Source organism: Eleutherodactylus coqui, chromosome 1 (genome assembly GCF_035609145.1).
Source record: "Eleutherodactylus coqui strain aEleCoq1 chromosome 1, aEleCoq1.hap1, whole genome shotgun sequence".
NCBI lineage: Eukaryota > Metazoa > Chordata > Amphibia > Anura > Eleutherodactylidae > Eleutherodactylus > Eleutherodactylus coqui.
The window spans coordinates 531,646,530-531,790,708 of NC_089837.1; the positions used below are offsets into that span (position 1 = coordinate 531,646,530).

At 51.3% G+C, this 144,179-nt stretch overlaps 4 protein-coding genes across 7 annotated transcripts in view; 2 read left to right on the forward strand and 2 right to left on the reverse strand.

The window, feature by feature from the left end:
- The window catches only part of LOC136591244 (T-cell ecto-ADP-ribosyltransferase 1-like), a 75,168-nt gene extending 74,383 nt beyond the window's left edge, over positions 1-785 (reverse strand). Inside the window, exon 1 of the mRNA XM_066588486.1 lies at positions 764-785. The gene's annotated coding sequence lies outside the window, so the exon portion shown is untranslated. The remainder of the gene's footprint in view (positions 1-763) is intronic.
- A 21,879-nt stretch (positions 786-22,664) lies between these two features.
- RSPH1 (radial spoke head component 1) lies at positions 22,665-35,457 on the forward strand. Of its 2 annotated transcripts, none has more exons than XM_066588512.1 (9): positions 22,665-22,793; positions 26,166-26,279; positions 26,350-26,455; positions 27,371-27,461; positions 29,409-29,544; positions 30,875-30,946; positions 34,115-34,235; positions 34,438-34,612; positions 35,301-35,457. In XM_066588512.1, exons 1-9 carry the CDS (start codon positions 22,743-22,745, stop codon positions 35,314-35,316), a joined length of 882 nt encoding a protein of 293 aa, XP_066444609.1. In that variant the 5' UTR covers positions 22,665-22,742; the 3' UTR covers positions 35,317-35,457. The 2 variants fall into 2 exon arrangements, with proteins under 2 accessions (XP_066444609.1, XP_066444608.1); XM_066588511.1 differs by having other exon boundaries at positions 34,438-34,605.
- Positions 35,458-39,026: 3,569 nt separating this feature from the next.
- Positions 39,027-56,717, forward strand: ART1 (ADP-ribosyltransferase 1). 3 transcript variants are annotated; one of them, XM_066588515.1, is made up of 5 exons: positions 39,027-39,107; positions 43,024-43,104; positions 49,663-50,407; positions 50,513-50,551; positions 56,395-56,717. In XM_066588515.1, exons 2-5 carry the CDS (start codon positions 43,033-43,035, stop codon positions 56,469-56,471), a joined length of 933 nt encoding a protein of 310 aa, XP_066444612.1. In that variant the 5' UTR covers positions 39,027-39,107; positions 43,024-43,032; the 3' UTR covers positions 56,472-56,717. The 3 variants fall into 3 exon arrangements, with proteins under 3 accessions (XP_066444612.1, XP_066444611.1, XP_066444610.1); XM_066588514.1 differs by lacking the exon at positions 39,027-39,107 and adding an exon at positions 39,610-39,641; XM_066588513.1 differs by lacking the exon at positions 39,027-39,107 and adding an exon at positions 39,716-39,792.
- Positions 56,718-57,930: 1,213 nt separating this feature from the next.
- On the reverse strand, positions 57,931-107,262 carry LOC136591381 (protein sel-1 homolog 3-like). Its single transcript, XM_066588516.1, has 24 exons — positions 107,235-107,262; positions 102,840-103,138; positions 100,876-101,404; positions 97,875-98,001; positions 95,497-95,618; positions 92,667-92,782; positions 91,927-91,976; positions 86,402-86,534; positions 86,166-86,286; positions 85,367-85,510; positions 84,869-85,074; positions 84,594-84,773; positions 84,338-84,457; positions 76,154-76,294; positions 71,076-71,138; positions 69,113-69,286; positions 68,370-68,497; positions 66,819-66,902; positions 62,679-62,769; positions 62,068-62,155; positions 61,118-61,227; positions 60,605-60,732; positions 59,996-60,098; positions 57,931-58,226 (listed from the first exon to the last, which is right to left on the reverse strand). The coding sequence occupies exons 2-24, from the start codon at positions 102,885-102,887 to the stop codon at positions 58,125-58,127; spliced, it is 3,108 nt and encodes a 1,035-aa protein (XP_066444613.1). The 5' UTR covers positions 102,888-103,138; positions 107,235-107,262; the 3' UTR covers positions 57,931-58,124.
- Between the last annotated feature and the right edge of the window lie 36,917 nt (positions 107,263-144,179).

Consider the following 144,179-nt stretch of genomic DNA (forward strand, 5'->3'; position numbering starts at 1 on the left):
CTTGCCACAATCAGCGCTCCCCCTCACCTCCTCCGTAGGCTTCCCACAATCAGCGCTCCCGCACACCTCCTCCGTAGGCTTATCAATATCAGCGCTCACTCACACCTGCTCTGTAGGGTTCCCACAATCAGCGCTCCCCCTCACCTCCTCCGTAGGCTTCCCACAATCAGCGCTTCCCCTCGCCGCCTCCGTAGGGTTCCCACAATGGGCGCTCCCCCTCATCTCCTCAGGAGGCTTCCCCATCAGAGCTCCCCCTCACCTCCTCCGTAAGCTTCCCACAATCAGCGCTCCCCCTCACCTCCTCCGTAGGCTTCCCACAATCAGCGCTCCCACTCACCTCCGTAGGCTTCCCACAATAAGCGCTCCCCCTCACCTCCTCTGTAGGCTTCCCACAATCAGCGCTCCCCCACACCTCCTCCGTAGGCTTCTCACAATCAGCGCTCCCTCACACCTCCTCCGTAGGCTTCTCAATATCAGCGCTCCCTCACACCTGCTCCGTAGGGTTCCCACAATCAGCGCTTCCCCTCACCTCCTCCGTAGGCTTCCCACAATCAGCGCTTCCCCTCGCCGCCTCCGTAGGGTTCCCACAATCAGCGCTCCCCCACACCTCCTCCGTAGGCTTCTCATAATCAGCGCTCCCCCTCACCTCCTCCGTAGGCTTCCCACAATCAGCGCTTCCCCTCACCGCCTCTGTAGGGTTCTTACAATCAGCGCTCCCCCACACCTCCTTCGTAGGGTTTCCACAATCAGCGCTCCCCCTCACCTTCTCCGTAGGGTTCCCACAATCAGCGCTCCCCCACACCTCCTCCGTAGGAGTCCCACAATCAGCACTCCCCCTCACCTCCTCCGTAGGGTTCGCACAATCAGCTCTGCACCACACCTCCTCCGTAGGGTTCCCACAATCAGCGCTCCCCCTCACCTCCTCTCGAGGCTTCCCACAATCAGCGCTCCCCCTCACCTCTTCAGGAGGCTTCCCCATCAGCGCTCCCCCTCACCTTCTTCGTAGGCTTACCACAATCAGCGCTCCCCCTCACCTCCTCCGTAGGCTTCCCACAATCAGCGCTTCCCTTCACCTCCTCCGTAGGGTTCCCACAATCAGCGCTCCCCCTCACCTCCTCCGTAGGGTTCCCACAATCAGCGCTCCCCCACACCTCCTCCGTAGTGTTCCCACAATCAGCGCTCCCCCTCACCTCCTCCGTAGGGTTCCCACAATCAGCGCTCCCCCACACCTCCTCCGTAGGCTTCCCACAATCAGCGCTCTCCCACACCTCCTCCGTAGGCTTCCCACAATCAGCGCTCCCCCTCACCTCCTCCATAGGGTTCCCACAATCAGCGCTCACCCTCACCTCCTCCCGAGGCCTCCCACAATCAGCGCTCCCCCACACCTCCTCCATAGGGTTCCCACAATCAGCGCTCCCCCTCACCTCCTCAGGAGGCTTCCCCATCAGCGCTCCCCCACACCTCCTCCGTAGGCTTCCCACAATCAGCGCTCCCCCTCACCTCCTCCGTAGGGTTCCCACAATCAGCGCTCCCCCTCACCTCCTCCCGAGGCTTGCCACAATCAGCGCTCCCCCTCACCTCCTCCGTAGGCTTCCCACAATCAGCGCTCCCCCTCACCTCCTCCGTAGGCTTCCCACAATCAGCACTCCCCCTCACCTCCTCTGTAGGCTTCCCACAATCAGCGCTCCCCCACACCTCCTCCGTAGGCTTCTCAATATCAGCGCTCACTCACACCTGCTCCGTAGGGTTCCCACAATCAGCGCTCCCCCTCACCTCCTCCGTAGGCTTCCCACAATCAGCGCTTCCCCTCGCCGCCTCCGTAGGGTTCCCACAATGGGCGCTCCCTCACACCTCCTCCGTAGGCTTCTCAATATCAGCGCTCCCTCACACCTGCTCCGTAGGGTTCCCACAATCAGCGCTTCCCCTCGCCGCCTCCGTAGGGTTCCCACAATCAGCGCTCCCCCTCATCTCCTCAGGCGGCTTCCCCATCAGAGCTCCCCCTCACCTCCTCCGTAAGCTTCCCACAATCAGCGCTCCCCCTCACCTCCTCCGTAGGCTTCCCACAATCAGCGCTCCCTCTCACCTCCTCCGTAGGCTTCCCACAATCAGCGCTCCCCCTCACCTCCTCTGTAGGCTTCCCACAATCAGCGCTCCCCCACACCTCCTCCGTAGGCTTCTCACAATCAGCGCTCACTCACACCTCCTCCGTAGGCTTCTCAATATCAGCGCTCCCTCACACCTGCTCCGTAGGGTTCCCACAATCAGCGCTCCCCCTCACCTCCTCTGTAGGCTACCCACAATCAGCGCTTCCCCTCGCCGCCTCCGTAGGGTTCCCACAATCAGCGCTCCCCCACACCTCCTCCGTAGGGTTCCCACAATCAGCGCTCCCCCTCACCTCCTCCGTAGGGTTCCCACAATCAGCGCTCCCCCACACCTCCTCCGTAGGCTTCCCACAATCAGCGCTCCCCCACACCTCCTCCGGAGGCTTCCCACAATCAGCGCTCCCCCACACCTCCTCCGTAGGCTTCCCACAATCAGCGCTCCCCCACACCTCCTCCGTAGGCTTCCCACAATCAGCGCTCCCCCTCACCTCCTCCGTAGGCTTCCCACAATCAGCACTCCCCCTCATCTCCTCTGTAGGCTTCCCACAATCAGCGCTCCCCCACACCTCCTCCGTAGGCTTCTCACAATCAGCGCTCCCCCACACCTCCTCCGTAGGCTTCTCAATATCAGCCCTCCCCCACACCTCCTCCGTAGGCTTCCCAAAATCAGCGCTTCCCCTCACCGCCTCCGTAGGGTTCTTACAATCAGCGCTCCCCCACACCTCCTCCGTTGGGTTTCCAAAATCAGCGCTCCCCCTCACCTTCTCCGTAGGGTTCCCACAATCAGCGCTCCCCCACACCTCCTCCGTAGGGTTCCCACAATCAGCACTCCCCCTCACCTCCTCTCGAGGCTTCTCAATATCAGCGCTCCCTGACACCTACTCCGTAGGGTTCCCACAATCAGCGCTCCCCCTCACCTCCTCCGTAGGCTTCCCACAATCAGCGCTCCCCCACACCTCCTCCGTAGGCTTCCCAAAATCAGCGCTTCCCCTCACCGCCTCCGTAGGGTTCTTACAATCAGCGCTCCCCCATACCTCCTCCGTTGGGTTTCCAAAATCAGCGCTCGCCCTCACCTTCTCCGTAGGGTTCCCACAATCAGCGCTCCCCCACACCTCCTCCGTAGGGTTCCCACAATCAGCACTCCCCCTCACCTCCTCTCGAGGCTTCTCAATATCAGCGCTCCCTGACACCTGCTCCGTAGGGTTCCCACAATCAGCGCTCCCCCTCACCTCCTCCGTAGGCTTCCCACAATCAGCGCTTCCCCTCGCCGCCTCCGTAGGGTTCCCACAATCAGCGCTCCCCCACACCTCCTCCGTAGGGTTCCCACAATCAGCGCTCCCCCTCACCTCCTCCGTAGGGTTCCCACAATCAGCGCTCCCCCACACCTCCTCCGTAGGTCTCTCACAATCAGCGCTCCCCCTCACCTCCTCCATAGGGTTCCCACAATCAGCACTCCCCCTCACCTCCTCCGTAGGCTTCCCAGAATCAGCGCTTCCCCTCACCGCCACGGTAGGATTCTTACAATCAGCGCTCCCCCACACCTCCTCCGTAGGCTTCTCACAATCAACGCTCCCCCTCACCTCCTCCGGAGGCTTCTCACAATCAGCGCTCCCCCTCACCTCCTCCGTAGGCTTCCCACAATCAGCGCTTCCCCTCACCGCCTCTGTAGGGTTCTTACAATCAGCGCTCCCCCACACCTCCTTCGTAGGGTTCTCACAATCAGCGCTCCCCCTCACCTTCTCCGTAGGGTTCCCACAATCAGCGCTCCCCCTCACCTCCTCCGTAGGCTTCCCACAATCAGCGCTTCCCCTCACCTCCTCCATAGGCTTCTCACAATCAGCGCTCCCCCTCACCTCCTCCATAGGCTTCTCACAATCAGCGCTCCCCCTCACCTCCTCCATAGGCTTCTCACAATCAGCGCTCCCCCACACCTCCTCCGTAGGGTTCCCACAATCAGCACTCCCCCTCACCTCCTCCGTAGGGTTCGCACAATCAGCTCTCCCCCACACCTCCTCCGTAGGGTTCCCACAATCAGTGCTCCCCCTCACCCCCTCCGTAGGCTTCTCACAATCAACGCTCCCCCTCACCTCCTCCGGAGGCTTCTCACAATCAGCGCTCCCCCTCACCTCCTCCGTAGGCTTCCCACAATCAGCGCTCCCCCACACCTCCTTCGTAGGGTTCTCACAATCAGCGCTCCCCCTCACCTTCTCCGTAGGGTTCCCACAATCAGCGCTCCCCCACACCTCCTCCGTAGGGTTCCCACAATCAGCACTCCCCCTCACCTCCTCCGTAGGGTTCGCACAATCAGCTCTGCCCCACACCTCCTCCGTAGGGTTCCCACAATCAGTGCTCCCCCTCACCTCCTCTCGAGGCTTCCCACAATCAGCGCTCCCCCTCACCTCTTCAGGAGGCTTCCCCATCAGCGCTCCCCCTCACCTTCTCCGTAGGCTTCCCACAATCAGCGCTCCCCCTCACCTCCTCCGTAGGGTTCCCACAATCAGCGCTCCCCTACACCTCCTCCGTAGGCTTCTCACAATCAGCGCTCCCCCTCACCTCCTCCATAGGGTTCCCACAATCAGCACTCCGCCTCACCTTCTCCGTAGGGTTCCCACAATCAGCGCTCCCCCACACCTCCTCCGTAGGGTTCCCACAATCAGCACTCCCCCTCACCTCTTCTCGAGGCTTCTCAATATCAGCGCTCCCTGACACCTGCTCCGTAGGGTTCCCACAATCAGCGCTCCCCCTCACCTCCTCCGTAGGCTTCCCACAATCAGCGCTTCCCCTCACCTCCTCCATAGGCTTCTCACAATCAGCGCTCCCCCTCACCTCCTCCATAGGCTTCTCACAATCAGCGCTCCCCCTGACCTCCTCCGTAGGCTTCTCACAATCAGCGCTCCCCGTCACCTCCTCCATAGGGTTCCCACAATCAGCACTCTCCCTCACCTCCTCCGTAGGCTTCCCAGAATCAGCGCTTCCCCTCACCGCCTCCGTAGGGTTCCCACAATCAGCGCTCCCCCTCACCTCCTCCGTAGGCTTCTCACAATCAGCGCTCCCCCTCACCTCCTCCGGAGGCTTCTCACAATCAGCGCTCCCCCTCACCTCCTCCGGAGGCTTCTCACAATCAGCGCTCCCCCTCACCTCCTCCATAGGCTTCTCACAATCAGCGCTCCCCCTCACCTCCTCCGTAGGCTTCTCACAATCAGCGCTCCCCCTCACCTCCTCCGTAGGCTTCCCACAATCAGCGCTTCCCCTCACCGCCTCCGTAGGGTTCCCACAATCAGCGCTCCCCCACACCTCCTTCGTAGGGTTCCCACAATCAGCGCTCCCCCTCACCTTCTCCGTAGGGTTCCCACAATCAGCGCTCCCCCACACCTCCTTCGTAGGGTTCCCACAATCAGCACTCCCCCTCACCTCCTCCGTAGGGTTCGCACAATCAGCTCTGCCCCACACCTCCTCCGTAGGGTTCCCACAATCAGCGCTCCCCCTCACCTCCTCTCGAGGCTTCCCACAATCAGCGCTCCCCCTCACCTCTTCAGGAGGCTTCCCCATCAGCGCTCCCCCTCACCTTCTCCGTAGGCTTCCCACAATCAGCGCTCCCCCTCACCTCCTCCGTAGGGTTCCCACAATCAGCGCTCCCCCTCACCTCCTCCGTAGGCTTCCCACAATCAGCGCTCCCCCACACCTCCTCCGTAGGGTTAACATAATCAGCGCTACCCCTCACCTCCTCCGTAGGCTTCCCACAATCAGCGCTTCCCCTCGCCGCCTCCGTAGGGTTCCCACAATCAGCGCTCCCCCACACCTCCTCCGTAGGGTTCCCACAATCAGCGCTCCCCCTCACCTCCTCCGTAGGGTTCCCACAATCAGCGCTCCCCCACACCTCCTCCGTAGGCTTTCCACAATCAACGCTCTCCCACACCTCCTCCGTAGGCTTCCCACAATCAGCGCTCCCCCTGACCTCCTCCATAGGGTTCCCACAATCAGCGCTCCCCCTCACCTCCTCCGTAGGCTTCCCACAATCAGCGCTTCCCCTCACCGCCTCCGTAGGGTTCTTACAATCAGCGCTCCCCCACACCTCCTCCATATGGTTCCCACAATCAGCACTCCCCCTCACCTTCTCCGTAGGGTTCCCACAATCAGCGCTCCCCCACACCTCCTCCGTAGGCTTCTCACAATCAGCGCTCCCTCACACCTCCTCTGTAGGCTTCTCAATATCAGCGCTCCCTCACACCTGCTCCGTAGGGTTCCCACAATCAGCGCTCCCCCTCACCTCCTCCGTAGGGTTCCCACAATCAGCGCTCCCCCACACCTCCTCTGTAGGCTTCCCACAATCAGCGCTCCCCCACACCTCCTCCGTATCCTTCCCACAATCAGCGCTTCCCCTCACCGCCTCCGTAGGGTTCTTACAATCAGCGCTCCCCCACACCTCCTCCGTTGGGTTTCCAAAATCAGCGCTCCCCCTCACCTTCTCCGTTGGGTTCCCACAATCAGCGCTCCCCCACACCTCCTCCGTAGGGTTCCCACAATCAGCACTCCCCCTCACCTCCTCTCGAGGCCTCTCAATATCAGCGCTCCCTGACACCTGCTCCGTAGGGTTCCCACAATCAGCGCTTCCCCTCACCTCCTCCGTAGGCTTCCCACAATCAGCGCTTCCCCTCGCCGCCTCCGTAGGGTTCCCACAATCAGCGCTCCCCCACACCTCCTCCGTAGGGTTCCCACAATCAGCGCTCCCCCTCACCTCCTCCGTAGGGTTCCCACAAACAGCGCTCCCCCACACCTCCTCCGTAGGCTTCCCACAATCAGCGCTCCCCCACACCTCCTCCGTAGGCTTCTCACAATCAGCGGTCCCCCTCACCTCCTCCATAGGGTTCCCACAATCAGCACTCCCCCTCACCTCCTCCGTAGGCTTCCCAGAATCAGCGCTTCCCCTCACCGCCACGATAGGGTTCTTACAATCAGCGCTCCCCCACACCTCCTCCGTAGGGTTCCCACAATCAGCGCTCCCCCTCACCTCCTCCGTAGGCTTCTCACAATCAGCGCTCCCCCTCACCTCCTCCGTAGGCTTCTCAAAATCAGCGCTCCCCCTCACCTCCTCCGTAGGCTTCTCACAATCAGCGCTCCCCCTCACCTCCTCCGTAGGCTTCCCACAATCAGCGCTTCCCCTCACCGCCTCCGTAGGGTTATTACAATCAGCGCTCCCCCACACCTCCTTCGTAGGGTTCCCACAATCAGCGCTCCCCCTCACCTTCTCCGTAGGGTTCCCACAATCAGCGCTCCCCCACACCTCCTCCGTAGGGTTCCCACAATCAGCACTGCCCCTCACCTCCTCCGTAGGGTTCGCACAATCAGCTATGCCCCACACCTCCTCCGTAGGGTTCCCACAATCAGCGCTCCCCCTCACCTCCTCTCGAGGCTTCCCACAATCAGCGCTCCCCCTCACCTCTTCAGGAGGCTTCCCCATCAGCGCTCCCCCTCACCTTCTCCGTAGGCTTCCCACAATCAGCGCTCCCCCTCACCTCCTCCGTAGGCTTCCCACAATCAGCGCTTCCCCTCACCTCCTCCGTAGGCTTCCCACAATCAGCGCTCCCCCACACCTCCTCCGTAGGGTTCCCACAATCAGCGCTCCCCCACACCTCCTCCGTAGGGTTCCCACAATCAGCGCTCCCCCTCACCTCCTCCGTAGGGTTCCCACAATCAGCGCTCCCCCACACCTCCTCCGTAGGCTTCCCACAATCAGCGCTCTCCCACACCTCCTCCGTAGGCTTCGCACAATCAGCGCTCCCCCTCACCTCCTCCATAGGGTTCCCACAATCAGTGCTCCCCCTCACCTCCTCCGTAGGCTTCCCACAATCAGCGCTTCCCCTCACCGCCTCCGTAGGGTTCTTACAATCAGCGCTCCCCCACACCTTCTCCGTAGGCTTCCCACAATCAGCGCTCCCCCTCACCTCCTCCGTAGGCTTCCCACAATCAGCGCTCCCCCTCACCTCCTCCGTAGGCTTCCCACAATCAGCGCTCCCCCTCACCTCCTCCGTAGGCTTCCCACAATCAGCGCTCCCCCTCACCTCCTCCGTAGGCTTCCCACAATCAGCGCTTCCCCTCAACTCCTTCGTAGGGTTCTCACAATCAGCGCTTCCCCTCACCTCCTCCGTAGGCTTCCCACAATCAGCGCTCCCCCACACCTCCTCCGTAGGGTTAACACAATCAGTGCTCCCCCTCACCTCCTCGTAGGCTTCCCACAATCAGCGCTTCCCCTCGCCGCCTCCGTAGGGTTCCCACAATCAGCGCTCCCCCACACCTCCTCCGTAGGGTTCCCACAATCAGCGCTCCCCCACACCTCCTCCGTAGGGTTCCCACAATCAGCGCTCCCCCACACCTCCTCCGTAGGGTTCCCACAATCAGCGCTCCCCCACACCTCCTCCGTAGGGTTCCCACAATCAGCGCTCCCCCACACCTCCTCCGTAGGGTTCCCACAATCAGCGCTCCCCCTCACCTCCTCCGTAGGGTTCCCACAATCAGCGCTCCCCCACACCTCCTCCGTAGGCTTCCCACAATCAGCGCTCTCCCACACCTCCTCCGTAGGCTTCCCACAATCAGCGCTCCCCCTCACCTCCTCCATAGGGTTCCCACAATCAGCACTCCCCCTCACCTTCTCCGTAGGGTTCCCACAATCAGCGCTCCCCCTCACCTCCTCTCGAGGCTTCCCACAATCAGCGCTCCCCCACATCTTCTCCGTAGGCTTCTCACAATCAGCGCTCCCCCTCACCTCCTCCATAGGGTTCCCACAATCAGCACTCCCCCTCACCTCCTCCGTAAGCTTCCCAGAATCAGCGTTTCCCCTCACCGCCACGGTAGGGTTCTTACAATCAGCGCTCCCCCACACCTCCTCCGTAGGGTTCCCACAATCAGCGCTCCCCCTCACCTCCTCCGTAGGCTTCTCACAATCAGCGCTCCCCCTCACCTCCTCCGTAGGCTTCTCACAATCAGCGCTCCTCCTCACCTCCTCCGTAGGCTTCCCACAATCAGCGCTTCCCCTCACCGCCTCCGTAGGGTTCTTACAATCAGCGCTCCCCCACACCTCCTTCGTAGGGTTCCCACAATCAGCGCTCCCCCTCACCTTCTCCGTAGGGTTCCCACAATCAGCGCTCCCCCACACCTCCTCCGTAGGGTTCCCACAATCAGTACTCCCCCTCACCTCCTCCGTAGGGTTCGCACAATCAGCTCTGCCCCACACCTCCTCCGTAGGGTTCCCACAATCAGCGCTCCCCCTCACCTCCTCTCGAGGCTTCGCACAATCAGCGCTCCCCCTCACCTCTTCAGGAGGCTTCCCCATCAGCGCTCCCCCTCACCTTCTCCGTAGGCGTCCCACAATCAGCGCTCCCCCTCACCTCCTCCGTAGGCTTCCCACAATCAGCGCTTCCCCTCACCTCCTCCGTAGGGTTCCCACAATCAGCGCTCCCCCTCACCTCCTCCATAGGCTTCCCACAATCAGCGCTCCCCCACACCTCCTCCGTAGGGTTAACACAATCAGCGCTCCCCCTCACCTCCTCCGTAGGCTTCCCACAATCAGCGCTCCCCCTCACCTCCTCCGTAGGCTTCCCACAATCAGCGCTCCCCCTCACCTCCTCCGTAGGCTTCCCACAATCAGCGCTCCCCCTCACCTCCTCCGGAGGCTTCCCACAATCAGCGCTCCCCCTCACCTCCTCCGGAGGCTTCCCACAATCAGCGCTCCCCCTCACCTCCTCCGGAGGCTTCCCACAATCAGCGCTCCCCCTCACCTCCTCCGGAGGCTTCCCACAATCAGCGCTCCCCCTCACCTCCTCCGGAGGCTTCCCACAATCAGCGCTCCCCCTCACCTCCTCCGTAGGCTTCCCACAATCAGCGCTCCCCCTCACCTCCTCCGTAGGTTTCCCACAATCAACGATTTCCCTCACCTCCTCCATAGGGTTCCCACAATCAGCGCTCCCCCTCACCTCCTCAGGAGGCTTCCCCATCAGCGCTTCCCGGTTTCCGTTTCACAGCGGCCTGGTCTGGTGCGGGCACGGCTGGCCAGGTGAGGCCACTACAGTCCGCTGGGAACCAGAAGCCTGGGAGCGCTGACAGTAGGAAGCCTACAGAGGAGGTAAGGGGAGCGCTGTACAGTGTGAAATCAGCTTCGAATACCAATGGGATACATTTTGACTGTTTCGCTTCCCACAATCAGCGCTCCCCCTCACCTCCTCCGGAGGCTTCCCACAATCAGTGCTCCCCCTCACCTCCTCCGGAGGCTTCCCACAATCAGCTCTCCCCCACACCTCCTCCGTAGGGTTCCCACAATCAGCGCTCCCCCTCACCTCCTCTCGAGGCTTCCCACAATCAGCGCTCCCCCTCACCTCTTCAGGAGGCTTCCCCATCAGCACTCCCCCTCACCTCCTCCATAGGCTTCTCACAATCAGCGCTCCCCCTCACCTCCTCCGGAGGCTTCCCACAATCAGCGCTCCCCCACACCTCCTCCGTAGGGTTCCCACAATCAGCGCTCCCCCACACCTCCTCCGTAGGCTTCCCACAATCAGCGCTCCCCCTCACCTCCTCCGTAGGCTTCCCACAATCAGCGCTCCCCCTCACCTCCTCCGTAGGCTTCCCACAATCAGCGCTCCCCCTCACCTCCTCCGTAGGCTTCCCACAATCAGCGCTCCCCCTCACCTCCTCCGTAGGCTTCCCACAATCAGCGCTCCCCCTCACCTCCTCCGTAGGCTTCCCACAATCAGCGCTCCCCCTCACCTCCTCCGTAGGCTTCCCACAATCAGCGCTCCCCCTCACCTCCTCCGTAGGCTTCCCACAATCAGCGCTCCCCCTCACCTCCTCCGTAGGCTTCCCACAATCAGCGCTCCCCCTCACCTCCTCCGTAGGCTTCCCACAATCAGCGCTCCCCCTCACCTCCTCCGTAGGCTTCCCACAATCAGCGCTCCCCCTCACCTCCTCCGTAGGCTTCCCACAATCAGCGCTCCCCCTCACCTCCTCCGTAGGCTTCCCACAATCAGCGCTCCCCCTCACCTCCTCCGTAGGCTTCCCACAATCAGCGCTCCCCCTCACCTCCTCCGTAGGCTTCCCACAATCAGCGCTCCCCCTCACCTCCTCCGTAGGCTTCCCACAATCAGCGCTCCCCCTCACCTCCTCCGTAGGCTTCCCACAATCAGCGCTCCCCCTCACCTCCTCCGGAGGCTTCCCACAATCAGCGCTCCCCCTCACCTCCTCTGGAGGCTTCCCACAATCAGCGCTCCCCCACACCTCCTCTGGAGGCTTCCCACAATCAGCACTCCCCCTCACCTCCTCCGTAGGCTTCCCACAATCAGCGCTCCCCCTCACCTCCTCCATAGGCTTCTCACAATCAGCGCTCCCCCTCACCTCCTCAGGAGGCTTCCCCATCAGCGCTCCCCGGTTTTCGTTTCACAGCGGCCTGGTCTGGTGTGGGCACGGCTGGCCAGGTGAGGCCACTACAGTCCGCTGGGAACCAGAAGCCTGGGAGCGCTGACAGTGGGAAGCCTACAGAGGAGGTAAGGGGAGCGCCGTACAGTGTGAAATCAGCTGCGAATACCAATGGGATACATTTTGACTGTTCTTTGGATGCAGAAATGCTGCAGAATTTGCAACGGAAATTTCCACTGCGGACATTCCACAGCATTTTTGCCGCATGCAAGCAAACCGTAAATCAGCTAGAAGTACGCTGCCATGTGCAGAGTGACCTCAGTAGTAATAGTGACCCCTATTTCCGCCACAGTAGTAATAGTGACCCAACACAGTGCTCTCAGTAGTAATAGTGACCTCCACAGTGGCCCCAATAGTAATAGTATCCCCTACAGTGCTCTCAGTAGTAATAGTGACCCCCTATATCAGACCCAGTAGTAAAAGTGACCCCCACAATAGCCTCAGTAGTAATAGTGACCCCCAAAATGGCCCCAATAGTAATAGTGACCCCCTATATCAGCCCCAATAGTAAAAGTGGCCACCACAGTAGCCTCAGTAGTAATAGTGACCCCCACAGTGTCCTCAGCAATAATAGTGACTCCCACAGTAGCCTCAGTAGTAATAGTGACGCTCACAGTGCTCTCAGTAGCTATAGTGACCCCCACAGTGCCCTCAGTAGTAATAGTGACCCCCACAGTGTCCTCAGCAATAATAGTGACTCCCTCAGTAGCCTCAGTAGTAATAGTGACCCCCACAGTGTCCTCAGCAATAATAGTGACTCCCTCAGTAGCCTCAGTAGTAATAGTGCCCCCCACAATAGCCTCAGTAGTAATAGTGACATTATTCACAGAAAAAGCCAAAAATACAATACCTGAAGGTCTGCTAAGCAGACGCGGTCACCATAGGCACGATCGCCGTAAGACAGGCACAATCGTCGTAGGGCAGGCGCAATGGCCGTAAGCCCTGGAGATATGCAGTCAGCCAGACAATAATGTGGAGGAGCAGCTTGTTCCTGGCAGGCTAATATGCAGTCACCCACTCAACCCAGCCCAGAATGGGGAGGAGTGACTGCATATACTAATAGCCTGCACATGTGAACGATACCAAAGATGTCAGCCATAGATGGATGGTGACCCACCATACAGGATATCAACCCTGGCTGATACAACAGCGGGTTGCCCTGTATCTCTAAAGTAGTAATAGTGACGCCCATAGTGGCCACACCGCTGCTGTGGACGGAAGCAGCAGCATCTCCTCCCCATAGCCTTGTGTGGTGCAGAGTGTTAAGCTCTTGCTCATAACCTGATGGTTGTGAGTTCAGTCACTGCATGGTTCAGGTAGCTCAAGGTTGACTCAGCCTTCTATCCTTCTGAGGTTGGTAAAATGAGTAACCAGGTTGGGGGGGGGGGGGGGGGTAATAAATAAAATTGCCTGAAAGCGCTGCAGAATAAAGATTTCTTTCTATTTGATCTCTTCTGCCGTCAGTGTGTGCATCCAGGCACGGCGCCACAGTGATTACTGGGCCCCGGCTGTCCCACTGGGCCCCGGCATTAAGTGGGACTGTGCTGCCTAAATCGGGGCATCTGGTCACCTTATCATATATGTATGCCCTCCGGGTACATACGACACATTCTTGCAACAGCCAGAACCAGCACTCATGCCGATTGCAGTTGTAAACTCCTACATCGCCCGTCCACAGCGGCATTACATTTTGGGGGTCCTGGACAGTCCCTCACGATGGGATCAAAAGGTTCCATATGGCAGCCAGAAGACTTCTGAAGGCTCCCAGGGATGCCATGTATGTCTGTCTATTAGGATGGGCATGTGCCCGCCCAATAGAATGCCAGCAGAAGTACCATAATCAGCAATACTGCGGTATATGTATAAGCGAAAAAATATAAATAAAAGTAAATAATAAAACTTTGGGCTGTTTTCATAATGAAACAAAAACTGAAACTAAAACATATTTGGAACTGCCGTCCCTGAAAAAGTCCGATCGATCAAACTTCCATATACTTTGTCCACTAGGTAAGGTAAAGTCCCCTGGTGCAAGCATTGAGTCGTGGCCGACTCCTAGGGTGACATCACACTGTGACATTTTCTTGGCAGACTGTTTTTGTGGGGGGTTTGCCATTGCCTTCCCCAGTCATCTTTACTCCCCTGCAAACTGGGGGCTCATTTTACTGACCCCAGAAGGATGGGTCAACCTTGAGCCGGCTACCTGAACCATGCAGAGATTCAAACCACAACCTTCCGGTCATGAGCGAGAGCTTATGACTGCGGACTGCTGCCCTAACACTCTGCATGAGTCCCCCTGCCTGCAGGAAAAAATATTTAATAAAAAGTGATCAACAAGGATTAATAGTAACTAGAGGACGTCCTGCGAAAAAACGAGCCTTCACTCAACTATGACGACGGAAAGATAAAACTGTTGTGGCGGTCAGAAGATGGCGGCTGACAACACAATCTGTCAAGAACACTCCATCCCACAAGAAGTTGTCGTTTTGCTGCAAAACCTGGCATGTAGTTCATCGCATGCAAATGAGAATTGTCGTGCGATTAGATGAACGGATACTGGAAGCCCTAAGAGTGGTTCCATCCTTTATCTATAAAAAGTCCCACATCTTGTATCCAAGCTAGAGGCGGTACAACAGGGTACTAGAGCCTCCATACCCACCCATATCACATCTTGTAACCAAGCTAGAGGCGGTACAACAGGGTACTAGAGCCTTCATAGCCGCCCGTATCACATCTTGTATCCAAGCTAGAGGCGGTACAACAGGGTATTAGAGCCTCCATGCCCACCCGCATGACATCTTGTATCCAAGCTAGAGGTGGTACAACAGGGTCCTAGAGCCTCCATGCCCCCCGTATCACATCTTGTATCCAAGCTAGAGGCGGTACAACAGGGTACTAGAGCCTCCATGCCCCCCGTATCACATCTTGTATCCAAGCTAGAGGCGGTACAACAGGGTACTAGAGCCTCCATGCCCACCCGCATCACATCTTGTATCCAAGCTAGAGGTGGTACAACAGGGTACTAGAGCCTCCATGCCCCCAGTATCACATCTTGTATCCAAGCTAGAAGCGGTACAACAGGGAACTAGAGCCTTCATAGCCGCCCGTATCACATCTTGTATCCAAGCTAGAGGTGGTACAACAGGGTACTAGAGCCTCCATGCCCACCCGTATCACATCTTGTATCCAAGCTAGAGGCAGTACAACAGGGTACTAGAGCCTTCATAGCCGCCCGTATCACATCTTGCATTCAAGCTAGAGGCGGTACAACAGGGTACTAGAGCCTCCATGCCCACCCGCATCACATCTTGTATCCAAGCTAGAGGCGGTACAACAGGGTACTAGAGCCTTAATGCCACCCGTATCACATCTTATATCCAAACTAGAGGTGGAACAACAGGGTACTAGAGCCTCTATGCCTGCCCGTATCACATCTTGTATCCAAGCTAGAGGTGGTACAGGGTATTAGAGCCTCCATGCTGCCCGTATCACATCTTGTATCCAAGCTAGAGGCGATACAACAGGGTACTAGTGTGCTAGATCATATTTTCTCCAGCAGGCTTCGGGGTATTTCTGTAGCTTCCAAATTGTATAGTTTGCACACATCATCGACCAGATCAGACACAAATGCTCGTCTAAACCGGGAGAGTCTCTACAATGTGTAGAGCCTGAGGCTTTTTATTATAGCACATAACACCTGCCCTTTAATAGGCGTGCAACAGATTACATCAGTAACATATAAGGTTCTCATTTGTCGGATCATATAGAATCTCCCCCCCTCTCTGCCCACCCTTCCTCAAGTCCAATGTAGCTTGGACCTTGTCCTAGCTGAAGGAATTTCTGCGTACGTGACAATTCATTGTTTAAATAACTTCAGTGTGGGGGATGGAAGAGGGCTAGGAAAACACTCAGTATTGAATACAGGTATACGTATAACACTATGACCTTTAACTCTTAGAGGCTGCTTGTGCAACTTTATGTACTCAGCTAACATTACACCACACATCTTTCACCATGCCATTGTCCAACAAATACCATGATGAGATTGTGTGGCCATTAACCTCCACAAAGTTAAAAGTCATTACAATAGCATAATACATTTGGTTTATACAAATCAATAGACATTTTATACTAACTAATTATCATGTCTATCACACTAGAGCCTCCGTGCCTGCCTGTATCACATCTTGTATCCAAGCTAGAGGCGGTAGAACAGGGTACTAGAGCCTCCAAGCCGACCCCTATCACATCTTGTATCCAAGCTACAGGGTACAGGGTACTAGAGCCTCCATGCTGCCCGTATCACATCTTGTATCCAAGCTAGAGGCAGTACAACAGGGTACTAGAGCCTCCGTGCCTGCCTGCATCACATCTTGTATCCAAGCTAGAGGCAGTACAACAGGGTACTAGGGCTCCATGCCCCCCCCTATCACATCTTGTATCCAAGCTACAGGGTACAGGGTACTAGAGCCTCCATGCTGCCCGTATCACATCTTGTATCCAAGCTAGAGGCGGTACAACAGGGTACTAGAGCCTCCGTGCCTGCCTGCCTGCATCACATCTTGTATCCAAGCTAGAGGCAGTACAACAGGGTACTAGGGCTCCATGCCCCCCCCCCCCCGTATCACATCTTGTATCCAAGCTAGAGGCGGTACAACAGGGTACTAGAGCCTCTATGCCCCCCCTATTACATCTTGTATCCAAGCTAGAGGTGGTACAACAGGGTACTAGAGCCTCCATGCCCACCCGTATCACATCTTGTATCCAAGCTAGAGGCAGTACAACAGGGTACTAGAGCCTTCATAGCCGCCCGTATCACATCTTGCATTCAAGCTAGAGGCGGTACAACAGGGTACTAGAGCCTCCATGCCCACCCGCATCACATCTTGTATCCAAGCTAGAGGCGGTACAACAGGGTACTAGAGCCTTAATGCCACCCGTATCACATCTTATATCCAAACTAGAGGTGGAACAACAGGGTACTAGAGCCTCTATGCCTGCCCGTATCACATCTTGTATCCAAGCTAGAGGTGGTACAGGGTATTAGAGCCTCCATGCTGCCCGTATCACATCTTGTATCCAAGCTAGAGGCGATACAACAGGGTACTAGTGTGCTAGATCATATTTTCTCCAGCAGGCTTCGGGGTATTTCTGTAGCTTCCAAATTGTATAGTTTGCACACATCATCGACCAGATCAGACACAAATGCTCGTCTAAACCGGGAGAGTCTCTTCAATGTGTAGAGCCTGAGGCTTTTTATTATAGCACATAACACCTGCCCTTTAATAGGCGTGCAACAGATTACATCAGTAACATATAAGATTCTCATTTGTCGGATCATATAGAATCCCCCCCCCCCCCCTCTCTGCCCACCCTTCCTCAAGTCCAATGTAGCTTGGACCTTGTCCTAGCTGAAGGAATTTCTGCGTACGTGACAATTCATTGTTTAAATAACTTCAGTGTGGGGGATGGAAGAGGGCTAGGAAAACACTCAGTATTGAATACAGGTATACGTATAATACTATGACCTTTAACTCTTAGAGGCTGCTTGTGCAACTTTATGTACTCAGCTAACATTACACCACACATCTTTCACCATGCCATTGTCCAACAAATACCATGATGAGATTGTGTGGCCATTAACCTCCACAAAGTTAAAAGTCATTACAATAGCATAATACATTTGGTTTATACAAATCGATAGACATTTTATACTAACTAATTATCATGTCTATCACACTAGAGCCTCCGTGCCTGCCTGTATCACATCTTGTATCCAAGCTAGAGGTGATAGAACAGGGTACTAGAGCCTCCAAGCCGACCCCTATCACATCTTGTATCCAAGCTACAGGGTACAGGGTACTAGAGCCTCTGTGCCTGCCTGTATCACATCTTGTATCCAAGCTAGAGGCGGTACAACAGGGTACTAGGGCTCCATGCCCCCCCGTATCACATCTTGTATCCAAGCTTGAGGCGGTACAACAGGGTACTAGAGCCTCTATGCCCCCCCCTATTACATCTTGTATCCAAGCTAGAGGCGGTACAACAGGGTGCTAGGGCTCCATGCCCCCATGTATGACATCTTGTATCCAAGCTAGAGGCAGTACAACAGGGTACTAGAGCCTCCGTGCCCGCCTTATCACATCCTGCATCCAAGCTAGAGGGTATTTCTTAGACTCCTACTTGATCCATGGCCTGTCCACGGTGTCAGCTGCGGATGGGATGTGAATCAGACGGCTTCCATTGACTTCAATGAAAGTCATCCGGTTTCCGCAGTGAAATTGTTTTCTGGATCAAACGGAGCGCAAAACAAATCCGCATGCTTTAATTCCAGTGCGAACGCACATGGACGTCTTGAATTGTGGATCTTCCACAATTCAAATCCGCCTGTGGACATTGGGCCTAAGGAAGAGTAATAATAATAATAATCTTTATTTGCATAGCGCCAACATATTCCGCAGCGCTTAGACAGGGGGGATACAGAAAGACAAAAGTACAAACATTACAGAACCACGGGGGATAATGACCTCACGTGATCTAGGCTCTACGCTTCTCTTAATACATCCCAGAATTGTGTTTGCCTTTTTGGCTGCTGCATCACATTGTTGACTCATGTTCAGTCTATGATCTATTAGTATACCCAAGTCTTTTTCACATGTGCTGCTGCTTAGCCCAATTCCTCCCATTCTGTATGTGTTTTCCTCATTTTTCTTGCCCAGATGTAGGACTTTGTATTTCTCCTTGTTAAATACCATTCTGTTAGTCGCCGACCACTGTTCAAGCTTTTCTAGATCTTTTTGAATACTCTCCCTCTCTTCCCTAGTGTTAGCTATCCCTCCTAGCTTTATGTCATCGGCACATTTGATCACTTTCCCCTCACTTCCCTCCCCCAGATCATTTATAACAATGTTGACCAACATTGGGCCTGGGACAGAGCCTTGTGATCCCCACTTGATACATTCTTCCACTTGGATGTGCAGCCATTTATGACCCGTCTTTGAGTACGATCACTCAGCCACTTGTGAATCCACCTTAGGGTGCCCACCCACTGGCAATTTTTTTTCCTGCGATGTTTTGCGTTTTTTCTCAAGAGCAATTAGTATAGAATGTGTTCTTGTCCATCTGGGGTTTTTTCACATAGGAACTGTCAGTTGCATATGTGTCCTTATTTTTCTCTTAATGCACCCATGATTGTCAATGGAGGGCTGCAAAAAACGCCGCGAAAAACGCCACGAAAAAGGAGCAAAAACCGCGCAAAAACGCCGCGTTTTTCACGCGCGAAAATCGGCAACGCAAGTGGGTAGGCGCCCTAACAGTTCTCCTGTCAATCCCATATTTGGTCATTTTTCCAATAAGTACGGTATGAGATACTTTGTCTAATGCTTTACTAAAGTCCAGATATACTATATCCACCGCATTTCCCTGATCAGCCTGGTCGGTGATTCTGTCATATGTTCACGTAGTTTGTTCTCCTCCCGAGGGGCCGGTCATGTATGTAAATTCGTTTTGCAGCTGCATGCAGAGCGGTTTAGGTATGAGTACAGGTGGGGGAGGGGGGGACGCAAGCTGAACTTCTGCACCCGAGCCCCCCGGGAGGGCTGTTACTGACAATGAGTGTATATATATATATACATACACTCATTATATAATGACTCATATACAGTATATATATATATATACTCCTACTATGGGGAAGGATGATACTGACAAAACGTGTGTGTACGTATATAAATTGTCCAGCTTTTGGGACGCCCGGTCACCATGAAGTCAATCCAGGATAAGGGGACAGTAATGACAGTGACACACGGGGATGAGGGGCAGTAATGATAGTGACACACAGGGATGAGGGGGCAGTAATGATAGTGACACACGGGAGGAAGAGGGGACAGTAATGACAGTGACACACGGGGATGAAGGGACAGTAATGATAGTGACACACGAGGATGAGGGGCAGTAATGACAGTGACACACGAGGATGAGGGGCAGTAATGACAGTGACACACAGGGGATGAGGGGGCAGTAATGACAGTGACACACGGGGATATGAGGGGGCAGTAATGACAGTTACACACGGGGATGAGGAGGCAGTAATGACAGTGACACACGGGGATAAGAGGGCAGTAATGACAGTGACACACGGGGATGAGGGGCAGTAATGACAGTGACACACGGGGGATGAGGGGGCAGTAATGATAGTGACACACGGGGGATGAGGGGGCAGTAATGACAGTGACACACAGGGATGAGGGGGCAGTAATGATAGTGACACACGGGGGATGAGGGGGCAGTAATGATAGTGACACACAGGGATGAGGGGGCAGTAATGATAGTGACACACAGGGATGAGGGGGCAGTAATGACAGTGACACAGAGGGGATGAAGGGGCAGTAATGACAGTGACATAGGGATGAGGGGGCAGTAATGACAGTGACACACGGGGGATGAGGGGGCAGTAATGATAGTGACACACAGATGAGGGGACAGTAATGACAGTGACACACAGGGATGAGGGGGCAGTAATGACAGTGACACACGGGGATAAGGGGGCAGTAATGACAGTAACACAGGGGGGAGGAGGGGACAGTAATGACAGTGACACAGGGGGGAGGAGGGGACAGTAATGACAGTGACACAGGGGGATGAGGGGGCAGTAATGACAGTGACACACAGGGGATGAGAGGGCAGTAATGACAGTGACACACGGGGATGAGGGGGTAGTAATGACAGTGACACACGGGGATGAGGGGGCAGTAATGACAGGGACACACGGGGGATGAGGGGGCAGTAATGACAGTGACACAGAGGGGATGAGGGGACAGTAATGACAGTGACACACGGGGGATCAGGGGGCAGTAATGATAAGGACACAAGGGGGATGAGGGGGCAGTTATGACAGTGACACACGGGGATGAGGGGACAGTAATGACAGTGACACGGGGGATGAGGGGACAGTAATGACAGTGACAAACGGGGATGAGGGGGCAGTAATGACAGTGACACACGGGGGATGAAGGGGCAGTAATGATAGTGACACACGGGGGATGGGGGGGCAGTAATGACAGTGACACACGGGGATGAGGGGGCAGTAATGATAGTGACACACAGATGAGGGGACAGTAATGACAGTGACACACAGGGATGAGGGGGCAGTAATGACAGTGACACACGGGGATAAGGGGGCAGTAATGACAGTGACACACGGGGATGAGGGGGCAGTAATGACAGTGACACACGGGGGATGAGGGGGCAGTAATGACAGTAACACAGGGGGAGGAGGGGACAGTAATGACAGTGACACACGGGGGATGAGGGGGCAGTAATGACAGTGACACACGGGGGATGAGGGGGCAGTAATGACAGTGACACACGGGGATGAGGGGACAGTAATGACAGTGACACACGGGAGGAAGAGGGGACAGTAATGATAGTGACACACGGGGATGAGGGTACAGTAATGACAGTGACACACGGGGGATGAGGGGGCAGTAATGACAGTGACACACGGGGGATGAGGGGGCAGTAATGACAGTGACACACGGGGATGAGGGGACAGTAACACACAGGGATGAGGGGGCAGTAATGACAGTGACACACGGGAGGAAGAGGGGACAGTAATGATAGTGACACACGGGGAGGAGGGGACAGTAATGACAGTGACACAGGGGGATGAGGGGGCAGTAATGACAGTGACACAGGGATGAGGGGGCAGTAATGACAGTAACACAGGGGGGAGGAGGGGACAGTAATGACAGTGACACAGGGGGATGAGGGGGCAGTAATGATAGTGACACACAGATGAGGGGGCAGTAATGACAGTGACACACAGGGATGAGGGGGCAGTAATGATAGTGACACACGGGGGATGAAGGGGCAGTAATGATTGTGACACACGGGGGGAAGAGGGGACAGTAATGACAGTGACACACAGGGATGAGGGGACAGTAATAATAGTGACACACGGGGATTAGGGGGCAGTAATGACAGTGACACACGGGGATGAGGGGACAGTAATGACAGTGACACACGGGGATGAGGGGACAGTAATGATAGGGACACACGGGGATGAGGGGACAGTAATGACAGGGACACACGGGGATGAGGGGACAGTAATGACAGGGACACACGGGGATGAGGGGACAGTAATAATAGTGACACACAGGGATGAGGGGGCAGTAATGACAGTGACACAGAGGGGATGAGGGGACAGTAATAATAGTGACACACGGGGATGAGGGGGCAGTAATGATTGTGACACACGGGGGGAAGAGGGGACAGTAATGACAGTGACACACAGGGATGAGGGGACAGTAATAATAGTGACACACGGGGATGAGGGGGCAGTAATGACAGTGACACACGGGGATGAGGGGACAGTAATGACAGTGACACACGGGGATGAGGGGACAGTAATGATAGGGACACACGGGGATGAGGGGACAGTAATGACAGGGACACACGGGGATGAGGGGACAGTAATGACAGGGACACACGGGGATGAGGGGACAGTAATAATAGTGACACACGGGGATGAGGGGGCAGTAATGACAGTGACACAGAGGGGATGAGGGGACAGTAATAATAGTGACACACGGGGGGAAGAGGGGACAGTAATAATAGTGACACACAGGGATGAGGGGACAGTAATGATAGGGACACACGGGGGGAAGAGGGGACAGTAATGACAGTGACACACGGGGGGAAGAGGGGACAGTAATAATAGTGACACACAGGGATGAGGGGACAGTAATGATAGGGACACACGGGGGGATGAGGGGACAGTAATGACAGTGACACTTGGGGGGAAGAGGGGACAGTAATGACAGTGACACACGGGGATGAGGGGACAGTAATGACAGTGACACACGGGGATGAGGGGACAGTAATGACAGTGACACAGAGGGGATGAGGGGACAGTAATGATAGTGACACATAGTATGAGGGGGCAGTAATGATAGTGACACACGGGGATGAGGGGGCAGTAATGACAGTGACACACGGGGGGCACAGGAAATGTCTCTTGCACATTCCGCGGTGCTTTTGCCCGGTATAAAGATGGCGGCTCCTCTCCTGCCGACGCGGTCATGTGACATTATCACTATGGTGACCGGCAGCAACCGTTGGCGACAGAACGCGTCTCCCTGGTAACCGGCGGCCGCACTCAGGAGCCGCTCAACGCCCGCCGACATGTCCGACTCCGGCTCCGATTTCGAGGAGGAAGCTGAACCCGATCTGGGGGTGAGAAAACCGGAGTAATAGTGGGGGGACGGGGTATCTGGATCATTGGGGAGGAAGGGTAATGTCTGGAGTATCAGTGGGTTATTGGGGTGTCTGGACTACCGGTGGGTTATTGGGGTGTCTGGACTATCGGTGCTGGCCGTCTCCGGACTATCGGTCGGTTATTGAGGTGTCTGGACTATCGGTGCCGGCCGTCTCTGGACTACCGGTGGGTTATTGGGGTGTCTGGACTATCAGTGCCGGCCGTCTCCGGACTATCGGTGGGTTATTGGGGTGTCTGGACTATTGGTGCTGGCCGTTTCTGGACTATCAGTGGGTTTTTGGGGTGTCTGGACTATCAGTGCCGGCCGTCTCCAGACTATCGGTGGGTTATTGGGGTGTCTGGACTATCGGTGCCGGCCGTCTCCAGATTATCGGTGGGTTATTGGGCTGTCTGGAGTATCGGTGCCGACCGTCTCTGGACTATCGGTGCTGACCAATTCTGGACTATTGGTGCCGGCCGTCTCCAGACTATCGGTGGGTTATTGGGGTGTTTGTACTATTGTGCCGTCTGTCTCTGGACTATCGGTGGGTTATTGGGGCGTCTGGACTATCGGTGCCGGCCGTCTCCAGACTATCGGTTGGTTATTGGGGTGTTTGTACTATTGTGCCGTCTGTCTCTGGACTATCGGTGGGTTATTGGGGCGTCTGGACTGTCAGTGCCGGCCGTCTCTGGACTATCGGTGGGTTATTGAAGTGTCTGGACTATCGGTGCCGGCCGTCTCCAGACTATCAGTGGGTTATTGGGGCGTCTGGACTGTCAGTGCCGGCCGTCTCCGGACTATCGGTGGGTTATTGAAGTGTCTGGACTATCGGTGCCGGCCGTCTCCAGACTATCGGTGGGTTATTGGGGCGTCTGGACTATCGGTGCCGGCCGTCTCTGGACTATCGGTGGGTTATTGTGGTGTCTGGAGTATCGGTGCCGACCGTCTCCGGACTATCGGTGGGTTATTGGGGCGTCTGGACTATCGGTGCCGGCCGTCTCCAGACTATCGGTGGGTTATTGAGGTGTCTGGACTATCGGTGCCGGCCGTCTCTGGACTATCGGTGGGTTATTGAGGTGTCTGGACTATCGGTGCCGGCCGTCTCCAGAATATCGGTGGGTTATTGAGGTGTCTGGACTATCGGTGCCGGCCGTCTCCAGACTATCGGTGGGTTATTGAGGTGTCTGGACTATCGGTGCCGGCCGTCTCTGGACTATCGGTGCCGGCCGTCTCCAGACTATCGGTGGGTTATTGAGGTGTCTGGACTATCGGTGCCGGCTGTCTCTGGACTATCGGTGGGTTATTGAGGTGTCTGGACTATCGGTGCCGGCCGTCTCCAGACTATCGGTGGGTTATTGGGGCGTCTGGACTATCGGTGTCGGCCGTCTCTGGACTATCGGTGCCGGCCGTCTCCAGACTATCGGTGGGTTATTGAGGTGTCTGGACTATCGGTGCCGGCCGTCTCCAGACTATCGGTGGGTTATTGAGGTGTCTGGACTATCGGTGCCGGCCGTCTCTGGACTATCGGTGCCGGCCGTCTCCGGACTATCGGTGGGTTATTGAGGTGTCTGGACTATCGGTGCCGGCTGTCTCTGGACTATCGGTGGGTTATTGAGGCATCTGGACTATCGGTGCCGGCCGTCTCTGGACTATCGGTGCCGGCCGTCTCCGGACTATCGGTGGGTTATTGAGGTGTCTGGACTATCGGTGCCGGCCGTCTCCAGACTATCGGTGGGTTATTGAGGTGTCTGGACTATCGGTGCCGGCTGTCTCTGGACTATCGGTGGGTTATTGAGGTGTCTGGACTATCGGTGCCGGCTGTCTCTGGACTATCGGTGGGTTATTGAGGCATCTGGACTATCGGTGCCGGCCGTCTCTGGACTATCGGTGCCGGCCGTCTCCAGACTATCGGTGGGTTATTGAGGTGTCTGGACTATCGGTGCCGGCCGTCTCCAGACTATCGGTGGGTTATTGAGGTGTCTGGACTATCGGTGCTGGCCGTCTCTGGACTATCGGTGCCGGCCGTCTCCAGACTATCGGTGGGTTATTGAGGTGTCTGGACTATCGGTGCCGGCCGTCTCCAGACTATCGGTGGGTTATTGAGGTGTCTGGACTATCGGTGCCGGCCGTCTCCAGACTATCGGTGGGTTATTGAGGTGTCTGGACTATCGGTGCCGGCCGTCTCTGGACTATCGGTGCCGGCCGTCTCCAGACTATCGGTGGGTTATTGAGGTGTCTGGACTATCGGTGCCGGCCTTCTCTGGACTATCGGTGCCGGCCGTCTCCAGACTATCGGTGGGTTATTGAGGTGTCTGGACTATCGGTGCCGGCTGTCTCCAGACTATCGGTGGGTTATTGAGGTGTCTGGACTATCGGTGCCGGCCGTCTCTGGACTATCGGTGCCAGCCGTCTCCAGACTATCGGTGGGTTATTGAGGTGTCTGGACTATCGGTGCCGGCTGTCTCTGGACTATCGGTGGGTTATTGAGGTGTCTGGACTATCGGTGTCGGCCGTCTCCAGACTATCGGTGGGTTATTGGGGCGTCTGGACTATCGGTGCCGGCCGTCTCTGGACTATCGGTGCCGGCCGTCTCCGGACTATCGGTGGGTTATTGAGGTGTCTGGACTATCGGTGCCGGCCGTCTCCAGACTATCGGTGGGTTATTGAGGTGTCTGGACTATCGGTGCCGGCCGTCTCTGGACTATCGGTGCCGGCCGTCTCCAGACTATCGGTGGGTTATTGAGGTGTCTGGACTATCGGTGCCGGCCTTCTCTGGACTATCAGTGCCGGCCGTCTCCAGACTATCGGTGGGTTATTGAGGTGTCTGGACTATCGGTGCCGGCTGTCTCCAGACTATCGGTGGGTTATTGAGGTGTCTGGACTATCGGTGCCGGCCGTCTCTGGACTATCGGTGCCAGCCGTCTCCAGACTATCGGTGGGTTATTGAGGTGTCTGGACTATCGGTGCCGGCTGTCTCTGGACTATCGGTGGGTTATTGAGGTGTCTGGACTATCGGTGCCGGCCGTCTCCAGACTATCGGTGGGTTATTGGAGCGTCTGGACTATCGGTGCCGGCCGTCTCTGGACTATCGGTGCCGGCCGTCTCTGGACTATCGGTGGGTTATTGAGGTGTCTGGACTATCGGTGGGTTATTGGGGCGTCTGGACTATCGGTGCTGGCCGTCTCCGGACTATCGGTGGGTTATTGAGGTGTCTGGACTATTGGTGCCGGCCGTCTCCGGACTATCGGTCGGTTATTGAGGTGTCTGGACTATCGGTGGGTTACTGAGGTGTCTGGACATTCTGCTCACACGGTGCAGTTAACATGGCGGCCGCGGTCTTTCCCCTCAGGAGTACGACGGGGAGAGGAATGACGCGGGTGAGAGACACGGACAAGGCAAAGCGCGCCTTCCCAACGGAGACACGTATGACGGAGCGTACGAGAGCGGCCGGCGGCACGGCCAGGTGAGTGCAGTAACCCCTTCACTGCCATTGGTCACAGCGGAGGGGCTGACACTGAACCCTCCCTCCTCAGGGGACGTATCGCTTCAAGAATGGCGCACGGTACGTGGGAGAATATCAGCAGAACCGCAAGCACGGGGGCGGAGCCTTCCTGTATCCCGACGGATCCAAGTATGAAGGTAACAGAATATCTGCATCTGCGCTAAGTGTGGTCCATCCATGCGGACCGCCGGGCGGCTCCTGTGCGCCGCTTGTTAACCCCTTACTGACACACAGGTGCGACGATTGTTGCCTTTTTTTAAGCAAAGAGGGTTTTGTGCGCAAAAGGTTTTATTTACTGCAGTTTTATCCTTTTTTTATCTTTATGCTCCTGTAGGAGTCTTGAACCTGCGGTGCTCTGATAATACACTGCAGTACCTCTGTACTGCAAGCATAGCAATCCCAGGCAGACCCAAACGCCATTGTCTGGCATCCAGTTGCCATGGCAACCCATCGGCTCTCTAAGATTACATGGCGGGATTACAGAGGGAGCGCACAGCCTCCTACATTGATCGCAGCATGTAAGGGGTTAAGAGCGGGGACTGCAGTTCTCACTAATCCCCGCTGTCAGCCAGAGCCGCCTCCCACTGCGGATGGAGCGCCATCCACAGGACATCAATGTACGTCCCTTCGGGGGATCTGCGTAAAATTACGTGCAGTTTTTAAATCTGAGCACATAGAGCGGTCCGCACCGCCGCGGGGGTCGCCTTCATATCAGCGGCCCGCAGACGACCGGAGCTTCCCTTTTCCTGCCACTTTCTTTATGGCGCCGGAGTTTTTACGTTCCGTTTTATTCTTCAGTCACGAGTGTGTGGACCCAAGAATGGCGGCCATAGTGCGCCGGCCTCCGGTCCGCGGCCGCGCGGCGCTTCACATTCCAGCTAATATCTGGTTGTGGGGATTTTAGTTGCACAAAGTGACGCGCCAGTTTTGCAAAAAAAGACTATAAGCTCCTCCCCCCAACCAAAGGCCCCAAGTGTCTGCGTCCTGAAGGGTTAGCGCCCTGCTGTGGGTGGCACCGTACCGCCTCTATAACTCTGCTCTCTTGTGTCCAGGTGACTGGGTGGACGACCAGCGGCAGGGCCAGGGCGTGTACACGTACGCCAACGGAGACGTCTACAGCGGGGACTGGTTCACCCACCTGAGGTAGCAGCATAGAGTGATGTTATACCGGGGGGCACACCCAGGGGTACCCCTGCCATGAGGACTCCTGAGAGTAAGGCAGTGGCCTGCAGGACCTCAGGCGGCCGGTATTTGTAATTGCCACCAGTGAGCCGCCGGGCAGCAACCCCCTCCAGCATTTATATCACTCACCTCTAGTTCCTGTCTAGCAGTCTCTGTTATCAGAGTGGCCCCCGACCTCCCATCCCTGGCATCTGCATTGCTGCACACAAACTGTCACTATTACTACTAGGGCCACTGTGGGGGTCACTATTACTACTAGGGCCAATGTGGGGTCACTATTACTACTGGGGCCACTGGCAGGGTCACTATTACTACTGAGGCCACTGTGGGGGTCACTATTACTACCGGGGCCACTGTGGGGGTCACTATTACTACCGGGGCCACTAACGGTTACTATTACTACCGGGGCCACTGTATGGGTCACTATTACTACCGGGGCCACTGTGGGGGTCACTATTACTACCGGGGCCACTGTGGGGTTCACTATTACTACCGGGGCCACTGTGGGGGGTCAATATTACTACCGGGGCCATTGTAGGGGTCACTATTACTACTGGGGCCACTATAGGGGGTCAATATTACTACGGGGGCCATTGTAGGGGTCACTATTACTACCGGGGCCACTGTGGGGGGTCACTATTACTACTGAGGCCACTATAGGGGGTCAATATTACTACCGGGGCCATTGTAGGGGTCACTATTACTACTGGGGCCACTGTAGGGCGTCACTGTTACTACTGGTGAGGATTCCAAAAAATAAAAATTGCTCCTGCTCTGTCTCAAACAGTCAACCGGGTTGTGACAATTGCAGTATTGTCTGTAGGATTTATTAGTACATGCAGGCGACTTTATCAAGTTCATAATACATTGCATCTTTATATAGTTACTTACATTGTTACGTGGCATCCATGGCTACTATGAGGGTCCCTATTACTACTAGGGGCCACTGTAGGGGTCCCTATTACTAGTGGGGTCACTGTAGGGGTCGCTATTACTACCGGGGCCACTATGTGGGTCACTATTACTACTGTGGCCACTGTGGGGTCATTATTACTACTGGGGCCAGTGTGGGGGTTCCTATTACTACTTGGGCTACTGTGTGGGTTCCTATTACTGCTGGGACCACTATTGCAACCGGGGCCACTGTGGTGGTCACTATTACTACTGGGGCCACTGTGGGGGTCACTATTGCCACCGGGGCCACTGTGGGGGTCACTATTACTACTGGGGCCACTATGGGGGTCAATATTACTACCGGGGCCATTGTAGGGGTCACTATTACTACTAGGGCCACTGTAGGCGTTACTATTACTACTAGGGCTACTGTGAGGGACCCTATTACTACTCGGGCCACTGTAGGGGTCCCTATTACTAGTGGGGCCACTGTAGGGGTCCCAATTACTACCGGGGCCACTATGGGGGTCAATATTACTACTGGGGCCATTGTAGGGGTCCCTATTTCTACTGGGGCCACTGTAGGGGTCACTATTACTACTGGGGCCACTATGGGGGGGTCACTATTACTACTGGGGCCACTGTAGGGGTCACTATTACTACTGGGGCCACTATGGGGGTCACTATTACTACTGGGGCCACTAGTTCTCTGTCACTTCAGACAGGCCTCAGTGCTTTAGATATCGGTCGGTTATCAATACCTGTAAAATGAGTGGTGTTTTTTGCAGGGGGGCGGGGGGAGGGGGGGGGTTGCATTTCCAACTTTGCCTCAGGCAGCATAAAGACTATGGGCACCCCTAAGTACAGCAGACCGGTGGGGCAACATCTGGGGGCCCAGTGTGACCACGACTTTGTGTGAGTCCAGCACTGCAGTACCAGCTGTCACCACAAGCCTTCCCATAGATTCCAACGCAAGCCAGAGCTCTGTGCCGTTACATGTATCTTCTCCCCCAGGCACGGGCAGGGGGTCTACACCTACGCCGACACCGGATCCAAGTACATCGGCACCTGGGTGAACGGTAAACAGGAGGGGGCCGCAGAGCTCGCCCATCACAACCACCGCTACCAGGGGAAGTTCTCCAATAACACGGTAAGCGGCATCCAGACCCCAAGATCCCGCTGTCCGCGAATGGCAGAAAACCAGGGAGGTCTAGGCTTCTCACAGCTGAGCGCTTGTTACAATGTATCTGTGAGCTGGACGCTGCTTCCCTGCACTGATACATTGTAACAACACAGCAAATACACTGCAGAAGGTGACGAGGGGCTCATTCACACGGGAGCACTTAGCTTCAGTCCGTGAATCCCCTGTGTACTTCATGTGCGCAAAAAAAATTCAACAGGCCCCCTTGTTGTCATGTACAAACACGTATGTGTCACGCCTGTTCCCTGCATGTTCACGGGGCTCATTGACTTCAAGGGCTCCTGCACACGGGTGCAGACCGCTGACGATACAGCCCATTGGGTTCCCTCATATCCAACGATTTTGTGACACGCTCTATTTTTGTGCACATTTGCGCACCACATCCGCACGAAATTCCACACATGACAGCGCAATAACACGGGGGACTAATTAGGCTGCTCAGCGGTTCAATAACCTGCGCCAATGTGGACGGGCCCGGCAGTAAGCACTGTGGATACGCGTGAGAGCGCTGCATGTAGAGCTCACTGACGTCATCGCCTCGCGAGCGTATATATACGCCTACGTCCGTGCGCAGGAGCCCTGCTGGTCTCTGTCAGGGCGCAATACGGACCACTTGTCACTCACTGAATACCCCAATGCAGATGACGGGGCGGCGCCGTGCGAGTGACCCGCGAGGGTCTGTCCCGACCGTGGAATCCGATGCGTACTTTTCCCCGTGGCCTCTACACGTGCAGCTGAGCTGTGGATTTGGACCTTTTGATTGGGCAAATCTGCATCCGGAATTCCCGACGCTGATTCCACGTGTAAACCGCGCGTTTTTGCGGAAGAAACGCGTCATTTCAATTTTCGGGGGGACGTGAACTTGAAATCTGCACGTGCAAAATATTGCGACACGAGGGCCGCGACGCGGGTGTGGGATCTGATGCAGAATCAGTGGGACTGCCGCAGCAAAGTCCGCCGTGCGAACAAATGCCGCCTGAAGGCTGCCGTAAAAACCGCGGCGTGAATTGATCAGCGGTGCGGACTTTATATCTGCAGCAGCTCCACTTACGCCGCGCAGATTAACCGTGGACATCACCCCTTCCACCGAGCGAGGTGAAGTCCGTGGCGAATCCGCGGCGCGCACTACATGAGGATTTTGCTGCTAAATTGCTACGGGAACCCAGCGGTGTGCGGTCGTACGATGGAGGAACGCCCCATCATCCGTAGGGCGGGGCCTGCTTGTGGCGTTCCCATTGGCTGCGCAGCGTTCTCATCTCCTCCTCTGTTTCCTCCGCAGATCTTCGGCCCGGGAAAATACATCTTTGACATCGGCTGCGAGCAACACGGATCGTACGTCCAGGCGGAGCAGGTGAGGGCGGTTCTATCCTCCCCGTCGCACATGCCCCGCCCTGCAGCGGGCTGTGACCTATAACGCCTGATGTTGCGGTCGGCGCTCTGTTACCCCTCACAGCCCCTGAGGTGCTGATGGATGGACGAAGGGTTAAAAGACAAAAAGAGTCAAATAAAAAGACTCAAAGTAACAAAAAAATTAAAAAAGGCCTTCAGGAATAGCGCCATTCTAAAGTATCGCCCCCCCCCCGCAGTAACGAGCCACCCTCTGACTATGGCAAAAGGAAAAGTGGGCAATGATGTCTTTTGATGAAAAAGAGAAAAAAATGGCTGCTTCATTAACCCCTTGGGGGGCGTACAGTTACATCCTGCGCTGTCGGGGTTGGTACTGAGGAGGAGACGGTCTCGCTCCATACATTGCGGGTGCCGACACAGCTGAGAGCCGCCTGCAACTGCCGATCATGGCTGTTAACCCTATAAATGCTGCTGTCAGTTCTAACAGGAACATTTATAATGGGTTTTGTGGGTGCTGAACGCTCCCCCTTCCCCCACGATGAGGTTGCGGGGTGTCATTTTGCTTCCATGAGCCTTCTGAAGGCCCCCAGGGCTGCCATGGCTGATTGCCTGTGGCGGGTAAAGAACTGGCTCGGAGATAAAAAGCAGAGGGGGGTAATAAATGGTTCATACTCTGATTGGGCCCCCATCACTAGTGGGGGGCCACAGGTTTCAGTATTAGGCCCCATTCTGTTCAATATATTCATCAACAGCAAAATATCAATATTTGCAGATGACACAAAACTATACAATATAATTAATACAACGGAGGACAATGTGCGGCTACAAACGGACCTAGATAAGCCGGGGGCTTGGGCAGAAAAATGGCAACACACAGCTCTGCTACATGCACATCACACCCCCACACAGCTCTGCTACACGCACATCACACCCTCACACAGCTCTGCTACATGCACATCACACCCACACACAGCTCTGCTACATGCACATCACACCCACACACAACTCTGCTACATGCACATCATACCCTCACACAGCTCTGCCACATGCACATCACACCCACAAACAGCTCTGCTGCATGCACATCACACGCACAGCTCTGCTACATGCACATCACACGCACACACACAGCCCTGCTACATGAACATTTCACACACACAGCTCGTCTGCATGCGCATCACACACACAGCTCTGCTACATGCACATCACACCCTCACACAGCTCTGCTACATGTACATCACACACACACAGCTCTGCTACATGCACATCACACACAGCTCTGCTACATGCACATCACACCCTCACACAGCTCTGCTACATGTACATCACACACACACAGCTCGTCTGCATGCACGTCACACACACAGCTCTGCTACATGCACAACACACACTCTGCGGAGAAAATAGAACATCATTTCTGCCATTGTTTTTTGTTTTTGCTTCTTTACCTCAGTAGGCCCCATGCACACGGGTACACATGGATTTCACTGCTGAATCCTGCAGCAGAATCCGCCTGTGCCCGCAGATATGGGCATTAAAAGACATTTTTTACCCCCCCAGATCCAGTGTGGCTCTCCTCCGTTGCGGCCGGATCTTCTTTCTTCAGCACGGTGAATGCGTCCAGCACATCCACAGTGCCGTTTTTTTTTAAAATCACTTGCTTTCCCGCGGATCTGCGCCCGTCCACAGTGACAGTTACAGGCGTGCCGCGGGTCGGATGGCTTCCATTGACTTTCATGAAAGCTGTCCTTGCAGGAAAGTAGAGCATGCTGCGAGTGCTTCCTGCGCGTCGGACCCGGAAATAAATGCTTTTAGCTGCTCTGTGGGCGCCCATGCCTCCCTATGGGCAGCTTGATTTACAGATCTTCCCCGTGGGTGCCACAAATCAAATCCGCCCGTGTGCGTGAGGCCTGAATCAGGATCAGTTTTTCTGCGGATCGGGACGATTAGGACAATGCCAAAATTCTATGTTTTTAGGTTTTTTTCTCTTTTGCACAACAAAACCCTTATTTTTGGAAAATGTGTTCTTGGTGTTTTTTTGCATTGCCGCATACGAAGTCCTCTAACTTATGTATTTCTGTGTAGGTTTTATTGGTACCATTTTGGGGCCCCAAAGGCTTTCTTTTATCGCTTTTATCGCCTTTCTTGGGAGACAAAATGAACAAAAAAAAACATTTTGCCACGCAGGATAAAAAGCGTCCTCAGTGGATTCTGCCGGTCGTTATGGATGCAACGATGTCTAACATGCTTTTATTGGCATTGTCTGGCATCCCATCAGCCCTTGGCGATTACATGGCAGAGAGCTGATGACGTCACGGGGGGGGGGGGGGGGGGGGTGCACTTCCTCTGTGAATCTTTTATATGCCGCGATCAACATTGATTGCAGCATGTAAGAGGTTAACAGTGGGGATCGTTCTCACCGAACCCAGCTGTTGCATTGGTAGGCTGGCTGTCAGTCACAGCGGGCTTCTGTTGTGGATGCTGCGGCTCCTGAACCTGCGCCATCCATAGGACAGAAGTTTATGTCCATTCGCAGGACTCCCTTCCACCCCGGGGGGAGGATAGACCCTGGGGCAGGACTGGCTCTATTGGAATACCCCATTAAGGTTGTATCCACTAAAACAGGTAGTTGAACCGAGGTGTGAGGCCGTAGGAAGACTTATAACTGCAGCTTTGGATGTGACTGGAGTATTAGATTAGACTTTCTATGTACATAGACAACCTCCACATGTGACGCCGCCATCTTTGGTTCAAATTATACAGTCAACCAGTCATATGGCCGGAATCTGATTGGTCGCTACAGACGGTGGCGCCATGCTTCTCGCTCTAGTTTCACTAAAGTTGTGTAAATGTCGCTAATGTTAAGTGTTCTAACAATTGCACACAGCAGCTGCCCCATCCCAGATGGCGGAAAGTGGGGGCTCCCTCCGTCCCCCCGTGCCAGGACCCCCCAGTCATTGAGGGCCGTGTGCTGAACACCTCCGCTGTATTCCAGGTCCTGGCCGGCTTGGTGTGCAGTGTATGTGCATGTGGTTCAGAGTGCAATGCATGCTGGGGGATGAATTACAGCCGGTCCCTATAACTGCGGGGCACGGAGTGTTAGTGGGAGGTTCTTATATCTTGGGGCGGGGGGCTAGAACATATTGTGAATATCCTGCCCCCCATCACACAGGAGAAGGAGGAAGAGGAGGAGGAGGAGCCTCTGGCGGTGCCCGTCACCCGGTGGAATCCAGAGAAGATCAGCAGCCTCACCCTGTGGTCACCTACAGAAGAGGTGCAGCCGCCGGCTCCAGGTACCGTATCTCATTGTATCACACAGGATGTGCTATGAGCATTGGGGGGCCGACCTCTAGAGCCGACTTGGCGCTGTGCCAGGACAATCTCACAAGGGCGCCAAGATCGGTTTAGACCCCACCAATCAGTAAGTTATGGCACATGCTATTCAGCAAGACGCCCTCATCGATGATATCACAGGCTGTTCCCATGTCCTCCTAGTGGTCGGAGAACCCGCTGAGGTCACAGGATCTGACGCCGCTGTTCATCCCGGAGAACAGGACGCAGAGACCGCCGAGACTCCGGGAGAATCCCCTGAGCGTGTCACTGCCGAGGCCGAGCCAACCTCTAAATTACCGGATAGCACAGGAGGCGGGGAGCCTGATGAAGGTGAGAGGTCAGCTGACCCATAGTAACCAGCTCGCCAAATCCTGTTCATGTACATCATGTGGGCATCACAGCGGTGCCCACATGATCAGGAGCCTGCCGGGGATTGAGTACTGCCTGACCAGCCAGAGAACCTCCCAGATCAGTGCCGATAAACTGATAGAAGATCACAACTGTGCCCAAAGGATGTGGAGGACGGTGGGAGTCGCTAGAACAGAGCTGGTTGCCATAGCTAGACCTGGCAATGTAGTCCCAGCTGTTACAAGTCAATGGGTAGATGTTGGGTAATGCCCCAAGGCTGGTCATGTGCTACACAGGGCATGGGAACTGCAGACATGGAAATAAAGCGCTTGCTCTGATGTTTCCATAGTAACATTCATTATGTTATATGGAGGTCACATGACAGAATGGCCATACAGAGTTAATTTGGTAATGCTGCCGTGACAACCCCAGAGCAAGCATAATGTGTCGGTGACTGCAGCAGTAAAGGGATCAGAAGGAGGGGAACGTAAGTGAAGGAAAATATCAGAGTGTCACTAATTTGTAAGTACACTGCCCCCTAAAGGTGACGTTCCATAGGTCGGACCCCGTGTAGCTCCCCCGGTCACCTGCAGGACTCCATGAAGTCCTCATCCAGTGCACTCACTTATCTTTCATCGTCTCCAGGACTTTTCTGAACTCATGAATTTCTTTTGCAGACACCGGACGAAATAACGAGACACGAGAATGAACCAAAGGAAATATCCACATCATCCAGAATGGAACCCAATGCCCAGGAGAACCCAAGCCGGAGCCCCGGGCCCCACAGGGGCTCCAATACAACCTGCTCATTAATAAACAGCATTCACCTCCAGACACATGTGGTCATTACTGTCTGTAGGGCGCTGTCACAGGGTACAAGGCATAACATCCCGGACTGATCCCCTATTACCCCTCCAGCTAGAGGGTGAGCCCAGAGGAAAGGCAACAAGTGTAACCCTCATCTAAAGGGTGAGGCCAGTGGTATGGCCACGAGTGTATCCCTCCATCAAGAGGGTGAGCCCAGGAGCATTGCCATGAGTATACCTCTCCATCCAGAGGGTGAGCCCAGAGGAAAGGCAACAAGTGTACCCTCATCTAAAGAGTGAGGCCAGGGGTATGGCCACAAGTGTAACCCTCCATCTAAAGGGTGAGCCCAGTGGTATGGCCACGAGTGTATCCCTCCATCAAGAGGGTGAGCCCAGGAGCATTGCCATGAGTATACCCCTCCATCCAGAGGGTGAGCCCAGGGGAAAGGCAACAAGTGTACCCCTCCATCTAAAGGCTGAGCCCAGGGGTATGGCCACGAGTGTAGCCCTCTATCTAGAGAGTGAGCTCAGGGGTATGGCCACGAGTGTATCCCTCCATCTAGAGGGTGAGCTCAGGAGCATTGCCATGAGTATACCCCTCCATCCAGAGGGAGAGGCAACAAGTGTACCCCTCCATCTAGAGGGTAATGCCAGGGACATGGCCACAAGTGTATCCCTCCATCTAGAGGGTGAGCCTAGTGGTGTGGCCACGAGTGTACGCCTCTATCTAGAAAATGAGCCCACAGGCATGTCCATGAGTGTAACAAGTGTACACCACTCCATCTAGCAGGTGAGCCCAGGGACATGGCCATGAGTGTACCCCACCATCAAGAGGGTGAACCAAGGGGTGTGGCGACAAGTGTATCCCTCCATCTAGAGCTTAGGGTCATGGCAACGAGTGTACATCTCTACCTAGAGGGTGAGCCTAGGGCTGTGTCCATGAATGTACTCCTCCATCTAGAGGGTGAGCCTGTGGGGGTGACCACAAGTATTCCTCTGTGTCCAGAGGATGAGCCCAGGGGTGTGACCATCAGTGTACCCCTCCATCTAGAGGATGAGCTCAGAGATGTGGCCACGAGTGTACCCCTCTATCTAGACAGTGAGCCCAGGGTCGAGGCTACATGTGTACCCCCATCTAGAGGATGAGCTCAGAGATGTGGCAATGAGTACCCCTTCTTCTAGAGGTTGAGCCTAGAGGCGTGGCAACAAGTATACCTTTCTATCTAGAGGGTAAGCCCAGTGGCATGTCCACACGTGTACCCCTTGTAAGAGTATCCTCCAGGGGGTGGGGGCGGCAACGACACACTGGACTCAAAAGTGCATAAAAACTTACTTCAGTCTTTATTTTAACGTATTCTTCTAGGCACCAAAACAGCAACACAAAAGTCCATGCGATATAACAGGTGAAATGCTGCACCCCGCAGGGGGCTCAGGGGGTTTCCTCCTCAGGCTGTCAGACACTGACTCCTTGGGAGCTGCAGCCTTTTATGAAACCGTAACGGGGTCAGTGCCTACAGCTGAGCTTCCTAAGAACCAGGGTGAAGTTGTGGACTGGACCGACACCCTGTCCAGACTAAGAGCCTGGGAGGGGGATATACTCCATCCACCACTTCACCCTTTAACTGCCTATACCCTTTGTCTAGAGGTTGAGCCCAGAGATGTGGGCACGAGTGTACCCCTCATCGAGAGGGTGAGCTCAGGGGTGTGGCCATGAGTGTAGCCCTCCATCTAGAGGGTGAGCACAGGGGTGTAGCCATGAGTGTACCCCTCCATCTACATGGTGAGCCCAAAGCCATGGCCATGAGTGTGCCCCTCCATCTACAGGGTGAGCCCAAAGCCATGGCCATGAGTGTGTCCCTCCATCTAGAGGGTGAGCCCATGGGAATGGCAAAGAGTGTAACTCTCTATCTAATGGGTGAGCCCAGGGGCATGGTCATGAGTGTAACCCTCGATCTGAAAGGTGAGCTTAGTGGCGTGGCTGCAAGTGTACCTCTGCATCTAGATGGTGAGCCTAGTGGTGTGACCACGAGTGTACCTCTCTATCTAGAGGGTGAGCCCAGGTTTGTGTCCATGAGTGTACCCCTCCATCTAGAGTGGGAGCCCAGGGGCATGGTCACGACTGTACCCCTTCACCTAAAGGGTGAGCCCAGAGGTGTGGCAACGAGTGTACTTCTTTATCTAGAGGGTGACCCCAGGGTTGTGGCCACAAGTGTACCCCTCCATCTAGGGGGTGAGCCTAGGGGTGTGGCCACAAGTATTCCTCTACATCCAGAGGGGGGAACCCAAGGGCATGGACGCGAGTGTACCCCTCCATCTAAAGGGTGATCCCAGGCGCATGGCTATGAGTGTACCCCTCCTTCTAGAGGGTGAGCCCAGAGGTGTGGCGATGAGTATACCTCTCCATCTCAAGGGTGAGCGCAGTGCTGGACAGCAGTGCAGGGCAGCCAGGCAGAGGGGTGACTAAATTTTTATTTTTTTTAATCCAGCTAATGATGATTTTTAGGGAAGGGCTTATATTTCAAGCCCTTCCCGAAAATCATACTGCAGGGTTGCCACAAACCACTGCTTTCAATGGGGCCGGCAGCAGAGCCGAACCCATTGAAAGCAATGAGATAGCATGCTGCACTTCTGCCACAGCTGTGACAACTGTGGCAGAGGATTCCTTCATCCTCGCGGTCCCCGCAGGGATGAAGGAAACTCCTGCCACAGCTGTGGCAGAAGTCTGCGGTATTCTCCCTATGTTTTCAATGGGGCTAGCGCTGCTGCCGCTGGCCCATTGAAAACACTGGCGATATTCCAGCGTGTTCTCACTTGCTCTCGCAGCGCAAGAGAGAATAAAATGCCAGAGGGTGTCCACCCTTAATCAGTATTTCTGGGATGCCTTGTATGTACAGTGCTCTTCAGGTCCTGCATCTCCATTTGGATAAGGTCCAGATTCTGACATGACTATTCCAGAACATAAATCTCCTCTTCCATCATAGTTCAGTTGATTACTTGTGAGTTTTGGGTTGTTGCATCACCCAATCACTTCCTCCAGTGGATGATAAGCAGTTGTCTGTGCGTTATTAGCACTTGTGTAACTATGGGGGATGCAGTTGCACCCGGGCCCAGGAGCCTTAGGGGGCCCCAAAGGCCTCTCATCCCCCTATTAAGGAGCCCAGTACTATGAATAAAGCATTATAGTTGGGGGCCCGGTTACAGGTTTTGCATTGGGGCCCAGGAGCTTCAAGTTACACCTCTGCGTTAAGGGGTTAAGAGAAGTTGGGGGCCCCCAGATAAACCGTTGCACCCGGGCCCCTGAGCCCTTAGTTATATTATATTCCCCCTGCCCTGTGGCTGATGGGCGGTACAGCTGTCTGTGTTACTAGTTACATTGTATTTGTTTATAACTCGGACTTCGATACAATTTGACCAAAATGTGATAATGATCAGTGCAGAAATCCAGCAGCTGCAGACCGACGATGATTGACGTCTCAGTGAGGTTCTGCAGCAGCTGTAAATGACAGGCTAGTTTTCCAATGTCCAGGAGCTCTGCAGCATGTGCCCCTTGCCGTGTCGCTGTGTGACAAGTGACAGTTGTCTCTCCGCGTCTATATTAAGAACAGGCTGGCAGGCGTCTTACATATCGCAGCAGCGTGCCAGGGCTGGGCAGCACAGGGGCTACAGAGCGGACCGCAGGTAAACATGTAGAGGGGGCACTCTGGGGGGTCGGAGGGCAGCACAGGGGCTACAGAGCGGACCGCAGGTAAACATGTAGAGGTGGCACTCTGGGGGTCGGAGGGCAGCACAGGGGCTACAGAGCGGACCGCAGGTAAACATGTAGAGGGGGCACTCTGGGGGGTCGGAGGGCAGCACAGGGGCTACAGAGCGGACCGCAGGTAAACATGTAGAGGGGGCACTCTGGGGGGTCGGAGGGCAGCACAGGGGCTACAGAGCGGACCGCAGGTAAACATGTAGAGGGGGCACTCTGGGGGGTCGGAGGGCAGCACAGGGGCTACAGAGCGGACCGCAGGTAAACATGTAGAGGTGGCACTCTGGGGGTCGGAGGGCAGCACAGGGGCTACAGAGCGGACCGCAGGTAAACATGTAGAGGGGGCACTCTGGGGGGTCGGAGGGCAGCACAGGGGCTACAGAGCGGACCGCAGGTAAACATGTAGAGGGGGCACTCTGGGGGGTCGGAGGGCAGCACAGGGGCTACAGAGCGGACCGCAGGTAAACATGTAGAGGGGGCACTCTGGGGGGTCGGAGGGCAGCATCCGCCGCCCTCACTTACTGCACTCCTTCAAGTTTACTTCAGGACTTGCAAAAATGAATGCGAAGGCTGAAGGGCAAAGTATTTACCAGCCCAGGGGGCGTGGCTACAGTAAGTGGCGCTGCACCGCTGCGTTCACGTCTGCGCTGTCGCATTGTGTGCTTAGTTTTAGGAAAAGGAACGCCAGTCGGGGACAGACGAATCCATCACATGGCGGGGACCAGCAGAGCCCGACAGACTCATTCACTATGGGATCAGTCAGACTTCTGTTACTTTCACGGACAAAGTAGCGCTATTTCATCCAGGGGTGGTGAGGGACCTACTCCAGAGACCCCACGCAGATGTGATCAGAGCCTAACGTACCCTCCACTGAGGGGTAAGAGGATGGGAAGAGCGACACTGACATGTGAGGGGCACAGAGGTGGAAGGTACTAGTCACTGATCAGTGCAGAGTTTTATAGCACACTATGGCGCCCCCTGGTGTTCACTGTGCATATCAGTGCTGGAGTACATACGCTCATTCCTGCCTAAGCTTAGATGGCATTCAGAGCAAAATTGTTTTTGAGGGCCCTCCTACCCATCATAAGAAAAAATAATATATGCTGCCCTGATTGGTCATCTGCCTGTATTCTGCTTTTGTAGAAAACAGCAAGGTAACAGCATAACCACTCCAGAACCGCGTAGTGATAAATACAGCACCAGAACCAAGCTCATTACACAGACACAGTACCACAACCAAGGTCAGTACGTAAGTACAGCTCCTGAACCAACAACAGTCCATGAATACAGCGCCACTACCAAGATCATAGCAAATACAGCCCCTGAACCAACCTCAGTACATACAGTACCAAAACCAAGCTCATCACATAAATACTGTACTAGAACCAAGGTCATAATAGAAGTACATTAGCAGAACTCAACGATAGTGTTGTGGGGGCACTGATAGTCTGACAGCGGTGCCCAGAAGCATCACAGAGCGAGGAGGAGGAGGAGGGTTCATATAGCTCCACAAGGCGCTGTAACACGGAGAAGATCATCTGGGTGAACTTAATCCATCCCCAGCCTACATCCACCTGGCGATTGAGTTCCCTGTGCAGTGAGCGCCACCTGGTGGCAGCTACATGAAAGCGGCATTTTATCACAGTGCCACCTATTTGTGTATTTTTTTTTTGTCCCGGCGCATTGCATGGCCCAAAAGCATTACCCCATCTATGGATGATTGGAAGGAAGTGGGAATTCATGAGCGGCTCCGACCCGACAGGAAACATTGTGTGCAAGAATTCGGAAGCAAAAAGAGTCACAATTTTGATGCAACTTTTCAGGGTTATGCAGGCAAAAAAAGTAAGGGGAGGCCTAGCATTAGGGGGCATGGCTGTGCACGGCCCATCTGCTGCTGAACACTCTGGGCTTGTGTTGGTGCCACTATAAGGGCTTCACACCCTCCGACCTCGGGGCATTTAGGGACTGTATATAATGAAGCTCCATTGGCTTTGATCAGCAGATAAAGACTCTACAATAATGGCATGCAGAAGTCTGCACCCCTGAAGTCAGGCACTGTTAGCAGCAGGTCACACCACCCCACCATCTGGAATCCAGAGGGACAGTCCCAAGTTATAGGTGCCCGCAGAGGGTCCTACATGACGAGGGTGCAGATACAGTGGAGCACAGTCAGGCAGATGACCACCTCTCTCCCTCCTAGTGCTGCAGGACATGATGCAGCTCCCTGCACAGCGTAGCCTGACTCCTCCTGATTCTGAGAGCAGGGGAGGAGTTGGACTATGCTCTGCAAGGAGCCATGGCTGGCCTTAGCTACATGCCTCTCTGTGGTCCACCTCTGTGCGGCAGCTTCTTGTGGCGCTACATGAATCCTCCTTCCCTGTGATATTCTGATATGCTGTTGTCAGCCCATTGATACCCTGCAAAACAGTCGCTTAGTTCTGATACTGTGCTTATGTTATGAGCTTGGTTCTGGGGCTGTACTTATGGTATAAAAGCTTGATTCTGCTGCTGATGTTGCATTTGCATTATGAGTTTGTTTCTGGTACTGTATTTATCCTATGAGCTTGGTTCTGGTGCCGTATCTATGTATTGAGGTTAATTCTGGCAGTATTTATGTACTGACCTTGTTTCGGATGCTGTATTTACATTTCAGGTTTGGTTCTATTGCTGTATTTTTTAAGCTTGGCTCTTCTATCTATATACTGAGGTTGGTTCTAATACTGAATCTATATACCGCGGTTGGTTCATCTTATGAGCTTGGATCTTTTGCGGTGTTTATGGCATGAGCTTGGTTCTGGTGCTGTATTTATTAACTGAATTATTCTGGGGCTGTATTTATGTACTGAGGTTGGTTCTGGTGCTGTATTCATTTTATGAGCTTGGCTCTGGTATTGCATCTTTGTTCTGAGCTTGGTTCTGGTATTGTATCTATGTACTGGGGTTGGTGTGCAGTATGTATTCACTGCGCTGTTCTGCTATGGATATGATGTCATCTTGCTGCTTTCTACACAAGACCGCCTATCAGTGCAGCATATATTGGGTTTATGTCTTAAGATGCAGGGCACCAAACAACATTCTGCCCAGCGGCCATCTAACCCGAGGTTGCTACAACGAGTCCTATAGCAGCACAAGAACGTTTCTCCTCTTCTGACCAGAGATCTGAGAGGCAGGGAAAGCTGGAGAATGCAGGGGTGCAGAGAGGGCAACAGAGTGGCACTAGAGCATGCCTTGTTACTTACAGGGTAACAGAGGGGCATTACTACAGCCCTCAGCCCACAAGCTCTGCTATGAATTAAGGCATGGGGTGTCCATATTGTTGAGGCTTATTAAACCTGCACTTTATAGTTTTTGCTACGATCTAAGTCACAGTTCTCTTGCAGACTGCAGCAGGTTTCCCTCCAGAATCTCCTCCTTTTGGGCCATTATTTCCTTTCCCATCTCCATAAACTCGCTTTAGCTGCCTGCAAACAATAATTACCCACCGATTGTCATAACTGATTGAACTTCATTCTGATGGTGATCTGCAGATGCTCCTCCCTCCATCCCAGGACTGCAGATCTTCTGGAGTTGTGTCATGTTGTTTGCACTGTCCCTTTACATTGTAATCCGCCCTCTGGGAACTCTTGTGGTTACAATACAATCACATTTGCTTAACAGAGATAATTTTCCTCCAACTAATTGTTCATATCTCATACTAATCTTATATTACAATCAGATAATGACATTTACTTTCTGCTTTATACTAGATTCTACAATATCTGACCGCTGATAAAACTCAGCAGGCAGCATGAGGTGTAATGTGCACTATATATAATACCGTATATACTGTATGTCTCATTTCAGGACTCAAAAATGCCGGCGAAATCTGATTATTATGCAACAAGCACAATCATCACCATAATGATACTGAGCACAATCATACAGGTAAGATACCGCTGCAATCTGCATTCATGTCCCTCTCTACAGGGGGCAGTATTATAGTAGTTATATTCTTGTACAGAGGAGCAGTATTATAGTAGTTATATTCTTGTAAATAGGGGCAATATTATAGTAGTTATATTCTTGTACAGAGGGGGCAGTATTATAGTAGTTATATTCTTGTACATAGGGGGCAGTATTATAGTAGTTATATTCTTGTACATAGGGGGCAGTATTATAGTAGTTATATTCTTGTACAGAGGAGCAGTATTATAGTAGTTATATTCTTGTAAATAGGGGCAATATTATAGTAGTTATATTCTTGTACAGAGGGGGCAGTATTATAGTAGTTATATTCTTGTACATAGGGGGCAGTATTATAGTAGTTATATTCTTGTACATAGGGGGCAGTATTATAGTAGTTATATTCTTGTACATAGGGGGCAGTATTATAGTAGTTATATTCTTGTACATGGGGGGCAGTATTATAGTAGTGATATTCTTGTACATAGGAGCAGTATTATAGTAGTTATATTCTTGTACATAGGGGGCAGTATTATAGTAGTTATATTCTTGTACATAGGGGGCAGTATTATAGTAGTTATATTCTTGTACATAGGGGGCAGTATTATAGTAGTTATATTCTTGTACATAGGGAGCAGTATTATAGTAGTTATATTCTTGTACATAGGGGCAGTATTATAGTAGTTATATTCTTGTACATAGGGGCAGTATTATAGTAGTTATATTCTTGTACATGGGGGGCAGTATTATAGTAGTTATATTCTTGTACATAGGGAGCAGTATTATAGTAGTTATATTCTTGTACATAGGGAGCAGTATTATAGTAGTTATATTCTTGTACATAGGGGGCAGTATTATAGTAGGTATATTCTTGTACATAGGGGGCAGTATTATAGTAGTTATATTCTTGTACATAGGGGGCAGTATTATAGTAGTTATATTCTTGTAAATAGGGGCAATATTATAGTAGTTATATTCTTGTACAGAGGGGGCAGTATTATAGTAGTTATATTCTTGTACATAGGGGGCAGTATTATAGTAGTTATATTCTTGTACATAGGGGGCAGTATTATAGTAGTTATATTCTTGTACATAGGGGGCAGTATTATAGTAGTTATATTCTTGTACATGGGGGGCAGTATTATAGTAGTGATATTCTTGTACATAGGAGCAGTATTATAGTAGTTATATACTTGTACATAGGGGCAGTATTATAGTAGTTATATTCTTGTACATAGGGAGCAGTATTATAGTAGTTATATTCTTGTACATAGGGAGCAGTATTATAGTAGTTATATACTTGTACATAGGGGACAGTATTATAGCAGTTATATTCTTGTACATAGGAGGCGGTATTATAGTACATAGGGGGCAGTATTATAGTAGTTATATTCTTGTACATAGGGGGCATTATTATAGTAGTTATATTCTTGTACATAGGGGGCAGTATTAAAGTAGTTATATTCTTGTACATAGGGGGCAGTATTATAGTAGTTATATTCTTGTACATAGGGGCAGTATTATAGTAGTTATATTCTTGTACATAGGAGGCAGTATTATAGTAGTTATATTCTTGTACATAGGGGCAGTATTATAGTAGTTATATTCTTGTACATAGGGGGCAGTATTATAGCAGTTATATTCTTGTACATAGGGGGCAGTATTATAGTAGTTATATTCTTGTACATAGGGGCAATATTATAGTAGTTATATTCTTGTACATAGGGGGCAGTATTATAGTAGTTATATTCTTGTACATAGGGGGCAGTATTATAGTAGTTATATTCTTGTACATAGGGGGCAGTATTATAGTAGTTATATTCTTGTACATAGGGGCAGTATTATAGTAGTTATATTCTTGTACATAGGGGCAGTATTATAGTAGTTATATTCTTGTACATAGGAGCAGTATTATAGTAGTTATATTCTTGTACATAGGGGGCAGTATTATAGTAGTTATATGCTTGTACACAGGGGGCAGTATTATAGTAGTTATATTCTTGTACAAAGGGGGCAGTATTATAGTAGTTATATTCTTGTACATAAGGGGCAGTATTATAGTAGTTATATTCTTGTACATAGGGGGCAGTATTATAGTAGTTATATTCTTGTACATATGAGGCAGTATTATAGTAGTTATATTCTTGTACATAGGGGGCAGTATTATAGTAGTTATATTCTTGTACATAGGAGGCAGTATTATTGTAGTTATATTCTTGTACATAGCAGGCAGTATTATATTATTTATATTCTTGTACATAGAGGGCAGTATTAGAGTAGTTATATTCTTGTACATAGGGGGCAGTATTATAGTAGTTATATTCTTGTACATAGGAGCAGTATTATAGTAGTTATATTCTTGTACATATGGAGCAGTATTATAGTAGTTATATTCTTGTACATAGGGGGCAGTATTATAGTAGTTATATTCTTGTACATAGGGGCAGTATTATAGTAGTTATATTCTTGTACATAGGGGCAGTATTATAGTAGTTATATTCTTGTACATAGGGGGCAGTATTATAGTAGTTATATTCTTGTACATAGGGGGCAGTATTATAGTAGTTATATGCTTGTACACAGGGGCAGTATTATAGTAGTTATATTCTTGTACAAAGGGGGCAGTATTATAGTAGTTATATTCTTGTACATAGGGGGCAGTATTATAGTAGTTATATTCTTGTACATAGGGGGCAGTATTATAGTAGTTATATTCTTGTACATATGGGGCAGTATTATAGTAGTTATATTCTTATACATATGTTGCAGTATTATAGTAGTTATATTCTTGTACATAGGAGGCAGTATTATAGTAGTTATATTCTTGTACATAGGGGGCAGTATTATAGTAGTTATATTCTTGTACATATGGGGCAGTATTATAGTAGTTATATTCTTGTACATATGGGGCAGTATTATAGTAGCTATATTCTTGTACATATGGGGCAGTATTATAGTAGTTATATTCTTGTACATATGGGGCAGTATTATAGTAGTTATATTCTTGTACATATGGGGCAGTATTATAGTAGTTATATTCTTGTACATATGGGGCAGTATTATAGCAGTTATATTCTTGTACATAGGGGGCAGTATTATAGCAGTTATATTCTTGTACATAGGGGGCAGTATTATAGCAGTTATATTCTTGTACATAGGGGGCAGTATTATAGTAGTTATATTCTTGTACATAGGAGCAGTATTATAGTAGTTATATACTTGTACATAGGGGGCAGTATTATAGTAATTATATTCTTGTACATAGGAGGCAGTATTATAGTAGTTATATTCTTGTACATAGTAGGCAGTATTATAGTAGTTATATTCTTGTACATATGGGGCAGTATTATAGTAGTTATATTCTTGTACAAAGGAAGCAGTATTATAGTAGTTATATTCTTGTACATGGACGGTAGTAATATAGTAGTTATATTCTTGCACATAGAGGGCAGTATTATAGTAGTTATATTCTTGTACATAGGAGGGCAGTATTATAGTAGTTATATTCTTGTACATAGAGGACAGTATTATAGTAGTTATATTCTTGTACATAGGGGGCAGTATTATAGTAGTTATATTCTTGTACATAGGGGGCAGTATTATAGTAGTTATATTCTTGTACATAGGGGGCAGTATTATAGTAGTTATATTCTTGTACATAGGGGGCAGTATTATAGTAGTTATATTCTGGTACATAGGGGGCAGTATTATAGTAGTTATATTCTGGTACATAGGGGGCAGTATTATAGTAGTTATATTCTTGTACATGGGGCAGTATTATAGTAGTTATATTCTTGTACATATGGGGCAGTATTATAGTAGTTATATTCTTGTACATAGGGGGCAGTATTATAGTAGTAATATTCTTGTACATAGGGGGCAGTATTATAGTAGTTATATTCTTGTACATAGGGAGCAGTATTATAGGAGTTATATTCTTGTACATAGGGAGCAGTATTATAGTAGTTATATTCTTGTACATAGGGTGCAGTATTATAGGAGTTATATTCTTGTACATAGGGGGCAGTATTATAGTAGTTATATTCTTGTACATAGGGAGCAGTATTATAGTAGTTATATTCTTGTACATAGGAGGCAGTATTATAGTAGTTATATTCTTGTACATAGGAGGCAGTATTATAGTAGTTATATTCTTGTACATAGGGAGCAGTATTATAGTAGTTATATTCTTGTACATAGGGAGCAGTATTATAGTAGTTATATTCTTGTACATAGGAGGCAGTATTATAGTAGTTATATTCTTGTACATAGGGGGCAGTATTATAGTAGTTATATTCTTGTACATAGAGGGCAGTATTATAGTAGTTATATTCTTGTACATAGGGGGCAGTATTACAGTAATTATATTCTTGTACATAGGAGGCAGTATTATAGTAGTTATATTCTTGTACATGGGAGGCAGTATTATAATAGTTATATACTTGTACATAGGGGGCAGTATTATAGTAGTTATATTCTTGTACATAGGGGGCAGTATTATAGTAGTTATATTCTTGCACATAGGAGCAGTATTATAGTAGTTATATTCTTGTACATAGGGGCAGTATTATAGTAGTTATATTCTTGTACATAGGGGGCAGTATTATAGTAGTTATATTCTTGCACATAGGAGCAGTATTATAGTAGTTATATTCTTGTACATAGGGGGCAGTATTATAGTAGTTATATTCTTGTACATAGGAGCAGTATTATAGTAGTTATATTCTTGTACATAGGGGGCAGTATTATAGTAGTTATATTCTTGTACATAGGGGGCAGTATTATAGTAGTTATATTCTTGTACATAGGAGGCAGTATTATAGTAGTTATATTCTTGTACATAGGGGGCAGTATTATAGTAGTTATATTCTTATACATAGGAGCAGTATTATAGTAGTTATATTCTTGTACATAGGGGGCAGTATTATAGTAGTTATATTCTTGTACATAGGGGGCAGTATTATAGTAGTTATATTCTTGTACATAGGGGGCAGTATTTTAGTAGTTATATTCTTGTACATAGGGGGCAGTATTATAGTAGTTATATTCTTATACATAGAGGGCAGTATTATAGTAGTTATATTCTTGTACATAGGGAGCAGTATTATAGGAGTTATATTCTTGTACATAGGGGGCAGTATTATAGTAGTTATATTCTTGTACATAGGGAGCAGTATTATAGTAGTTATATTCTTGTACAAAGGGGGCAGTATTATAGTAGTTATATTCTTGTACATAGGGAGCAGTATTATAGTAGTTATATTCTTGTACATAGGGGCAGTATTATAGTAGTTATATTCTTGTACATAGGGGGCAGTATTATAGTAGTTATATTCCTGTACATAGGGGGCAGTATTATAGTAGTTATATTCTTGTACATAGGGGGCAGTATTATAGTAGTTATATTCTTGTATATAGGAGCAGTATTATAGTAGTTATATTCCTGTACATAGCGGGCAGTATTATAGTAGTTATATTCTTGTACATAGGGGGCAGTATTATAGTAGTTATATTCTTGTACATAGCGAGCAGTATTATAGTAGTTATATTCTTGTACATAGGGGGCAGTATTGTAGTAGTTATATTCTTGTACATAGGGAGCAGTATTATAGTAGTTATATTCTTGTACATAGGGGCAGTATTATAGTAGTTATATTCTTGTACATAGGGGGCAGTATTATAGTAGTTATATTCCTGTACATAGGGGGCAGTATTATAGTAGTTATATGCTTGTACATAGGGATCAGTATTATAGTAGTTATATTCTTGTATAGAGGAGGCAGTATTATAGTAGTTATATTCTTTTACATAGGGGGCAGTATTATAGTAGTTATATTCTTGTACATAGGGGGCAGTATTATAGTAGTTATATTCTTGTACATAGGGATCAGTATTATAGTAGTTATATTCTTGTACATAGGGAACAGTATTATAGTAGTTATATTCTTGTACATAGGGGGCAGTATTATAGTAGTTATATTCTTGTACATAGGGGGCAGTATTATAGTAGTTATATTCTTGTACATAGGGGGCAGTATTATAGTAGTTATATTCCTGTACATAGGGGGCAGTATTATAGTAGTTATATTCCTGTACATAGGGGGCAGTATTATAGTAGTTATATTCCTGTACATAGGGGGCAGTATTATAGTAGTTATATTCCTGTACATAGGGGGCAGTATTATAGTAGTTATATTCTTGTACATAGGGGCAATATTATAGTAGTTATATTCTTGTACATAGGGGGCAGTATTATAGTAGTTATATTCTTGTACATAGGGAGCAGTATTATAGTAGTTATATTCTTGTACATAGGAGCAGTATTATAGTAGTTATATTCATGTACATAGGAGGCAGTATTATAGTAGTTATATTCTTGTACATAGGGAGCAGTATTATAGTAGTTATATTCATGTACATAGGAGGCAGTATTATAGTAGTTATATTCTTGTACATAGGGGGGCAGTATTATAGTAGTTATATTTGTATATAGGGGCACTTAGCCTTTCTACTCTTACACTATGTTTACACCTGCATTAGGTGGACTGTCGCAGGATGTCCAAAAGAAACATCTTTTCTACTAAGGAATCTGTTCTTGATATGGCTCCTACGTCATTCGATGACCAGTACAACGGCTGTAGTGATGCAATGGAGGAGGAGATTCCTCAACTATTCCAACTGGAGTATTCTACTAATAAGGAGTTCGCAGACGCCTGGGACACAGCAACCTTTAAATGGCAGCAGGATATGAAGAAGTCTTTGCGTTTACCTAAGGGCTTTAAGGATGAGTATGCCATTGCTCTGCTCGCTTACACTATAAATGGTCCTCTGCACAAGGTCTTCAATGAAGCGGTGAGGGAGACCGGTCAGTCTAAGGAGTATTACTTGAGGAACTTCAGGTTTAAGGTTCTGCATTACTACCTGACTAAAGCGCTGCAGGTCTTAGATGGTGTTGAGACTCCGGCTTGCCACGAAGTATTCAGAGGAATAAGAGGGATAAAATTTAAGTCCGAGTCTAGGAAACCGGTCCGCTTTGGACAATTTACTTCTTCATCTAAGAACGACCAGAATGCTTTGCAGTTTGGAGAAGACACGTTCTTCAGTATCCGAACTTGCTATGGCGTCAACATCAAGAACTTCTCCTTCTTCCCGGGGGAGGAGGAGGTGCTCATTCCACCCTTTGAGAAGTTCAAGGTGACCAATTTCACCCGAGGAAGAGAGCGGAACATAATAGCTCTGCAGTCCATGGAGAAGTCCAGCGTTTATAACTGTGAGCTGGTGAAAAGTGAGTGACCGTCCATCCGTCATGATATAGCAGCCTAGTATCTACAGACGTCTTGTATATTACAGGTCAGGTGCAGAATAATGATGATATATTTCTTCTTCACAGACAGAAGATGCAAATCTACTTGGTGTCCTTTTAATTCAGGTAATTACCGGAACCGGATGTTTTATCCCCACAGTGACCGTAATGTGGCAAGGTCTATATAAGGTCTACACAAAGGTCAACACAAGGTCTACCAGAAGATCTACATAAAAGATCTACACAAGGTCTACACAAAGGTTAACACAAGGTCTACACAAAGGTCTACACAAGGTCTACACAAGGTCTACACAAAGGTCTACACAAGGTCTACATAAGGTCTACACAAAGGTCTACACAAAGGTCAACACAAGGTCTACCAGAAGATCTACATAAAAGGTCTACACAAAGGTCTACACAAAGGTCTACACAAAGGTCTACACAAAGGGCTACACAAGGTCTACACAATGCCTACACAAGGTCTACCAGAAGATCTACATAAAAGGTCTACACAAGGTCTACACAAAGGTCTACACAAGGTCCAAGAAGATTAAAAATAGGACATAGGAAACAAATAACACAAAAAATGGCCCTAAACGTACTATAGTGTAACAGGGGGTGCAGCTAATGCACCATATCCCTCAGCCTCCTCAGACTGGGGTTTTAGGGTCTGGGCCTGAGAGCTGACACTCCACCTAGCTCTGTTTACACGTTATGGCGTCCATTTAGAACAGCAGTTGCAACGCTCAAAGACCCGGCAGGGTTACTCATCGTGACCAGGTAGGAAATAAAATAATGTAATTGTAGTATTGGAGTAGTAGAAGGTGTAATAGCACCAGTAGTAGGAGGAGGAGGTAACGGTAACGGTAGAGGGGGCAGTAATAGGAACATTGTATGTTAGGCTGAGAAGAGCCCTCTGTCCACCCAGTTCAGACATAGTTATTAGAGCGCCCCCTTGTTACAGTCCATAGTATAATAGATGATGGGAGAGATCTCTGTACTGACCCTGATATATAATACATAGTTATTAGAGCGCCCCCTTGTTACAGTCCTAGGTATAATAGATGATGGGAGAGATCTCTGTACTGACCCCTGATATGTCTATACATAGTTATTAGAGCGCCTCCTTGTTACAGTCCATAGTATAATAGATGATGTTAGAGATCTCTGTACTGACCCCTGATATATTATACATAGTTATTAGAGCGCCCACTTGTTACAGTCCTGGGTATAATAGATAATGGAAGAGATCTCTGTACTGACCCCTGATATATTATACATAGTTATTAGAGCGCCCCCTTGTTACAGTCCTGGGTATAATAGATAATGGAAGAGATCTCTGTACTGACCCCTGATATATTATACATAGTTATTAGAGCGCCCCCTTGTTACAGTCCTGGGTATAATAGATAATGGAAGAGATCTCTGTACTGATCCCTAATATATTACACATAGTTATTAGAGCGCCCCCCTTGTTACAGTCCTGGGTATAATAGAGGATGGGAGAGATCTCTGTACTGACCCCTGATATATTATACATAGTTATTAGAGCGCCCCCTTGTTACAGTCCTGGGTATAATAGATGATGGCAGATATCTCTGTAATGACTCCTGATATATTATACATAGTTATTAGAGCGCCCCCTTGTTACAGTCCTGGGTATAATAGATGATGGGAGAGATCTCTGTACAGACCCCTGATATATTATACATAGTTATTAGAGCGCCCCCTTGTTACAGTCCTGGGTATAATAGATGATGGGAGAGATCTCCGTACTGTTCCCTGATATATCTATACATAGTTATTAGAGCGCCCCCTTGTTACAGTCCTGAGTATAATAGATGGTGGGAGAGATCTCTGTACTGACCCCTGATATATTATACATAGTTATTAGAGCGCCCCCTTGTTACAGTCCATAGTATAATAGATGATGTTAGAGATCTCTGTACTGACCCCTGATATATTATACATAGTTATTAGAGTGCCCCCTTGTTACAGTCCTGGGTATAATAGATGATGGGAGAGATCTCTGTACTGACCCCTAATATATCTGTACATGGTTATTAGAGCACCCCCTTGTTACAGTACTGGGTATAATAGATAATGGGAGAGATCTCTGTACTGACCCCTGATATATCTATACATAGTTATTAGAGCGCCCCCTTGTTACAGTCCTGGGTATAATAGATGATGGGAGAGATCTCTGTACAGACCCCTGATATATTATACATAGTTATTAGAGCACCCCCTTGTTACAGTCCTGGGTATAATAGATGATGGGAGAGATCTCCGTACTGTTCCCTGATATATCTATACATAGTTATTAGAGCGCCCCCTTGTTACAGTCCTGGGTATAATAGATGATGGGAGAGATCTCTGTACTGACCCCTGATATATCTATACATAGTTATTAGAGCGCCCCCTTGTTACAGTCCTGAGTATAATAGATGATGGGAGAGATCTCTGTACTGATTCCTGATATATTATATATAGTTATTAGAGCGCCGCCTTGTTCCAGTGCTGGGTATAATAGATGATGGGAGAGATCTCTGTACTGACCCCTGATATATCTATACACAGTTATTAGAGCGCCCCCTTGTTACCGTCCATAGTATAATAGATGATGGGGGAGATCTCTGTACTGACCCCTGATATATCTATACATAGTTATTAGAGCGCCCCCTTGTTACCGTCCATAGTATAATAGATGATGGGGGAGAGCTCTGTACTGACTCCTGATATATGTATACATAGTTATTAGAGCGCCCCCTTGTTACAGTCCTGGGTATAATAGATGATGGGAGAGATCTCTGTACTGACCCCTGATATATCTATACATAGTTATTAGAGCGCCCCCTTGTTACAGTCCTGGGTATAATAGATGATGGGAGAGATCTCTGTACTGACCCCCAATATATCTATACATAGTTATTAGAGCGCCCCCTTGTTACAGTCCTGGGTATAATAGATGATGGGAGAGATCTCTGTACTGACCCCTGATATATCTATACATAGTTATTAGAGCGCCCCCTTGTTACAGTCCTGGGTATAATAGATGATGGGAGAGATCTCTGTACTGACCCCCAATATATCTATACATAGTTATTAGAGCGCCCCCTTGTTACAGTCCTGGGTATAATAGATGATGGGAGAGATCGCTGTACTGACCCCTGATATATTATACATAGTTATTAGAGCGCCCCCTTGTTACAGTCCTGGGTATAATAGATGATGGGAGAGATCTCTGTACTGACCCCCAATATATCTATACATAGTTATTAGAGCGCCCCCTTGTTACAGTCCTGGGTATAATAGATGATGGGAGAGATCTCTGTACTGACCCCTGATATATTATACATAGTTATTAGAGCGCCCCCTTGTTACAGTCCTGGGTATAATAGATGGTGGCAGAGATCGCTGTACTGACCCCTGATATATTATACATAGTTATTAGAGCGCCCCCTTGTTACAGTCCTGGGTATAATAGATGATAGGAGATCTCTGTACTGACCCCTGATATATCTATACATAGTTATTAGAGCGCCCCCTTGTTACAGTCCTGGGTATAATAGATGATGGGAGAGATATCTGTACTGACCCCTGATATATTATACATAGTTATTAGAGCGCCCTCTTGTTACAGTCCATATTTTCCTTACTACTTTAGTTGCCTCCTTTGTACCCGCTCAAGCTCTGATATGTCCTTCCTGAGTACTGGTGCCCAAAACGGACCCAAGTGGCGGTTTTATTGCCGTATTTTTGCTGTGTTTTTTCCCCGTGACATTGAGGGCGATTTTCACTGACTTTTTTTTCAACATTTATATTTTTTTTATTTAGTATATTTACACTAAAATAAAGTACATGGCCGGTTCCTCTGTTTGTTTCAGATGTTTTGATACATAGTATGTACGGTTCTGGTTTACAGGGCGCACACGGCGTCGGCTTCGTGTTATTTTCTTTCTTATGTTTGTATTGTTGTGTTATTCTGTAATATTCTGTTACTGATGTCTGGAATCGTGTTTTTTACTATCTGTGTCCCCATGACATCATATAGGACCTCTGGGGGACATTCATTTTTTTTTTTAATTTGACACTTTCCCACTGTAGCTGGGGCATCCATAGGAGCCGCATCCATAAGGAGCCCCAGTTACAGGGGGAAACAACCCCTGTAGTGACATTAGTCACTGGCAGAGCTGTCCAGGGTCTAGTATGACCCTCCAGCTCTGTAGTATCAGGGAACTAACAGCTGATATTCCATTCCTGCCTCTGACTGATTGCAGAGACAGGAGACTTAAAACACCGCCGTACATTTACAGTGCCTGGTCCTAAACGGGTTAAAAAAATAGGGCCCAGTTATACCCCACTAGTAACAGTAACCGACCCAAAACTGCCCTCTGTGATACCCCACTAGTAACAATAACCCACCCAATACTACCCCCTGTGGTTCCCCACTAGTAACAGTAACCCACCCAAAACTGCCCCCTGTGGTACCCCACTAGTAACAGTAACCCACCCAATACTGCCCACTGTGGTACCCCACTAGTAACAGTAACCCCTCCAATACTGCCCCCTGTGGTACCCCACTAGTAACAGTAACCCCTCCAATACTGCCCCCTGTGGTACCCCACTAGTAACAGTAACCCCTCCAATACTGCCCCCTGTGGTACCCCACTTGTAACAGTGACCCCTCCAATACTGCCCCCTGTGGTACCCCACTTGTAACAGTAACCCCTCCAATACTGCCCCCCGTGGTACCCAACTAGTAACAGTGACCCCTCCAATACTGCCCCCTGTGATACCCCACTAGTAGCAGGGACCCACCAATACTGCCCCCTGTGGTACCCCACTAGTAGCAGGGACCCAATCAGAGTATGTACCATTAATAACCCCCTCTGCTTTCTATCAGTGACCAGTAACCCCCTTACACACATTCTCCCCAGACCAAGCATCTCATGTTATATACCAGCCTGTTATCCAGATAATAGGAGTCTTAGTGGTATCAGTAATAGCAGAAGTAGTATGAGTAGTGGGTGTAGTAGTACTAATAGTAGTACCAGGGGAAGGAGGTAGTAACAGTAGTGGTATCAGTAATAGGAGGAGGAGCAGTAATAGGTGGTAATTGTAGTATTGGTATCAGTGTAGTAATAGTAGTGCTGTCAGTAATAGAAGAAGTAGGTAGTAATACAAGTAATAGGAGTAGAAGTAATATTACTAGTAGTAGTGGTATCAACTATAGCAATGGTGGTATGAGTAGTAGGAGGAGGTAGTAATAGTACCGGTATCAGTAATAGTAGTTATAGGGTTAGTAGTGGCAAGTAGTAATAGTAGCTGTGGCATCAGAAATAGGAGTAACAGTAATACTAGTACTACTAGAGGGCGAGGAGGTAGAAATAGTAGTGGGATCAGTAATAGGATGAGTAGTATGTATATCAGTAATAATAATAGTGCTAGTACTAGTAGGTAGTAATCAGTAATACGATTAGCAGTAATAGTAGGTTTAGTAGTAGGAGGCAGTATTAATAGCCTTATCACTAATAGGAGTAGTAGTAGCAGCAGCATCAGTAATAGCAGTAGTGCTAGTAATAGTAGGGGGTGTAGTTGTACTAGTAGTAGTAGGAGATAGTAGTGTTATCAGTAGTAATAGTAGGTAGTAATAGCAGTAGTGCTAGTAATAGTAAGCGGTGTAGTTGTACTAGTAGTAGTAGGAGATAGCAGTGTTATCAGTAGTAATAGTAGGTGTAGTAGTACTAGTAATAGTAGGTGGTAATAGCAGTAGTGCTAGTAATAGTAAGCGGTGTAGTTGTACTAGTAGTAGTAGGAGATAGCAGTGTTATCAGTAGTAATAGTAGGTGTAGTAGTACTAGTAATAGTAGGTGGTAATAGCAGTACTACTAGTAGGGGAGCCCTGGGAGAGCAGCTGACCCTGCAGATACATTTACGCTCCGTACTGTTTTTCTCTTTCCCGCCAGCCTGCAGTTTGGAGTCCCGGGAGGTAATCCTGGCCGGCGGTCTGCTTCTCATACTGGGACAAGTCTTCTCCCCGTGACGCATCATCCTTTCACGGGACACCGATTCATCTTCTGGAGACTCCGTCATCTGGAAGCAGTCAGTGGTTCAAGACTCTACAGAGCTGGTGGGGTCTTCTGCGGAGGACCAAGACCTCCTGGGGTGGTCCTCAGCGGTGCAGCAGATTGGCCGATGACTGGGACTGGCGCTGGGTGTTTTACTGTATATTCTCCATCTTGTCGTGGACTCCGAATACTCATCATCACATAAATACGGTTTTCTTTGGTTTCCGCTCATTGTAGTCATTCTCGGCGTACGGCGCTGCACTCGGTGTCGTCACTCCTCAGAGCTCCTCAACTCCAGCAATAAAGGCCTTGGATGTAGTTGGATTTGTCTAGAGTCTCCACCATAGGAGAAATCGCATCTCTGGCACTCATGCAGTGTAGGCAAGTGTCCCACAAAGTCTGCAGTGAGGGCCGCCTGCACCTACTGACTTCAGTGGTTGCAGTGTGAACATGTCTGCGGTGCCGCCCTCTAGTGGTGAATGCAGTTTGTCAGGACTTTATCATTTGCTTCTGTGGTTGTGGGAGTGAAGAACTTGGATAGAAGTCTCCCCAGTTGACCCTGTTATCCTGCAATGCAGAATCGGGGCACGTGGCCGATTATTGGAGAGCACGATTATGGGGCAGCACTGACGTCTGATGCTGTTAACAGGGGGGCACTCTACTGACACTGTATGGGGAGCACTCTACTGACACTGTATAGGGAGCACTCTACTGACACTGTATGGGGAGCACTCTACTGACACTGTATGGGGAGCACTCTACTGACACTGTATGGGGAGCACTCTACTGATGCTCTTTATGGAGGAGGATTCTCTCGGTATAGTTTTTGGGGGAGGACTGTATTGTGGCACTTAATGAGGACGCATTCTGCTGGCATTCTCTATGGGGAAGCACTCTATTGGTATTCTTTATGGGAAGCACTCTATTGGTATTCTTTATGGGAAGCACTCTATTGGTATTCTTTATGGGAAGCACTCTATTGGTATTCTTTATGGGAAGCACTCTATTGGTATTCTTTATGGGAAGCACTCTATTGGTATTCTTTATGGGAAGCACTCTATTGGTATTCTTTATGGGAAGCACTCTATTGGTATTCTTTATGGGGGTGGACTCTATTGGTTTTCTTTGTCGGGGCGCACTCTGCAGGCACTTTTAATTGTCTCACTCTGATGGCCTTGTCTTACACCACTTTAGATTCTCCCATCGGTACAACATCCTCTCCATAGTGAATCCATGCTAAATGTCACCAAAGTACAAAGGCGGCAGCAATATATTAGTCCCACCCACTTGACTTGTGTGGAATATGTCACATGACTATTCTCAGCTTTCCCGAATGGTTGAGTGGTTCACCGCAGGAGGAGGATATGATAAAGTTTACCGCTCTGGCTGACGCTTTGGGAGATGCCACCGGGTGCAGCTGGACACCATCTTGGGTAAATTAACATTTTCGGCTTTATTTCGGAGATGCGTCTGGTGACGTCATTACCCCGAGCAATGTTTAATACAAATAATACAAAAACTATTTGGCAATCACATCTGGAACTGGAATTCCCGTCATCTGCAGCAGCCAATGGCAGCCGGGCGGCGGTCCCACGGATCACATAGTCCTGAGCCCACCAAGCGTCTCCTCACACCGACAGCTGGAGGTTCATTGCTGCATTCTGTAACCTCCCAATAATTGTAATCAAGCTGAGAGCAGTGACGATGGCGATGGCGGCTGCGCTGGAGCACTGCAACAAAACCAGCAGGAAGTGGGTTAATTAGGATATAGGAGTGGAATGGATGGACTGGTCAAACCGTCGTGACCATCATAGCGCAGGGGATTCGGTTGTATCACCATACATATAAGATGGTGGGATGAACGTTCATTACCTCTTGGACCCCCATAATGATGCCAAGCACTTCTGAGAGAAACGTATCTCCTAAAAGGGCGAAATCCAGCGCGCCCATTCCCACTTGTCCCAGAATTTACCACTAAAGGGCTATCTGGGGGACGCAAGACTAATGGGATCCAACAGCATTCCTCCTACTAGTGACCAGTGAGGAAGACTTCTAGATAGGTAGTAATTCAACATGTCGCCTGCCACTGTATAACCCAAAGCACTGAACACCAGGGAACACCAGCAAGCTGACCACCCTTCATCCATGGAACATGAGGTTAGAAGCAACAGTCTGCACTCCATGCACTGGACACTGGAGATTAAAACCAACAGTCCACCACTCTCCACCCACTGGACACTGGAGATTAAAACCAACAGTCCACCACTCTCCACCCACTGGACACTGGAGATTAAAACCAACAGTCCACCACTCTCCACCCACTGGACACTGGAGATTATAACCAACAGTCCACCACTCTCCACCCACTGGACACTGGAGATTATAACCAACAGTCCACCACCATTCATCCATGGAACATGAGGTTATAACCAACAGTCTGCACTCCACCCACTAAATACTGGAGATTATAATCAACAGTTCACCACTCTCCACCCACTGAACACTGGAGATTACAACCAACAGTCCACCACTCTCCACCCACTGGACACTGGAGATTATAACCAACAGTCCACCACTCTCCACCCACTGGACACTGGAGATTATAACCAACAGTCCACCACTCTCCACCCACTGGACACTGGAGATTATAACCAACAGTCCACCACTCTCCACCCACTGGACACTGGAGATTATAACCAACAGTCCACCCACTGAACACTGGAGATTATAACCAACAGTCCACCACTCTCAACCCACTGGACACTGGAGATTATAACCAACAGTCCACCCACTGGACACTGGAGATTGTAACCAACAGTCCACCACTCTCCACCCACTGGACACTGGAGATTATAACCAACAGTCCACCACTCTCAACCCACTGGACACTGGAGATTATAACCAACAGTCCACCACTCTCCACCCACTGGACACTGGAGATTATAACCAACAGTCCACCCACTGGACACTGGAGATTATAACCAACAGTCCACCCACTGGACACTGGAGATTATAACCAACAGTCCACCACTCTCCACCCACTGAACACTGGAGATTATAACCAACAGTCCGCCACTCTCCACCCATTGGACACCAGGGATGATAGCCAGCAATCCAACACTCTTCACCCACTGGACACTGGAGATTATAATTTATTACTAGTCAGACCTTTCTCCAAAAACAATGCCAACAAGAAGTTAAAGGCGTTGCTCAAGGTTAGAAAACATGTCTGCTTCCTAACAAACACAGCAGCACCCTTGTTTGTGGGTTGTGGGTGGTATTAGAGCTCAGCTTCTATTCACTTCAATGGAGTTGAGCTGCAACCCTATGGACAAGGATGGCGCTATAGAAGAAAGCAACCATGTTTTTCTAAACCTGGGCAAGCCCTTTAACTCCTTGTTGGCATTGTTTTTAGAGAAAGGATATTTGGGCGGTCTGACAAGTAGTAGGTTCTAATCTCCAGTGTCTGACCCCGGTTGGAGAGGAGAATGCCAACTACCTTGAGAACAGAGCCATGGAAGGTCCATATGTACTGGAGATGAGCGTTGAGGAGGGCCAGGCTGCATGGAACATACGAATCCCCCTGCTCGTGATCCCGACATCTAGAGAAGAAAGGTCCATGAGTAACGTGATGTGAGCCCCTCCTCATATAAGCCCCTCCCCTCATTGAGGCTCCTCCCTTCATTATGGGTGCAGCAGTTGCCTGTAATTCATAACTTACTGTAATGTCATCGTCTCTCCATGCACCGGCTTCCTACTGAACTGCTACTTAATCTAAGCAGCCAGAGCTGCAGTGTAAAGCATGGTGGAGAAGCAGAGCAGCAGTCTGAACGATGAGCCAGAGCTGCAGTGTAAAGCATGGTGGAGAAGCAGAGCAGCAGTCTGAACCATGAACTAGATGTATAACTCTCACCTACTTCAATGGACAATGCAGATAAGCTGGAGTCACTGATCATCACTACGTGGAGCGGAGATGAGAAGCCGCTGACAATTGTGACGATAAATGACAAGTGGGTGGAGCTAAATAATCTAATTAAAATTATGTGTGTGTCCCCCCCAGGGAAGAATGCTCACATCTACGCCCCTCCCACACGGAGGACCATCTCACCTCCTATAGAGCTCCATGATGATGGTGTAATTACTGCCAGACACCGAGCTGTTGATCCCCAGCCGACGGAGCGCTGACCTGGGGAGCGAGACGCCTTCCTCTACCAGGACCCCCAGATTGTAGAGACCCTGAAACAGAGGAGAGCCGTCAGCATCACCTGGCGGCCCCTCGTCATCAGGAGCGTCGCCGCCGTGCGTTCTGCGGCGGGTGCACATCGCGGTTTCATTGTCTGTTGAGCTTTTCATCTCAGGGTTACGTTTCGTTAGCGGAAAACCGTAACCGCACGAATCCGGCAGCGAACCGAGTCCAGAGCCGCAGACTTCGCACGTCATGTGACCTGGTCTGGCTTGTCAACATCATTTCGGAGGATTCATAGCGGGTCCATTCACTGCTTTAGTCAACAAGGGCGCAACAAACAATGGCGCGGCCGACAACAGCGCAGCTGACTAAGCGAGCAGCGAACGGATCCGCTGTGACATTCGGGGGATCATCAGGGACTCCTCAGATTGGTACCTGTGGGTCTCGCTGCAGCGCCGCCGCTGTGTACATCTCCACGGCCGCCGTCACGTTCCTTTTCCTCCTGACATGCGGCGTGTAGAACAGATCCCCCATCTTGAGCTGAGCTGCAGGAGGAGAAGAATGGAGGTGACAGCGCGCCGTACACAGATATGGTAATGTGATGCAACGCAGGATCAGAACATCTTCTACTGTACTCCACTCACCTCTAGAGCTGCATTTACAGTTTTAATGTGACATCATATATTCTGCTCTATTCACATCCAAAGCTGCATCCATACCCATGACTTCTACTGTACTCACCTCAAGATCTGCATTCATAATACTGTTACATCATGTCTTCCACTCCAATCACCTCTAGAGCTGTATTGACAATTCTAATGTCACACTGTGTCTTCTGCTCCATTCACCTCCAAAGCTGCATCCATAATTCTGCTGTCACATCAGCTCTTCTACTCACCTCTAGGGCTGCATTCACAATTCTAATGTTACATTGTCTTGTACTCTAGTTACAGCAAGAGCTGCATTTACAATCTTGCTGTTACATCAGGTTTTATTCTGTACTCCCCTCTAGAGCTGAATTCACAGTTCTAATACTGCTCCATTCACCTCCCAATCTGCATCCATAATCCTGCTGTCACATCAAGTTTTTTAATCCACTCACTTCTAGAGCTGCATTCACAATCATTGCAAACAGTCCCTAACAGCTTGGCCACTTCTCTATAATGTCTGCCCTGTGCCGCACCAGTAGGGGGCAGCAATGAGATGTCCTTCATCCAGATCAGCAGAATTGTGCCTGCAGCTCTGGAGGTGACTGGAGCATACAGCATGGTTTGGCGTGGAATCAGCACAGTATATGTAGTGGTTCTGTATACAGGCCACCCCGTCCCATTATGATCAGCGCACATGACAGACCTCACGGACTGCGCAGTCGCACCGTTACTCACCATACGCCCGCGGTCGGTCGCTGCGGGTCGAGAGGTTGTAGTATTTCCACACGCAGTCAATCTGCACAAAGCGGCTCACCAGCCCGTCCTGCGAACAACATGTCATCAGCGTCACATGTAACAGCCATCGCAGTCATTATCAGAGGGGCCGTGCAGTCCTATGTAAATAACCCTTCAGCCCTGTGCAAGGAAACCGCCTGTAATGTTCTAAGTCCTCACCATTGTAAGATCTCTGCTTCGCTGTCAGTGAATGGATACATCAATTTAGGGGCAATTTTGAGGGGTGCAGAGCTGATAGTTACCCCGAGCCCTGGTGCCCCGAGGGGCTCACAAGCAGCTCTATTACATAAGAAGACAATCAATCCCGACCCGCTCATACAGCTGGAGGATCGTTACAATGTATCAGTGAAGACGGCTTTGTGCTGCTGATGTCTTTAGGCCACCGAGGTTTGTCTGAGCTGATACACTGTAACAGACTTCTGGGACCCTCCCTCCTACATGGCCCACTTTGGCAAACTAAACTGCTGTATATAAGAGGCAGCTAGCTGTCGGGGTGGTCCTGCATTTGGGGGTCTTTCTCCATGGGAGTCTGCAGGATGTCATATACTCACAGGGTCGTCCTCACAGATAAATGCGGCATTGAACTGAGCGACCTCGAATCCGGCCTCCGCCGCCTCAAAATAATGGAGGAGAGCCACGGGCCTACGAGACAATAGTGGTAACAAAAGAAGCGATCAGGGAGGCGGAGCTTCATGCAAACACAATGATGAGAGTTTTAGTTCACCCAAACATCCTCACAACCCATAGCAGGGGGCAATGTGACCCAGAGAAGAGATACATGGGCAGAAGCAGTCGTGCTATATACAGTACTGGTAAACGGGATCTGAGATGGGGGGGGGGGGAGGGAAATCAGCGGACTACAAGCCACCTGATACAACAAAGTGATGATCCAACCAAACAAATGAGTATTGACAGCAGTTCTTATATCATTCACTAGAACCTCAGTCCCTGGTGGGCAGGAGTTTAATATCCACTGGATTGGTGTGGTTGCCCGGCATCAGTCATAGTGTTCAGTGTCGCATCATTTGTCCCTACTGTCTTGTGGCTCGGTTTTTCTGTCCCTGGGGTCTTGTGGCTCGGCTTCTCTGTCCCTGGGGTCTTGTGGCTCGGCTTCTCTGTCCCTGGGGTCTTGTGGCTCGGCTTCTCTGTCCCTGGGGTCTTGTGGCTCGGCTTCTCTGTCCCTGGGGTCTTGTGGCTCGGCTTCTCTGCCCCTGGGGTCTTGTGGCTCGGCTTCTCTGCCCCTGGGGTCTTGTGGCTCGGCTTCTCTGCCCCTGGGGTCTTGTGGCTCGGCTTCTCTGCCCCTGGGGTCTTGTGGCTCGGCTTCTCTGCCCCTCGGGTCTTGTGGCTCGGCTTCTCTGCCCCTGGGGTCTTGTGGCTCGGCTTCTCTGCCCCTGGGGTCTTGTGGCTCGGCTTCTCTGCCCCTGGGGTCTTGTGGCTCGGCTTCTCTGCCCCTGGGGTCTTGTGGCTCGGCTTCTCTGCCCCTGGGGTCTTGTGGCTCGGCTTCTCTGCCCCTGGGGTCTTGTGGCTCGGCTTCTCTGCCCCTGCGGACTTGTGGCTCGGCTTCTCTGCCCCTGCGGACTTGTGGCTCGGCTTCTCTGCCCCTGCGGACTTGTGGCTCGGCTTCTCTGCCCCTGGGGTCTTGTGGCTCGGCTTCTCTGTCCCTGGGGTCTTGTGGCTCGGCTTCTCTGTCCCTGGGGTCTTGTGGCTCGGCTTCTCTGCCCCTGGGGTCTTGTGGCTCGGCTTCTCTGCCCCTGGGGTCTTGTGGCTCGGCTTCTCTGCCCCTGGGGTCTTGTGGCTCGGCTTCTCTGCCCCTGGGGTCTTGTGGCTCGGCTTCTCTGCCCCTGGGGTCTTGTGGCTCGGCTTCTCTGCCCCTGGGGTCTTGTGGCTCGGCTTCTCTGCCCCTGGGGTCTTGTGGCTCAGCTTCTCTGCCCCTGGGGTCTTGTGGCTCGGCTTCTCTGCCCCTGGGGTCTTGTGGCTCGGCTTCTCTGCCCCTGGGGTCTTGTGGCTCGGCTTCTCTGCCCCTGGGGTCTTGTGGCTCGGCTTCTCTGCCCCTGCGGACTTGTGGCTCGGCTTCTCTGCCCCTGCGGACTTGTGGCTCGGCTTCTCTGCCCCTGCGGACTTGTGGCTCGGCTTCTCTGCCCCTGGGGACTTGTGGCTCGGCTTCTCTGCCCCTGGGGTCTCGTGGCTCGGCTTCTCTGCCCCTGGGGTCTCGTTGCTCGGCTTCTCTGCCCCTGGGGTCTCGTTGCTCGGCTTCTCTGCCCCTGGGGTCTCGTTGCTCGGCTTCTCTGCCCCTGGGGTCTTGGGGCGTGGTTTCTCTGTCCCTGGGGTCTTGGGGCATGGTTTCTCTGTCCCTGGGGTCTTGGGGCATGGTTTCTCTGTCCCTGGGGTCTTGGGGCTTGGTTTCTCTGTCCCTGGGGTCTTGTGGTTTGGTTTCTCTGTCCCTGGGGTCTTGTGGTTTGGTTTCTCTGTCCCTGGGGTCTTGTGGTTTGGTTTCTCTGTCCCTGGGGTCTTGTGGTTTGGCTTCTCTGTCCCCGGGGTCTTGTGGCTTGGTTTTTCTGTCCCTCAGGTCTTGTAGCTTGGTTTCTCTGTCCCTGGGGTCTTGTAGCTTGGTTTCTCTGTCCCTGGGGTCTTGTAGCTTGGTTTCTCTGTCCCTGGGGTCTTGTAGCTTGGTTTCTCTGTCCCTGGGGTCTCGTGACTCGGTTTCTCTGTCCCTGGGGTCTCGTGACTCGGTTTCTCTGTCCCTGGGGTTTCGTGACTCGGTTTCTCTGTCCCTGGGGTCTCGTGACTCGGTTTCTCTGTCCCTGGGGTCTCGTGACTCGGTTTCTCTGTCCCTGGGGTCTCGTGACTCGGTTTCTCTGTCCCTGGGGTCTCGTGACTCGGTTTCTCTGTCCCTGGGGTCTCGTGACTCGGTTTCTCTGTCCCTGGGGTCTCGTGACTCGGTTTCTCTGTCCCTGGGGTCTCGTGACTCGGTTTCTCTGTCCCTGGGGTCTCGTGACTCGGTTTCTCTGTCCCTGGGGTCTCGTGACTCGGTTTCTCTGTCCCTGGGGTCTCGTGACTCGGTTTCTCTGTCCCTGGGGTCTCGTGACTCGGTTTCTCTGTCCCTGGGGTCTCGTGACTCGGTTTCTCTGTCCCTGGGGTCTCGTGACTCGGTTTCTCTGTCCCTGGGGTCTCGTGACTCGGTTTCTCGGTCCCTGGGGTCTCGTGACTCGGTTTCTCGGTCCCTGGGGTCTCGTGACTCGGTTTCTCTGTCCCTGGGGTCTCGTGACTCGGTTTCTCTGCCCCTGGGGTCTTGTGGCTTGGTTTCTCTGCCCCTGGGGTCTTGTGGCTTGGTTTCTCTGCCCCTGGGGTCTTGTGGCTTGGTTTCTCTGTCCCCGAGGTCTTGTGTCTTGGTTTCTCTGTCCCTGGGGTCTTGTGGTTTGATTCCTCCAACCTTCATGTCTTACTGTACCCTTCTTCAATCCCTGTATATATACACACAATAGTTCAGACAGCGCCAATGGATATTGAGCAGGCTCCCCAATGTGCTTTTCTCCAATCCTCCGTGAAGGAGGAGAGCTGCAATGACAATAAAGGGGGGACTCTCGCCAGGAGAGTGGACCCCCAAAAAGAAAACAAATTGCTTTTCGCGATTTCCATCGGCGACTGAGAGGACTTTGAGGAGTCAGCACACAGAGGAGGGGGCTTCTTGTTCTATACACCCCCCTCCTTCCGAGTAAGTGCCATTCTATTCTGTTTTACATGCTTTCCGTCCCTTACGGGATGGACAGTTTTTACATCTTGCTTGTCCCAATTGCTTCTTCCACGAGCGCATAACTTTTTTACTTAAAACCTACTTCTTCAATCCCTGGTGTCTTGTGGCTTGGTTTCTCTGTCCCTGGGGTCTGGTGGCTTGGTTTCTCTGTCCCTTGGGTCTTGTGGCTTGGTTTCTCCGTCCCTGGGGTCTCGTGGCTTGGTTTCTCGGTCCCTGGGGTCTCGTGGCTTGGTTTCTCGGTCCCTGGGGTCTCGTGGCTCGGTTTCTCTGTCCCTTGGGTCTCGTGGCTCGGCTTCTCTGTCCCTGGGGTCTTGTGGCTCGGCTGCTCTGTCCCTGGGGTCTTGTGGCTCGGCTGCTCTGTCCCTGGGGTCTTGTGGCTCGGCTGCTCTGTCCCTGGGGTCTTGTGGCTCGGCTTCTCTGTCACTGGGGTCTTGTGGCTCGGCTTCTCTGTCCCTGGGGTCTTGTGGCTCGGTTTCTCTGTCCCTGGGGTCTTGCGGTTTTTATTTTCTCTGCTTGGTTTGAAGTTTGATGCCCACTGCGTCAGGCATCTTTATATCTTCTGAGCCCCTGATGTTTACTCACTAACCCCACGGTGCAGCTCCTGGTGCTCCATCCTTGGTGCCCCTCTGCCCCCTATGTGGAGACTTCTCACTGCTCCCTTCTTTGCCCCCACCTTACCTGTCCCAGACCTTTGTATGAAAGCTCAATGCAGATAGGAGAGGAGGAGCAGCAGTCACCGTACAGCCGCTTCCTCCGTGGGACTGGCAGGCGGCAGCTTATCACTGACATCCTAATGTCAGACCTGATTATACGTTCAGCTTATTTCTAAACAACGCCAATTATTAGCCCATCGCATCCATCATGGCACCTATATAAACGGAAGCCGCAATACCAGTGCGAACAGAGTCTAACGTGAAGGAAACACTGGAAGGATTCTCACCAGGCGTTTTGGAGGTAACTATCCAGTGCTTTGCGCAGTTTGGCCCCCAGGTACCCGTTCTGTTCTCCGGCCCATTTAGTCCACCTGATGGAAGAAATGGGGAATCAGCTAGAGAATGACCCGTGTCCCCGAGAATATTACCTCACAGTTGGTGCAGAACCTGGAGGTCATTCTCACATAGTCATCCTTATTCTATTCAATGAGAATGTCCTGGAGTAAACCTGGCTATTCTCTTCCAGCCAATCACAGCAGAGAAATCTGCAAACTCACCTGCAGGTCAGCCAATCAGAGCAGGAGAAGCAGCTAGTTCTTCGCTCCAATTGACATGGGTAATAAGAATGATCAGGGTGACCCGGTCATTCTCACTCTGTTCCCTGCTCCTCATGGCACTAGGCTTGCCACCCGGCTAGTAAGTCACCATCCCCACAGTAATTAAGTCCACAGCCCGGACCCAGTATTTATTTTCTACCGGTCAGGTTATTGGCCACTCAAAAATAATTGTCAACTGCCAGGCAGCTGGGCAGCAACCGGACAGCATCAAGAATTTAACTCACTCTGTCTGTAGCTCCACTCTGGCAGCCGTTGCTGCGGTCATCAGACTGTGACCCCTGACCACTACAACCCCCCTGGCATCTGCGTTCCTGTACGCAGACACTGTCACAATGCAAATGCTGAGAGGTCAAGAGTCACAGTCTGATGATAGTAGCCACCGCCAGAGCCGAGATACACAAGGAGTTAAATGCTTGATGTTGTCAGGTTGCTGCCCAGCTGGAGGTCCACTAAGGGGACACTATTACTACTAATGAGGGCCAATAAGAATACCAGGGCCACTAAGGGAGACACTGCTACTACTGGGACCATTAACAGGGTAAATATTACTACTGGAGCCACTGTGAGGATTAATACTGGGGCCACTAAGGGGGACACTGTTAATGATCGGGGGAAAAAGGGGGGGTCATTATTACTACTGGGACCACTAATGGAATCACTACTACTTCTAGGACCACTATGGGGGTCACTATTACTACTGGGGCCACTATGGGGTACAGTTATTATTGGGGGCCACTAATGGGGTCACTATTACTTATAGGGCTACTATGTGGGTCACTTATTACTGGGGCCATTAGGAGGGTCACTGTTACTACTGGGGCCCCTATAGGGGACACTATTACTATTGGGGCCGCTATGGAGCTCACGGTTACTACTTGTGCCACTTAACTTGGCAGGTATTTTTTTGTAACCCTGTGTGTCACCTTAAAGGGTTATTCTGGGACTTTAACTACCGATTACCTGTCCTCAGGATAAGTCATCAATAGTTGATTGGCGGCGGTCCACCACTCGGGATCCCTGCCAATCAGCTGACCATTTGGCCCACTGTCAGTGCAGTGCGACGGACATATTCGTAGGTGGTCAGCATTAGAAGTGTAATAACTGGTTTCACTCCCATTGAAATGAATGGGCATGAGGTCTCCTAATACACTCCCAGGTCCTCGGGGAGCCGGGCGTCACCATGACGTAAGGGACTCTGCACCCCTATCAAATTCTACTTACATCACCGCATCATACGGCTGCCGATCCACGACCCCCGGAAGACCCTCTATCCAGAAGGAGGAGACGTGCGCGGCTGCATCAATGTGCCCGCGGCGAGCCGAGCGCAGGTAATAATAGTAAGCTGCAGACTGAGGAAAGTATAATCAACAGCGAGCAAAGCCGGAAAATCCTGAATGTTCCAACAAGTCCCACACACAATGCTGAGCGGCTGCTGCACCGTCCAAAGGGTCGTCTACAGGAGCCTCACTGAGCTAACCTACAGGAAAAGCAGGGATTCAGATGCAAATGAAGGGGACTGAGCCTGCAGTAACATTAGGGACCACTGCACAGTGTACGGAGGTAGCGCTGGACTGCAAAACTCCAGGAAACCGCTGATCAGTGGGGCGTCACAGGCCAGACCCCCAATCCGATGCTGATGACCCATTGTAAGAATAGGTCATCAATAGGAAAAGCCTGGAAAACCCCATATAATATTAATCTACTAGTACCACTCTGCTTAGAAACACTGCACTAGACATAACATTGAATGGTAGTGCTCAGTGTCAGGCAGCTGCTGCAAAAGCTAATGCAATACTATCATGATAAAAAAAGTACATATGACATTCTGCCATTCTCTACATCAGGGAGAGTACAGAGGTGTCATCGATGGCGGGAAGCTCATCTCTGTTCCTACAAATGTTCCCTACTTATTCCTCTCCACTACTGGGACTTCATAGGAGACGAGACATCAGAGAGTCACTCACATGGTTCTTGGGTTTCCCGGGGATCAGTCCATTATCGTTTAAGATTCCCAGGTTGAACGGAGCGTCAGCATTTCCAAGTTTATCGGCCCGCTCCCAGAGCTCCACGGCTTTCTTGTAGTCCTTCTTGTGATGCTCGTAATACCAACCGAGACTGTTGAGCGCCGGAACAAAGTCCTGCCATAAAGAAGAGTCACCGAAACATCTAAGTACATCCCACAGCGGACACGCGGTCATCTCTACACTCCACCGTACAGGTGGGACTATTGTCACCAGGAACCACAGATTTCAACCACTTGTGGCCGTCAGTCAGGGACGCCCTTGTGGCCGTCAGTCAGGGACGCACTTGTGGTTGTCAGTCAGGGACGCACTTGTGGTCGTCAGTCAGGGACGCACTTGTGGTCGTCAGTCAGGGACGCACTTGTGGCCGTCAGTCAGGGGCGCACCTGTGGCCGTCACTCAGGGACACACTTGTGGTCGTCAGTCAGGGACGCACTTGTGGTCGTCAGCTGCAGCTGTTGGAAAGTTGTTTGCACCAAACCAGGGATGGACAGCCCACCAATGTAAGCCCCGCCCAGGTGATTTAACGGCGTAAGTAAACTATGTGCCGGTATAAGTGCAACAAATGTACTAAGAGGTGCAAGTCTTAGAATACTGAAACCTACAAGAGCCGGAAGAGGTTTACGTATAATTCGCTAAGTTATAATAACCCTGACGAGCAGCGGCTCCCCTCCCCCTCTTAGAAAAGTATAACTTGTGACTTATGTATGCCAGAAAACTGGCGAAGCGAATGATCTACGGTCACTACATCATCGCTGGCTGCGGGTCCATTTCAATTTAGCTTGCCGTGTAGAAGGACCTTTAGGTAGGAGAACTAGGGTTGGTTGCCTGGTTGACTGGCTCTTTGGTTGATTGGCTGGTTTTTCATGGCTTAGTTGGTTTGCTGGTCAGCTGTTGGGTGAGCTGGTTGGTTTGCTATTTGGTGGGTTGGTTAGTGGGCTGGCTGTTTGGTTAGTTAGTTGGTTGAGCTGGATGATTGACTGGCTGTTCTATGGCTTAGTTGGTTGGCTGGTCAGCTGTTGGGTGAGCTGGTTGGTTTGCTATTTGGTGGGTGGGTTAGTGGGCTGGCTGTTTGGTTAGTTAGTTGGTTGCTGTTGGTTGAGCTGGATGATTGACTGGCTGTTCTATGGCTTAGTTGGTTGGCTGGTCAGCTGTTGGGTGAGCTGGTTGGTTTGCTATTTGGTGGGTTGGTTAGTGGGCTGGCTGTTTGGTTAGTTGGTTGGTTGAGGTGGATGATTGGCTGGTTTTTCATGGCTTAGTTGGTTGGCTGGTCAGCTGTTGGGTGAGCTGGTTGGTTTGCTATTTGGTGGGTTGGTTAGTGGGCTGGCTGTTTGGTTAGTTGGTTGGTTGAGGTGGATGATTGGCTGGTTTTTCATGGCTTAGTTGGTTGGCTGGTCAGCTGTTGGGTGAGCTGCTTGGTTTGCTATTTGGTGGGTTGGTCAGTGGGCTGGCTGTTTGGTTAGTTGGTTGGTTGAGCTGGATGATTGACTAGCTGTTCTATGGCTTAGTTGGTTAGCTGGTCAGCTGTTGGGTGAGCTGGTGGGTTGGCTGGCTGACTGACTGGTTAGTTACTCAGATCTTAGATCCAATGACGATCAACTTATCAACTTTAACCTTTCAGAGGCCAAATGTAGTAATTGCACATCCAAAAGATCAACACGAGACGCCTCAACATATACGGTATATAAGGGATTATCAGGAAGATTGTAGCACCGGTGAAGGAGGAAGCAGCTGACTCCATTGTGTTTAAGTGAAAGCCAATAGAACTGCAGGAAGCGGTCAGTAGATGTGACCATTATGGTAAACCATTAGAGATAAGCAAATCTTCAGTCACTCCACCATATTACAGACCCATATATGTAACCCATATGCTAAATGTACAATGTACTGGGAGGAAGCCTCTCACCATATCCGCTGCCTTCCTCAGGAACTCTAGCGCCTTCTGGATGTCTTGCTTCACTCCTTGACCCTGCAACAAAAGCCCAGAAGAACTCAATGGAGGAAGAAAAGAAAAATGCAGAAATATAGTGACTTATACGCTAGTACTATCTTGGAGCCATTTGGCTATGAGATTATTGTGTGGCAGTATTGTTTAGACACTATAATGTAGTAATATAGGTGTCAGGTTGTGCTCCTGGGACCTGTAGTTCTACTTCCACAGGTGTGGGATGTTTGAGCTGGCTGGGTTTGGAGTTTCTCCAGCCCATCCCTACTGGTCTGCTGCTCACATATATCAGCCCCTCAGCTGGAGGATGCTGGTTCCCCACTACCCTGGTGTTCGCAGTAAAGGATGTTGTTGTGTAGCTGTGCACAGCGACATGTTCTGAGTGTCTGTGCAGGCGGCCGGACATGGGAGGTGAACAGTCCTGTTCTGTGTGGTATGTAATCCCTGGTGTGGTGTGAACGGTGTCCTGTGCTGCTTGGACCGTTTACCATCTAGGGTGAGGTAGGTCTCTAGGTTCCAGCTTGAGGCCGTCCCTACTAGGACGATCGCCCCGCTTGCAGGCAAGTTTCCTAGGGTTAGTTGTCTTGTTAGAGTAGTAACCCGCGAGACAACGAGGACCCTTGTTGCAGGTCATAGGCTTAAGTATCTTGGCCAAAACATGAACCAATCCCTCATACCTAATCCATTCCATCTGTGTGTGTGTGCAGGTATGCAGGGGTGTTTGGGGTGTTTGTCAGTCGTTACATTGTGTCTGTGTTACCATACAGTGCGGCATGGGGTCCCGCGGTCGGCGCACGTCGCTCTGGCGTCAGCTCCAGCAGCCTGGAGCCCTGTGTCGAGGTCATCCCAGCAGCTTACGTTGGCCAGTGGGCGGCGGCGTGGGCGTGCCCGCCCGTAGGGTGCCGCCCGCACTCCTCTGTGCTTCTTATACAGCAGTGGGTGGAGTTGCCTCCTCCCACTCTCCGCCCCTGGGCGGAACCTTGTGGTTAAAAGACTGGCAGTGAAGTGAGCTCACTGCCAGTTATTGGTTCTGCATGCACCTAGCCAGTCTGTCTGCGGTTCTCCTCAGCCAGTCCCTAGTTGTCGGTCAGCTCCCTCTGGTCCCCTGTTATTCAGTCTGTTTTAGTTGGTTCTGTTTGCCTCTAATCTAGTCTGGCCCAGTCAGTACTAGTTGCTATCCAGCACCCTGCCAGTTTGCCTGTGAGTTCCATCTCCAGCCTTGTCAGTTTTGTTGGTCTGATTCATCTGCCTCCTCTGTCGGCACTCTGTTTCCCCCATTAGGTAGTTTCCTTCTTGTCAGCCGCCAGGTCCCTAGCCAGGGCAGGGACCGCCGTCCAGTTGTCCGCCTGGGGTTAGCCAGGGCCGAGGCAAGTAGGCAGGGACAGTGGGGGTGCGGGAGATCAGGGCACTCCAACTGGCGCTCGGGGGGCAGAGTGCCGTAACATAATAACTGGCCCTTAAAATACTGTTTTTCTTTTCATGGCGGCGATCAGCGCCCTCGCAAACCAGCTGCAAGACCTGGTGCCGGTGATCCGGGATTTGTCAGCTCGCATGGTGGCCCAGGAGCAGTGGGCATTGTCGCAGGAGCAGAATGCCGTTACCAGTCCCGAACCCAAGTGCCCTCTTCCCGAGGTGTTCTCTGGGGAGAGGAACAAGTTTTTTGTTTTTCAACAGGCGTGTCACCTGTTTTTTCGGATGCGTCCCCGCTCTTCCGGCTCGGAGGTCCAGAGGGTCGGGCTCATAATGTCCCTGCTGCGGGGCTCTGCCCAGACTTGGGCCTTTTCCATTCCCGAGGGTTCCCCCTCCCTGCATTCGGTGGACTCCTTTTTTCAGGAACTTGGGGGCATCTTCGATGAACCGGACAGAGTGGGGTTGGCGGTTTCTCGGTTGCTGGCGCTGCATCAGGGGTCGCTTTGTGTGGAGGATTATTGCTCCAATTTCAGACGCTATGCGGGTGATACTGCATGGAACGATAGTGCCCTGAAAGACGTTTTTATGCAAGGTCTCTCAGACGCGGTCAAAGAACTGTTGATCTCCCATCCCGTTCCCGGGTCCTTAAAGGAGGCTATGGAGTTAGCAGTGAAGGCAGATAGGAGGCTCAGGGCTGGGAAGCAAGATAGACCGACCCATAGAGTCAGGGAGGTCATTTGTCCTGTTCCCTCCCCGTCCGTACCAGTCTCTGTTCCCGAACCTATGGAACTGGACCCGCTGGACCCCAAGGAGCGACGCCGGATTCGGTTATTACATAATCTCTGTCTCTACTGCGGGAAAGCTGGACATCGGGTGATAACTTGCCCCTGGAGGCCTCAGCGTCCACAGTCTGAATCGGCAGAAAGACTTCCAGTCCTAGGCGACTGCAGGGAGAGTCGCCTAGGACCTCAGGTACGTCCTAGACTTCTGATACCATGCCAGGTTAGATTCCGGAACTTCTCCTGCCCAGGGCAGGCGTTTATTGATTCCGGAGCAGCTGCTAACCTGATAAGCATGCGTCTCGTTGAGCCCCTGAGGGCTGAATTTGTGGCGCTGAAGACGCCAATTCGTTTTGCTAGCATTGATGCTACTCCTCTTGCTTCGGGCTTGGTACGATGGAGGACCCCAGTGTTACAACTCATGGTGGGGGGTCGCCATTCGGAAGGTCTATCATTCCTGGTGATGGAGAAAATGTCGGTAGACATGGTACTAGGGATGCCGTGGCTGGCGTTGCACAACCCCCAATTCGATTGGGCCACTGGGGAGCTAACCCAGTGGGGGCCGTCCTGCCATAGCCATCGTGCTCCCCCTCCCCCCTGCTCAGTCGAACAGAAGGGGTACCGGTCCTCTGGAAATCGCAAAAGGAGGGGTCGCACGGGGTGCCATAAGTCTTTGTCGAAACCTGTTGTCTCTTCGGTGATGCCCACCTCCGGTCCCCCGCCGCCCACCCTGGTCTGTGATGAAGTTGAACACGAGGCTCAGGAGATCCCGGATTCTTGCCGGGGTCCAGGAACCGTACAATATTTGGGGGCCCGGAAGCGTTTTTTGGAGTATGATAGCTCAGATGACAGTGATTTTAAAGTTAGAGATGCCTCAGATTTTGAAGGCAGCGTCATTGGTAGCGAGGATGGGTCAAAAGACAGTGGCGAATGGTTGGACATTGACTCGGAAGACGACCTGAAACATGACGATATGTCAACGGTTGGCCCTGAAGGAAATGGGGCAGCCACAGACTACCGAAGTCATGGACCTGAGGATCAGTCCATGGTGTCCGCTCAGGAGGGTCACATTCTCGGGTTGGTACAGCGTTTTCACAGCCTTTGCCTGGATAAGCCTGGCCGAGTTTCCGGGGGCCCGGAGGTCCCCCGTCAGAGGGGGGGTAATGTTACCATACAGTGCGGCATGGGGTCCCGCGGTCGGCGCGCGTCGCTCCGGCGTCGGCTCCAGCAGCCTGGAGCCCTGTGTCGAGGTCATCCCAGCAGCTTCGGTTGGCCAGTGGGCGGCGGCGTGGGCGTGCCCGCCCGTAGGGTGCCGCCCGCACTCCTCTGTGCTTCTTATACAGCAGTGGGTGGAGTTGCCTCCTCCCACTCTCCGCCCCTGGGCGGAACCTTGTGGTTAAAAGACTGGCAGTGAACTGAGCTCACTGCCAGTTACTGGTTCTGCATGCACCTAGCCAGTCTGTCTGCGGTTCTCCTCAGTCAGTCCCTAGTTGCCGGTCAGCTCCCTCTGGTCCCCTATTACTCTGTCTGTTTTTGTTGGTTCTGTTTGCCTCTAATCTAGTCTGGCCCAGTCAGCACTAGTTGCTATCCAGCACCCTGCCAGTTTGCCTGTGAGTTCCACCTCCAGCCTTGTCAGTTTTGTTGGTCTGATTCATCTGCCTCCCCTGTCGGCACTCTGTTCCCCCCATTAGGTAGGTTCCTGCTTGTCAGTCGCCAGGTCCCTAGCCAGGGCAGGGACCGCCGTCCAGTTGTCCGCCTGGGGTTAGCCAGGGCCGAGGCAAGTAGGCAGGGACAGTGGGGGTGCGGGAGATCAGGGCACCCCAACTGGCGCTCTGGGGGGCAGAGTGCCGTAACAGTCTGCCCGTGAGTTGAGTTCCCAGTTCACTTGCTTTTGGTGTTCCGTGTGTGCAGTTCTCTCGTTCACGGAGGAACTAGATGCAAGAGATGTAACAATGTGTCAGTTTTATGTTGGCACTGCAGTACGTGGCATTGTTACTTGGCTCTGTATGGTGGTATTCTTTGTTGGACGCCATATGTCAGTCTTGTATGGGCAGCTTATGCCATTACTATTTGGAACTGTATTATATTACTAGACACCATATTGTGCTGCTGCTAGGACATTATACTGCAGTATTATGTTGGCACTATGCGGTACTGTGATTGGCAATGTACGGTGATACTATATTATAGTGTTCTTAGGGTATCATAGGTCAGTATGTTGGCACTATATGGTCCTATTAATTGGCACTGTGGGTGTTACCATATTGTAGCATTATTACGGCACGGTAGGTCAGTATTATCTTGGCACTTTATGGTCCTATTAATTGGCACTGTGGGTGTTACCATATTGTAGCATTATTACGGCACGGTAGGTCAGTATTATGTTGGCACTATATGGTACTATGATTGGCAATGTATGGTGATACTATATTATAGTGTTATTATGGCACGGTAGGTCAGTATTATCTTGGCACTATATGGTACTATTAATTGGCACTGTAGGTGTTACCATTCAGGCACCATATTGTAGCATTATTACGGCCCGGTAGGTCAGTATTATGATTAGCACAATATGGTGGCATTATTTAGGTCCTCATACAGCACTATTTTAGGGGAGAAGTATCAGACTATATTTCTCTTGTACCAGGAGGGGGCGCTCACGCTTTGACAGGAGCGTTCAGAGTCCTCGATCACATCGTGCATCCAGTCACCAGGAGTCATACCTACTCTGCAGCAGGTAAGGACCTTCTCCCCGTGTTTCGGCTCCCATAGGGCTCACGTCCGGGGATTTGCTTGTTAATAGTATTGATGATATTGCAGACAGTACTTGGCAGCAGAGCTTGCACTCACCCTCAGTAGCACTATGCCGTAGTCGTACATCATCACGGGGTCTTTCATCTGCATGGCCCCCTTCTGGTAGATCTTCGCTGCAGCCTCAGGGTTGGGGGTGATCCCCTGCTGACCCCAGAAGAGCATCCGGCTGACGGCTTGCTGATAGTAAAGAAGCGAGTGTCAGCGTGTGCCGCCATACACGTGTCACCCTGCGGGCACCGTGCCAGCCAGACACACTCATTAGCCTTTTAATTACTGGCTGAGTACACAAACATCCTCTAAGTCTACACCGAGCTGCCAAATGAGCTTGTATCGCCCCATATATCATCTCCAACATCCACCGATGACACCGCGCCGCACCCGGCTGTCCGCATCCCCGCAGGAGGGGGAGTACACACAATGCCATGTGTCACACGCAGGTGCGATGTTGTTTCACGCCGCTCGCTGCACCAGAATGAAATCAAACTGGCGGGGAAGAAAATGACGTAACAATGTGAAGAAAATGGCGCAAAGTTTGAACTATTATATTATCTGATACACTTTTGCCATTTTTATCCCAGAGACATTGGAGGTAACTGCACTGTAATCACTATCACTATGAAGAGCTGGTAACTGACTATGCTATCATTATGAAAGGGTGACCATTGCGCAGTATGACTGGGAGGAGCTATAAAGGGCGTGGCTTACTGCAGAAGGGGCGTGTCCTAGATTTTTGTCACAGTGTGCTAGGCGTACCACAGGATTTTGCGCTGGCGCCAGTAAACATCAGGGTGCTCTATTACAATCAGCTGCTCCATCCTCTGGGCAGCTTAGTCTGATGTCACTATACATTATCACTCAGAACAGAGAACCTCAGAATTTCATTGTCTCCACCCTATTTTCTTCTACCAGCAGTACCTAAGCTGAGGACACCCCGAAACCCACCATATCCCTCCACTACCAGTACCTGAGCTGAGGATACCCCATATCCCCACCATATCCCCCCCACTACCAGTACCTAAGCTGAGGAGACCCCGAAACCCACCATATCCCCCCACTACCAGTACCTGAGGATACCTCATATCCCCACCATATCCCCTTACTACCAGTACTTGAGCTGAGGAGACCCCGAAACCCACCATATCCCCCCCACTACCAGTACCTGAGGATACCTCATATCCCCACCATATCCCCTTACTACCAGTACTTGAGCTGAGGAGACCTCGATCTCTGCCATATCCCCCCCACTACCAGTACCTTAGCTGAGGACACACCGATCCTCACCATATCCCCCCACTGCCAGTACTGGAGCTGAGAACACCCCATATCCCCATCATATCCCCCCACTACCAGTACCTGAGCTGAGGACACCCCATATCCCCACCATATCACCCCACTACCAGTACCTAAGCTGAGGACACCCCGAAACCCACCATATCCCCCCACTACCAGTACCTGAGCGGACGATACCCCATATCCCCACTTACTACCAGTACCTGAGCTGAGGAGACCCCGATCCTCACCATATTCCCCCACTACCAGTACCTGAGCTGAGGACACACCGATCCCCACTATATCCCCCCACTACCAGTACTGGAGCTGAGGATACCCCATATCCCCTTAGTACTAGTACCTTAGCTGAGGACACCCCATATCCCCTTAGTACTAGTACCTGAGCTGAGGACACCCCATATCCCCACCATATCCCCCCACTACTAGTACCTGAGCTGAGGACACCCCATAGTCGCACCATATCCCCACCAAAGCCTCATTGCCTCGCCTGACGTGTCCAGAAACAAGTCTCTTATGATGCAGTTATACAGCGCAGTTCGACAGAGCAGTAGACAAGTAAAATCCACAGTCGACCATAGTCTGGAGGAAAATACTCTCCTCTCTGCACTGTTCTCCATCACTATCCTCCTTTCAAGCCTTAGCTCTTTCTACCTACACCCAGCCCCAGCACACTCCATCCACATCAGCCCCCCCTCCTCTCCTCACCCACGCACAGGTCCCAATGCACTCATCAATTTCCTCAGATGCCTCCAACCCCCCCCCCCATACCACCAAGAAACACTTCAGCCACCCTTACAAATCCCCAAACCACGTGCTCACCCTCGCTATCCTGCTACTCCTAGCTGCAGGGGACATATTCCCCAATCCAGGCCCACCCCGTACTGCTCTTTACCAAAATGCCCCCCCACCCCATTCAAATGCGCCCTATGGAACTCCCAATCTGCGTGCAACAAACTCCCAACTATCCATGAGCTCTTCACCACAAAACACTTTAACCTGCTCGCCCTCACCGAAGCCTGGATACAGCAGTCCAATTCTACCTCCCCCCGCTGCATTGTCCTGCAGTTCTCCCACACCGCCAGATCGGACGACAGGCGCAGTGGAGGAGTAGGTGTCATTCTCTTGTCTAACTGTTCCTTCCAGGTCATTTCCTCAGCTCCCTCGCTTACCTTCCAGTCATTCGATGTTCACACCCTGTGACTCTTCCACCCACTGCCCCTGCTTGTTCCAGTTATCTACTGGCCCCCAGGTCCCACCCGCCTGTTCCTAGACCACTTCGCTGCCAGGCTCCCCCACTTCCTATCCTGTGAAATCCCAACCCTCATCCTCGGCGATTTCAACATCCCTACTAATGACCTCCTCATCTGCCTCCTGGCTTTTAAAGCTCACCTCCTCCCCCGGCCTATCACTAATCTCCCCACTCATAGGGACGGCAACACTCAAACTAATCTTCCTCGTCTCTGCTCTGCCTCTCACTTTACTAAATCCTCCTTCCACTCTCAGATCTCAACCTCCTCTCCTTCTCCATCAGGCACCCTAATATCTCCACCTATCGCACCTCTAGGAACCTCCAGACCGTCTGCACCCAACAGTTCGCCGAGAGCCTACAGTCCTCCCTGTTCCCCTATCTCTCTCCTCCCCTGCCCTAACCTGGCAGCCAAACACTACCACACCACCCTCAGCCGTGCCCTGGATTAAGCAGCACCACCCGTGACCCCTGACGTCAACCACGGCAACCTTGGCTCACGTCCCAAACGTGTATCATCCAGTGGTGCTCTAGGCGTGCTGAGCGGCTGTGGAGAAAATCTAAGCTGCCCGCAGACGTCTCCCACTTCAAATTCATGCTTAAAACTTATAACCTAGCCCTTCACCACGCCAAACAAGTTTATTTCACCTCCCTTGTCTCCTCATTATCCCACAACCCCAAACGACTCTTTGACACCTTCTACTCCCTCCTCAGCTCCAAAGAACAGGCCCCTGCGACAGACCTGACTGCTGGAGAACTAGCGCCTATTTCAAAGACAAAATTGATAACATCCGAAAAGAAATCCCCAGAAACTACACGGCTAGCCCCGATCCCAGTCTCCTCAGCACTGCATCCAGCACCTACTCACTATCTACGCTAGAACCAACGACAGAGGAAGAAGTCTCCAGGCTCCTTTCCGCTTCCCGCCCCACCACCTGTGCTAGCGACCCTCTCCCCTCTCACCTCCTCCGGTCCCTTTCTCCAGCTCTCATTACTCACCTCACCACAATCTGCAACCTCTCCCTAACCTCTGGCACTTTTCCCTCCTCATTCAAACACTCCATTATATCCCCTCTGCTAAAAAAAACAACAACCCTTGATCTGACCGATGCCACCAACTACCGACCCGTCTCAATTCTCCCCTTCATCTCCAAATTACTAGAACGCCTGGTCTTCTCCCACCTCACACGCTTTCTCTCTGACAACTCGCTCCTTGACCCCCTCCAGTCTGGTTTCCGCTCTCTACACTCGACCAAAACTGCCCTCACAAAAGTATCAAATGACTTGATGATGGCAAAGTCTGGAGGTGACTACTCCCTACTAATCCTCCTTGACCTCTGTGCTGCATTTGACACTGTTGACCATACCCTCCTTCTCACTATGCTCCGCTCTAATGGTCTAAAGGACACTGCTCTCTCCTGGTTCTCTTCCTACCTATCTGACCGCTCTTTCAGTGTCTCCTTTGCTGGGTCTGCCTCCCCTTCTCTTCCTCTCGCTGTCGGGGTACCCCAGGGCTCGGTCCTTGGACCCCTTCTCTTCTCTATCTATACTGCCCAAATTGGACAAACCATCCACAAATTCAGCCTCCAATACCATCTCTATGCTGACGACACCCAACTATACACCTCCTCTCGTGAGATCTCTGGACCATTCCTCCAAAATATCACTGACTGTCTGTCCGCTGTCTCTAACACTATGTCCTCCCTTTTTCTCAAACTAAAATTAAAAAATACCTTTTATTAAATTCCTTTAAAAGAAGAACAAAACAAATACAAACAAATAAGGGGAAGATTAGGATTAAGAAGGCCACTAGTGACTAGTGACCAAACAGGTTGGAGTCGTATAATAGGACTCAACCTTAAAAAACGACAGCAACCGCCACTTCTGAAATATGAACAATGGGAAATCGAGTCATGTGATGAAGCTCAATTGATGTACAACATTGATCTTAGATCCAGAAAAGTGATCAAATAAAGTAGAATCACTCTAAATCTGGTATCCTAATGTGCGTCGTATAATGGGAAGGACTTGCACATAAGGAGTTTGCTCTTAAAGCAAAAATGCGCGTTACCCAACGCGTTTCTCCCAACTGGTGGGTTCCTCAGGGGTTACAATGCGCTAGTTCCAACCAAAAGGTTGGGTTGTGGCTAAATTTTTATAAAGTGTGGAAGCCACACATAGTCCAGGACTGATAATCATGGACCAGTGGTCGCCAAAATGATCTGTCTCTAAATGTAAATGCAATGCAGCGAAGAATTCCAGTGCACCGCAATTTACAAAAATCAGAAAAGAATGACCTATGACGTGGCAATGATGGTCACGGTAATGGTCATTAAGAGGACAAAATTATCCTCAAAGTACAAGATGAGATCAGAAAGAGATATATAAGCCGTCAGATGCTATCAATAACCTAAGCCCTTCAAGTCCTCAAGATAGATTTGCAGCTACCTAACTGATAAGAAACTATCTGAAGTTGCTAAATAGACTGATAATGCAACTCGAGTGAGTAGCTGAAGGGGACTAGCCCCTAGGTCAGGACAAAGAACTTAACTGTTCTTTACTTAACTCCACCACAAGGACTGACATGCCGCCGTTTTGTCTTTATTTTCTTTGATTTTAAGTTCTTTGTCCTGACCTAGGGGCTAGTCCCCTTCAGCTACTCACTCGAGTTGCATTATCAGTCTATTTAGCAACTTCAGATAGTTTCTTATCATTTAGGTAGCTGCAAATCTATCTTGAGGACTTGAAGGGCTTAGGTTATTGATAGCATCTGACGGCTTATATATCTCTTTTTGATCTCATCTTGTACTTTGAGGATAATTTTGTCCTCTTAATGACCATTACCGTGACCATCATTGCCACGTCATAGGTCATTCTTTTCTGATTTTTGTAAATTGCGGTGCACTGGAATTCTTCGCTGCATTGCATTTACATTTAGAGACAGATCATCTTGGCGACCACTGGTCCATGATTATCAGTCCTGGACTATGTGTGGCTTCCACACTTTATAAAAATTTAGCCACAACCCAACCTTTTGGTTGGAACTAGCGCATTGTAACCCCTGAGGAACCCACCAGTTGGGAGAAACGCGTTGGGTAACGCGCATTTTTGCTTTAAGAGCAAACTCCTTATGTGCAAGTCCTTCCCACTATACGACGCACATTAGGATACCAGATTTAGAGTGATTCTACTTTATTTGATCACTTTTCTGGATCTATGATCAATGTTGTACATCAATTGAGCTTCATCACATGACTCGATTTCCCATTGTTCATATTTCAGAAGTGGCGGTTGCTGTCGTTTTTTAAGGTTGAGTCCTATTATACGACTCCAACCTGTTTGGTCACTAGTCACTAGTGGCCTTCTTAATCCTAATCTTCCCCTTATTTGTTTGTATTTGTTTTGTTCTTCTTTTAAAGGAATTTAATAAAAGGTATTTTTTAATTTTATTAGTTTGGAAGGTCCTAGCAGTAAATTTCCCAAAGTTCTGACTGGGATTAGCTGCCCTTGTAAATTTGCTTTTTCTCAAACTAAACCTCTCTAAAACTGACCTCCTTGTCTTTCCACCTTCTAACCGACCTCCCCTCAACATCTCCATTCCAGTGTCTGGCACCATCATAACCCCCAGACCGCATGCCCGATGCCTTGGGGTCACACTGGACTCTGACCTCTCCTATAGGCCGCCTGCAGATGAGTGGGTCGGATCCGGCGGCGAGGATTCTCGCCGCGGGACCCGACTCGAGCGCCTGCAGAGAGCAGCGCGTACTCACCCGCGCCCGGTGGCCCCGGCTCTTTCATGTGCTGGCTGCCGGGCAGCCGGCGCATGCGCGGGAGCCCCGCACAAAAATAGGACATGCCGCGGTTTGTTTGCCGCGCGACAATTTGCTCGGCCAAACCACGGCCGTCTGCATAGGAGTGCGTATTGTAATGCACTCCTATGCAGGCTTTGAGCGGCGGAAATCCCGCCGTGGGATTTCCGCCCGTGTGCAGGCGGCCTTACCCCCCACATCCAATCTCTGGCCCGAACATGTCACCTACACATCAGGAATATTGCTACAATCCGGCAGTTCCTAACCACGGACACGCTAAAGACACTCGTGGTCGCCCTCATTCACTCCCAATTTGACTACTGCAACTCACTACTCATTGGCCTCCCCCGCACCGGACTCGCTCCACTCCAATCCATACTAAATGCAGCAGCTAGACTCATTTTTCTATCCAGTCGTTACTCAGATGCCTCTGCATTATGCCAGTCGCTGCACCGGCTGCCCATCCACTGCAGAACTAAGTTTAAACTCCTCACCCACAAAGCTCTGCATGGCGCTGCACCACCATACATCGCCTCCCTACTGTCCGTACACCACCATACATCGCCTCCCTACTGTCCGTACACCACCATACATCGCCTCCCTACTGTCCGTACACCACCATACATCGCCTCCCTACTGTCAGTACACCACCCAGCGCGCTCACTCCGATCGGCTAACACACTCAGACTAAACACCCCTCTAATACGAACCTCAGATGCTCGCCTCCAGAGCAGCACCCATCCACTGGAACGCTCTACCCCAAGGCATCCGGATAATCCCCAATGCACAAACGCGCCTTAAAAATTTTCAGACGCGCCTTAAAAATGCACCTCCTCAGGGAGGCATACCAAATCCCCTGACCTAGTCCCCCGCCCCTCCCTATGGCTCCCCACACCATCCTCCCTGCCTATCACATACAACCTCTAATCCCATAAATCTCCTTACCGCCCAACCCATGAAATCCCCTACTGCCTGTGTTCCCCATGCCTCGCCCCCCCCCCACTTGCACCTTCTGTACCACCCTCAACCCAATTGTTTCAAACGGATTGTACCTCACATTGTAATTGCTGTGTTGTTTTGCATTTATCCCATGCTTGAAAGCGCTGCGGAATAAGTTGGCGCCATACAAATAAACATTATTATTATTATTATATCCATACCATATCCCCCCCACTACCAGTACCTGAGGACACCCCTTGTCTCCACCATATCCCCCCCACTACCAGTACCTGAGGACACCCCTTGTCTCCACCATATCCCCCCACTACCAGTACCTGAGGACACCCCTTGTCTCCACCATATCCCCCCACTACCAGTACCTGAGGACACCCCTTGTCTCCACCATATCCCCCCACTACCAGTACCGGAGCTGAGGACACCCCTTGTCTCCACCATATCCCCCCACTACCAGTACCTGAGGACACCCCTTGTCTCCACCATATCCCCCCACTACCAGTACCTGAGCTGAGGACACACCTTGTCTCCCCCATATCTCCCCACTACCAGTACCTGAGGACACCCCTTGTCTTCACCATATCCCCCCACCACCAGTACTGTTCCCCATCCTCCCCCCCCCCCCCCACTACCATTACCTGAGCTAAGGACACCTCTTGTCTCCACCATATCCCCCCACCACTAGTACCTGAGGACACCCTGTTCCCCATCATATCCCCCCACTACCAGTACCTGAGGACAGCTCTTGTCTCCACCATATCCCCCCACCACCAGTACCTGAGCTGAGGACACCCCTTTCTCCACCATATTTGCCCACTACCAGTACCTGAGGACACCCCTTGTCTCCACCATATCCCCCCACCACCAGTAGCTGTGCTGAGGACACCCCTTCTTTCCACCATATCCCCCCACTACCAGTACCTGAGCTGAGGACACCCCTTGTCTCGCCTGGAACCTCAGCCACATGAAGAGGTCATCATTTTCTTTTGTCTGTTGTTTCAGGACGTTCTCATCGGTCACCCGGATGTTCTCCACATACGCCTGCAGGGAACAGATGCTTGTCTCTTTATCTCAGCCATTGACTTACATTAGTTTACCCGAGAGGTATTAAGTGCCTCAGCGAGGTCATAAACAGCATGGTGGTGGACACCTATCCGTGGCAAGGATACTATCACACCTGGTGCTTGTCCGGCTGCAGGCGGTCCGTCATCGTCTGGCGAGCAATGTTGGAGTAATATGCATAGGACAGGTCGTAATCTACCGGGTACCCGTCCGCGCCCAGGTGGTGCTTGTGCCCAAGAAACAGCTGAGAGAGACGCTCGCCATTCTGCGCAGCTATAAGACTGAACTTCAGGGCCTGCGGATGGGGAGGAAGTAAAACATAGCAAAAAACGCAATCGTCTCCGCACGCATCACAAGTGCCGCCATCTTTAACGCCAGGATATACAATACCTTAGATGTGTCCTTTTTGACCCCCAGCCCTGTTTGGTGCAGCACTGCCGCGGTGTACAGTGCAGGGTGATACCCCAGACATCCAGCCTGGAGCAAGAGCGCTAGAGAGCGTCTCATCCTGGAGAAACCATCAGCAGCCAGGACCTTCTTATGGAATAATCTGTACAGGGCTTGGCCAAAGAGCTCATGATTAAAGGTGGCGTGACCTGCAAGACATGCACCAGTCATTGGCACAATCACATGAACTAAGGCAGGGACAGAATGTAGAGTTGTGAATCTTTTACCTATTCCCATAGTCATCCTGAGTCCTCTACTCCTGTCACACCCAAAGCTGCATTCACTGTGATGACCCACCGACACCCCTAAGAATTTAGCTGCACTACGCTGTACTGCTGGATGGGCATCATGGGGGGTGCCCTTCATACACCATCATATCAAATAACAGCTCCAATATGGACACTATAGCCATTCCCAACAAACCCGGGTCAGCGACCTCACCTGCTCTGCTCACCCTCCTCCTAAGCAGCCTGGTGATAACGACTCTGTGTGGGAGAGGAGGCGAATCCCATGTGGAGCACTGTGGCCCAGAAGACCCACTGCCATAATGAATCTGGTTTCTGTGGTAGAAGTCAGTGCAGACACCTGTGGTGGAGGATGCGGGCAATAATACAATATAAAGAACTGCACAACAAATAGGTGAGTGCAGGAAATTGGGAAGTAATAAAGAAGGTGTTGGAGGATGCAGGTGAGAATGCAGAATACAATGTAAAGAGCTGCACGCCAAACAGATGAGCACAGGAAGCTGGAAAGAAACATACGGAAGGTGGTGGAAGATGCGGGCAATAATACAAAATACATTGTAAAGAACTGCACACCAAACAGATGAGCACAGGAAGCTGGAAAGTAACAAGGAGGACAGTGGAGGATATGGCGATAATATAATATAAAGAGCTGTACACCAAATAGGTGAGCAATGCATACTGAAAGTAGTGTGGAGGGCGGTGGAGGATGTCATGTTTATAAGTTGGTCACTGAACCGCGCAGGCCAAAGACATATGTAATAAGTGGCCACAGGATGCTCCCCCCATGCTGCACAGACTTGTCCCTCACACCCCCTCCCCCACAGATAATAAAAAGAAGACTATAAAAGAAATTAAGATTTTAAAATGAACATGACAAAGGGAGGAGGTGCAGGAATAAGAAACCTTGTAAGTGGTCTACCGGTATGGGGGAAGACATGAGGGGGACATTGTCCTAATCACCCCCACGATTAGAGGGCAGAGAGCTGTATTTGTACCTGTCTTCTTCTGCTGCAATACAAAATGGTGGAACCTCATGGCACATTCCCGTGTGAAGGCCTCGCACTTCCGGACCCAATGAGGGAGCTCCATGCCGTCTACAAGCCGCGGGAGTGGAGTCTTAGAAGAAAAAATACATGGTGGAGGAAATCATGTGATCCCAGACTTGACCCTAACCCAATCACCCCCCGCCAACCCAACGCCCTACATGGGGCCACAACACCACTATGGGTACCTTGTATACGGGCACAATCCTGTTCCGGTAGTAAACACTCGGCCCATAGAATCCGCTCATCCCTGGCACGTATTTAGAACCGCCAAGATGGAAACTTCCAGTCGTATCCGAGAATAGAACTGAATCTGAGAATCTGGAGGAAATATAGAGGAGACCAATGGCGGATTATAATAGGAGCGGTAGGGCGACCACCCTGGGCTCCCGGGGGCCCGTATAGTAGTCCACTGACTGCCACTAAGATCAGCTCTACTCTACTTGTGCCCGCCACTGTGTGTAGGTAAAATATACGTGTGTACGCAAAAAATGTATCTGGCCGTGTTCAGTCCGGTGGATCTTGATGCAGGTCGGCACCGGAATCTGCAGCATATCTTGCGCTGTGCTGAATCACAGAGGATATTATGCAGACGGATGTGACCAGAATCAACTGCAGAAGGCGGCAAGAAGAGGACCCGGCAGCCATAAAATCACGGTGAGACGCATGAATATCCCAACAGGAATAATAATAATCTTTATTTATATAGCGCCAACATATTCTGCAGCGCTTACAATACAGGGGAAATAAGACAACGGTTACATAGTAATCAGCTGATGGAAACAATAGGGGTGAGGGTCCTGCTCCAACGAGCTTACATACTACAAGTAATGGGGGGATACAGAAGGTAAAAGGGCTGGAGATGTGCCCGGTACGGCGGGGTGGAGAGTGAGGGATGCTATACACATAGACAATGGTCAGGCCGTATAGTAGCTGGATCGGTATGACTGCAGGGGCAGTTGATGATGGCTAGCAGGGATTGCAGTCAGTAGGTCAGGGAGCATGTTATCAGACAGAGTACTGAGGGGTTTGTTTAGGAGATATAGTATGCTACCCTGAAGAGGTGCGTTTTTTAGAGCACGCCTGAAGTATTGTGTGTCAAGGATTGCCTCGATAATTTTTGGTAGTGCGTTCCAGTGGACCGCTGCTGCTCTGCAGAAGTCTTGGAGGCGGAAATGAGAGGTCCGAATTAAAGGGGCACTCAGTTTGATTTCATTAGCAGAGCGGAGGGCCCGGGCTGGGTGGTGGATTGAGATGAGGAAAGCAATGTAGGGCGGGCGGTGCTGCGGCTCAGGGATACAATGTAGGGCGGAGCTGTGCTGTGGATGGGGGATACAATATAGGGAGGCGCTGTGCTGTGGATGAGGGATACAATATAGGGGGGCACTGCACTGTGGATGAGGGATACAATATAGGGGGGCGCGGTGCTGTGGATGGGGGATACAATATAGGGAGGCGCTGTGCTGTGGATGAGGGATACAATATAGGGGGGCACTGCACTGTGGATGAGGGATACAATATAGGGGGGTGCGGTGCTGTGGATGAGGGATACAATGTAGGGGGGCGCTGCACTGTGGATGAGGGATACAATATAGGGTGGCGCTGCACTGTGGAGGGCTTTGTGGATGAAGGTAGTAAGTTTAAATTGAATTCTGTATTTAACGGGCAGCCAGTGCAGTGACCGGCACAGGGCAGAGGTGTCCGAGTAGCGGCTGGACAGGAAGATGAGCCTGGCTGCCGCATTCAGGATGGATTGGAGAGGGTAGAGTCTGGTGCAGGGGAGGCCGATCAGCAACGAGTTGTAATAATCGAGCCGGGAGTGGATGAGGGCAACAGTGAGCGTTTTTAGCGTGTCTACAGTGAGAAAAGAGCGGATTCTTGCGATGTTCTTGAGGTGCAGCTGACATGTTCGGGCCTTGGATTGGTTGTAGGGGGTAAAAGAGAGATCAGAGCTGAATATGACCCCAAGGCAGCGGGCGTGCTGGGAGTTATGGTGCCACACACTGAGATGGAGATGTCAGGATGAGGTCGGTTAGTGGAGGGCGGAAACACCAGCAGGTCAGTTTTTGAGAGGTTCAGTTTTAGGTAGAGAGAGGACATGGTGTTAGAGACAGCGGACAGACAGTCGGTGATGTTCTGGAGGAAAGGTGCAGAGATGTCACAGGAAGAGGTGTAGAGCTGGGTGTCATCAGCATAGAGGTGGTATTGGAGGCCAAATCTCCTGATGGTTTGTCCAATACGGGCTGTGTTGATGGAGAAGAGAAGGGGGCCGAGGACCGAGCCTTGGGGGACCCCAACAGCAAGGGGGAGAGGAGGGGAGGTAGAGCCAGCAAAGGAGACGCTGAATGAGCGGTCAGATAGGTAGGAGGAGAACCAGGAGAGAGCAGTGTCCTTTAGGCCGATGGAGCGAAGCATACTGAGGAGTTTGTGGTCAACAGTGTCAAATGCTGCAGAGAGGTCGAGGAGGATCAGTAGGGAGTAATCACCCCTCGAATTGGCTGTCAGTAGGTCATTGGATACCCTTGTAAGGGCAGTTTCTGTCGAGTGTGGAGGTCGGAAGCCAGACTGTGGGGGGTCAAGAAGAGAGTTCTCTGATAGGTAGCTTACAAGGTGGGAGTAAACCAGCCGTTCTAGTAGTTTGGAGATGAAGGGGAGGTTTGAGATGGGTCGGTAGTTGGCAGCATCAGTCGCATCCAGAGTCGGCTTCTTTAGCAGTGGGGATATGATGGCGTGTTTGAAAGAAGAGGGAAAGCTTGCAGAGGTCAGAGAGAGGTTGAATATAGTGGTGAGATGGGAGATGACCACTGGGGAGAGGGATCGGAGGAGGTGTGAGGGGAGGGGGTCGCTAGCGCAGGTGGTGGGGCGAGCAGAGAAGAGCAATATGGAGACTTCTTCCTCTGTCTCTGGTCTGAGTACAGACAGTGAGCAGGAGCTAGATGCAGTGCTGACAAGACTAGGGTCAGGGCTAGTCTGGGATTGGGAAGTTATTTCCTGATGGATGTCGTCAATTTTCTTTTTGAAGTAGTCAGCCAGCTCTTCAGCACTGAGATCCATCACTGGGGGCTGCGGTTTAGGGCTGAGAAGGGAGTGAAAAGTATCAAAGAGCCGTTTAGGGTTGTGCGATAATGAGGAGACGAGAGAGGTGAAGTAGCCTTATTTGGCACGGTGGAGGGCAAGGTTGTAGGTTCTGAGGAAGGACATACAATGGTGCGACAAGTGACGCGTTTCAAGCTCTCACAGCAGCTTTTAGTCATAGCGTAAGAATGTGGCGCATCCGCTTCAGGGGAAGAAGAGGCAAACCACCAATAAAAAATGAGTCATGTGACTAAGCATATAAAAGGAAGCAAACATAAGATAGAAGACCGGACCCTCAAAATCAGGTGAGATCTCTTGTTTAAACCAAAGGGGGCGCTGGTTTTCAAACAAAAAATCCAGTATGTTTCTCTATGAAGTAATGTTTGATGGTGGCGCCTGTCCTGATGGGATGACTGACCCGTCAATGCTTGCAGCGCGCAGGAATCACAGACTGGTAGAGTTGGAAGGGACCTCCAGGGTCATCAGGTCCACCAGGGTCATCAGCACAACAAATAGGTGAGTGCAGGGAATTGGGAAGTAATAAAGAAGGTGTTGGAGGATGCAGGTGATAATGCAAAATACATTGTAAAGAGCTGCACGCCAAACAGATGAGCACAGGAAGCTGGAAAGAAACATACAGAAGGTGGTGGAAGATGCGGGCAATAATACAAAATGCATTGTAAAGAACTGCACGCCAAATCGATGAGCATTGGAAACTGGAACGTAACAAGGAGGACAGTGGAGGATATGGGCGATAATATAATATAAAGAGCTGTACACCAAATAGGTGAACAATGCATACTGAAAAGTAGTGTGGAGGGCGGTGGAGGATGTCAAGTTTATAAGTTAGTCACTGAACCGCGCAGGCCAAAGACATATGTAATAAGTGGCCACAGGATGCTCCCCCCATGCTGCACAGACCTATCCCTCACACCCTCTCTGGGGTCATCGAGTCCTCCGGGGTCATCGGGTCCAACCCCTTGCTCAGTGCAGGATCACTAAATCATCCCAGACAGATATTTGTCCAGCCTTTGATTGAACACTTCCATTGAAGGAGAACTCCCCACCTCCCGTGGCAACCTGTTCCACTCATTGATCCCTCTCACTGTCTAATATCTAATCTGTGTCTCCTCCCTTTCAGTTTCATCCCATTGCTTCTAGTCTTTCCTTGTACAGATGAGAATAGGGCTGATCCCTCTGCACTGTGACGGCCCTTCAGATATTTGTAGACAGCTATTAAGTCTCCTCTCAGCCTTCTCTTCTGCTAAACGTTCCCAGATCCTTTATTCGTGAGCAGATCCTGCAGAGATCTTCCTGGGCGCCCGCTTGGTGGATCAGAGATATGGCGGCTGATACGTGTTTTTACACTGCGAGTTGTGCCGCCGACATACTGAAATTGACGAGACACAAGCGATCAGATCCATGACAGCCGCAGGCTACATGTAATCTATTACATCGCATGGATTACCGGCGCCACGAGATAAACGATTCTGAGGCTCCGCCCACATCTGTGCTGGAGGCGACATTCGGGGTCTCGGTGCGGATCTGGCGCAGAATCATGCAGCATGCGGTGCTACTTTCTGCTCTTGGAAATGAGAGCTGCTCTGTGATTGGTTGCTGCCGGTTTTTCTTTCAGATGTCTCATAGCTCCCCCTGCAGGCCTGCGGTTTCTTGATCTTCACGGAACCGGCTTTTCTTTTTGCTGCTTTTCGTTCTTTTTTTACACTGGAAATGGATCTATTTTTTCTTTGACAGAGGCAAACATAAGCTGGTACCGTATCTATGTAGTAAGCTTGGTTCTGGTACCGTATCTATGTAGTAAGCTTGGTTCTGATACCGTATCTATGGAGTAAGCTTGGTTCTGGTACTGTATCTATGGAGTAAGCTTTATTCTAGGCAGTGTATCTATTCAATAAGCTTGGTTCTGGTACTGTATATATGTTGTCTCAGATCATGTAAAAAATGTATCCTGGTAGGGGCCCACAATCGTCATACAGCCTAGGGCCCATTGTAACCTTAATCTGCCCCTGAAGGAGACCTAGAGGGTGCAGGCAGAAAGGGTAGGAGTTACTGTGTAAACTCCACCTCTTTATTTCTGCATCGGAACACATAATGCAAAAGATGGGACAATGGCTCTGCAGCGCCACCTATTGGAAGGCAGCATAAGTCTCCTCATAGGCCTCTCTGCACACTGAGGAGGGGCAGAAACCCAGTCAATGTTATAAAGACTTGCAGAGCTGGCGCTGCAGAGGTGTTGTTCCACCTCCCTTATTTGCATATTTCCCAGAGGAGCCTGCATGGCCTTACAAGTCTCCTCACTCACCTCCTAGGTGTCTCCATAAGGAGAAGTGATACCTTCCTGACCAAAGCAAATCCTACTACTGACCCTGTCTCATCACACCCAGAGCTGTGCTCACAATTCTGTCGACCTTGTCAGACAGTAGTGCATTTACTACAAGAGCTCAGATGACTGCCAGCACTGAGCTGAACTGTGAATGCAGCTCTGGGTGTGACCGGAGTATAAGACAAGATCAGTGAAGGATTTACAAACATATGAAGGCCGCAGCAGGCTGATAAATGGAGGACAGCGATATACGAGCCTCAGTGCTGGCAGTATACAGGTGAGAGCAGACATTACCTGTAGGTCACCTCCTCCACTCGCTCTCCACAGACGATGGTCAAGTTTGCCTAGAGAGACAATGAGATCATCATCATCATCATCATCCCCACCATATTATACATGCTGTACTAACAGAAGACTGCAGCTCTGGATGTGACCAGAGTACAGGGGCTCATTCTCAGAAGACTGCAGCTCTGGATGTGACCAGAGTACAGGGGCTCATTCTCAGAAGACTGCAGCTCTGGATGTGACCAGAGTACAGGGGCTCATTCTCAGAAGACTGCAGCTCTGGATGTGACCAGAGTACAGGGGCTCATTCTCTGTGTATTTTGTCCCTTCTGCATTTCTTTGCCGGCGCGTTGTTCTCAGATCAGCAGTGTATACACGTCTCCGGTATACTCACTGCGGATTCCCCCCGGCCCATTCACTTCTATGGCCTATTCCGTAACACGCACCAAAATAGGAGGCGCCGCGGGGCCAGAAAATCTCATGAAAAATCCGCTGTTGTGAATAGACCAACAGAATGGGCACAATATGGGGCGTATTCACCCTGGTGAGAATGAGCCCCCGTACATTAATGTCATGGCAGAATTGTGACCGCAGCTCTGGATGTGACCAGAGTACAACAAAAGATTTAATGAAAGCATTGTGACTGCAGCTCTGGAAGGGACTGGAGTATAACAAATGCTATCATAGCAGAAGTGTGAGTGCAGCTCTGGATATAGGGGGATCATGCAGTATATAGAATATATCCCCACCAGCGAGGTCTCCAGTGTCAGCTGGATCTGGCACCACTGCCCCACTGGCACGGGCTCCCGGCTCAGGAACGCCTCGGGCTTCCCGGAGAGCAGCTCCACCTGAACGTGCAGACGACCTGGAGACAAGGACACACATAAGAGCGTTATTAGCCGGCGGTCCGGGAACCGTATTTGGGTAAGGGGGGGGGGGGGTTGTCCCCGTTGTCCGTCCCTGCAGACTGCATCCTGTACAAACATCTCCATTTAACAGGCGGGAACATGACAACACTTCCTGCCATAAAACAACATCGTAGCAGCAGCGGGTTTACTGCGAGTCGTGCCAGGCACATTGCACACACGCTGCAGCTCAGGGTTCAGGAACAATATGGCACCTGTTCACACAGCGCAGATTACCACTCTGGATTTTAGGCAAACCCCCAACCCCTAAATCCTCCGAGAGCCCCAGCAGCACAGAGTATTTCAGCAAATGAAGGACAAAGACATGTCCAGTCATGTTACACTCTGTCCTCAGTCACATCCTGGCCATGATAGTTCCATAGCGTGTGACCTATACATTACAGATGATGGGACATACACTTCTGCAAGCTCCTTGGGGGAGGGACTTCAGAAAGCAGACTCCTCCCATGCCTAATGTTCGGCACCATACATACCAGATGGACCATTCTTCATGTATATACCCCCCACCACACAGTGTCCTTATTTATAATACATACACCCCCTCCCGGCCGCTGGCCTCTGCTTCACCCCGGTGATGATGCGGTCACGATGGCACATGGTCACCTGACACGGTCACCGCCTATCATCCTGGAGAGATTTCATCGCACTGACTCATATAGCGGTGCTGGGATTATTATGTAATTCCCTGTAATCCCGCTGAGAAGACTAAGCCGGAGCGCACACAATATATCTGCAGACACACAGGAGAAAGTAAGTGAACCCTTAGGACTTCTGTACTGATTACTAATACAATTGTATCTAATTCACATTTATACATAAATACAGAGTAACTAATAACACACAGCTGTACCGCCCATCCCCCACAGTGCAGGAGGAAAGTAAGTGACCCCCTATGTAATGTAACTAATAATACAGCTGTACCGCCCATCATCCACAGTACAGGAGGAAAGTAAGTGACCCCCTATGTAATGTAACTAATAATACACAGCTGTACCGCCCATCCCCCACAGTGCAGGAGGAAAGTAAGTGACCCCCTATGTAATGTAACTAATAACACACAGCTGTACCGCCCATCCCCCACAGTGCAGGAGGAAAGTAAGTGACCCCCCACAGCTGTACTACTCATCATCCACAGTACAGGAGGAAAGTAAGTGACCCCTATGTAATGTAACTAATAACACACAGCTGTACGGCCCATCCCCCACAGTGCAGGAGGAAAGTAAGTGACCCCCTATGTAATGTAACTAATAACACACAGCTGTACCACCCATCATCCAGAGTACAGGGGGAAAGTAAGTGACCCCCTATGTAATGTAACTAATAACACACAGCTGTACTGCCCATCCCCCACAGTCCAGGAGGAAAGTAAGTGACCCCCCTATGTAATGTAACTAATAACACACAGCTGTACCGCCCATCATCCACAGTACAGGAGGAAAGTAAGTGACCCCCTATGTAATGTAACTAATAACACACAGCTGTACCGCCCATCATCCACGGTGCAGGAGGAAAGTAAGTGACCCCCTATGTAATGTAACTAATAACACACAGCTGTACCGCCCATCATCCACGGTGCAGGAGGAAAGTAAGTGACCCCCTATGTAATGTAACTAATAACACACAGCTGTACCTCCCATCATCCACTGTACAGGAGGAAAGTAAGTGACCCCCTATGTAATGTAACTAATAACACACAGCTGTACCGCCCATCATCCACAGTACAGGAGGAAAGTAAGTGAACCTCTGTGTTAATAACTTTTCCAAGAGCCAATTGGCACAAGGTGTTTCAGTTACGGAGATGAGACGGTGCTGCGGTTTTCACAGGTGCTTTGCCTATTAAATTGAGGCCCACAGAGCCTGGTTGCTAACAGATCTGTTCTCAGTGATTGGTCAATGTGAGCCGTGCCTCGATGTAAGCTACAGAAGCCAACGACCTGCGTGTACATCAATCCTCAGGCTGCGGTGGAGGGGTCATCATGGGTGAGAATATGGTAGAAGGGGCATGATGGTTGGGAGCTCTTTACTCAGATGATCAGAACATCTTACAGGAGTATGTGAGGGCGGCTGGCCAGGACCTCAAGCTGAAGGGACCTTGGCTGATGCCACAAGACAACGACCAAAGCTCACAAGTAATCAATTAAAGAAAAGGTTGAAAGATAAAAAGGTTTGTGTTTTGGGAAGACCAAGTATTGACCTTCACGCTATGGAGATGCTGTGGGTGACCAGAAGAGGATTGTGCACACAAGGCACCACAGAAATACTAATGAACTGAAACATATTTGTAAGGGCAAAAGGTCCAAAACTCTTCCCCAACATTATGTAAATCTTTGCAGCTACAGGAACTATTTAGTGGTGGTGACTGCTGCTGGAGAGGACCTACAGGCTATTAGATTCTAGGGTTCACTTACTTTCCCTCCCTGCAGTGTAGATGATGAGCTGTACAGCTGTCTTATTAGTTACATTGGTTCTGCCTATAATTGTGATTTCAATGCAATCAGACCACATTGTATCAGCGATCAGTGCAGAAATCCAGGGAATCCCAAAGGGTTCACTTACTTTTTCTTGCCATTGTACCTGTGTGATCCTGTATATACAGAGATGCGTCACAGAGGCCCCACACCTCCCAGCGGCCCCCGTGCTGCAGCCACCCTACCTGTGTTCGTCAGCAGCACTGCAGGCGTTATGTAATTATGTCCGAGGTCAAGATGATAGAAGACTCCGCAGAACGGCACCGGACACCGCTGCGTGACGTACAGCCAGACGGCGAACGTGGAGCTGGGGAGAGAGGAGCACAATGTGGGGGTCTGAAGCAGCAGCTCTGGGTGTGACTAGAGTAGAGTCCAGTTCAATGCAGTAACATCCAAGTCCGTAACGCTTCTCTCTACAAGTGACTGCTCGGACGCGACATCTCCTTACGACTAGGGAGACCGCACTGCCAATGGCGTCCGCTTGGCGGTGCGATTACTGTCCGCAGGGTTTTCGATGTAAATCACATTCCTTTAGTATGTTTGACCCGTAGAATCCTCGCCATCAGTATCTGCATCACAAGACCGCGATAGTGTACGATAAAACGGATGCGGTCAGCTGACCAAAGGGGGCGCGGTGTGCCGCGAGCCACAGATAAAGTCGCGGTGGTCACGTGACTTCAATTATTTTCAATGGGGAAAAGTTGCAAACTGCCGGAACGCCGTTGTGGAAGTCGGACAAAACCTGCGCGCCGGCCAGAAGGTCACAGCGGCCGCATCGCCATGGCGATTTTACTGTGAATTACGCTCAAACCACTGTGTTTTCTGAAAACTGAATGTGCCGCCATCTTGGTCCCCAGATGATGCAACCTTCCTGAGCGCGGCGACCCGTGATGAGCGACCATGGAGGGCGGAGCTTGTGCCCAGTAAACTTTGCTATGAACCTACTGACCCAAAATACAGACCCCATGCAGATGTTGTCCCTGGTCAGATGTGACCCCAAGACCCCGGCGCTGCGAGGCAGCAGTGTAACCAGCAAGCTCATATGCCTCCTTCTTCTTCAATCTTCCTCCTCCTCCTGAGAAGGAAATCTCCTCCTCCTCTTTCCTTTTCTTCCTCGTCTTCCTCCTTCTTCTTCTATATTACTTCTCCTGAGGTTGACGAAGGTAGAAGCAGCAGGTGGCTCAGTGGTTAATACGGTTACCTTGCAGCCCTAGGATTCTAGATTCAAATCAGACCAAGGGTAAGGTCTAGTGCCCACGGCCGTGACGGGCTCCGCGAGCGGAATTCCGCAGTGGAGTCCGTCACAGCGCCCCCCTAGAGACCCCATACTCACCTCCGGATCCGCTGCCCGACGTCCCGCATCCTGTGCCGGTGCACATGTGCAGTACAGTGCACGACACACCGGCAGTGTCACGTGACACGCCCACAGCGCCATATGACGCGGGCGTCGGTGGGCAGGGAAGCGTTTTCACGTTATCTGCCGCTGTGCTACAGAGGAAGATAGCGTGACGGATAGGTTCCATTGACTGCAATGGAAGCCGTCCGCGTGTACGCCCGCGGCAAACAGAGCATGCCGCGGGTGATTACGGAATTCCGCCCCGTGAGCATTGTGCTATTACGTTCAATAGAACCTAATAGCTGTGGGCAATGCCGCGGGAACTAGGCCTAACATCTGCAGGGAGTTTTGTGTTTCTTCTCAAAGGAGATGGAGAAAGGCAGAAGCAGCAGGTGGCTCAGTGGTTAGCACTGTAGCATTGCAGTGCTGGGGTCCTAGCTTCACATCTGAGGTTCTACTCCTCTGGAGGAGGCAGGAGACGATCGGTGGATCAGTGGGTAACACAATGCAGACCTGGATCCGGAGTTCATGTCTGACCCAGGACAACATCTGCACGGAGTTTGTACTGTGTGCTTCTTCTCCGGTTCCCTGGAGGACGGTGGCTCAGCAGGTAGCCTTGTTGCCCTCCAGCACTGCGGTCCTAGGTCCCAGTCTGAGCCACCAATGTTGTCCTTGGTCTGATGTGCACCCAGGGGGCTCGGACCCCCGCGCTGCAAGGCAAGAAATAATCATGGGAAATGGGGAAAATTGGCTTCAACCTCACTGGGGTTTTTGCCTTCCTCTGGATCAACATTGGGGGGTAATAGGCTGAAGTAGGCGGACGGGGGCTTTTTTCAGCCTTACATATTATGTTACTATGTTTTGGCTCCACCACGGTGTTATATGTGGAGGGGGGGTGTCAGCCTTACATACCTGTTATAACACCGTGGTGGAGCCATATGTGTGTGGGGGGGGGGGGCAGCCTTACATACCTGTTATAACACCGTGGTGGAGCCATATGTGGGGGGGGGGGGGGCAGCCTTACATACCTGTTTTGGCCCCTACACCAGTTTTAGGGGGTTTCAGCGACGTTCCAGTTGGCTTCAAACTAATTCCCACCAAATCCAATTCAGTGAACCAGCTGAACCGAACTGTGCAAACGCCTGCTGTGCGCTAGCGGTGACATGAGCGCCCTCTAGTGTCTGCGGACGTGTACCAGGCATCATCTTATGGCCTCAGCATACTTACCACGGAGACGTTGCGTGTCGCTGCCTCTGCGCCTCCAGCACGCGGTCCCCGTACGGCGTCAGCGCCCGTAGGACTCCGTAGCTCTCCCCGCTGCAGGCGTACAGGAAGGACAGGAGCTGGACGACTTCTGGAGACAAGAGACGGGATTAGGAGGCACCGCTAATGAAATGTGGCGCGGCCTACTGGCGGGCGCAAGGGGCGTCTGTCTCAGAATATGTGGGTCTGTGTTTGAATTCCTCACCACTGCTTGCTGTCAGTAAATGATGTCTCTCTTGTTGGTATCTAGAGGCTGATATCCTGTCCTGAGCTCACACCTGCTGCAGCTGAGGGTTTGTTACAATGTATCCAGTGTAGACAATCCTCTGTGAGGTTCACGCTGGGCTGATACATTGTAAGAAGATATTGAGAGATTTGTGATTGCCAGCTGTGATACATTGTAACGAACCCTCAGCGGGACACGCCTTCAGTCCCCGGATGTAATAGGAATATTCTGCACTGATCAGCCTTTATTAGAGGCTTCAGACCCGCAGCGGTGCCTCACGGTGTGGTTCCCACTTGGTGATGACATCATTCTGCAGGAATATCGGCCCCTGCGGACAGGAAGGGGTCAGCGATTTAAACTGCTGGCGCTAAATTCAGACTCCCATCGCACAATGCTCCATTCATATCAATAGGACTGCCGAGGACCCAAGCGGCACTCGCTCTGCGCCCATCAGTCCCATGAAATGAATGGAGCAATGACCGCAGCCAGCGCTCAATTCAGAGTGACGTCCCTGCTGGGGAAGAAGCGCCCCCTACAGTGACAGGAGAGGGGGGCCTCGGAGTCCTGTTCGTGAGATCGGCAGGGGTCTTAGCAGTGAGACCCCCGCAATCAGCAAGTTATCTCCTGCCCTTATTCTGGTAAACCCCTCTAAGGCTGACCCCCTCCCACCGTCCCGCTCCAAATCCCATCAACATCATCTATGCTACCGGCATTCAGCATCACCCATCTACTCCTCTACCCAACCGCCATCAATCCAAGCGGCCTCTAACATCCCCCCCTCTTATCTGAGTGACAGATCTGTGGAGCCGCAGCAATGTGGTAAGGACAATGGGTGACAAAGTAGTGTGGGGGGGGGGGGGGGGCAGCTGGGGGCAATCAGCTTCCGGGCTCATACAATGCTCTCTGAATCCCCAGAAGAGTGTGCCCACCGAGCCACCAGCAGCCCCCGGTATACAGGCTCTGGACCAAGGTCAACAGGATATTTCATTATCCCTAGTCCCCGCCATCTTACACCATCCCATCTGCACCATCCATGTAACGCGGCGGACAGTCCGGGTTTAATACCCATGTTATACAACCAGGAGGTCGGCTTCACCCTCCGCAGGGAAATTCCTCTGCATTTACAGTAGCAGCAAAGTCCACAAGATTTTGAAAATCTCGTCCACAAGCTGCGGAAATAACCTGCGCAAAACCCCCGCGGAAATCGACTTGTGGCGTGGAATTCACTATGTTGCTGCCCCCTCTCAATGACGGCGTGATCTCCGCACGGGCGCTCGCGATAAAACCAGCACTGAATGGGCAGCTTGCAGGCGGGCATTCCACGGCCGGTCTGCAGCACAGTACTCGCTGCGGACACTCCACACAGCCCCCATGTGAACGCCGCCTAACGAAGTCCGATAAACTCCATGCACTAAATACAGCGGTGATATCACTGGCATCACACACAACGCTGCCGCCCATGGATCTTTCCTAATACGGCCCAAAACTTTTCCCCCATTTTTAACCTTTAATGGGAATTGCTGTAAAAAGTAGGAAAGTATCTGATTGTAAGATATCACCCCCCTCGTAGCTCCAGAACACCCGAGAACATTCAGCGCAGGGGGTTGGACCGTAAGTACAGACACTGACCGGTCAGAGCAGCAATCGTATATCATAACTGAAGGAGCTGGAAGAAGAAACTCTGGGGAACATCAGAAAGATCTCTAAATAGTTCACAACTATAAAGAGACCCCCAGAATGTACCAGGTCCAAAGAGATCCCCCCTCTCTTCTCCCACACGCTCTAATGAGGGGCTCTGATAAAGAGCCGCGAGTTCTAGTAAAAGGAACGAGGGCTATAATGAAGTCGGGGTGCTAATAAAAGGCCAGGGCTTGTAATAAAAGGGCTGGGGGCTCTGGGAACGGGATGGGGGCTCTGGGAACGGGATGGGGGCTCTGATAAAGGGATGGGGGCTCTGATAAAGGGATGGGGGCTCTGATAAAGGGATGGGGGCTCTGGTAACGGGATGGGGGCTCTGGTAACGGGATGGGGGCTCTGGTAACGGGATGGGGGCTCTGGTAACGGGCTGGGGGCTCTGGTAACGGCCTGGGGGCTCTGGTAACGGCCTGGGGGCTCTGGTAACGGCCTGGGGGCTCTGGTAACGGGATGGGGGCTCTGGTAACGGGATGGGGGCTCTGGTAACGGGATGGGGGCTCTGGTAACGGGATGGGGGCTCTGGTAACGGGATGGGGGCTCTGGTAACGGGATGGGGGCTCTGGTAACGGGATGGGGGCTCTGGTAACGGGATGGGGGCTCTGGTAACGGGATGGGGGCTCTGATAAAGGGGTTGGGGGCTCTGATAAAGGGGTTGGGGGCTCTGATAACGGGATGGGGGCTCTGATAACGGGATGGGGGCTCTGGTAAAGGGCTGGGGGCTCTGGTAAAGGGCTGGGGGCTCTGGTAAAGGGCTGGGGGCTCTGGTAAAGGGCTGGGGGCTCTGATAAAGGGCTGGGGGCTCTGATAAAGGACAGGTTGCTCTAATGAAGTGCGATCAGTATAGGTCAATGAGGTCTGTACATCACAGAGTTGCTCATCGCTCTATAGATCACTGGGGTTGTGTGATGTAACACTGAAGACCTTGGAAGGTAGAACGTTGGCACCCTTCATCTGAATAACCTTTACCAGGACCCATTGCTGCAGTAAGTAGCCTGGTCCCGCCTGGTCAGTGAGTACAGGCTAGATCTCCTCATCCTTTCTCACCTTGTTCCACTGGACATCGTGTTATTTCATCCTTCGTCAGATTCCACAGTAGCTCCTGGTCCCAGCGTAGGGTTCTCCGATGCACTTTGTAAGGTCGACTATATAGCGGTAGGGATTTCATTAGGTGGGACCTTTTGACCACCCCATTGCTGAAGGAGTATCTGTCTGGCTTCTCAAAGTCAACAGGATAATCTGTGATCCATGCCCTCAGCAGGACATCCTTCACCTGGATAGGCCGTCTCAAGAAATAGTCATCTCTGTAGATCATTTCGTCTGGAACGTCCACCTTGATTTCTCGGGTTGAGTCTGTGTCATCAGGGCTACAAGTCCAGAGTTTTTTGAATATACCCACCAGGGGCTTTGTGAGAGAAGAAGCCAAGATATCAATGTGAACCACCTGCTCCCTCTCACAGTGAAAGAGGACCACCAGGACGAGACCCTTGGACACCTCCAATGGTGGGTGGAGGAAGTCAATGAAGGATCTGCTGGTGGTGTCCGTCTGAGATGCGACTATCTGCATCCAAAAGCACTGGAAACAAGAGAGAAGGTTTAGTTCTATACATCCAGCACAAATACTGAGCCAGCAGAAGGAGGAGAACATCATGAAGCTGGGGAACATATAGTATATGAGACGAACAACACTAGGGGGAGGCTCCGTGGAGCTAGAGAGAAGTAAGAAAGGCAGAGGAATCTTCAGAAGCAGGAAGGTAGCAGAACATCAGGCTGAACGACAAGACTTGTAGATGATGGTGGGTGACAATGTAGTGAGGTCGGCGGGTGACAATGTAGGGAGGACAACAGGGGACAATGTAGGGAGGACGGCGAGTGACAATGTAGTGAGGACAGCGGGTGACCATGTAGGGAGGGCCACGGGTGACCATGTAGGGAGGGCCACGGGTGACAATGTAGGGAGGACAACAGGGGACAATGTAGGGAGGACAACAGGGGACAATGTAGGGAGGACAACAGGGGACAATGTAGGGAGGACAACAGGGGACAATGTAGGGAGGACCACGGGTGACAATGTAATAAATACGTCGGGTGACAATGTAGTGAGGACGACAGGTGACAATGTAGGGAGGACCGCGGGTGACAATGTAGGGAGGACCGCGGGTGACAATGTAGTGAGGACAGCGGGTGACAATGTAGGGAGGACCGCGGGTGACAATGTAATAAATACGTCGGGTGACAATGTAGTAAATACGATGGGTGACAATGTAGGGAGGACCGCGGGTGACAATGTAGGGAGGACCGCGGGTGACAATGTAGTGAGGACAGCGGGTGACAATGTAGGGAGGACCGCGGGTGACAATGTAATAAATACGTCGGGTGACAATGTAGTAAATACGATGGGTGACAATGTAGGGAGGGCCACGGGTGACAATGTAGTGAGGACAGCGGGTGACAATGTAGGGAGGACCGCGGGTGACAATGTAATAAATACGTCGGGTGACAATGTAGTAAATACGATGGGTGACAATGTAGGGAGGACCGCGGGTGACAATGTAGGGAGGACCGCGGGTGACAATGTAGTGAGGACAGCGGGTGACAATGTAGGGAGGACCGCGGGTGACAATGTAATAAATACGTCGGGTGACAATGTAGTAAATACGATGGGTGACAATGTAGGGAGGACCGCGGGTGACAATGTAGTGAGGACAGCGGGTGACAATGTAGGGAGGACCGCGGGTGACAATGTAATAAATACGTCGGGTGACAATGTAGTAAATACGATGGGTGACAATGTAGGGAGGGCCACGGGTGACAATGTAGTGAGGACGAGAGGTGACAATGTAGTGAGGATGACAGGTGACAATGTAGGGAGGACAGCGGGTGACCATGTAGGGAGGGCCACGGGTGACAATGTAGGGAGGGCAGCGGGTGACAATGTAGGGGGGACCACGGGTGACAATGTTCTGACTGATCTGTGATGTGCGGCACATGATGGCGCTCCGTCTTCTCACCTGGCGGAGGAGCGCACCCAGCGCCCCCCTTACTAGCCACGGTCCCATCTTGTCTCCCACTAAGACGTCTTTATAACTTCCTCAGGATGGTCAGGGTCCGGTGATGATGGGCAGCTTCTGCCCCTTGAGGAGCCCCATGGTCTCGGCTCACCCCCGTGGTATGAAGAGTCCACAACCGCACATGTGAGATGTTCCAGCAGAGTGCCGCCCCCTGCGGGTCTTCAGGGTGAATGACCCCCAAATCTCCAGGAGGCGCGGGATCCCAGGATGCTCCCAGTCGTCCCCTCGCTGACCCGTGCCTGCCGCACAGAGAATGCACAGTGATACTGGAGCTTCTAGCAGCCTCTCAAGGGTTAATGTAATGTCAATAATAGGTAATTGTTCACTCAGCTTAACCCTTCAGCTCCTGGAAATCGCCAACTTCCACAAGTTGGACAACATATAACACAAGGAATTGTCAGTAGTGCACTTGGAGCACTGGCCCCAGACCCTGTCATATCTGCTATACAGGGATCCCCAGCAGCCCCCTCCCCAGCTAGCGGCCCCCTCCCCACCAAGCAGCCCCCTTCCCATCTGGCAGCCCCCTCCCCAGCAGCTCCCTCCCCAGCTGGCGGCCCCCTCCCCAGCAGCCCCCTCCCCAGCTGGCGGCCCCCTTCCCATCTGGCAGCCCCCTCCCCAGCAGCCCCCTCCCCAGCTGGCGGCCCCCTTCCCATCTGGCAGCCCCCTCCCCACCAAGCAGCCCCCTCCCCAGCTGGCGGCCCCCTCCCCGGCAGCCCCCTCCCCAGCTGGCGGCCCCCTTCCCATCTGGCAGCCCCCTCCCCAGCTGGCGGTCCCCTCCCCAGCAGCTCCCTCCCCAGCTGGTGGCCACCCCCAGGAGCCCCTTCCCCAGCAGATCCCTCCCCAGCTGGTGGCCACCCCCAGGAGCCCCTTCCCCAGCAGATCCCTCCCCAGCTGGTGGCCACCCCCAGGAGCCCCTTCCACAGCAGATCCCTCCCCAGCTGGTGGCCCCTTCCACAGCAGCCCGCTCCCCGGCAGGCAGCCCCTCCCCATCTGTCCCCCCCTCAGCAGCCCCCTCCCCAGCAGATCCCTCCCCAGCTGGCGGCCCCTTCCCCAGCAGCCCCCTCTCGGCAGGCAGCCCCTCCCCATCTGTCCCCCCCTCAGCAGCCCCCTCCCCAGCAGATCCCTCCCCAGCTGGCGGCCCCTTCCCCAGCAGCCCCCTCCTGGCAGATCCCTCCCCAGCTGGCGGCCCCTTCCCCAGCAGCCCCCTCCCGGCAGATCCCTCCTCTGCAGAGACAAGTTGTGGCCAAGAGAAGTTATCACGGCGGTCAGATAAAGAAGAAAAGGAAATCGGAACAAAAATCATCGGCGCTGTACCTGTGACCAGCGGAGGCGGCTGCAGCGTAATCCCTACTGTGTGGGACTTATTTAGAGAAAGAAACTGGCACTATTACGGCGAGGGGAAACAAAGGGGCGTGGCCTAATGTAAAATCGCCTTGACCTAAAATTTGTTTTGATAACGTTTTTGGGGAAAAAAGGGGCGGCAAACTACTCGTCCCGCCTGGAGCGTGTGAGGGGGCGGGGTCATAGCGGAAGTGCTCCATGCTGTGCGCAGCCTTAATTCGGCCCCTGCGGTCTGTGCCACCAAGACGGATCACATTATGGCAAATCCCCGTTTACATTACATGGAACTGATTTTGCAGTCATTGTCACAAGCAGGAACATCGCAGAATAATAGGAAAAATTAAAATTTGCGTCGCACTCGAGTGAAAATGACGAATACATCGGGGACTGCGGCGCCCGCAGAGAAATAGAACATGGTGCGATCTATTGGGGAAAACCACTGCAAATAATGGGGTAGATTGTGCTTCTCGCAATGTAGAAAACTCTCATGAATGGCCCGTAGCAGCCGGAGAAGCCTCTGGAAGGCGCCGTTTACAATCTGATCACATCGCCGTACACAAATGTTACTTCAATAGGAGAAAATTAAAAGTCGCCCTCACATGAAAGCGGCACGTACAGCGAGTGTGAGGCCAGTCTCACCCCACCCAGAGCAAATAATGGGCGAGCTTTCTGTGATCCCGCGGAAAAATGGAACGTGCGTCAGTTTTTCCATCTCGCATCATCGCTGCTTAGTACATAGCTGTGAGAGGAAGAAGCCTGAGTAAAGTGTCCCATGGGAAACAAGCCCTGTCCCAGCTATCACCCAGCTTTTCCAGAATCCTGAATGGCAAGCAGTTGTGCAGCGATATGAGAGGAGACCGGGATCGCTTGTAACCAGGCAGCTCGCTACACAGTTACTTGGATCGCTTGTAATCAGGCAGCTCGCTACGCAGTTACTTGGATTGCTTGTAATCAGGCAGCTCGCTACGCAGTTACTTGGATCGCTTGTAACCAGGTAGCTCGCTACACAGTTACTTGGATCGCTTGTAATCAGGCAGCTCGCTACGCAGTTACTTGGATCGCTTGTAATCAGGCAGCTCGCTACGCAGTTACTTGGATCGCTTGTAACCAGGCAGCTCGCTACGCAGTTACTTGGATCGCTTGTAACCAGGCAGCTCGCTACACAGTTACTTGGATCGCTTGTAATCAGGCAGCTCGCTAGGCAGTTACTTGGACCGCTTGTAACCAGGCAGCTCGCTACGCAGTTACTTGGACCGCTTGTAACCAGGCAGCTCGCTACGCAGTTACTTGGACCGCTTGTAACCAGGCAGCTCGCTAGGCAGTTACTTGGACCGCTTGTACCAGGCAGCTTGCTACGCAGTTACTTGGACCGCTTGTAACCAGGCAGCTTGCTACGCAGTTACTTGGATCGCTTGTAACCAGGCAGCCCACTATGCAGTTACTTGGACCGCTTGTAACCAGGCAGCTCGCTACGCAGTTACTTGGATCGCTTGTAACCAGGCAGCCCGCTATGCAGTTACTTGGACCGCTTGTAACCAGGCAGCTCGCTACGCAGTTACTTGGATCGCTTGTAACCAGGCAGCTCGCTACGCAGTTACTTGGACCGCTTGTAACCAGGCAGCTCGCTACGCAGTTACTTGGATCGCTTGTAACCAGGCAGCTCGCTACGCAGTTACTTGGACCGATTGTAACCAGGCAGCTCGCTACGCAGTTACTCGAACCGCTTGTAACCAGGCAGCCCGCTATGCAGTAACTGGATCGCTTGTAACCAGGCAGCTCGCTACGCAGTTACTTGGATCGCTTGTAACCAGGCAGCTCGCTACGCAGTTACTTGGACCGCTTGTAACCAGGCAGCTCGCTACGCAGTTACTTGGATCGCTTGTAACCAGGCAGCTCGCTACGCAGTTACTTGGACCGCTTGTAACCAGGCAGCTCGCTACGCAGTTACTCGAACCGCTTGTAACCAGGCAGCTCGCTATGCAGTAACTGGATCGCTTGTAACCAGGCAGCTCGCTACGCAGTTACTTAGATCGCTTGTAACCAGGCAAAGTTTGCTGTTCATGGGTCTGAAAATGACTGAGAAACAGCTAAATAGAATCTGACAGATGTGGCCACTCAGGGGTTAATGTTTGCTGAAAGGTTTCATTTAGAATCGTCTTGAAAGGAGTTAAAAGTAATTGTCGCCACGGACTGCGAGCTCTTCGGGGAATTACATAACAGGTGAGTAAGACACGGATGCGCGGCGGCGGCAGACACACCGCAGTACACACTAAACCCTAAACTGTTTGTATAAAGGGTGTGAGAGCGCAGCAAACACGAGATTGTGAGCTGCGGGACATGGCCAGAAACCATCAGCAAGTGATCTGTGTGCAGAGGATGCCCGCGCCATGCATCACTGCGGCCGCAGGTGAAGCCTAACCCACAGAGCTCACACTCTATATAGACAGGGCCGCTTGTCCTTGTGTGGTGCAACTTCTGCTGTGCTTCAGTTCCTTATTTTCAAGATCTCTGCTTGCTGTCAGAAAATGAGAGCATTGGTTGTTTACATTCAGAGGGTGAAATTCTGTTCTGACCTAATGCATCTCACAGCTGAAGGTTTGCTACAATGTATCAGTGCAGGTAGTCCTCTGGGAGCCACACACATCAGCAGCACAAATCTTTTTCCAGTCCTGATGGTTTGTAATCATGTATCAGTCTGGAGTCCACAGTGGATTGTCTCTAGACTGGATACAATGTAACAAACTCTCAGCTGTGTGATGTATCCGATTAGGAAAATATTTTTAGCCTTGAAATATAAACAAGAATATTGCTATTCACTGACAGCAAGCAGGGGCCCTGATGATGGTCAGGAACTAAAACACAAAGTTCTTTAGGAAGTTGCACAACTTTTCATTATAGGACTTTCTAAGCCGGCAGCGGCCCTTTAAGCAGAGCTGACAGGTGTATAGCAGGGAGCGTGCACGCACAGGTACATACATACTACCACTCACTCACCTGTGCTCTGCCGTCCTCGCTGTCCCGGATCACTCATCCTGGTACAGCTCCTTCACACCCTCTGCTTACCTGGAGGAGGAGGAACAACACATTTCTCACATGAACTCACCTGTTCTTTTGCTACTTATGGGACGTCAATTACAAAATGCTGATAAGCTTGAGATCAGCCCCCTCCAGCATGCAACAGGGTCACCAGAGAGTGGGGGCTACCCCGGGGTATAACCAGAGTGGGGGGTTATCCCAGGGGCTAACCAGAGAGTGGGGGGCTATCCCAGGGGCTAACCAGAGAGTGGGGGGCTATCCCAGGGGCTAACCAGAGAGTGGGGGGCTATCCAAGGGGCTAACTAGAGAGTGGGGGGCTATCCTGGCAGCTAACCAGAGAGTGGGCGGCTATCCCGGCGGCTAACCAGAGCGTGGGCGCTATCCTAGGGCCTAACCAGAGAGTGGGGGCTACCCCGGGGTCTAACCAGAGTGGGGGGCTATCCCAGGGGTTAACCAGAGAGTGGGGGGCTATCCAAGGGGCTAACCAGAGAGTGGGGACTACCCCGGGGTCTAACCAGAGTGGGGGGCTATCCCAGGGGTTAACCAGAGAGTGGGGGCTACCCCAGGGTCTAACCAGAGAGTGGGGGGCTATCCCAGGGGTTAACCAGAGAGTGGGGGGCCATCCAAGGGGCTAACCAGAGAGGGGGGGCTACCCCGGGGTCTAACCAGAGTGAGGGGCTATCCTGGCGGCTAACCAGAGAGTGGGGGGCTATCCTGGCAGCTAACCAGAGAGTGGGGGGCTATCTCAGGGGCTAACCGGAGAGTGGAGGCTATCCCGGCAGATAACCAGAGAGTGGGGGCTATCCTTGGGGCTAACCGGAGAGTGGGGGCTATCCTTGGGGCTAACCGGAGAGTGGGGGCTATCCTTGGGGCTAACCAGAGAGTGGGGGCTATCCTTGGGGCTAACCAGAGAGTGGGGGCTATCCTTGTGGCTAACCAGAGAGTGGGGGCTATCCTTGTGGCTAACCAGAGAGTGGGGGGCTATCCTTGGGGCTAACCAGAGAGTGGGGGGCTATCCTAGGGGCTAACCAGAGAGTGGGGGGCTATCCTAGGGGCTAACCAGAGAGTGGGGGGCTATCCTAGGGGCTAACCAGAGAGTGGGGGGCTATCCTAGGGGCTAACCAGAGAGTGGGGGGCTATCCTAGGGGCTAACCAGAGAGTGGGGGCTGATCCTAGGGGCTAACCAGAGAGTGGGGGGCTATCCTAGGGGCTAACCAGAGAGTGGGGGGCTATCCCAGGGGTTAACCAGAGAGTGGGGGGGCTATCCCAGGGGTTAACCAGAGAGTGGGGGGGCTATCCCAGGGGTTAACCAGAGAGTGGGGGGGCTATCCCAGGGGCTAACCAGAGAGTGGGGGCTATCCTAGGGGCTAACCAGAGAGTGGGGGCTATCCTAGGGGCTAACCAGAGAGTGGGGGCTATCCTAGGGGCTAACCAGAGAGTGGGGGCTATCCCATGGGTAACTATGGAGTGGAGGTTAGACTCACCAAGGAGTGGGGGCTAACCCACAGGGTTCCCAGTAGTGGAGGCTGTCCTACAAGGTCACCAAGGAATCGAAGCTATCCCGTGTGGTCATCAGAGAGTGAAAGCTATCCCACTGGGTCTCCCGGGAGTGAGGGATAACCCATGGGGTTCCCAGTGGTGAAGACCTGCCAATGGGGTCACCAGGAAATGGAGCTGATCCCACAGGGTCCCCAGAATTGGATGCTATCCCACGGGGTCCCCAGAATTGGATGCTATCCCACGGGGTCCTCAGTTACAAACTTTGCTTCTAGCAGCAAAAGGAGAATTTAGAATTTTGCCTCAACCCAAAGAAATGAATATTCCAAGTAGAACACATCCAGTCTGAGCAGTAGTGAGGGTTCACCACTAGATGGAGCCACAGTCACAGCCATGACAGCGAGCGGGTGGCGCCATAGATCCTCGCTCAGGTCCTTACTCTCTATGTCTCTATGTGCTGACAAATCCCAAATATGGCAGACCCCCGTTCATCAGCTGTAATCCCACCCGAGTCACTTATGGAATCTCCTGTGATTTGGGCCAGTTACATTATGTGGGGGAAACTCAGGCCGAGAATTGCTGAACACATTTCCTCTGCAACCAGTGGAAGCCCCCATAGAGGAGGCTGACCCCAATGGGCGCCGCGATCACACTGGTGATATCACACACTTACAGGTAATCGGCATAGAAGGGTGTTCAAACCCCCAACGGGCAGAACAAGGTTTTTGCAAGAGAGGCTATTCAGATCCTCACGTTGAACACAAGAGCCCCCCCATGGGTTGGAATGACAGGAATGATCTACATTCACTCACTATGTGCTGCATTTGTATTCAATGCATAAGGGGTTAAAACCTGACGGGGTCTTTTGCATGCGGGATGTTTTCTCCTTGCTCTGGGATCGGTGTAGGGACTCCGGGAGCCGATCACCTCCATGTATAATAATTGCCCGTTTGGTTACATTCACACCTGATAGGAGCCATTTATACACTATATTGGGGGTGGGGACTTATATTACAGCAGTGATCGGCTTCATACATACTAATTACCGGAGACACAGTGGGGGCACTCGCACCTGAGGGCACTGGCGTGACTATAGGGGGTGCAGTTACACTCGCCCCAGGAGCCTTTAGCTACGCCCCTGATTCCAGGACACACAGTGGGGTGACTTTTGCCTGAGGGCACTGGTGTGACTATAGGGGGTGCAGTTACACCCGCCCCAGGAGCCTTTAGCTACGCCCCTGATTCCAGGACACACAGTGGGGTAACTCTTGCCTGAGGGCACTGGTGTGACTATAGGGGGTGCAGTTACACCCGCCCCAGGAGCCTTTAGCTACGCCCCTGATTCCCGGACACACAGTGGGGTGACTCTCGCCTGAGGGGGTCATCGTTATACATCAGAGATGTTTTCTATAAGTTGAACACACGGGCTTCCAAGGACTTTTACCACAACTATGTTTTGCTGCATATTCATTGATTGCCTGTCCCTTATAGAGGGTTACAGCCGCACCTTATGGGGGCCATTTGATACCTGATGTCAGTTCCTGTGCTACTATATAGCCCTAGTACATTTGTCTAACATGTTATGACTAAAGCCCCATTTACACACAACGATTATCACTCAAAAGTCGGTCAAACAGCCGAAAGTGAATGCTAATCATTGCGTGTAAACATGGGCGTTGTGCACGATCCGTTCACTTGTCGTCAGCCACAGGCTTTCAGCCGGCATAAAATCCATCGCTCAGACGACGCTTCATTTGAATGGAATTTTGAACACCTACAGGATTGTTTTTGTTATTAAACAAAATACGAGGGGAGTCCTTGGAGCCACGAAATCTGGAGCAACCATATTACGAACTGAACCCGCCGGACCAACAGGCTTAGGGGCAACACAAGCCACCCAAGCAGTGGCTACTACTATTGAGGTTTACAGCCAGAGGGAGTCTACTGCCGCCCCCTCACCAGCCAAGTCACCTGCACCAGATACCATAAAAATTAACACCACGGAGGGAGTCTTAGCAGGTGAGACCGTGCCCACCCTACTCCCCCCCCCACACACACATTTTCCACCAACTCCAAGGACCCCCACCCACCACAGCCAGCACGGCCTCCAACAACACTAAGGCCCTCTCTATCCCCTCCTGAATCCCTAACGCCCAGCGATCAATCCCGACGTCTCTCAGGTGGGCCCCATCTGCGGCCCAATAGCTCCCCACACCTTCCTCCAACTCTAAATGTCTTACGCTCACTCCCCCATTCCTGGACACAAACGCCGACACATGATGGTTCAGCTTGACCCTTGCCCTATTAATCCCCTCCATGGACCGCACATACCGCCTCAGAATGATTTCCCACCACACTATGATAATGCGCGGGAAAAGGTTGTAAATACGCAAAAATCCTATTGTATATCCTTGCTCAGCTCACGCCGGGCGACTACCCAGATCATTACCGCCCACGTGAAGCACTAAAATATCTGGGCGCTGGTCCATCTGCGCATAACCCTCCACTTCTCGCAGTACCTGGCACCATTTCATTCCCTTGATGCCTAACCACCTCACCACTGCTACCTCCCTACGGAAGCCCAGCTGTCGCCCTGTAGGCCACAACTTGGCCCTTTCTGCCCCCCAATATACATATGAGTGGCCCAAAAGCCACACCAGAGCTGGATACTCCCAACCTGCAAGAAAAATTAAGAAACCACAAATCAATACGCCATCTTCCCCCCAACCCACCAGACTAAACAAACAAGCACACCTCCTCACGCACGCAACCTCCCACTAACAGTCCACCAGTTCAGGATGAACATACAACTGGTACCTCTTTGACGCCCATCTACCAATTCTCTGCACCACCTCAGCCGGCAACCCCCAACTTGACGCCCCAGTTGCAGCACCAATTCTAAAAGAATGTGATGAATACCCGGCACCCGCTAACTCTAGCACTACCACCACTTTCCGCAACACACAGCTAAATTGGAATTGAGACAAAAAGGACCCGTCCTCATGCCGCAACAATGGACCCACTTCCACTATTTGCCACTTCCTATACTCCACGGGCACATAACCGCCCCCGGTACCTGCCCCAAGCACACTCTCCTTCCTCTGCCTAACTGATCCGTTTTTGACCAAAGCAGCCAAATTTCCACCCTTTCATCCAGCAGTACAACATTATCCGCTGCCAAGCCACCCTGTACCCCTTTACTGGGGGACACTAACTCACCCAACCGAAATGCCCCAAAAAAGGCAAACGCAAAAGCATAACTGACCTTTTCGAAACCCCCGCAACGCTTGCCGCACCAAAAAAGCCTTAGTCAAATCCTGCCACCCCTGCAACTTAAAACAAAAGGCCAACCCGGCCATGTAGCGATTCATCTTCGTCACTGACCAACCCTGTGGTGCCACGTCACCTAACCATGCCAGCAGTGACAGCTCCTCCTCATTCTCCAACACCTCCACGTCCCCAGTGCCAGCGAATATCTGATCAAGTGTTCCGCCGCACATCGACCACGTTCCATAACTCCAGTGGACAAGGCAGACCCTCTCATTCCGCTTCCGGCACCAATGCCCAAAATCACTCTCACTGAAAACGAGAAAGGGCATCAGCTATACTGTTGTCTACCCTCGGTACATGAACCGCCACCACCCAAGTATTCAAGGACAAACAGCCCAATACTAGGTGCCAAATCCACCACCGGTGGAGACCGAGCCGTCACCCCATTGATCGCCTGTACCACTCCCATATTATCGCAGTGCAAGCGCACCTTCTTATTCCGGAACCCATCCCCCCAAACTGACACCGCCGCCACGATTGGAAGCAATTCCAATAACACTACATTTTTTACCGCCCCACTACACTTCCACTCACCCAACCTGCGCACCACTATCCCCTAAAAAAGGCCCCAAAACCAACTGACCCCCGACGCATCAGTCAACAACTCACAATCAAAATTGTTCACAGCCTGGTCAATAAACAACGAGTGACTGTTGTATTTGTTCAAAAACGAGGCCCAAACTGCCAAATCCGCCCGAATCTCAGCCGAGATCCGAATAAAAGGCTGCCCTGCCTTCACACCCGCCGCTGCTCCTGCCATTTTTCTACAAAAAGCCCGCCCCATCGGCATAATCCGACAGGCAAAATTCAATTCACCTAGCAACAACTGTAGATCCCGCACAGCAATTTTTCGGGAATGAGACGCTCTCGCCAAATCCTGGCGCAACGCCTCCATCTTGTCCTCGGGCAGCCGGCACTCCAGTCGCTCCGTATCTATCATGATGCCGAAAAAACTCAAACAAGTAACCGGTCCCTCTGTTTTGTTTCCGGCACCAATGGGATACCAAATTTTTTGGCCACCTACTGTACCGTACCCAAGAGCGAACTACAAACATTAGTATCTGCAGGCCGGATGCACAAAACATCATCCAGGTAATGCAGAATCGCCTGCAAACCGGACACACCTCGAGCAACCCATTCCAAAAAAAACTGAACGCCTCAAAATAGGCGCAGGACATGGAGCACCCCATTGGCAAGCACCGGCCAACAAGAAACTGCCCCTCCCAGACACACCCCAACAAATGGACGCTGTCGGGGTGAAACGCAGATTCTATATCGTCTTGGCCAAACAGCGCCCCAGCGACACTTCCTTCTCCAACTTCTCCCTCACTACTCCCGGAAACTGCAATGCCGAACGCAAATTCTTAACTAAAAATGGAACCTGATGCTGCGGCGCCGGGAAAAGCCTCTGAGAACCCCAAAAACAGTAACCGCCCCTTTTCCAAATTGGGGTACCTATTTAGATAAGGGGCCATCTTGGTGACCCTCACCGGTATCTTCCTTTTTTCCATCAGCACCTGGGACCTTTCCTCGTTTAAAGCCCCCGGACGCCCCGCGACTTGTTGCGCTGCAGACGGAGCAATTGTGTTTAAAGCGACAACTTGCTCCGAGCTTCCATTGGCCTTCATTGAACTGCCAGCACAACCCTGCCTTCCGAACAGACGTCGCCCGCTGCCCACGGCTGAGCTTCCTCCACTCTTTGCGCTGGAAGACCCGGCGCTCCCTTGAAAGGACTGCCCATAGCGTGTCAGGGCCATAACATTTGGTGGTCCCACCGAATATTGGGGCGTTCGTTGTAGTGCCTGTCCGCCGCACGTCCTATAAGCCTCCACAATTGAGTCTACATAGCAAAAAAGAGCCGAGCAATTCTCTGTCGCCTTTTCGCCTCTCACTCCTACCAAAATAGCGAACGCTTGCATCCAGTCAGCAAACGTCTGCGGAATGAGCCGCCATAGCTTCTTTTCCTCCTCCTCCTCCTTCTTGGTTTCGGTCCGCTCCCCTTATCCAGATTGAACTTCTCTAATGGTAACAATGAAAATATTTCAATGTACTCGTCCTTCCATATCTTCTCCCGTACCTCTTTCTTCAAATGGGCCCCCAAGGGGCCCTAGAAACAGACGTAACCTCCCCCTTTGCCTTATCATCTAACCGTACTGAATCCCCGTCTTTCTCAGTCTGCACAGCCCCCATCACACACGTTCCCCGCCCCCACGCTACCCGATATTCCGGCGCCTTCCGCCACATCACTCCTAACCCCTTGCGGCACCCGCGCTGCCACCGGAGATGCTACTGGTAACCTTGCAACAAATCCCTCACATTTCCCAGCAAGCCCCCTAACTCACCCTCAAATTCATCATGCAAAACTCCACTATCCCCCACATCCAAACTCTGACGACCCGTCTGACCTGCAAGCATATCAGCAGGCATACAATACATGGAGCTATGCTCACTAGGCTGCATGGACGCTGTGTCTCCACCAGCCGGACCTCCAGGAACCAGGACCTCCACGTTGCTCCCCGTCTCATCAGACACTGCGCCGTCCTGTCGCCGACCTCCTGGGACCGCATCCACATCTGCATGCCGGCCTGCTCCGGTCCTCTGCTCCTGCCGCGGAACACACACCACCGACCTCGACCTGGCTGTGCTGCTCCCGACGGATCCTTCCTGGAACCAGCACTTCCCGAATTCTGTCCAGATCGCCCCCGGCCGGCACCTCACCCATAAGGGTCTCCGTCATGCCGCTCCCACGTCCTCCTCTGGTACCACCGCCACTGGCCCTCTCAGCCATCCCCCTCCTTGCGATCACTCTTCCAGATGCTCCCCCAGCTGGCACTTCACCAGGGGGGCCTCCGTTACCTGGCTCTGCAGTACGCCGCCCAGTGGTGCAGGCCCTGCCCCCCGGCCAGAGCGAGGGCCCCTGCTGGCCGTGCCCACCGGCTGCCTAATCGGATTCCTCCGTGGCTGCGACTCCCTGCCCTAGGGTTAGAGAGGGCACCACTGTCACAAGGGTCCCCAGAGGGACTCCCGAGCCACCGCCGAGCCTTTGGAGTGACGTCCTTGTCCCAGAATCTTGCCGGCGGCCTGGCCCACCGCAACCTCCACTCCACTGGAGGTCCCGCAGCTGATGTGCCGCTGCTGCCCAGCACTCTGGACACCTGTTCCTGCACCAGTCCGGTCCGTGGACGCTGGCTGCCGCTCTCAGCTCCTCCAGGATCCTCTCGACAGACATCTCAGGTAGTCTATCTCTTTCTTTCTGCTGTGTGCACTTGCTGTTGTCCCCAGCTTAAGATGGCGCTGACACGACCCCCCTCCCTTACATAACCCCCAGCCTACTTTCTTATCCATCACCCCCCTTAGTTCTAGAATCTTCCCCAGCTATTTGATGAGTTAACCCCCCCCAAATTCCTTCCCCCTGGTTATCTCCTCCTCCCCCCTTGTCATGACGGGCTTCCACTTCAAGGGGGCCCGTATCCCCTCCATTACAGCCCTATCCTTTCTATTGGTGAGACAGACTATATCAAGTGTTCTGTGCCACCACATATGATCAGCAACCATCAAGTCTTCTGTAACACTACCAAGTGTTCTTTACCATCACCACGTGTAACCAGCAACCACAACTGATCTGTACATCCACCAAGTGTGACCAACAACTGCCAAGTGTTCTTAAGCATCACATATGATCAGTAACCATCAAGTCTTCTGTACGGCTACCAAGTATGATCTGCAACCAACAAGTGTTCTGTGCCACCATCAATGATGATCAGCTTCTAACTCTTTAAGGAGAGTCTTCTGAGAGCCACAACTCTGAGCTGTGTGGTACGGATTGCAGCTTTCATTGGTACCGTTTCGGGGCATGTACCCCTACTGTAGCTTTGATTGTTTTTTATTTCATTTTGTATGGATAAACAACTAACAATTCTGGATTTAGTTTCCTCTTGCCAGCTAGCAGCGGGATACTAGCGGTGCAGCCTCACAGCGCGGCTCGTTATGCTTCAGCCGTTTTGTAGCTTTTTTCCCATAATAAAGTATTTTCCTGGCCATTTTGGGGTTCTTGTATAGAATGTTTTGGCCCGGGGAGTTGAGCCTGTGATATGCAGTGAGTTTTTGCCTCCTCAGAGTTTTGTTGTTTGCGGCACGACCCAACAAGTTCACATACGTGGCAGATATGGGGACCTATATTAGGCCTCCTGTTGCCATGGCAATCCAGCTGCACCCCCCCATGATCACGCCATGAGGGGGGAAGCAATGGGCTGACAGAGGGAGCCCCGACTATCTGAGAAGATTGTTAGATGCTGCAATCCCTATTGGCATAAGCATCTAAGGGATGAAATGGCTGGGATCAGAGTTATCTCCGCTCCATGCCATTACAGCAGCATGTGAGCTGCAATACATAACCCCGCCTGCGGGTGGTGCAGACACAGTTCCAGTCCAACATCCTACAGTTAGGCCGCCTGCACACGAGCGGCCCGGCTTCTGGAAGCGAGAGCCTGTAGCAGCTGGTGGCCCCTGCGTACCTGTCTGGATTCTTTTCCTCTGTGCTGCCGATGTGCCGTCGGCGCAGCAGCACAAATGCGCAGTACAGATTTGGCTGCGCCGTTGCTAAGCGATGACAGAGATCCCGCAGCCGTTCTGCAATGATGATTGCGGAAGGGCCGCGGCACGGATGGCTTCCATTGATTTCAATCAAAGACGTCTGTTCATAGCCCACACTAAAATGGCGCATGTTGCAGGGGGGGGGGGGGGGGTTGCCACGCAAGCGGAAAATCGAAATTGATTTCTGCTCGTCAGCAGAAAAAAGCGGTTTTCCATAGCATGCTATTGCAGGTATTTGCTGCAGGATCCGGAGGCGCACACCCGCGGTGCAGCCGGCCTTACATGGAGGGACCTGCTGACCCATGACTGCTACATTCACCAAGTGTACTGTGCCATCCTCTGTGAACTGCAACTATGAAGTGTAATGTGTTTGTAAGCATCCAGAATGCGCTGCTGTCATGTGACAAGTGCGTCTACCTCGGTGTTCTCCATTACCTGCCGCTCCTAAGGGGTGGAGCCTAAAGTACAGACGTCTTGGACCCACCTATTTCTGAATAACTTTAGTCTCACCCGCACTGGCACTGGTGGGTGGCCCGGATATGGGGGGAGTTCTGTCTGGGGCTCCGGGGCGGAGATTCTTCTGTGTCGCCTCCTCCATGTTGTGCGCAGCCCTGGCACTGCAGGGGTTAATACACCCCGAGTCTCTGGGAAATGAGGCCACGGTCCACGTGGAGCCGTAATCAGGATGTTTTTTCTTTCTGCAGCCATCGTGTTCTGCAAATGTGAATTAGCCTAATCGGCTTATTTCTTGGACTCGGGGGATGCAGGAAACAAAATAACCGACTCCGCCGCCCAGCCGCCAGATAAAAGAAAGAAGTAACCTGCAGGGAAACAACGCCGCAGGCTGTGCGCAGCTCTGAGGGTGCGAGACGGACCGGCAATCCGAAAAGTCAACAGGCGGAGAAGTCCATCCAGCCAAGTCTGCTGCTGGGAAAGCTGAGTGATGGCCAACAGGGCTGCCAAGTGTAGTGGCCCAGAGTTAATGGGGCCCCTCCATAAAGGTTATATGTCTTGTCAGCCTCTTATTTGTGGCATGCATCAGATTTATGTGTATCGCAGGTTTGCAGGACTGAATGGGTTAATGTCTGGTATGTCTAGTCATGTCTGGAAAATGTATTGTTTTGTGAGTCACATGATCAGACTGTGTATATGCAAGGAGAGGAGTCTGAAGTCTGTCAGTCAGGAGAGAAGAGTGAGGTCTGACAGCGAGCGAGCCACACAGACACCGGGCATCGGTCTGTGCGTGGAGGGAATGAAGCCAAGCGACTTTCCTGTGCTTGGCCCGGGCCCACTGGCCTACCTTGAGGGGTCGCAATGACAACCCGGTCCCTGCGCTGGGGGGCCCAGAGGCCCGCCATATTCAAAATGCACATTGCGTTCATTACCGGCACTTTTGGCTGCGTGATTGGTGCAGCTGACAGTGTGTGGTTGTGGGAGGAGGCAACAGAGAAGAGGAGGCGGGGCCGCAGCTCAGCGCTCACAGAGGGGAGGGCTGTTACCGGGGAGCTGCCAGCCAATTACAGGCTGCAGACTCCCACGGCGCGCTCCTCCCACTGATAGGCTGCAGCTGTGAGTGGTCAGAGCTGCAGCCTATCAGTCACTGCCGGCCAGTGATTACCAGGGGGAGGGGCTAGTGTGGCTCTACTCACCTCCGGAGCGATGGATGACCAGCCGGTAAATGAAAGAGAAGGAGGACCTTTGGAAGCATAGCAACGCAGATCACATGAGCCGTCTCTGGTCATGTGATCAAAGGTCCTGAACTTTCATTTACAGGCTGCCCAGACATCGCTCCAGAGGTGAGTAGAGTGGGAGAGTACTTACATATGTATAGCTGGTATAACTTATACCATCTGTACATATATAGTTATATACAGGAGATACCCAGGTTATACCAGCATGCTCCATATCACTATATACAGGATATATAACTTATACCAACTGTATATATATAATTATATACAGGAGATACCCAGGTTATACCAGCATGCTCCATATCACTATATACAGGAGATGTATAACTTATACCAGCTGCACATATATAATTATACACAGGAGATACCCAGGTTATACCAGCATGCTCCATATCACTATATACAGGAGATGTATAACTTATACCAGCTGTACATATATAATTATATACAGGAGATACCCAGGTTATACCAGCATGCTCTATATCACTATATACAGGAGATGTATATCCCCCCTGTATATAGTGATATGAAGCATGCTAGTATAACCTGGGTATCTCCTGTATATAATTATATATGTACAGCTGGTATAAGTTATACATCCTGTATATAGTGATATGGAGCATGCTGGTATAACCTGGGTATCTCCTGTATATAATTATATGTACAGCTGGTATAAGTTATACATCCTGTATATACTGATATGGAGCATGCTGGTATAACCTGGGTATCTCCTGTGTATAATTATATATGTGCAGCTGGTATAAGTTATACATCTCCTGTATATAGTGATATGGAGTATGCTGGTATAACCTGGGTATCTCCTGTATATAATTATATATGTACAGCTGGTATAAGTTATACATCCTGTATATAGTGATATGGAGCATGCTGGTATAACCTGGGTATCTCCTGTATATAATTATATATGTACTATTAGTATATGTTATACATCAAACTACTAACGACCACTTGTCTGTATGTACGTGTGTGCGTGCTTCTCATGCTCTGCCCCTGGTGATGTCATCATTCCGCCGCCTGGTGACGTCATTAAAGGTCCTACAACATATATAAAACACAGAGTCTGACCGGCAGAAGAACAACACAGTTAGGGCTCTTGGAAGGGGAGGACAAAATACCACACTGAGAATACAATTAAACCGTTATTACCTCAGAATACACAACTCAGAGGTCTTGGCAGAAGACATTGACCTACCTCCACCACAGAGATCCGGTGGGCTGAAGGACCTGTGGTGACGTCACTGCTGTGGGAGGAGCCAAGCTGTGTGTGTGCATGTGCCATGTAGCAGAGCTCTATGTGATGTGTGCGGTGTAGAAGAGCTGTGTGTGTGCATGTACCATGTGGTAGAGCTGTGTGTGTGCATGTACCATGTGGTAGAGCTGTGTGTGTGCATGTACCATGGGGTAGAGCTGTGTGTGTGCATGTACCATGTGGTAGAGCTGTGTGGCGCAATGTCACCACCAGAAACACTAGTACTATAATTGCCTACACAACTCAGCAGTCCTAACAGAACACACCGACCTACCGCCACCACAGAGATCCGGTGAGCTAACGCATCTGTGGTGATGTCACTGCTGTGGAAGGAGCCAAGCTGTGTTTGTCTTTTGTGGTAATCAAGCTGCTGTGAGTTTGATGTGCGACCAGAAACACTGCGACTATAATGTCCTAATAATTACTAGATTCCTTTATATAGTCATGTGAAGCATGCTGGTATAACCTGGGTATCTCCTGTATATAATTATATATGTACAGTTGGTATAAGCTATACATCCTGTGTATAGTGATATGGAGCATGCTGGTATAACCTGGGTATCTCCTGTATATAATTATATATGTACAGCTGGTATAAGCTATACATCCTGTATATAGTGATATGGAGCCTGCTGGTAGAACCTGGGTATCTCCTGTATATAATTATATATGTACAGCTGGTATAACCTGGGTATCTCCTGTATATAATTATATATGTACAGCTGGTATAAGGTATACATCTCCTGTATATAGTGATATGGAGCATACTGGTATAACCTGGGTATCTCCTGTATATAATTATATATATATACAGCTGGTATGTTATACATCTCCTGTATATAGTGATATGGAGCATGCTGGTATAACCTGGGTATCTCCTGTATATAATTATATATATACAGCTGGTATGTTATACATCTCCTGTATATAGCGATATGGAGCATGCTGGTATAACCTGGGTACCTCCTGTATATAATTATATATGTACAGCTGGTATAAGTTATACATCTCCTGTATATAGTGATATGGAGCATGCTGGTATAACCTGGGTATCTCCTGTATATAATCATATATGTACAGCTGGTATAAGTTATACATCTCCTGTATATAGTGATATGGAGCATGCTGGTATAACCTGGGTACCTCCTGTATATAATTATATATGTACAGCTGGTATAAGTTATACATCTCCTGTATATAGTGATATGGAGCATGCTGGTATAACCTGGGTATCTCCTGTATATAATTATATATGTACAGCTGGTATAAGCTATACATCCTGTATATAGTGATATGGAGCCTGCTGGTAGAACCTGGGTATCTCCTGTATATAATTATATATGTACAGCTGGCATAACCTGGGTATCTCCTGTATATAATTATATATGTACAGCTGGTATAAGGTATACATCTCCTGTATATAGTGATATGGAGCATACTGGTATAACCTGGGTATCTCCTGTATATAATTATATATATATATACAGCTGGTATGTTATACATCTCCTGTATATAGTGATATGGAGCATGCTGGTATAACCTGGGTATCTCCTGTATATAATTATATATATACAGCTGGTATGTTATACATCTCCTGTATATAGCGATATGGAGCATGCTGGTATAACCTGGGTACCTCCTGTATATAATTATATATGTACAGCTGGTATAAGTTATACATCTCCTGTATATAGTGATATGGAGCATGCTGGTATAACCTGGGTATCTCCTGTATATAATTATATATGTACAGCTGGTATAAGTTATACATCTCCTGTATATAGTGATATGGAGCATGCTGGTATAACCTGGGTATCTCCTGTATATAATTATATATGTACAGCTGGTATAAGTTATACATCTCCTGTATATAGTGATATGGAGCATGCTGGTATAACCTGGGTATCTCCTGTATATAATTATATATATATACAGCTGGTATAAGTTATACATCTCCTGTATATAGCGATATGGAGCATGCTGGTATAACCTGGGTACCTCCTGTATATAATTATATATGTACAGCTGGTATAAGTTATACATCTCCTGTATATAGTGATATGGAGCATGCTGGTATAACCTGGGTATCTCCTGTATATAATTATATATGTACAGCTGGTATAAGTTATACATCTCCTGTATATAGTGATATGGAGCATGCTGGTATAACCTGGGTATCTCCTGTATATAATTATATATGTACAGCTGGTATAAGTTACACATCTCCTGTGTATAGTGATATGGCGCATGCAACAAAAAACATGAACACAGGCATATGCCGGCTGTACACGACCGGGTCGGATTCCGCATGTGTGAGGCCGTAGCTGAATCCGACCCTCTGCCCGGCTGGCCAGCATCCGCGAGTACCTGTGATTTCTTTCTGTACTATGGACGGTCTGCACGGCGATCCGCCGGACCTGCGCAGTACAGTTTTTTTGTTTTTTTTCTAGTAATCCCTACTTTTCCTGCGCCGTTGCTAGGCGATGACTCGGGTGCCAGCGACCTTTCCACAATGTCATTGCCGAAGGGCCGCGAGTCGGGTGGCTAGCGAGTTCAATGGGGTCAGCCGTGCAGGATCCGCACTAAAATAGAGCATGCCGAGATTTTTCCTCCACAAGTGGAAAATCGCAATTGACTTCTGCTCATGTACAGGAAAAATCGCTTCTCCATGGCGTGCGAGGGGCGGGACTTGCTGCGGGACCCAGAGATGGACGCCCGCTCTGGATTCTGCAATGCCAATGCGCCCATGTGCAGCCGGCCTCAGGCTAACTTCACACAGGTGAGTCTGATATCGGGCCGTGAAACTCTGCCCCGTATCACGCTCGCCAACGTGCGATGCCCCCACATGGTGCAACCCGCTCGCATGACATTGGGGGAGTGGCGATGCTTTCAGCCGCTGCGGAGGATCACAGAGTGTTTCCCATTGTTCTCACCTTGCATCGGATGACGCTGGTGTGCACCTGGTACGCCGGGCGATGCTGCGCCCGCACCATTACAAACAATGGGTGATGAGAGCTGTTCCAAGGGAACGCCCAAAGATAAGGTATACAATGATATTTTTGTGCGATGCAGGGAACACAATCGCTCATGTGTTTCCCCGTCCACATGAAATGGGGTTCATATTCATGCGCCTCGCAACGCACAAATCTCACGTGATTTTAGCGGCCATGTGAAAGAGAAAGGGAGAGACTGACTTTATTTCATCTGGAAGATCCTCTGCAGAGGACGGAACAGTGGCGTCACGAGTGACAACTGGAATCAAGGTAACCCCTGTTATCCCCACCAGTAGTAATTTGGATGGGTCCCGAGTTACCCCCAGGGGAGGAGATGGTAGAGCCCCATGATAAGGCCACCTCGGCTGTGGGCCTGCTCCTCGGACGCTGCACATGGAGCACCACAGAGGCAGCTGCCCCGCTACATAAATAATCCTGACACTATATGACTCTTTCAGACACAATATACAAGGGGGGTTTTCATGGTAGTGTAGTGGCCCGCTACGACGGGGCCCCTCCATAACTGTATGCATGCATTTGTCTATGTAATGTCAGTGTTTTGTGTTGCATGAATGATGTATTGCATAGCTGCAGCACTGAAAGGGTTAAGTGTCTGGTATGGGAGCTGACTGTCTGGAAAATGTATCTGTTTGTTTGTCATGTGACCTTGTATGATATATGTGATTGCAAGGTGTGTGCAAGAGAGATTTGGTCTGTTCTGGGCTTGCAAGGCAGAGGAGAAGAGTTCTGTATAGGACCTCACAGGCACCTTCAGCCTGCGCGGCCCAGAATGGAAGAGGCGGAGAGAAGTCTACCGCCTGCCCTGGGACTGTCGTACCCAGGAGATATGGATGGACCCTTCCCTTGCTAGGAGAGAGGGAGAGGGAGGAACCGCCATGCAGCGCACCCAGGTTTATCAAATGTGAGTGTTGACCGGTAGAGTGTTGGAGAGCAGAGTGTGTTGCTGGGATCAGGACAGATAACAGGACTGTGGTTTCTCTTGTTCACCCGTCAGTCCTCCCTGTCACACCACTTTCATGTTTTACACTGTTTTCCTGCTGGCGTGTTTTCTGAGGTTGCACTCAAGTTACTTCAAGTAAAGCAACCGGTCGCCTATTCGTTTTTAGAGGCCGTGTCTTAAAAGAATCCCGTGTGTGTGGATTTACAATCAGGAATTCCCCCGCAGCAGAAGAAATAGTGGCGTCACGTGTGACATAATAGACTAAGGTAATCCAATATTGGTTTCCCTCTTGTTATCCTGCCCTCGGCTCCTTGGACGCTATTAGTGTATCTTGACGCCACCAGGAAGTCCTGGTGGAGTCAAGATTGACACGGTGGTAATGCCCCCTGAACGTGATTGGCTGCTGATGTGTGTTAGCTGCAGGTCCTGGCAGCCCACTAACCAAATGTTGCGGCACCAATCCAGGCCGCCCTGCACCTGAGTTGGTTAGCAGAGCCTGCTGCATCGGAAAGCCCCTTTCCCGTCCGCAAGAACAGAAGACGGCACCCCGCTGTGTGTGGAAGCGCACAGCGGGGTGCCCATAAGGAAGCGCACAGTGCCGTTACGGCTTCTTTCCCCAGTTGTATATAAAAATATGCTCGGCTGCAGGGAGGACTCAGCGACAGCATTTCGGTACGTGGCAGACGCCGACCTTCCACAGCAGCAGAAGGCCGCCGCGCTACTGCTGCACACAAGGATTCCCCGCACACAGCGTTTGGACAGCAGGGAGGCACCATCGGTGGGGCAGTGACAGTTACAGCCACGGCCCGCACACAGCTGGGATGCCGCGGGAGAGGCGGTGACCTGCTGTTGCAGTGCTAGAGCAGAGCGGCATCAGCGGGGGAACCAGCCGCAAACACCATCACGAGGAGGGCAGCGGAAAAGACGGTGACCTGCGCTAGCAGTGCTGCAGCAGAGCGCCAGCTAACATACACTTCCAACGCCGCTTCCCGCTGTACTGCAGTTAAACTCCTTCCAGGACCTTGACATCTTGACCCAATCGGGAGCCAGGGGTGTGACAGGGGCATTCCTCCTGTCAAACCCCTAGCTTTTGGTGGCGTCAAGATCCACTAATACCCCCTTGGGCGTGTCACTGGTTACCCTCCGGGGGGAGATGGTAGAGCCACCGTGACAAGGCCCAGACTCTACCCCGCTGTCTCCTAGGCTGTGGCCCGCTCCTTGGACGCTCAGTAGCACAAAGATGATTGACGGTCCGGCAGCCCCCTATATGAAGATGACGTCCTGAGAGCTGGGGGAAGGGGGCGGGCGGGGGGGGGGGGGGGGGGAAGGGGCATTTTAAGCAGTAGATTTAATTCAGGTGCTGAACACTTTATGTGAGTGAACTCTGCCTGTTACTGGGGGGTTATGCAGTTGCTATCATGGGGTTGCTCTGCTGGTACTATGGGGGGCTGTGGCTGTCACTTCGGGTGGGCTCATGTCAGGTTCCTGAATCTACACTGTTCAGCACTCAGTCATCACCTGACGGCCCCGGGGCCCCGTCTGAAGCTGTCACTGATGAGGCACTTCAGGGTCCTACATCCTAAGAATGACATCTAGTGTGATGACATCATCAGGGAGTTCTGGTGACATCACTACAAGGACTCCAATTACACCACAGGGTCCGCTACAGCACAGAGAAGGAGGCGTTACTGTGTGCCAGTTCTGGGGACAGAGAGGCTCATGAATATTTAAGGCCTCGCAGTAATTACAGACAAGGAACAACAGGACGCGTTAACCCTTCACAGGGCCGAGGAAGCCAGGGTGACACTCCTGGACAGTCCAAGGTGTGAGAGACGACAGCGCTGAAGAGCTCTGTGCTGCTGTTAAGGTCATCCCCGCTGTAACACAGCAGAGTTAGGATGGTGACTCTGCTGCTCTTATTACTGGATACTGTGGCAGTGCGGGAGCCGTGAGTCGCAGACACCCACAGACCCTCAGTCCCCCTCCGCGCGGACCCCTCGGTCCCCCTCCGCGCGGACCCCTCGGTCCCCCTCCGCGCGGACCCCTCGGTCCCCCTCCGCGCGGCCCCCCGGTCACCCATCCATCCACACCGCCACTTTCCTACAGGATCCAGTAATGTCCTTGGATCTTGTCATCGCCCGCCATCGCTGGGTCATGGCTTTCCCCCCTTCACATTGTAAGGTGTGCAGCATAACAGCGCAGCAGGGGACAGGTGGAGGCAAGACGGTTAGCAGCACATATACGTGCGATGCTCCATGTGATGGCGCTCTTACGCTAAACGTAGCAAACACAACAACCCGCGGCGCCCATCGGTCTCCAACACAGAACCTATTTCCATGAGAACAAGACCCCTCACCGATCCCGCAGGGCTGCAACGATGATACCGCTGACCTCCAGACCTCCACGGGGCACTGCCGGCCCACAACCCCGGACTAGATCTGCATCTCCGGCTAGTATCCGGTGTCTTGCGCCCCCATATCCGCTCACTTGTCTTCGGGGCCCAACGAGCCTCCCTTTCCTCCGACCCCCCAGATGTGCCGAATGTATTCAGCCGCCGTCTGCTCGCCTTCACCTGTGCGGCGGTTGGACCATTTCACTTGACCTCTTCTGGTGCGCGGTCATTTAAGCTGTTGGACGCTCAGCGGCAGCCATAGTGAGCGCTCCGCGGGCCGCTCTCTGATCTCCGGGCCTCTGGACTTTCTTCCCCCTGTCTTGCTTGCCATGAACAGGAGAGGGATCAGACTCAACCAGCGGGAGGAGGTGGCTAAGTACACGGCACACGCCGAGCCCGCTCTACAATGGTGCCATGCTTGGTGCAATTTATCATAAGCCAGGTCCTACTCTTTGCATCACTGGTGACACGCTGGCCGCGTCCCCTGGGGGGCAGCACAACTCCCCACTACGTCCCAGGGCTTCGGGGTCCTGGAGGGTGAAGAACTTGTGGCCAAGACCGAGGGAACAACTGCAACTACTTAGGTCTTCAGCGGGTAGCGAGCGCGTCCGCTGCCTTACAATGCCAAGGGGCCGGGGATTTATGGCTTGGCATGATGTGCGGACCGTGCTGTCTGGATGTGAGCAGCGCTAAGGAGCAGTACGGGATTGTAGGGCCGTAGATTATGGGGGGCTCTGCTGCATAAGAAGACAACCAGTATTCTAGGGGGCACATGGTCGGTGGGGTCCAGCAGTGAGACCGTGCGACACCTCGTGCCCCACAGATAACGCGTTTGTCGTGTGGCGGGTCAGAAGCGCACGATCAGCACAAACAAGGATTCAGCACTGCTGCCGGCAGTGAAGGGGTTACGAGCGCAGAGCAGCTGCTAATTACCGCGCTCGTCTCGCAGCTCCTTTATCTCCGTGTTGCCTCCAGTGTAAGACGACATTATCGCCCAATTATCAGACGCCGCTGTAATTAAATTGCCGGTTTGTTGATAAGCAGTAATCGCCTCGGTATCTGCTGGAGCAGGACGAACCGCGAACAGGATCCCAGATAGTCCTACAGGTGGCAGGCGGCCAACGGAAACCAGGACAGCCGGCCGCGGACTCCTCCGCACGTGCTCATCCTAGAGAGAACTGCGCAACCGTCGTGGGAAGAGCTGCAGGAAGCCGGCGCTGCAATGTCTCCTCATTAGTTACACGCGGCACGACTAATGCGCTGATGTCACATGATCACGGACCGCCGCTGTAATGGCTACATGTTGTTTATGCTTGTTGAGCCCCCCTGCAGCCCCCCAAACGCTAAGAATCTCTCTTTAGTAGAAGAAGTAAAACTTTCTGGATTACCCCTTTAACTCATAGAGTCGTGGACTTGCTGGAAGTTGTAGTTCTTTCCTCTTATACAGGGGAGCAATTGGGGGACAACTGGGAGATTTACCCCAGGCCAACCTAAGACTGTGAGAGACCCCCAAAGCTGTACCCCACTATCCCTGCATCAAATATGTAGGACCTTTTATACTGCCTCCATGTAATGTCTTCTAACATCACAAAACAGCATGCTGGGTCTTGTAGTTCCACCTCTTATTCTTCCTTTATAAATTCCTCCAATAAAGGGGAATTTCAGAAAAATTTACATTTTTCTCTAGTGATTCGCCAATCAGCTGATTCCGGCGGCCGCTGTCACCAGTGAAGAAAGCAGAAAGCACTGACCAGAGCGCCACCAGCTGGCTTGTAATGCAGGTGCAGCTCCTGCTGAATATTATGGGAGCTGCAGTACCAACCGGGCCCGCTGTGATGCGGTCAGCACTAACCAACTATGGTGACAGCGGCCTCGGGAATCTGCTGATCGGCGGAATATAAGAGATGGGACTACAAGCCCCAGCATGGCGATGCTGTTGTGCTATATTGGAAACCATTACATGGAGGGAGTATAAAAGAACTACAACTCCCATGTTTACAAGTATTTCCTTGGCTATAAGATCTTACCTAAATATCCATTAGCCCGGGTCCTTCACGCTCCACTGTCATGACATCATCACAGAGCCTTAATCACTGGCATAGGCTATACTCCACTGCTAAGCCCCGCCCCTCATGACATCATCACAGGGCCTTAATCACTGGCATAGGCTATACTCCACTGCTAAGCCCCGCCCCTCATGACATCATCACAGAGCCTTAATCACTGGCATAGGCTATACTCCACTGCTAAGCCCCGCCCCTCATGACATCATCACAGAGCCTTAGGCACTGGCATAGGCTATACTCCAGTGCTAAGCCCCGCCCCTCATGACATCATGTCAGGTCCTGCTCCTCCTCACAGCCTCCTCCTTCCGAGCAGCCTGGGGAAGAGGCTCAAACTGCCTGATGGTGGTGGGGCGCCCCCAGGTGGCCTCTTCTGCATCACATGACCAGCGGTAACACTCCATAGCAGTTGACTGTGCGCTTGGCGTCTTCGGTGCAGCAGCGCGCAGTACCAGGAGGTGAGAGGTGCGCCGGGCAGGTTGGCACCTGATTGCGAGTCAAAGTTTTGCTTGGTTCCTTCATATGACGGTTCTGTTTGGCCAGTGGGAACAGAGCAGAAAGAGAGAAGCCGAAGTGCCAATGTGAACAGAGCCGGACCCTCACCCTAATACATACATGGGAAGAAGTCATGAAAATGTAACTGTGTCACAGCGTGATCGACGCCAGACCCCACAGCGTGACTGACGCCGGACCCCCAGTGTGATTGACGCCAGACCCCACAACATGATTGACGCCGGACCCCCAGTGTGATCGATGCCAGACCCCACAGCGTGACTGACGCCGGACCCCCAGTGTGATTGACGCCAGACCCCACAACATGATTGATGTCGGACCCCCAGTGTGATCGACGCCAGACCCCACAACATGATTGATACCCGACCCCCAGTGTGATCGATGCCAGACCCCACAGCATGATTGATGTCGGACCCCCAGTGTGATCGACGCCAGACCCCACAGCTTGATCAATGCTGGACCCCAGTGTGATCGACGCCAGACCCCACAGCGTGACTAATGCCAGACCCCAGTGTGATTGACGGCAGACCCCACTGTGATCGACACCAGACCCCACAGCGTGATTGACGCCGGACCCCTAGTGCGATTGACGCCAGACCCCACAACATGATTGATACCCGACCCCCAGTGTGATTGACGCCAGACCCCACAACATGATTGATGCCCGACCCCCAGTGTGATCGATGCCAGACCCCACAGCGTGATTGATGCCGGACCCCCAGTGTGATTGACGCCAGACCCCACAACATGATTGATACCCGACCCCCAGTGTGATTGACGCCAGACCCCACAACATGATTGATGCCCGACCCCCAGTGTGATCGATGCCAGACCCCACAGCGTGATTGATGTCGGACCCCCAGTGTGATCGACGCCAGACCCCACAGCGTGATTGATGTCGGACCCCCAGTGTGATCGACGCCAGACCCCACAGCGTGATTGATGTCGGACCCCCAGTGTGATCGACGCCAGACCCCACAGCGTGATTGATGTCGGACCCCCAGTGTGATTGACGCCAGACCCCACAACGTGATTGACGCCAGACCCCACTGTGATCGACACCAGACCCCACAGCATGATTGATGCCGGACCCCTAGTGCGATTGACGCCAGACCCCAAAGCGTGATTGACGACGGACCGCTAGTGTGATCGACACCAGACCCCACAGCGTGATTGATACCAGACCCCTATTGTGATCGACGCCAGACCCCACAGCTTGATCAATGCCGGACCCCAGTGTGATTGACGCCAGACCCCACAGCTTGATCAATGCCGGACCCCCAGTGTGATTGACGCCAGACCCCACAACATGATTGATACCCGACCCCCAGTGTGATTGACGCCAGACCCCACAACATGATTGATGCCCGACCCCCAGTGTGATCGATGCCAGACCCCACAGCGTGATTGATGTCGGACCCCCAGTGTGATCGACGCCAGACCCCACAGCGTGATTGATGTCGGACCCCCAGTGTGATCGACGCCAGACCCCACAGCGTGATTGATGTCGGACCCCCAGTGTGATCGACGCCAGACCCCACAGCGTGATTGATGTCGGACCCCCAGTGTGATTGACGCCAGACCCCACAACGTGATTGACGCCAGACCCCACTGTGATCGACACCAGACCCCACAGCATGATTGATGCCGGACCCCTAGTGCGATTGACGCCAGACCCCAAAGCGTGATTGACGACGGACCGCTAGTGTGATCGACACCAGACCCCACAGCGTGATTGATACCAGACCCCTATTGTGATCGACGCCAGACCCCACAGCTTGATCAATGCCGGACCCCAGTGTGATTGACGCCAGACCCCACAGCTTGATCAATGCCGGACCCCCAGTGTGATCGACACCAGACCCCACAGCATGATCAATGCCACCCCCCCCCCCCCCCCAGTGTGATTGACACCAGACCCCACAGCATCACTAATGGCAGACCCCCAGTGTGATCGACACCAGACCCCACAGCATGATCAATGCCATCCCCCCCCCCCCCCCCCAGTGTCATTGATGTTGAACCCCGCTGCATGAACAATGCTGGACCACCAGTGTGATCGACACCAGACCCCACAGCATTATCGATGGCATTCCCCCCCCCCCCCCCTAGTGTCATTGATGTCGAACCCCGCTGCATGAACAATGCTGGACCACCAGTGTGATTGATGCCAGACCCCACAGCATGATCAATGCCATCCCCCCCCCCCCCCCCCCCAGTGTGATTGACACCAGACCCCAAAGCATCACTAATGGCAGACCCCCAGTGTGATTAACGCGGTCCATTCGGAAGTAAGAAAGGAAAATCCTCGGGCGAATGGATGCATCCCATGACGGAACCGAACAGCGCCGGACGGATCCCATTCGCTGTTAAGGTTTGGTTTGGCTCAGCCGCACGCAGCGTTTGTCTTCCGGTATTTTGTGCGGATCTGCGATGGAGCCCCTCCAGATGTGAAAAGGCCTTTATATGGATTTTAATAAACATTTAATACAAAAAAAGTAGTCGCCGCGCAAAACCTCACTGACTGCATGACGATGACCGAAACCTGCCGTGAGGGTCTGACGGGCTGGAACATCTACAGCAGGGCTGCGTCCGCCGTGAGCCGGGCTTGTTGGAACCGCATCGACTTCCATCGTATTTCATTGTGAAGCAGCTTTGGTGCGCGCCCCGCGGCCGCGACTACGCACCGCTACAATAAACAATAGCGCTCGTTGTTCGGAGCGGAGACTTCATCCGTCAACAAAGCTTGTGTCCATTTTTGCAGGAGTTTGTAGCGTCGTGTTTAAACATAAATAAAGCATTAGAGCGATATGTTACGGATGAATAATGCAGCGGTAATATGAGACGGGCGAGCCGCCGCCGCCGCCGCCGCCGCGCCACCAGACGCTCTTAAACAATCTTTAATTTTGCAGTGTAATCTAAAACTTTTTAAAATGTAAATATCTTAGCAGCTAAAACCATTGATGACCCAGAAGAGGTTACCCGTAGCGATCATCGGGGGGCGCCGCTCAGGACCCCGCCAGTCAGCCGAAGAGCAGCTGCTACGGATGTGCGGAGGGCTCAGAACGCCGTCCGTGGCGCCGTGGAATCACTTATGTATCACAACTCTCTACCATTCACTTAAATGAGTGCTGCAATACCGAATAAATCCACTGCACTACGAGGGCGCTCTGAGCATTTTGGATATCCACAGGATCAGCGGGGGTCCCAAGTGGTGGAACCCCAAAATCTACAGTAGATAATCTATGTTACATCATCAATAGTTCTACCCATGACCACCCACCCTCACACAGGTTGTACCCCATGACCATCCAACTTCACACAGGTTGCACCCCATGACCATCCAACCTCACACAGGTTATAGCCCATGACCATCCAACCTCACACAGGTTGTACCCCATGACCATCCAACCTCACACAGGTTATAGCCCATGGCCATCCAACCTCACACAGGTTATAGCCCATGGCCATCCAACCTCACACAGGTTATAGCCCATGACCATCCAACCTCACACAGGTTATAGCCCATGACCATCCAACCTCACACAGGTTGTACCCCATGGCCATCCAACCTCACACAGGTTATAACCCATGACCATCCAACCTCACACAGGTTGTACCCCATGGCCATCCAACCTCACACAGGTTATAACCCATGACCATCCACCCTCACACAGGTTATAGCCCATGACCATCCAACCTCACACAGGTTGCACCCCATGACCATCCAACCTCACACAGGTTGCACCCCATGACCATCCAACCTCACACAGGTTGTACCCCATGACCACCCACCCTCACACAGGTTATAGCCCATGACCAACCACCCTCACACAGGTTGTACCCCATGACCATCCAACCTCACACAGGTTGCACCCCATGACCATCCAACCTCACACAGGTTGTACCCCATGACCACCCACCCTCACACAGGTTATAGCCCATAACCATCCAACCTCACACAGGTTGCACCCCATGACCATCCAACCTCACACAGGTTGTACCCCATGACCATCCAACCTCACACAGGTTGTACCCTATGACCACCCACCCTCACACAGGTTGTACCCCATGACCATCCAACCTCACACTGGTTGTACCCCATGACCATCCAACCTCACACAGGTTGTACCCTATGACCACCCACCCTCACACAGGTTGCACCCCATGACCATCCAACCTCACACAGGTTGCACCCCATGACCATCCAACCTCACACAGGTTGTACCCCATGACCACCCACCCTCACACAGGTTATAGCCCATAACCATCCAACCTCACACAGGTTATAGCCCATGACCATCCAACCTCACACAGGTTGTACCCTATGACCACCCACCCTCACACAGGTTGTACCCCATGACCATCCAACCTCACACTGGTTGTACCCCATGACCATCCAACCTCACACAGGTTGTACCCCATGACCATCCAACCTCACACAGGTTGTACCCTATGACCACCCACCCTCACACAGGTTGTACCCCATGACCATCCAACCTCACACTGGTTGTACCCCATGACCATCCAACCTCACACAGGTTGTACCCTATGACCACCCACCCTCACACAGGTTGCACCCCATGACCATTCAACCTCACACAGGTTGTACCCCATGACCATCCAACCTCACACAGGTTGTACCCCATGACCATCTAACCTCACACAGGTTATAGCCCATGACCATCCAACCTCACACAGGTTGTACCCCGCTCTGCCATGAATCCCCTTCCAGTCTCATGCAGACTGCACCCTGCACCACCATGCATCGCCATCCTGTCACACATGGGGTACACCCGATGCCCCCCCATCTCTTATATAGAATGCATCCCCCTCCTCTCACATACACTCTATACCTTATAACGCCCTTTCACACAAATACTGCACTATAGATGAGACCCCCCCCCCGGGACCCACTCTCCTTCACAAACAGTACCATACAGACCCCCTAAACCAACTATACCGTACATCACTGAGACCCCCAACACCAGCTGTGCAGTACATTGCTCAGATCCCCTCCTCCCAGCTCAGAGATGCGTTCCCTGGAACACCCTTACCATACTGATCCCCAAACCAGCCTCCTTGTATATCGTTCAGACCCTTCAAGCAAACTGCGCAGTACAGACCTACATGTTCCGGGACTGCGCCAATTCCCATGTAACCGCCCCACGCGCCCAAACAGCACTACGTCAGGTCCGGCCTCTTCTCTCGTTATGCCCCCTTCACTGCCCCTTATGTGCTTCTCACATCACCCCACCACCAGGACCTCACTCTGTGCCCCCCACCAGCATCCCACCGCCCCCATGTGCATTTAAAGCAGTTCTCTGTGCCCCCACAGGCATCACCCAGCCGCCCACGTGCCAACCCCAGAAGTCCCCCTGCCCCTCCAGACCTTCCCTAGCAGCCGCATGTTCAAAGCTCTGGAAACCAATGGGGCGGATTTTGACTGTTTTGGATGCAGAATTTGTCACAGAATGTCCACTTCATATATTCTGCAGCATTTCCGTTCCATGTAAACAGCGCCTTATTGTTAAAGAGGCGCATCGGCTTATTACTAGGTGTTATGGCTTATTATATCGCACCCTGTTTCCAAAGTTCTGCGGAATATATTGGCAATGTAGAAGTAAAGATATGAGGCAGGATCCGAATCCGCTCTTATACTCAGACTTCTCATCTCTATCCTAGAATAGTAGAGTTAGAAAGGACTCCCAGGGTCATCGGGTCCTCCGGGGTCATGGGGTCCTCCGGGGTCATGGGGTCCTCCGGGGTCATGGGGTCCTCCGGGGTCATGGGGTCTTCCGGGGTCATCGGGTCCTCCAGGGTCATCGGATCCAACCCCTTGATCAGTGCAGGATTCTAGACAGGATACAGATCTGGGCCTATAAAGGGCAACTCTCACCACTAGACAGGATCCGAGTCAGCTCTTGTACCGGGACTTCTTATCTATAATAATAATCTTTATTTGTACAGCGCCAACTTATTCCGCAGCGCTTTCGAGGCACATGGGGAACACAGACAGTGCTATACAATTATTTGAGTGGAGATAGGGTGAGGGGGTCCAGGAGGTACAGGGGCAGGCAGTGGATGGGCAGCCAATGCAGCGACTGGCATAGTGCAGAGGCATCTGAAGCGGCTGGATAGGAAGAGGAGTCTGGCTACATTTAGTATGGATTGGAGATGGGAGAGTCTGGTGTGGGGAAGGCCAATGAGCAGAGAGTTGCAGTAGTCGAGTCGGGAATGGATGAGGACAACAGCAAGTGTCTTTAGCGTGTCCGTGTTGAAGAACGGCCAGATTTTAGCAATATTCCTAAGGTGCAGGTGGCATGTTTGGGCCAGAGATTGGATGTGGGGGGTAAAGGAGAGGTCCGCATCTAGTATGACCCCAAGGCAGCAGGCAAGCTGTCTGGGGGTTATGATGGTGCCAGATACTAATATGGAGTGTAGTACCCAAGAGCAGGGGTCCCACAACACTGATACAGCTAACTCTTGTGGAGTGTATATGTGTATTAATGTTTTGTTATGTGTATTGGCAATAAAGGGTCACTAAGGGTTAATGTCTGGTGTCTTCACAAACTAACACTACAAGTCTGTGCAGAATTCAACCTAACCTGCTCTGTCACCTGTCCATCATCCCTAGATAACAGTGGGATTGGGTAGAAAGGTTCCCCGTAACTCAGGATTGGTTAGTGGGATGAGTATAAGAGACAGAAAGTGGGTGGAGTTAGAGAGAGAGTCAGGCTCATGTCTAGGCAAGTGGTGTCAGGCAAGCCTAGCCTAAGTCAAGGAGGAGTGGGCCCACCGCCGAGGAAATGGCAGGGTAGATAAAGGTTTCTGTCACGGTGGCTCTACCATCTCCTCACCTGAGGGTAGCTCGGGACCTGTCCAAGTTACTGCTAGGGGAGGTTACAGTGAACCTGTTTAAGAAGTTATTGAAGTTTGCACTGCCTGCCAATTAATGACTAACCAGTATACTTAGTCCACCAAGTTCAAGTAAACTGTGTGCCTTCAGTTTTACTAACTCTTTGGATTCGTCTCTTTATTTCATTATTGCAACATACTCAAAGGCACTGGCATCACGCTGTACTTACACCAACTACTTATTGCTACTCCAATAACCCCACTTGCAATCCCACCTGCTGCACGGGATACCATTTCTAGGCGGAGTAGCAACCACCATGACAAGGCCAATGTTTGCACACCCACTCAAGCTACTCCCGTCGACTCCTACTCGGTTGAAAGGCAGAAAGATGAGAAGGTCAGTTTTAGAGAAGTTTAGTCTGAGGAAAAGGGAGGACATAGTGTTAGAGACAGCAGACAGACAGTCAGTGATATTTTGGAGGAAAGGTGCAGAGATGTCACAGGAAGAGGTATGTAGCTGGGTGTCGTCAGTGTAGAAGTATAGGACCAGACATCAGGGTCTGGTCCTATACTCAGGACTTCTCATCTGTAGACAGGATCTGAGTCTGGTCCTATTCTGGGATCCTCTCATCTGTAGACAGGAATCGGAGTCCGGTCCTATACCGGGAACTTGTCATCTGTAGACAAGATCTAAGTCTGGTATTTAATGGACACTTTTAACTTCTAGACAGGATTTGAGTCTGGGATCTTCTCACCTGTAGACAGGATCTGAGTCTGGACCTATTCTGGGATCTTCTCACCTGTAGACAGGATCTGAGTCTGGACCTATTCTGGGATCTTCTCACCTGTAGACAGGATCTAAGTCAGGAACTTGAACTCTGCAACTCATGTGACTATAAAATATAATAAACCAAGACTGCATAGTAACATAGTATGTTAGGCTGAAACAAGACAATGTCCATCTAAGTTCAGCCTGACACTTGTGGATGTTGGTGGATCACCTTGATGAAGCGGTAACAGCTGATATTTGTCTCCGGCCACGCACAGATGCCGGCAATCACCACCAGACTCGGCCATTGCCGCTTCTCTCCCGCCAGTACATTTCCATTCTCTCACTCTGCTGCTCTGGCCGTTGTCCTCCACTTTCTTTGACCCAGTTGACAAGTCTGCAGCGTGTGATGTTCTCCGTGTGTAATATTAACACCCCAGCACTTTCTTATCTCTGCGGTATAAGCTCTTCTCCGGTTTTAAGCTGTGAGATAAGTCAGAGCGCGGAAATTCAGTCTGGAGATACGAAGATGAGGAGAGTGAAGCCTTTTAAATTGTTAATTAGTTTGGACAAACCGGATAACGCTTAATCTCCGAAGGTTTTGTGAAGTCCACGTCTGCCGAGACAAGAGACCTGAAAGACAGCGGAGGGAATTAACTCTTCATGTGTCAGTTGCGTCCAGGACGATGGGGACACGGGGTGGACTTTATCAGCAGCTGCAAATTCAATGTATCAAATGTGTTATTGTAATTATGCATCATACTTGTAGAGTCATGTGTTACTGGAGCAGCACATGTGTTATACATATGTTAGCTTTATTCTGGAAACTTGTTCTGTGGGCCGGCTATATTTTAAGATCTTTGGCTTTGCTCACATCGGCATCTACCAAGTGTGGACTCCACCAGCAGAATAGCAAGTGCAGCTCTGGAGTAAGGCTGTGTGTGTGCTGAGCTCTGCTGGTTCCAGGGTGTGGTCACAAGAGGCAGGTGAAGCACAGTTCCTGGGGTTCGTTTGCTATGGAGTCCTGTGCTCCCCCCCGCCCCCGGCTTCGGAATGAACGCCAGGAGGGGAGAGAATCCAGTCGGGGTATGGGCAGTGTCACCCAGACTCCCTGGGAGGACGTGGAGCACAGGAAGACCCGAAGCCAAACAAAAGGCAAGGTCAGTGCTGCGAAGGCACCTACAAATGTCAGCTGGGGAGAGCGCAACATGGTGAACCTGTGACTGACATGGTGTCTCGGATAGTGGCCAATATAAAAGACTATGAGGAGGTCGGTAGGCAGCTTCGGAAATACTGCAGGGAACTGCAGTCTGCCCTCAGTGATCTGGATAAAGCCCCGCAGGGAAAGAAGAAGATCACTGCAGCGGAGAAAGTTAAAGCCTGCAAGGAGGCTGTGGAGTTCTACAAAGAGTAGAGATATAGGATACTCCAAGCCAGCGGCCCGTTCAAGGAAAAGCTCCTGAACGACGAGCGATTTTCTGGAATGGCGTACATGAGCAGCGACAGCAGCTCAGACGAGTCAAAGGATGCGCAGGACGGGATGCCAGTATGCTCTGGGGAGCAGCCGTCCCTACAGCAGAGGGGAACTGCAGGGAGCAGCATTCCTGCAGAGCAGGTTAGCCTGCCCCCCACAGCGGACGAGTCCAGTGCTGAGGACGGGGATGACGACAGCATAATTACCAATCCCTTGATTTATGATGAAATCAGCACTCCAGGACTTGTCTTTTAAAATTGTAGAACTTTATTCCTCCATAAGAAAGCTGCAGCTGCGACGTTTCGACCTTGAAGAGGTCTTTATCAAGCATAAAGGGTGACGACAGCGACAGCAGCAGCGGTGAGGGGGCCCTCATAATGCAGCACATTATGCTGCAGGAGTCCCCAGAAAGGATGCAGAACATGTACTTTGGTGACGACATGCCTGAAACAACATCTGCGGGCAAAAAGAAACAGAAAAAAAGATGAAGACCACCGTGCAGGAGAGGTTTGTGTACGTCACCAAGCACACTGGTCCGGCTGCAAAGTCAGATCGGGGAGCTACCCCTGGTATACCCCTAGTCCCGGGCTCTGCAGTGGGTCCGGTGCAGGGGACTGGGGAAGAGAGGGTTAATGCGGCCCAAAACTACATTCCTGCTTGTGCCAGTAGTGGGAATAGAGGCCATTAGGAGGCAGAGAAGGTCCATGGGAAAGATGGAATGAGGGGTCGCGACCAATCTAGAGGGGCTGGTACTGATGGTTGCCCACCAGTGGGAGCTCCGGATGCCCCCAATCCCATGGGAGGTATGCCATTGGTTGTACAGGAGGGTGGGGCTTCTGGTAGTAGTCAGGGGATGGGCCAGGATCCAGTCACCCCTCCAGAGGCGACAACATCTGGTAGAAGTTATGCCAGTGTCGCTGCTGGAGGGAGGGGGGATGTGTCCTCCTTGTCTTTGAGCTCTGGGAACAGTGTTTTGCGACGGCGCCTCTTGGAGGCCTTGAGGAAGGGGGAGAGCTCGATGAATGTAGGGGGCAGAGTTGTGGATTTGTGTCTCTGGGTGGAGAGACCTGGTCTTGGTGCCTTCTGAGAACAAAGGGGGGAGACGTCTGATCCCTGCCAACAACCGGGCAGGACATTGGCCCTAGGAATGTGGCTCATCTTCAGTGGAGAGGCAATGACGCGTGCCCATCCAGAGGTAAGGTGGTGGAGCTTCTGCTGAAGATGGGTTTCAGGGCAAATTACATCTATGCCCTGATCCATCCTTACGGCACATCTGAGTTCAACATCAGCTTTGTTCGCCCAGAGGGCCTTGAGCTCTTTTGGGGAAACTATGAGTTGATGAAGGGTGAGCCCAACTTGCGTGGTTTCGCTGCACAAGTGGTAACCCGCCAGACTGGAGTCGAGAGTGACCGTTTTGACTCTCTTGTTATGATATCATGACTTGGCTAAATCAGTACGACAGAGGTGGTGGATATGCCCAATAAGAACTGGGATAAACACAGCATCTGGTCCGGGGCCTGGACGTTCATGGTCAAGCTGAAGCATTCAGGAAACTCAGTGGCTCACATACCATCTGCAGCCTTCCTCGGCAGGGATCATATCCTGGCCTTTTACCAGGGGCATCTGTAGCTCTGCCACAGGTGCGGTGACCCCTCACACTTGAGCGCCGCTTGTAAGACCTTGAAGAGCACTCTGTGTGGGGGTCTGGGTCATCTAGCCTCCTCCAGTGAAGAGATTAGGTGTAACCTGTGGGGTGACATCGGTCACCCATTTAGCCGCTGTCCGTACTCCTTTGCCAATGCAGTCTCAGCCCCTAAGGAGGGGGGTCATGATGTGGCCTCCGTGGATGAGGGGACCAGCAGAGGTGGGGGAGCTCAGGAGCCAGGGAAGAACCGGCAAAAGATGGCTGCTCAGCAGAGGCGTCAGGAGAAGCGCAGAGGGAGCAGGGAGCTGACGGCAGCACCCACAGCAGGTGGGTCGATGGTGGCCCCTGTTCCAAAAGCAAATCTCGCGGCTGAGGCTTTGAGGGACAGCTAGTTAGATAGAGGACAGGAGGATCCAGAGGGAGGAGGGTGAGACCCACTCTGCAGATTCCTCCCACTGTGAAAGTGTGGATGAGGAAGGCAAGAGATGGTTAGAAAAAAGGCGCAAGCTAGGTGCCACAAGGAGAAAACGAATGGGGGATTCAGGATCTTCTCCCACCCCGGCCAAGTACTGGAAGGAAAAGCCTGCTTACCTCCAGTTGGACATTCCAATAGGTTCTGAGCCCTTCAAGAGATCTCTTCCTCCTCTTCTGAGGGGGAAACAAAGGGCAAAGTTCCTGGAGCAAAGAAAGGGTCAACACGGGGCGCTGGGTCTCCTCCTCATGGAGGCATAGTTCCTTCCGGGGAGGAGGTGACTCTAGAGCCTGGAAACAAGGACAACAGGGTCGGGGGAACCCTTGCTATGGACATATCTGTGTCCAAAAAAAGAAGCAAGGGGCTTTCCTCTGACCCCGAAGAAACGGGTGTGAGGAAGAAAGCCGTCTAATTTAATCACTCATGATGGCGGCACCCACTCCACTGACGCTGGCATCGATTAACGTTGCCAGCGTTAAGTCAGATACGGCTAGATTTGCGGCCTTTGATTTTCTCGGCCGCGTTGAAGCCGACATTTTATTTTTGCAGGAGACCAGGCTGTCTGATTTGGCAGCCATACATAAGGCAAAAAGGGAGTGGAGGTCAGGCCCTTCCTACTGGTCTCTTGCGGCCGAGCCATATAGCGGAGTGGAGGTCCTTTTTACCGCAGCGGTTGAATGCCGACAAGTTATTGAATTAGAAATGGGAAGGTGCCTGATCTTAGATGTCCTCATGAAGGGACAAGAATTAAGACTTGTCAACATCTACGGTCCCCAGTCAAAAAAGGACAGAAAGAGTCTTTTCATGAGGATCAAGCCCTACCTTTTTACCAGCCGCCAAGTTGTCTTTGGAGGTGACTTCAATACAGTCACGAGAGCCCGCGATAGGGGAGGCTCTGGAGACAGGCGGTTGGCTTTTCACAGCGTCGCACTGAATAGCGTAGCTAGCGAAGCTCGCCTGGTGGATGTCCACATCCGGCACACCCCAGGCCACGAGGGGTTCACCTATTATAGAGGTCAGAGCAGGTCTAGAATAGACAGGTTTTATTTGAAGGAGGAAGCCATCTCTTCACCAGTGTCCGTTGTTGAGGTGGAATTCTCTGACTACTGTCTAATATTGTTTTCTCTGAATGTTGCAGAGACCCCCCGGATGGGCAGAGGTTTGTGGAGGCTGAATTCATCACTCCTGGAGGAAGCAGAGATAAGACAGTCCTTTGAGGATTTTCTGCAGAGCCAGGTACCATTACTGGATCTCTGTAGCAGTAAGTCAGAGTGTAAAGTTTAAAATAAAAAACAAAAATATCCCGCGCCTTGAAAGAAACCAATCTTTTTTTTTATTTTGTTTAAAACAACGTGTTTCGACACATAATTGTGTCTTTATCAAGTTTATACATACAACATGGTGTGTGCTGCCTTATATAGTGAGGGATAACATACGTCTGAGGCTCACTTTCCAATTGACTAGGGGCGTGATTTTTCAATTTAGGTAATTTATTTGTCACCTGTCTGACCACGGAGCTCTCATGGAATGCATTGCATTCCATATTTTTTTTTCCTTGAACTTTATTGTTTCTGTTTTGTTTCTTTATTATACCATACATCTGGTTTGATTATAAAACTGTCTCATTGAGACTGTTATATAGGATTATTATCTGTTTATTCTACCTGAAATTTTTATTTTTTTGGAGAATGTTTTTGTTTGTTTTTTTTAAAAAAAATTTTTGTTAAAAAATGAAGGCTTTCATCTTATTAAAATTTCTCTAATACTTCGTTTAGACCTTCTGGCATTAAGGTATTTAGGCGATAAATCCAGTACATTTCTTTTCTTCGTAGTTTCATTATAGAATTTTGTTTTATCGTTTCTAGAGGTATTACTCTTAATTTTTTACTATTTTTATTGTGTTTTTCTTTGAAATGTTTTGATATGCTATGTTTTTCATATCCCCTTTTAATATTATACCGGTGTTGGTTGATCCTAATATTTAGACTGTTGCTTGTTCTTCCAATATATCGCAAGCCGCAAGGGCATTCTAATAAATAAATGATGTTTTTACTTTTACATGTCATTTTTTCTTTTCTTTTTATTTTTGCTTCGCCTTTTTGTATAAAATTTTGTTTGTGACACATATGTGTGCAGCATTTGCACTTCATATTGTTACATTTGAAACCACCTGTTGTTATTTTATTTTCCTCTTTGAATGAATAATTTTTTTCTTTTTTATTATTTAGGGGATTTGATGGGGCTAAACTATTACCGATCGTTTTATTTTTTCTAAAGATGATTCTAGGATTTTTTTCTAATGTTTTTCCTAAATAGGGGTCGTTTTTTAAAGGAGACCAGTTTTTTTGTATGATATTTTTTATCTTGTTTCAGTAAGTCAGAGTGGTGGGAGATGTTCAAGAGGAGGGCAGCGAGGTTCTTCCGAGAGCTCTCCAACCTCAGATGCCTGGACAGGTACCGCCTGTACAATGGCCTGAGGAGGAAACTTGAACATCTCGTTTCGACTGGAGGTAGCCGCGAGGAGATCTCCAGAGTGAAATCTTTGCTCAAGAAGTGCCAGTACGATAGACATGCATCCTTGGTTTTTGAGAGGGATTTCGGGAAGTACCGCTCGCCCGACCCTTACAGAAACTGTAGGATGTCAGTGAATAGTAAAATGGTCACTGGACTGATTGACAGTACGGGGTCCCTGAATCGATCCAGATCAGGGATTCTGGAGGTTGTGAGATCCTACTACTCGCAACTCTTGGGAAAGAGGGATTTAGATTCGGAAGTGATGTCTGAAACTGTCGCTGAGCTGGGGGTAGACACCTCTCTTGATGTTTTGACAGAAGAGATCAGAGAAGAGGAAGGTAGACTGGCGATTGATGGGCTCAAAAAATCGCCAGGACCGGATGGACTAACATCTGAGTATTATAAGGCCTTCAAGGACCTCTTGAGTCCCCTCTTGAGTGAGGTATTCAATGAGTGTCTTTCCTCGGGCACTCTGCCTAGGTCAATAAGGAGATCAGATTTGATCATTCTGTCAAAGGGTAAAGACTCGAGCCGTATTGAGAACTGGCGTCCCATAGCGCTATTCAATACGGACAGGAAGGTTCTGGCAAAAGTGCTGTTTAATCTGCTGGCCAAGTTTGCACCCCGGCTCCTCTCGGGGGCCCAGCATTGCTCTGTTCCAGGCCGTAGCACCTTTAGTGTGGTTCTCAGTGTCCAGGAGGCCGTAAAGCAGGGTAGGGCTGGTCACTGGGAGGGGTACTTGCTGTCCCTGGATCAGGCCAAAGCATTTGATCGAGTTAATTATGAGTACCTCTGGTCAGTCCTTCTGAGATATGGTCTGCTTGGGGGGGTTGTTGATTAGCTTCACACATTATACGCAGGGGCTGAGACTTTCCCACTGGTGAACAGTTGGCTTGGCCGCCCTTTTGAGGTGGGTTCTGGTGTCCGTCAGAGCTGTCGTCTAAGTCCCCGGTTGTATGTGTTTGAGATAGATCCCTTCCTTAGGAGGGTTATTTGTGGACCTATAGCAGGGGTCGGGATGGACCAGGCGGTGTTGGGGGCTGCTCTGAGGGTGGTAGCGTACGCCGATGATGTCACACTCTTCATGTCCCCGAGAGGGGAGGCAGAGTTTGTGGTGTCGGAAGTGGACTGCTAGTCGGAGGCATCTGGGTCCATGGTCAACTGGGATAAGTGCAAGAGTCTCTGGTTAGGAAGGGGGGATCCTGTGTTTGATCTCCCGGACACCCTTCTGGTGCCCCAGACTTCAGCAAAAGTTCTCGGCATCAAATTTAGCCAGGGGGATTACCCCATGCAAAATTGGGTAGACAGGCTGGACGGTGCCACTCAGAAGGTTAATAAGTGGAAGGGTTGGTCTTTGACTCTTCGGGAAAGAGTTAGCCTGATCAAAACATACCTGCTCCCTTTATTCATCTACCTGGGCAGCGTATGCATTTTGCCAGAGCCTCTCTGGACTCGGGTCTACAACCTGTTCTTCCTAATGTTGTAGGGGAATAGGTTGAACCTGATCAGGAGAGATGTTACATACCGCACGAGGAGACTAGGGGGTTTGTCTGTGGTCAACCCCGTGGTGTTTCTTGTAGACACCCTTTTTAAGATCAACATAGGCAACCTCTGGCAAGAGAGGGCTCCTCCGTGGCTCTACTCCTGCCGGGGATAGTTTCGGCCCTTCTCCTAGGAATGGGAGACAGGAGGGCGAGTGAAGGACCTTTGCATGCAGCATGGATAGGTAGGTTGGGTGCAGAGTTGGGGGAGTGGGATTTATGGCCTGAGCTGTAGCCTGGCACGTCCCAAACATTAAACTCTGGGCACGGACTGGTGGACTGGGCATGGCCCCCAGGCTGCAGCTGGGAAAAGTGTGGTATTATGGT

What these genes read in the sequence shown, in the direction of transcription:
- RSPH1 (XM_066588511.1), top strand. Translation starts at nt 22,743, where the DNA reads ATGTCCGACTCCGGCTCCGATTTCGAGGAGGAAGCTGAACCCGATCTG. An exon ending in CGTACGTCCAGGCGGAGCAG is followed by an intron (nt 30,947 to 34,114) that starts GTGAGGGCGGTT and finishes CCCATCACACAG; the next exon opens with GAGAAGGAGGAAGAGGAGGA. An exon ending in AGGCGGGGAGCCTGATGAAG is followed by an intron (nt 34,606 to 35,300) that starts GTGAGAGGTCAG and finishes TTTCTTTTGCAG; the next exon opens with ACACCGGACGAAATAACGAG.
- ART1 (XM_066588513.1), top strand. Translation starts at nt 39,742, where the DNA reads ATGCGAAGGCTGAAGGGCAAAGTATTTACCAGCCCAGGGGGCGTGGCT. An exon ending in GCCCAGGGGGCGTGGCTACA is followed by an intron (nt 39,793 to 43,023) that starts GTAAGTGGCGCT and finishes GTCTCATTTCAG; the next exon opens with GACTCAAAAATGCCGGCGAA. An exon ending in TACTGAGCACAATCATACAG is followed by an intron (nt 43,105 to 49,662) that starts GTAAGATACCGC and finishes CACCTGCATTAG; the next exon opens with GTGGACTGTCGCAGGATGTC.
- LOC136591381 (XM_066588516.1), bottom strand. Translation starts at nt 102,887, where the DNA reads ATGGGACCGTGGCTAGTAAGGGGGGCGCTGGGTGCGCTCCTCCGCCAG. An exon ending in CGACACGCAACGTCTCCGTG is followed by an intron (nt 95,619 to 97,874) that starts GTAAGTATGCTG and finishes CTCTCTCCCCAG; the next exon opens with CTCCACGTTCGCCGTCTGGC. An exon ending in ATCATGGAGCTCTATAGGAG is followed by an intron (nt 60,099 to 60,604) that starts GTGAGATGGTCC and finishes TTTCTTCTCTAG; the next exon opens with ATGTCGGGATCACGAGCAGG.